This window comes from Somniosus microcephalus, chromosome 3 (assembly GCF_052327205.1).
Source record: "Somniosus microcephalus isolate GS21.2 chromosome 3, FLI_Smic_1.0, whole genome shotgun sequence".
NCBI classification, from domain to species: domain Eukaryota; kingdom Metazoa; phylum Chordata; class Chondrichthyes; order Squaliformes; family Somniosidae; genus Somniosus; species Somniosus microcephalus.
Window position 1 is genome coordinate 341,644,583 of NC_140989.1, and position 144,179 is coordinate 341,788,761.

Here is a 144,179-nt window from a genome sequence, read left to right on the forward strand (position 1 = left end):
TAAGAAAGATGACTCTCTTCTACTTCTGTTACTTAAGAAATAACTTGCATTAATATAGCACGTTTCCCAAAGCGCTGTAGAGTCAATTAATTACTCTTCAAGTGTAGTCACTAGTATTTGTAGGCAACATGCCAATCAATTTGAGCACAGCAAGGTCCCTCAATCAGCAATGAGGTAAATTATTAATTAATCTGTTTTGGTGGTGTTGCTTGAGGGATAAATGTTAATTGGAAATTTATGGCTTCAGAGAGCTTGATAGATGTTATTACCAAACAATCAGTTAGATATAGATGGGTTGGGAATGAAGATAACATCACAAGTCTTAGAGGTCTGGAAAAATTAAGAGTGATTGATGTCAAAATATAGCACAAGGGATGAAACTTCAAAAAAATGAGAGAGATATAAATTGGCAGCAGTTCAAACAGTATAAATGAACACAATCTTTGGAACACTGATCAACAAGGTCATATTTGGAAGGCATTTGTTGAACCAAGGATGCAGGTAACAAATGGTCCGTTATGTCGTGTTCTATAAGGAGGGAAGGTGGTGATGTTTGATCTGGCAGTGTGTTATGATGGTGGCAATTAATCCTTGTGAAGTTGTATAACAAACGAGATGAAATATCAATACATAGTGGAGAGTTTTAAAACCCTGATTGGTAGTACTGAAATAAACATTGTTGGTTTTCTTATAGGGTCTAGAGGCAAATGGTTTTCTAAGAATTTGTTAATGAGATTTTTGAACACTATGCATTATAAAAAATGTATGTGCCACCTTTCCAGTTTAACATTTTTATCACTTGTCATATTACAAATGTTCAACAATTACTAGCCCATATAACCTTATATTGATTGTGACAAATAATGGACAGACCACTATAATGCCTGGAATAATGCTCTCTTTTAGGTGTCATCAAATCCCATTGTTGCAGAGCATTGATCAACAAAGCTGGCAGAATACCGAGCTACATTGCCAAATCAGTGTGTATGAGGACATTATGCTGAAGTTGTACAGTGCTCTGGGCCAGCCGCATTGAGTTCTGCTCTCTGAGGCACAAAGGAAAAGTCTATGCCCGGAAAGTAGTGCATAGAAAGGCTGCAAAATTGACACTTGTGTCTGAAGGACTGAGTTATGTGGAGAAAAAAACTTGGACTCTTTAGCCTTAAAAGGAAATGAGAGGGGGACCTTACTAAGATATACAAGATACTAGGTAGAATAGAAAAGCATAATCCCGACACCACTTTATTACTGTAAGACAAGGGGACATAGATACCAACTGGTAAAAAGGCAAGTTCAGGACTGATGTCAGGAAGCACTTCACACAGAGTGATTGATACCTGGAATAGTCTTCTAGATAAAGTACTGGAAGTCCAAATTCTTGAATTATTCAAGAAACATCGGACGTCATTCAAGTTGGATGCCCTGATGGTGTAACCACACTTTGCATGGGAAAATGAGCTAGATGGGAAAAATGACCTCCCTTATCTATATCAATGACTTAGATGAAAGGACCGAGTGCAATGTATCCAAGTTTGTTGATATACAAAGCTAGGTGGGAAAGTAAGCTGTGAGGAGGACACAAAGAGCCTGCAAAGGGATATAGACAGGTTAAGTGAGTGGGCAATAAGGTGGCAGATGGAATATAATGTGAGGAAATGTGACTTTGGTAGGAAGAAGAGAAAAACAGAATATTTTTTAAATGATGAGAAACTATTAAATGTTGGTGTTCAGAGAGATTTAGGTGGACTCGTACAGGAAACACAGAAATTTAGCAATTAGGAAGGCAAATGTCATGTTGGCCTCTATTGTAAGGAGGTTGGAGTATAAGAGTAAGGAAGTCTTACTACAATTGTACAGGGCTTTGGTGAGACCACACCTGCAGTACTGTGCACAGTTTTGGTCTCCTTATCTGAGAAAGGACATAGAGGCAGTGCAATGACGTTCACTAGATTGATTCCTGGGATGAGAGGGTTGTCTAATGAGGAGAGATTGAGTAGATTGGGCCTATACTCTCTGGAGTTTAGAAGAATGAGAGGTGATCTCATTGAATTATATATGATTCTGAGGGGGATTGACAGGATAGATGCTGAGAGGTTGTTTCCCCTGGCTGAAGAACTAGGGGGCATCGTCTCAGGATAAGGGGTAGGCCATTTAAGATTGAGATGAGAAGGAAATTCTTCACTCAGAGGGTTGAGAATCTTTGGCATTCCCTACCCCAAAGGGCTGTGAATGCTGAGTGTTTGAGTATATTCAAGGCTGAGATCGATAGATTTTTGGACTCTAGGGGAATCAAGGGATATGGAGATCGGGCGGGAAAGTGGATTTGAGGTCGAAGATCAGCCATGATCTTACTGAATGGCGGAGCAGACTTGAGGGGCCATATGGCCTACTCCTGCTCCTAATTCTTATGTTCTTATCTGTACATATCTTTGTGTTAGCTGAAAACTTCAAAAGCAACTGGTCAACCTACGGAGCCTGAAATTCCCTTGGGCCCGCTGGAAGACTAAAGGTTAATTTTCTGATTAGCCGTCGTGCTGGATTTTCAAGTCCTGTTTTGGGTACTGATAAATCATTAATCATGTGGCATGTTAAGTGCCAGAGGCAGCATTTATATCTTTTTCTGCAATGTATAGATCTCACCATCGTGCTTGAGGTGTTTTGGGAGAAACCATCATTTTTACAAAAAAAACCTATCTTCCACGAGACGTTAGTTTAAAATAATGCTTGTAACAATTTGCAAACTGTTCTATTCCCAGTACTGAATGCAATTAGTTGTGAATAGCCCTTTATTTCCACATAGTGTGTGGGTGTTCTGTCCTGCCAATCTAACATTTCAATTGCAGATGGTGTCACTGAAGTGCAGCAGAAGAACATGTAAATAACAATTTGCATATTGTAGCAGGAGGAATCATTATCATCTGAGAGGGGGGGAAAAACATTGCCAGATGAATACTAAATTAGGGGAAAAGTGAGGTTAAGTAAAAATTTCATCTGAATTCTATTCAGAACTGGCATTCCACAATGAATCACATATATCATAATAAATAGGATGTGAATGAACCACAACTGGGATTTATGAATACCTGGGCAAGTGAAGCAAGTTAACTTTATATGTGCTAAATTTGCTTGGGTGAAATAGGTACCACCTTTTAATTTATACGTGAAGTTCTTTTCTGTCAGTAATGATACGCATTTTGATCTGATGGCAAGCTCCTATGTGTAAAATGTAAAATAAGAGGTGCTTTCTATGTGCACAGGTTCAGTTAGATTCCAGCGGCCTTGTCCCACAGCTGGACGTGCGGCTGGGCAGGACTTCTGGCCGCCACTGTGCCCTGGCGTTGGCTTTGTCCCAAATCACAGGGACAGCGACATTCCCATAGTCAGGGGGAGCATTCCACACCTGCTGTGCCAGCAGTGTTCAGAGCATCGCCTGGGAAGGGACAAAGAGAGAAGGCCAATAATATTTTTTCATGTTCTCTAGGGAGCAAATGGGCATTTAAAAAAAAAAGCAATTAATTCCCTTTTGGTTCAGGCAGTCTTGAGACCCTCCGAAGACCCAGTATGGAACCTACCCCATCTCTCAGGTAGTGTACTTGCCAGAGTTCCCAGGATAGACAGGGAATGGCCCTGGTCATGCCCCCAAAGTCTCTGGCAGATTGAACAGAACAGGCAGAATACTCACCCACTTCGCCCACCAGAATTTGGGATGGAATGGGAACTCAGCGGAAAGCTGGAGGTTCCAGGTTCTGTACTAATTCCTGCTCCTTCCAACAGATGATCCAGCCACATTGTGCACCCCCCCCCCCCACTACTCCAGGAATCACAGACCCAAATAAATAATTTTACTCTCCATTGAAGTCATTGAAGAGTAATATTGGGTGGGATGTAAAACTGGCATTCCTTCCGAGCCAGTCAGTTTCCCGACTGGCAGCTTAGGTCAAGATTGCCCCCAATTAATCTTTCTATGGGTAAGTTATGATATTTCACCCCTGGTTATGATGTATTCTATTTACACCATATTTCTAAATATAAGTTTTAAAGCTAGGATCTGGTATCCACAGAGGGAGTCAATGGGGATTGGGCATCCAAGTTGGCTGCAGTAGGCGGCTACTTAAAATGGACTCAATAAAAAATGAGGGAAGAACTTGCAGAATAAAGCTACCAATTAGACGCAGCAAACTAATTGAAAACTTTGAACAAACCTCATTAATGCAAACTCGGCGAATGTCAATAAGCAGAAAAGCAATCAGTGTAATCTGTGAAATCGGGTAAACTGACGAAAACGTCGGCTCTTCCGTAGTAATATCACTGTTAAATACCCCATTAAAAGTTAGACCCTTTTGGATTCGGTGTAACTGGGGTTTTAACAGCGTATTGACTGCTAAACAAATGTTATGGCCCTGAAAAATTCATTTAAATTTTATGGAGTGTCAAATTTATCCATTTTATTAAAAATTACAATTTTTAAGAAATTTAAAAAAATGTTACTTTATTGTTTTAAAAAGATTGTTCATCTTTATTTCAGGTTTACCTTTTCCCCATGTGAGAGCCCCAATCTTTGTTTTGCTCTCGAACCTTTTAAAAAAGTTAGGGCTAGAAAGTCGGTGCATTGCGGCCACTGGGGGCTCTAACAGGGCGCAAACGACTTTTCGCCCGGGCACGGTGCCGCTAACGAATCCCGCTAAATTCAGCGGGAGTTTAGCAGCGGCAGTAACCAGTAGCGCCCCGCTTTGCTGGTGATGACATCATCACCGTGCGCAGGGCACCATTTTCACCCTGCCTGCAAAATTGGCCCACACCCCCATAATCTGCGCCGTGTGATGACAGCGACCGATTCAGGAGGCGGAAACGGAGCGGCAGGAGGCTCGCAGGGCGTTAACTAAAGGGGAGGTGGCAGGCGGGGCCCGTAGCATCTTTCAGCGCGGAGTCCATGCCACGATTTGACATCCCGGCACGACACCCCGCTCGTCCAGGTAGGGCCCGGCAGAGTTGTGGGCTTGGGCCCTCCCCTTTAATGAGGGGTGGAGCCCTTCCATGTGGCAGCGCTACGTGGCCCAGTGCGTAGCGCTGCAGAATGCACCACCTCAATATTCGGGGTTAGCGCTCCAAGAAGGAAGTGGAGCACTTGAATTAGCGCTCCACCTCCCTCTTGGGGCACTAAAACTAAAGTTAGCGATCACCAGCGCTATTTTTCACTGGGCGCTAAATTTAGCGCCTAGGTGATGTTAGCAACCCAAAATGGTCGCGAATGAATTTTTCCCCCTTAGAATCAAAGGAGTTTACTTACTTCCTGGTTCTCAGACTGTGAGAATTCTGCATTGTGATTGGCTGCTTAGACAGCTTGTTGACATCACAGCAGCTTGTGTTAGGGATTCCCCATTAACCAACGTTGATTCCAACTGCACGTCGGAAAAGCCAAACTTCTCGCCACAGAGACTGCAAAATCTTTCTGGGAAGCTTAATTCGGGGCCAGCGGCGAACGCCTTTGCTTCCCCGCTGACTGCAAATTACGGGCCAATATTAAGGCCGGAAGACTGAAAAGTGTCTATTAGAAGATAAGGTGCTGTTCCATCTCATTGCTGTTTGTGGGATCTTGCTGTGGATATGTTGGCTGCTACGCTTGCCTACAAAATAAGTGAAAACACTTCAAAAGTAATTTAATGGCTGTTGAGTGCTCCAGGACATCCTAAGATCATGAAAGGCACTTTATAAATGCAAGTTACTTCTTTCTTCCTCGTAAACATCTCACATTGCTGAAGAAGCACTATGCCACTAATTGCAAGTGGAACTGCGGCATCACCATCACAGAGTTGGAGGGAAGCAGACCAGTTAAAGTGTTCAAATAGATCAACCTACATTTATATTCTGCCTTTAATGCAGAAAAAGATCCCAAGGCACTTCATAGAGGCGCAAGGAAAAAATCTCCCATCAATAATTCCACATGGAGCAGAAAAACACGAGTATGGAAAGGAGAAAAGATGATGAGCAGAGCTGATTTGGTTAGGCTACGTGGTGGATTTTTAAAATTTCCATATTCTGCAAACATAAACAGTGAGCATGCTTAAGATGCATTCATAACGGGTTCATACTGTTTCCACCACGATCCATCAATCATTCAATGTCAGCATCCTAAGGAATAGATTTTAACTTTCACTGCCAGATGTAAAAACTGGCGAGAGCGCATCGGCCACCCGCTATACACCCGGACAGATTTTCCTTTCCATTGTCGGTCATGAAACTGATTGGAAGACTGTGTCGAGAACAGTTGAACCCTGCCGGGAAGAGCCAGACTGTGCCATAAGAACATAAGAAATAGGAGCTGGAGTAGGTCATACGGCCCCTTGAGCCTCCTCTGCCTTTCAACAAGATCATGGCTGATCTTCTACATCAATTCCACTTTCCCCACCCTATCCCCATATCCCTCGATTCCCTGAGTGCCCAACATCTATCAATCTCAGTCTTGAGTATACTCAACGACTGAGCATCCATAGCCCTCTGATGTAGAGAATTCCAAAGATTCCCAACTCTCTGAAGAAATTTCTCCTCATCTCAACCCTAAATAGCTGCCCCCTTATCCTGAGACAATGCCCCCTAGTTCTGGACTCCCCAGCCAGTGGAAACAATTTCTCAGAATTTACCCTGTCAATCCCCCTCAGATTCTTATATGTTTCAATGAGATCACCTCCCATTCTTCTAAACTCCAGAGAATATCGGTCCAATCTATTCAGTCTCTCCTCATGGGACAACCCTCTCATCCCAGGAATCTAGTGAACCTTTGTTGCACCAAAACTGTACACAGTATTCCAGGTGTGGTCTCACCAAATCCCTATTTAATTGCAGCAAGACTTCCTTACTCTTAAACTCCAACCCCCTTGCAATAAAGGCTAACATACTATTTGCCTTCCTAATTGCTTGTTATACCTGCATGTTAACTTTGTGATTCATGTAAAAGAACACCCAAATCCCTCTGTACCAACAGTTACTAGTCTCTCACCTTTTAAAAAATATTCTGCTTTTCCATTCTGCCTACCAAAGTGGATAATTTCACTTTCCCACATTATACTCCATCTGTCACCTTAGTGCCCACTTATGTAACCTGTCTATATCCCTTTGCAGGTTCTTTGTGCCCTCCTCACAGCTTACTTTCCCACCTAGCTTTGTATTGTCAGCAAGCTTGGATGCATTACACTCGGTCCCCTCATCTAAGTCATACATTGTAAATAGCTGAGGCCCACACACTTGCGGCACCCCATTAGGTACAGCCTGTCAACCTGTTTTCTGTCCGTTAATCAATCCTCTATCCATGATAAAATATTACCCCCAATCCCATGAGTCCTTATCTTGCATTGCAACCTTTTATGTGGCACTTTATAGAATGCCTTTTGGAAATCCAAATATATTACATCCACTGGTTCCCCCTTATCTACCCTGCTAGTTACACCTTCAAAAAACTCTAAATTTGTCAAACACTATTTCCCTTTCATAAAGCTATGCTGACTTTGCCTATTCATAGTGATTTTCTAAGTGCCCTGTTACCACGTTCTTAAGAATGGATTCCAGCATTTTCCCTACTAACTGGCCTATAGTTCCCTGTTTTCTCTCTTCCTCCTTTCTTGTCGAGAATAGTCAGACTTTGCCAAGAATAGTCAGACCCTCCTGGGAAGAGTTGAAATGTGCCGGGTAGAGCTGGACCCTGCCGGGAAGAACAATGGAACTCATCTCTAGCATCAGTTATAAGGAAAGATGGAAGAAAATTGAGGTGTGAATTTTTATGGGGTTCTCCAGATTGTCCACCATAACTTCAGCCAAAGAGACGCAGTAAACCTTGGAAAAATGGCACAAACAAAATTGGGATGTTTTTTCAGGGTTTCCGCGACTCTTCTATGGTAGCTACAATGGACAAATGGGAGAACCCTGCAGCAATTTGCTCTTTTTGGCTTTGCGAGGAGGTAACAAAGAGGTGACCTTAAGTACATAAAATAGTAAAGATTATAGAAAAGGTAGATGCTGAACTCCAATTTAAACTAAACTGTAACAGGACAAGGGAAGAGGACATATTTAAACTCATATATTTAGAACTTGTATTTTAGTAAGTTTTTCTTCAGACAAAGGGTATTAAATACATGAACTAGGCTAAAAACTCAGAAACTATTTAAGAAATAGTTGGATGCCGTGATGGTTTTCCTCATCTTTATCTGTTATGATCTGATCAAACCTCAGACTTACTATGTTGTCATTAAATGAATACCATACTTGCTTAGCTTAAACACTGTATGTATTCTTAGCACATAGTAATGAAAAATTCTTCTGGTTTGCAAGAATAGCAAAGCTCGAGATTTAATAAATTCTTTTCCCCTGTGATTCATTAAACACAAGGAGATTATTTATTGGGTTTTTCTCTTTTCCTCCACACAGAATACAAATTTACTGCTGAAACAGAGCTGCAAAATGCAATGCCTCAGCTTTACTCTGACCATAATTGAGAGTTGCCAGTTTTCATTTATGTAAAAGCATGTCTACTTAACTTAAAATCATGATAGTATTTCTTAATATGCAATTTTTTGGAGAGATATTGTATTCAGTATTCCCAGTTTGTCCTCACAAGCATATAAAAGATTATAAACAAAGAATGTTGATGTCAAACATATTTGATGTGATTTTGTCATTTTAAATATATGAAATACCTCAGGTTCAAAATTAATATCACATCATTTGACTGGCTATTTGAAGATTATTTCTCAATTAATTTTCAAAAGCAAGCTATGGACATGTTGGTACAAAGAGACTGATTAAAACATTTCCATTTGTTCACTGTTACTCTTTTGAAATGTTAGTTTTGCAAGGCGTAACTATACATATATTTTACTTAGCATATGTACTCATAAATATACATGCACATTATAAAGTTTTGCCTGAATTTTATTTGGTTCAGTTAATTACTTTTAACAGTACTGGCGAGAAGTTGTGCACAGTGGCATAGACAGCATTATGGGCTATGTAAATTCTCCCAGTAGTTCAACTGTGGTCATTATTGAAAACTGTGTAAAAGAAACTGGACATGATTATAGAGTATAACATTTATTGATGGAAGTATTGCTTTTTTTTGTGTAATTTCATTGTTGCACTTTTGATTTGCCTTGTATTTTTCAGGCAATTGTCACTATTGACTGTTAAACACGCATGCATTCATACAAGCCAACCTCCCTAGGCACACCCTCGTTCTAAAACAAGTTACAACATGAAAACAAACCGTTAAAATACTTTCTGTGCAAGATCAAGACTGTGATAATCATGCCAACAACTTCAAACATCAGGAGAGAACTTCAGCTTCCATTCACCTATTTTAAGCACAAAAGGTAAATCATGCTTGACTAATCTACTGGAATTTTTTTGAGGATGTAACTGGTAGAATAGATAAGGGAGAGCCAGGGGATGTGGTGTATTTGGACTTTCAGAAGGGTTTCGATAAGGTCCCGCATAAGAGATTGGCGTGCAAAGTTAAAGCACATGGCATTGGGGGTAAGGTACTGACTTGGATAGAGAACTGGTTGGCAGACAGGAAGCAAAGAGTTGGAATAAACGGGTCTTTTTCCGATTGGCAGGCAGTGACTAGTGGGGTACTACAGGGATCGGTGTTAGGACCCCAGCTATTCACAATATATATTAATGATCTAGACGAGGGAACTAGATGTAATATCTCCAAGTTTGCAGACGACACAAAGCTGGGTGGGCGTGTGTGCTGTGAGGAGGATGCAGAGAAACTCCAGTATGATTTGGACAGGTTGGGTGATTATACTGCATCTGCCATGCATCTGCCCAATGTGGATAAATGTGAGGTTATCCACTTTGGTGGCAAAAACAGGAAGAGATTATTATCTGAACGGCAATAGATTGGGAAAAGGCGAAGTGCAACGAGACCTGGGTGTTCTTGTGCACCAGTCGCTGAAGGTAAGCATGCAGGTGCAGCAGGTGGTTAAGAAGGCAAATGGTATGTTGGCCTTTATAGTGAGAGGATTCGAGTACAGGAGCAAGGATGTCTTGCTGCAGTTGTACAGGGCCTTGGTGAGACCACACCTTGAGTATGGTGTGCAGTTTTGGTCGCCTTATCTGAGGAAGGATGTTCTCGCCATGGAGGGAGTGCAGCGAAGATTCACCAGACTTGTACCTGGGATGGCAGGAATGATGTATGAAGAGAGATTGGGTCGATTAGGCTTATATTCGCTAGAGTTTAGAAGAATGAGAGGGGATCTCATTGAAACTTATAAAATTCTAACAGGACTAGACAGACTAGATGCAGGAAGGATGTTCCCGATGGCGGGGGAGTCCAGTACCAGGGGTCACAGTCTAAGGATAAGGGGTAAGCCATTTAGGACTGAGATGAGGAGGAATTTCTTCACCCAGAGAGTGGTGAACCTATGGAATTCTCTACCACACAAGGCAGTTGAGGCCAACTTATTAAATATATTCATGAAGGTGTTAGATATATCTCTTAAGGCTAAAGGGATCAAGGGATATGGGGAGAAAGCAGGGACAGGGTACTGAATTTGGATGATCAGCCATGATCTCATTAAATGGCAGAACAGGCTCGAGGGGCCACATGGCCTACTCCTGCTCCTATCTTCTGTTTCTAGAATCAAAGTAAAACATCCAAATTGTGGGTTGTAATCTCCTGTGCCCAAACTACACTAGAATCACGCTGGTCGCCACATTAGATCAGATGGCTTTTAGGCATCCCGGAACTACGAGTTTCCCGACCAAACTGTAGGACGTCTTTTAAATTTTTTTCTCCAGGTCGACAGGCTGGCTGCCTGTTGGGCGGGAAAGCCTGCAGCAGAAGGATGCAGCGGAGTAGCTGGTAGAGAGATTGCTGTCAGGGTTCTAGTGGTGGGGCGGAGAGATCGAGGTGGGTGGTGAGTAGATGGCGGTGGGGGGATCCAATCGTGAGGTTGGGGAGGGGGGGAGCAGACAGATCGCTTGGGAGGTTTACAGGTAAGATTATTGGGTCTGGAGGAAACACTCCTGCTCCTCAAGCAGTGCTGCAAAGGCACTTACCTTATGGATCCAGCCCTTCTCGCCTTCTTTTACCTGCTGGGTTTCCCGAGGCCCGGGAAACCTGGCCGACTCTGGTTAAAAATAGGAACACTGTTAAAATGAAAGCATACAGCCTCCTTAAAAGGTTGCAATGCCCGACCCGCCTCCGTTAAAAGCAGAAATGGGCAGGTTGGGTTCCTGTTTCAGATCTTTAACTTTTTAACCTCCGAACCAAACCAAACCCACCCATTTTTGGGGGTTAAAATTACCCCCTTATACTGTCAATACGAGTGTACTGCAATTGCAGTTGATGGATGAGGAGCAGGAAGAGCAGAAAGTCATCGTGCAGAGACCTGCAGCTGCTGGGAGACGTGGATGAAGGAGGGTAGAGTGCAGGAACCCTTGCACCATGCACATCTACAGGAACAGAACAACTTATCTGCAGTGTCCACGGCTCCGCTTCACCAGGTGGTCTGTGGCAGACCTGTCACCCTTTTGAAGCACCAACTGCAGTCCAGCACCAGGTCACACACATCGTTGCCTGTGGCTCTGAAAGTCACTGTGACCGTCACTTTCTATGCCTCCGGGTCATTTCAGGCTGTAACAGGTGACATTAGCAACATCAGTCAATTTGCAATGCATGGCTGCATCAAGCAGAGAACAGATCTGCAGCTCATTAAGCGCAACAAATTCATCCATTTCCCCATGGAGATAGCAAATCAACAGCGAGCTATCGGCTCTCAGGCATCATTGATTATACCCACAGTCTTGGGTGCTCCATATGAAGATTCAAGATACTGGAACTACTTTCACTGAAGCAGAGAAGGCTAAAAAGAAATTTAATTTGAGGTTTTTAAAATTAAGTGTTTTGATAAGAGTGAACAGAAGGCTTTCATCTGATTGGGAGTCTATGACAAGTGGCCGTCAATTTAAAATACCAAAATGCTTCACAACCAATGGATTACTTTGTTTCTGAAGTGCAGTCACATTTTACGTAGGCAAATAGGGTATCCAGTTGGTCCACAGCAAAGTTTCACAAGCAGCAAATACTGGATGACCAGGTAAACTGCTTCTGGTGGCAACATCAAGAAAATCAAGTAGTGCCATGGGAATCTTCTAATTCCACCAGAGTAGGGCCTGTTTAATGCCTACTCTGAAAGATAGCACTTCTGCTAACCCAACACTGCTTCAGTATCACAGTAAAGTGTTAGCCTACATTAATAGCTCAAGTCTGCACCGCTGCTTGAACCCACAAATGAGAGTCCAAGGCAAGTGTGCTGCCAACTGAACCATGTTGGCACTTATTTTGGGCACAACTTGTTGATAAAGCAGGGCAGAGCCAAGTAGAATCAGGAACTACTAATAATGACTGCAGTAGCACTAACATATTGCCTTTTGATCACATGCTGTTAGGTGCAAGAGGTGGTTCCTCAAAGTATTTAGCTTAATTATTTTTTATTTACTAAATGGTGCTCTGTATTGGCAAAGTCCCAGATTTAAGGATGGCCTGGAACATGAATCCAACAGTGAGCAGTGATTGTAAAATTTCTCCTGGCATTTCATTCCTATACAAGCATGAATATTTGGTCGAGATGAAGGTCTTAAGTTTTCTTATTCGCACTCTTGCTTCCACTGTAAACATTTTTGCCTCGTCGGTTTTTCTTTTATCTGTTCCTAGATGCAGGTTTGGAGACATATTTTGTATAAAAATACTCAACAGGGAAAGGCTTTCTATGGGTTACACTCAACTTTACAAAAAAAACCTCAAACTTATTTCTGTCATGAAGGGTTTTATTTAGGACTTAAGCCAAAAGCAGGAAGAGGAACAAATGTGAAGCTAATTCACAAAAGGCAGGAATGTTATACGTGCAGGGAGCTAGATGCAGCTTATGGTTGAGTCTTACACATGCAGGGATGTATCTGTGGCTTAGGCTGAAAAGTCTCTCCGAAAGAGCAGACATTCTTCCTTTTATTCCTGTTCTATTACTTTATTTATATGTGGAGTAATGTCAAGAACTTTTATTTCTACAACAGGACATAATGAAACTAATTCCAACAACAGAAAAGTGGGGCTTTAGAGCTCTACTATGATTAAAGGGTTAAGAATGGGTCTCAGGAACTAAATGAGCTAGTGTCTTTTTGCAGAAGTACACCTTTTGCATAAGTAAGCTGTCTTAAGTTGCTGAACTGACAGTTGAGATAACACTAAGAATGACGCTGATTTCGCAGTAGTGTTAGAATGATTAACTGCAGCAAGCTGCGTAACTTGGAGATAATTGCAACTAGTCGAACCATTGAACCACAATGAGGCCTAGAGGGGCAGATAAGCAGAATGAGTCAGGAGTCTTCTCCTTAGAAGGTGGTACAATGTTGGTGAAACCCCACCTGGCATAAGCACAACGTCATAGTTGCAGCAACAGCTTGCGGAGATAACGGTCATATGCTTTTCCGGTAATGAAGGTGGTATCTTGATGTCACGCGTTGGTAGGCGCCGTTAATGTAAGCTCTGCTTTATTTTATATAACCAATCAGTAAATGCGCACTGGGGCAAAACCCAATCAAATTGCTAAGATGGATCATGCACCTATATTTTGTATAAGACTGCTTAAAACTTTGTATCAGTGGAGAGAAGCCTGTTTAGACAGGCCCAGGTTGTCTCCCCACCGGTGCAAATAAAGACTGCTTGAATCTTCGAACGCAGACCTGGTGTCGAGTGTTTATTTCAAATACTCCACTTCAAGCAGGAAAAAAGTGTCTAAAGAGACACCATCTCTGTGGTCATAATTATAAAACTTGGTAAAGGTTCGGTGTGATCTAGTTCAATAGTCTTTTAGCGGGGCCCTCTCATTCCCCTTGTTGTATGACTTATTGTGCTTATAGTGGATGGATTATAATAAACTTGAAATTTAAAAATTTACTTCAACTACATTTTTTGCAAGGCTATAGGGAAAGAGCAGGGGGCTGGGGCTAATTGGATAGCTCTTTCAAAGTGCCACGATGGGCCGAACGGCCTCCCTCTGTGCTGTAAGATTCTATGATTTAGTGGTGAAATACTTGAGTAACATCACGCTGGCTCGAGTGTTATAGACCTTTATTTGGCATTTACTATTCCTCCACATTTATAAACCACATTCTCACTCAATGTCTATGTTTCTCAAAAATGCATTCAACAGGATTCAATACTGTACATTAAGGTAAATCATTCAAATACATTCTAATTGAGTCATGCATGTTACTAATCTGGAAAGTGTTTAAACCCAAACCTAGCATTTGCATATTTGTATTTAATTTTACTTGGAAGAAAACAAGTTTATAAATTACATATACTTCCAGTTTCACATTTCTACTTTAAGAACTTGCATTTATTGGTCACCCAACAAAATATCAAAATCAGACATGGTAAGTTTAGATTTAATATTTTGGAAAAAGCCATTTACTTTATTTTAACAAGCATTTAATAATACCACACTTAAATTTAAGAGTTTAAAGTTACTTTGTGCGAAAATAACTTGAAAACATTATTTTGTTTTTTTAAAATGGTCTATTTTCAGCAGTCAGCATTAAACAATATGAAACAATTCTCTGCGATTCAAAAGGGCAGTAAATTTTCAGTGCTTATTTGGTCCAGTATGTCAGTTTAGTACATTTTGTTCTAGTCCACTATATTCCAAAATACTCTTAGAAATTAGACCAAAATGGTTTTACACATCGAGCTTGGTCAAAGAAATGCTGTATGTGGATGCACATTAAGCCCAAATTTCCATGATGCGCTACATAGTAGTGTTCTTCAAAAGCCAAAAATAGTGCATTTCTTTTGTCAATGGCTTAGTTATGGAGGATTAAGTAAATACATACATTTATCCTCAAATAATGCATGTTATTACCCTCAAAAAGGCACAAGCTGTCATGGAAAACAGTAAAAATAATAGGGATATACACAATTTCCTTTAAGAACCCCAGATAGCCACTTTCCAAAAATAATATTTGCATAAAAGAATGTGTAATAGTTCAAGAAATTATACATTTGATAGATTACACAAAATGGAAAATCCAACATTGCAATATTTTACAATGTGGTACATAGTATTACCAGTCTTCAAAAATAATTGGGGTGGAGGTTCTGCAGGGCAATCCAACATTATGGTATAGATATAATTTTTTAAATGTTAAAAGCTCTTTGATGGGTTAGAATAGTCAACTCTCAGGAGAAAAAACCCATTTCCCTCCCAATTTTAATTTGGGGTGCTAGTGCAGAGTGGGGACTGGGAGAATGACAAGCTTGCCAGCGAGACGCCCAGACCATTCTAACTCCCGAGCCTCATCACCATATTCCAATTCAGACTCCCAGAGTTAAAATAATGGTCGGTGAGAACGGGATAGTGAACACTCGGCCCCTATTTTAATCACTCGCAGCCCAGATATCGTTGGGCACAGGAGGGTGGGGTGGAGGGGGATAAAATTGAGCTGAAGTTCTTAGATACAAGGCAATGAGCTGCATTACTAATTAACCAGATGAGAACACTGCCACATTAAAATAAATTGGGGGTAAAATTGGTCTTTGGCGTTAGCACAAAATGGAAGTGCAGTCAAAATGGAAGTGCAGTCAATGGAAAAAAAATGGGGCGGGTGTAAAACGTGCTGCCAATTAATTATCACGTTTTGCGCTACTGCTAGAGTCCAATTTCCCCCCCAAATGTGTTATTTCAAAAAATTTAGCAAAACGACCAATATAACAAAAGTAATAAAGGATAATAAACCTCAAAGCAATAAAAAAAACTGTCCAATGCAGTGGCACAATTTATTGGCATGTTAATGCACCGATGTGACAGCACACTGTTGGCACCCAAAATCGCCAATAGAATTCCCCAACTAGGGAAAGGATGAGAGAGAAAGAGAATCATTTTATAAAAGTGTTTAGTATGACTGTAATTCTACTAAGACATGATTTATTTAAGGCAGTTAAGTTCATTTAAGAAAACATTCTTCCATTTTATGGTAAATGATTCTCAAAAACAGTCATATCGATAGCTGATTTTGCAAAGGCATTAATTGCACATGACCTGAGGTTTAAATTTGATAATTCCATTGATCTGCTTATTCTTTGGATTGTAGAATGTTCAAGTCATCAAAAATCATTTAAAAATGTAAATTGGGTAAATAATGTTGTTCCATCAAAAGGTTAAAAAAGATTAAACAGAGTTCAGTATTTGTCCTTAAGTACACACAGCACTTCTGGTCAGAAAAAGTAATACTTGTATGAAGCAGCTCAGCCAAATTCCAGATATGTTTCTATGCGCTGTCTTTACCATTCTTGTCTGTGTTGATCTCAGTCTGTTGAGTGGCCAGGAAAGACTCCCATGTAGCTAGGCACTAAAACACAAACATTTTTTTTTAAAATAAATAAAATTGATCACTTCATAAATTAGGATTAGAGGGTGGGGCTGCAGATATAATTCAGTCCCATTTCCAAATCATACATTCTGCCTTTATTTCCATATTTTCATTATTATAAATTCCTATATCCACATTTATAGATGTATTTAAGGGGAAGAAAGGAATAGAGGATATGTTAATAGGGTGAGATGAAGTCAAATGGGAGGAGGCTCCAGTGGAGTATAAACACCGGCATAGATCTGCTGGGCTGTATGGCCCATTTCTGTGCTGTAAAATCCAATGTAATAATTGAAACTGCCACTGTGAAGTGGTCATGCTGTAATTACACCCTCCCACCAGTGGTGGCACAACACCACCTCCACTTGAACTCTTCCTAAACTTCGCTGATCCTTCTCTCCACCTTTAACAATCTTTTAAACCCACCCCTTTTGGTCATTTGGTCACCCTTCCCAACCCCTCATTTCCTGGCTCAGCCTGTGTATCCTTATGCTTACTTCTAAAGTGCCTTGGGAGATTTTTGTTAAAGGCACTACATAAATGCAAGTTGGTATTGCTTGGTTTCTATAGCATTTTATGAAGTACTACAGCAATCAATAAAAAAATGTATATATGCACATTGAGTGAACAACGATCCTCTTTACTATGAACTTAGTTCCTCCTCCAGAATCCTTGATAGATATATGTCCAATAAATTTCCATTTCAGGACTTTTATACTCACAGGTCTAAATTATTTAGTAACCAACAGAAAACTGAACCAATTTCACTTGTACATAACAGTTGAATGAAAGAATTTCCCTATTCCCAATCAAATTTCAAACAACTGCCTTTTCAGTATTGATCAGCAAAACTACTATACCGATCTGAGCAATTTAGTGCAAAAGATTTCTCTAATAACGTGAAAATTAAAATCCCAAAACAAGTAAATTTCCATTCTTCTCTGAAAATTATTTTATCACCACACTTTTGTCAATTATATACAATTTCTACGTAAATTTTAAGATCAACGTATTGCTCTTCATGCATTTATTAGCAAGATTAGGGTTAATGTTCTTTTGTAACATAAATGTCAGATGGTCTTGGTTTGCTGGTACCTTGAATTCCAAACATAGTTACTGCCATCAGAAACAGCATAACTTAACCACCGTCACATCCAGCAGCAGAACTTTGCTGGTTCTAATTTTTAAATCTCATTTTACCGCATATTTTTTCAAGGCATCATTGGACATCTTCGAGGGAAACTCAAGGCATCTAAAAATGCTCACCTTCAGATCTAATGTACTGAGTGGCCTGCAGCTAACGACATTTCCCAAAGTCTGCGTGATACTTTTTAGCGCATTTGATCACTGCAATAATTGACTTGAGATGGATTTTTCAATATTGGCTTTGTTGAAAGAGATGTTGCACAGCCACTTTGAATGTACTGAGCACAGCTGATTTCTCTCGATCTTCTGGAGTCTAGCATTCAAAATGAGTGCCTAACCTGAATTAGACTGAATTCCTAGCAGGAAGCCTATGAGGAGTGGAGAGGAGGAAGGGGCAGAATATCTGGAGCATTTGTAATTCTTGAGACTAGCAGTAAATTAAAGACAAGGTGATTTTGTGAAGGAGAAACATTAAAGCAGAACGTCCTAATCGTTGATATAATAATGAAACAGCAGCAGCCGTGAACACTCCACTTCATGTTCACAGCTGTAGGACTGCTGCTTCACGAATTGGGCACGAGGGGTGCTCCATTTGGTAGTGCAGAGCACTTGGCCCACATGAAGGCAATGAAGGCTTTTTTTTTAAATAAATGAGAGGTGGTGATAGAAAGGGCCAATCCAGGGGACCTGGCAGTGGATGAGAAAAAGTTTGCCAGCCTGAGAAAATTTGCCAATGTAAGGCTGCCCAATATTTCCTATACAAAGCAGATGGGCAAAGTATGCATGTCAGAGTATTTCCCCTCCATCTACTACATCTCGACTAGCTGTATGCAAAGAACTCAGACCAACTTTACAGCTCTTTCATAATTTCCTGTGCATGCTGTACTGTAGCAGAACAAACATTCTAGTTACAAATTAAAATTGGAACCAATATTGATATCATGTGTCAGCCATGGCTCAGGTGTCAGAAGGTTGTGGGTTCAAGTCCCACTCCAGAAACTTGAGCACTAAATCTAGGTTGACACTCCAGTGTAGTACTGAGGGAGCGCTGCACTGTCAGAAGTGCAGTCTTTTGGATGAAACGTTAAATCGAGGCCCCGTCTGCCCTCAGTGGAACGTAGAAGACCCCATGGCACTATTTCGTAGAAGAGCAGGTAAGTTATCCCCAGTGTTCTGGCCAATAATTATCCCTCAACCAACACCTAAGAGATTATCTGGTCATTTATCTCAATGCTGTTTGTGGGACCTTCCTGTGCGCAAATTGGCTGTCATGTTTTCTACATTACAACCATGACTACACTTCAAAAGTATTTAATTGGCTGTAAAGCATTTTGGGGCTACCTGAGGTCATGAAAGGTGCTATAGAAATGCAAGTCTCTTTTTAAAAAAAAAAGTCAGCCCAGAGAACAATTTTCTAAGAAAATTTAGGTGAATGATATTGTTTCATTTACTCACACACGTGCTGAAATGGACACTAGGGTGTCACTGTTCATGTTCGCTAAACTTCCAGTATCTCAACACTACTCTATTTGCAGGAGACGGCCCCACATAACAGGAGGGAGCAAACCTAAATGTAATATTAAGCCTTTAAATTGCTTAAAAAGGCCATTGAAAACCATGGGGATTGAGAACACAGAGTGGGAGAGGGTGAAACCATGTTGATATTGTTTCTCAGGATGCTACATCTGCAGCAATCAAAAAAGTGGGAAGGGATAGAACTACTCACCCAGCTCTGCACTGCATCTAAACATCATTTCAAAACAACCCAACATAACAGGCAGTCCAAGTTCCAGCCCTGTAGTGTGACTCTGAAATAATGCACTGTTGAAGCTAGAAACAGTAACATTCTAAACCATGGGAAAATAACTAAATAGTCTTAAAGCAGGGGAACAGCCCAGCACCATTAATTGTAGAATGACTATATGCACGAGTTACTTTATACCACACTTACAGAAGAATGATAACAGTACTGTTGGCGTTCATTTCTTTTCATTGATATGTTTGCTCATTTATATCCACATTGCTTTCATTCTCCTCCAGTAAGAATGGTGACTCAGTAAGTCTGCAGATTTTAATGTAGTTGAGTTTATCAGTGCTTGAGCTTCTGCAGAGCAGAGTTAATCCTACCCACCACTTCACATACAAAGAGAAGCTCTGCTACCAGGCAACTGAGATGATATTAATCCAGACTAGAGTGAGTTTTATCAAGGCAATCCAGTTTTGAAAATAAATACACACGCATCCCAAATTAAAGTCGACTGAAGATTAGTAGTTTTTGAAGAAACGAAAATAGGAGTTATCAATTTAATTGATTTAATCTGTAAATATTCTATATGCAACACTAGAGGGTAGGCGTATGCTACAGAAATGATACTCAGCTAATGCTGTACAATTACACAAGATATACAGCATAGAAACAAGGCCATTCGGCCCAACCAGTCCATGCCGGCGTTCGTGCTCCACTTGAATCTCTTCCCACCTTTCCTCATCTAACTAGTAGCATAACCCTCTATTCCCTTCTCCCTCATATGCTTATATAGTCTTCCCTTAAATGCACCTAAACTATTCGCCTCAACCACTCTCTGTGGTAGAGAGATCCACATTCTCACCACTCTCTGGGTAAAGAAGTTTCTCCTGAGTTCCCTATTTGATTTCTTGGTGACTATCCTATATTGATGGCCTCTAGTTTTGTTCTTTCCCACAAGTGGAAACACTCTCTTTGTATCTACTCTATCAAAACCTTTCATGATTTTAAAGCTCTCCATTAGGTCACCCCTCAGCCTCCAGCCTGTTCATCCTTTCCAGATAGGTATACCCTCATATTTCTGGTATCATCCTTGTAAATATTCTCTGCACCCTCTCCAGTGCCTCTATATCCTTTTTATAATATGGCGACCAGAATTGCACGCAGTACTCCTGTGGTCTAACCAAGGTTTGAATCAAGTTTAGCATAACTTCACTACTTTTCAATTCGAACCCTCTAGAAATAAACCTTGGTGCTTGGTTTGCTTTTTTATGGCCTTTTTAACCTGTGTCGATACTTTTGGTGATGTGTGTATTTGTACTCCAAGATCCCTTTGTTCTTCTACCCCATTTAGATTCGTATTTTCCAAAGTAATGTGACCTCCCTATTTTTCTTACCAAAATGTAATACCTCACATTTATCTGTGCTGAAATTCATTTGCCAATTATATGCCCATTCTGCAAGTTTATTAATGTCTTGCTGTAATTTGTTGCAGTCCTCCTCAGTATTGACGATCCCACCCAATTTGGTGTCATCTGCAAATTTAGAAATTGTATTTTTGATTCCAAAGTCTAAATCGTTAATACAAATTGTGAACAAGTGGTCCCAGCACTGATCCTTGTGGAACACCATTACCCACCTTCTGCCACTGTGAATAGCTACCCCTTACTCCTACACTCTGCTTTCTGTCTTGAAGCCAGTTAGCTATCCATTCTGCATCTTGTACCGACTCCACATTCTCTGACCTTATTCATTAGTCTATTATGTGGTACCTTATCGAAGGCCTTTGATAATCTAGATAAATTACATCTACTACATTACCCTCATCTACTCTCTGATACCTCTTCAAAAAATTCAATGAGGTTGGTCAAGCAAGACTTTCCCTTTTGAAATCCATGCTGACTATTCATTAACATCTTATGCTAAGGAGCATGCATCTGCAAAGTCAATAACTGTAATCTCTCCACGTTAAACTTCTGTTAAAATTAGCTTGTGTTGAAAGTAGATTTAACCATTATGAAGGTTTTAGAGAACACTTTAAATATCATAAAAGGGAAACAAAGTGTTAATTCACTTTATGCGTTTGTTACAACAGTGGATAGAGTCTTTAACTTATCCAAGAAATAAACAAAACTATTGCTATACTAATGTCAATTTAATATTTTCACACTTCCAGTAAACTCTATTTAAATATTCTCTCTGGACCGCTGGTGCAGACCACTCCTCCGAAATCAGTTTTTCCTCACGGTGAAGCTCTCTTTCAATTTATAAAGTATTCTTTTCTCCTCTTCATCATTGCCAGTAGATAAGGTGTTGTTCTTGTCTCTCTTTCAGAAGACCTGCTGAGAGCCCTTCTCCCCCTTTGAAGAAGGTCCTTAGCATTTGCACCAGTCCTTCCATCAAGAACCACTGTCAGCCACTTAAGAGTTGAATTAAGATACTATGGATTAGAAATTCAGCTCTGTAGCACCTGATTTTTCGGCGCTACAGGTACCATTTTGTGTTAAAATGGTGTCTGCCCAACGTGCACACAATTCTGGTGTGGGTCAGGCACCATTTTAGTGAGGGCGGGCATTAGGAGTGTGCACCAGAAGTAGGTAGACCGTGATGTCAATCAGCATGCAATGCTGATTTGACGTCAGTGCCGCCAGTTCTGTCCTCAATGCTGGAGCTAATGCCCTGTCTTAACCTCGAACAGTTGAACATGCATTCAGCAGCAGCAAGGACCCCCCCCGCCAGCGATATTTAAAAGGAATCAGCTACCGCTCTCGGGTTAGTTGCGGATTCATTTCTACTGGCTCTGTTTAAGTTTGTGGAAATGTTTGGTGCTTTCCAGAGTTGTTTAAAGTCGGTGAGGTGACAGGGAGGGGTGCTGCAAGTGGAGAAAGCCTTGGTTTTGACTTCAAGGGTTCTGGTTAGACCACTCTTTCCCAGTCATGGTGCTCTAGTCGTCATCCCCCTTGGTCTGCAGCATGACCAGGAGATGGAGCAGAGGCAGCAAAGAGGACAAGTTGCTTACAAAGGGAGGAGAACGAGGGGTCTCAGCAGGAGGCCTTACCGATCTTGGGTCATCCAAGAGCAATTCTCTTACCTCAGCCTGAGCCAGGAGCAGTGTGTGAGGTGCCTGCACTTTACGAAGGAGGTGCTCACAGAACTCTTGCAACCAGACCTGCTGCCTCACACCAGGGCAAGGACAGCGTTGCAAGTGGTGTGAAGGTGACCATGGCCCTGAATTTCTTCACGTCGGGATCCTTTCAGGCTGGAGCAGGCGACATCTGTAACATTGCCCAGTTTGCCATCCACTGCTGCACAAGAGAGTTGACAGACGCTCTTTATGCCAGGAGAGGGGAGTTCATTGTCTTCGCTGACCCGAGTGAAGCAGGTGGAGCGTGCATGTGGCTTTGCCAGGATAGCGGACTAAGTCATGGTGCAGGGCGCCACTGACTGCACGCATGTGGCTTTGCGGGCACCACATCTAAATGCTGAGGTGTACTGCAACCCGCAAAGGTTACCACTCACAATGTGCAGTTGGTGAGCGACCATGCCGAGCACATCATGATGGTGAATGCCCGGTATCCTAGCAGCAGTCACGATGCTTTTATTCTGCGCCAGTCCGCTGTTCCCTCAGTCTTTGAGCCACCACGACAAACCAGAGGGTGGCTACTGGGCGACATGGGCTATCCATTGAACACCTGGCTCATGACTCTGCTGCTCAACGACATACTGCCACATGGAATCTGATAGAGCAGACCATTGGCATCCTTAAACAACGTTTCCCTTGCCTGGACTGCTCTGGAGGAGACCTGCAGTACTCACCAGAGCACGTCTCAAAATTCATTGTGGTCTGCTACATGTCCCACAACCTCGCCATCATGAGGGCACAGCCCTTGCCACCAGGCAGCACGGTGGCATAGTGGTTAGCACTGTTGCCTCACAGCTCCAGGGACCCGGGTTCGAATCCGGCCTCGGGTGACTGTCTGTGTGGAGTTTGCACATTCTCCCCGTGTTTGCGTGGGTTTCCTCCGGGTGCTCCGGTTTCCTCCCACAGTCCAAAAATGTGCAGGTTGGGTTGATTGGCTATGATAAAATTGACCCTTAGTGTTAGGGGGATTAAATACGTGGGGTTACGGGGATCGGGGGTGGGATATGTCGGTGCAGGCTCGATGGGCCGAAATGGCCTCTATCTGCACTGTGAGGTTTCTGTGATTCTGGGGGTGGAGGAGAGCAGAAGGGAAGGAGGAGGAGAAAGCAGAAGACGAGCAGGAGGAAGAGGAGAAAGCAGAGGGGATGAGGCAAACTAGATAGCCCCTTTCTGCCCGGGCTGTCAGTGATCAACTCATCAGACTGCAGTGCCAGTGAACACAACACCAATTCAATACTCAGACGTTGGGTGGCTTCTGCTTGTGCTGCAATAGAAGCTTGAGATATTGGCCATCAGACACTGCATCATGGTTGGGTCCACAAGTGCGCTAATAGAGAACACCAAGAATTAGGAGCAGTAGGCCATACTGCCCCTCGAGCCATTCAGTAAGATCATGGCTGATCTTCGACCTCAACTCCACTTTCCCACCCTATCCCCATATCCCTTGATTCCCCTAGAGTCCAAAAATCTATCTATCTCAACCTTGAATATACTCAATTACTCAGCATCCACAGCCCTTTGGGGTAGAGAATTCCAAAGATTCACACCCCTCCGAGTGAAGAAATTCCTTCTCATCTCAGTCTTAAATTATCCTGAGACTATGCCTCTACTTTTAGAATCTCCAGCCAGGGGAAACAACCTCTTAGCATCTACCTTGTCAAATCCCTCTCAGATTCTTATGTTTCAATGAGATCAACTCTCGTTCTTCTAAACGCCAGAAAGTATAGGCCCAATCTACTCCTAGGACAACCCTCTCATCCTAGGAATCAATCTAGTGAACCTTTGTTGCACCACCTTTAAGTCAAGAATATCCTTCCTCAGATAAGGACACCAAAACTGTGCACAGTACTCCAGGTGTGGTCTCACCAAAGCCCTGTACAATTGTAACAAGACTTCTTTACTCTTGTACTCCAACACCCTTGCAATAAAGGCCAACATGCCATTTACTGTCATAATTGCTTGCTGTACCTGCATGCTAACGGTTTCCTGTACGAGGACACCTAAATCTGTCTGAACACCAACATTTAATAGTTTCGCACCATTTAAAAAATATTCTGTTTTTCTATTCTTCCTACCAAAGTGACTATCACATTTCTCCATATGATACTCCATCTGCCACCTTATTGCCCACTCACGTAACCTGTCTATATCCCTTTGCAGGCTCTTTGTGTCCTCCTCACAGCTTACTTTCCCACCTAGCTTTGTATCATCAGCAAACTTGGATAGATTACAACACAAAAACAAAATACTGCAGATGCTGGAAATAGGAAATAAAACAGAAAATGCTATAAATACTCAGCAGATCAGGCAGCATCTGTGAAGAAAGAAGCAGAGTTAACGTTTCATGTCAATGACTCGTTCTGACGAAAGGTCATTGACCTGAAATGTTAACTGTTTCTCGCTCCACAGATGCTGGATACATTACACTCAGTCTGTTCATCTAAGTCATTAATATAGGTTGTAAATAGCCGAGGCCCGAGCACCGATCCTTGTGGCACCCCACTAGTTACAGTCCGCCAACCTGAAAATGACCTGTTTATCCCTACTCTGTTTTCTAGTGCCTACTTTCAGTGTGCCTTTGCCTGCCCTAGTGCTTCTGCGCAGTGCTAGCCCAGTGGCTGCAGGATGGCTGGTGGAAGGCTGCTAGCTTTCAGTGGAGGAGACTGCAGATGGCCTTGGAGGACGGCCTCGAGCAGCTCTGGTTCTAGAAGGCCTGGCTTCAGACTGCACCATCTCAGCATGGGCAGCAGCAGTCTGGGCTGGCTGGCTGACAGGCAACAGCAGGGCACTGGTGGAGTGGGAGGATGAATGCTGCCATCCCAAGATGCTCCACGGAGCCACTGCCGTTCCCTGGGGTGGCGATTCAACAATCCTAGTAATCTGTTGGAGGGCAGATTGCCAGACTCCCGAGATATTCTACAACACTGAAATCCACAGCCAGAACTTCAGCAAGCTGACCTTGCATGACTTCAGTTTGAGCTTCCACTGCAGCGCTCAGTCTTTTGGTAGAAGCTGCCTGTGCTGAGACATCAGCCATCACACGCTGCATCGTGGTTGGGTCCACAAGTGTGTTGATAGAGTTGGCCACCACTTCCATGCTGGAAAAGATGGGCTCCAAGCTCTGCGCCAAGTTGGTGCTGGACTCCTCCATGCTCCTCGATATTGAACATAGGCTTTCTGGCAGGTTTCCAAGTGCACAAAGCATTTCACTGTGTACACCCATCAGCCTTCTTCTATAGCCTGGCCCATCGAAGTCTTCATCTGTGTCCTCTGCAGCAGAAACATAGAAGATAGGAGCAGGAGTAGGCCATTCGGCCCCTCGAGCCTGCTCCGCCATTCAATGCGATCATGGCTGATCATCCAAATTCAGTACCCAGTCCCTGCTTTCTCCCCATACCCCTTGATCCCTTTAGCCTTAAGAAATATATCCAACTCCTTCTTGAATATATTTAATGTATTGGCCTCTACTGCCTTCTGTGCCTTATCCTTAGACCCCTGGTTCTGGACTCCACGACCATCGGGAAATCCTTCCTGCATCTAGTCTGTCCAGTCCTGTCAGAATTTTATAAGTTTCAATGAGATCCCCTCTCATTCTTCTAAACTCCAGCGAGTACAAGCCCAATCGACCCAATCGCTCCTCATATGTCATTCCTGCCATCCCAGGTATCAGCCTGGTGAATCTTCGCTGAACTCCTTCCATGGCAAGAACATCCTTCCTCAGATAAGGCAACAAAACTGCACACAATAATCAAGATGTGGTCATGTGCATGTGCATCCTCACCCTCCGGCGAGCTGGCATCTTCGCTATCCTTGCCCCCTGCCTAGTTGCAGCACACCTGCGCCGTGTGTCTCACCAAGTGCAGATCCCGCCTCTAATCTATGCGCAGTGTCATAATCTGACCTGGTGGGTGTGAATGTGAAATCAAGTGACGATGTGTCTTCATCATCACTCTTCTTGGGTCTTCATCCACTGCCTGGTTCAGTTGCACTTCTTGGGTATCGGAAAGGAAAAAGACAAGGGTAAGGTTGTGGTGAGAGGAGCGGGGGGGTAAGAAAGAGGTGCTGCTTACACCATCTGCAGCTTGTAAGTCAGAAGAGATTGTGGGATGAGGAGGAAGTGAAATGTGAGGAGGAGGATCAGGTATGAAGATACCGCCATCTTCAATGGATTCAGCCCAGCCACTGGCCACAGCCTCAGCAATGGCGCTTCCAATAATGGCCAGCACCGTCTCCTCCATAGGGGTTAGAGCATGCAGGCACTCCTCTCCCCCTCTGCTTAGTTCCTGCTGCCTTCGGTTGTGCGCCACCTACTCCTGCAATAGAGAGGGAAATGTGTCAGTGATTGTCATGCAATGTTTGGGTGATGTGGCTGTCATGGTTCAATAGCTGGCAGTATGTGCAAGCTGTGAGATGTGGGCGAGGTTCCTGATTGATAGAGATTGCTGGTGGGTGAGTGATGGGTGTGTGGTGATTTGAGCAGTGGCTGAGGCTAGTTGTTAGGATATGGCACTTGAAGATGTATTCACTGATCTTGACCACTCGTGCGAGGTCATTCAACTTCTAGCGGCACTGGTCCTCAGGGCTAGATTCCTGGCATTGACCTTGGCAGCTATCTGCTCCCACTGCCTTTTCACCATCTGTCTGGAGGGCCCCCTGCGGATACAGGACAGTCCTCCTCGTTTCCACCTCCTCCACCAAGGCCTCCAGTGCAGCATTGGAAATCCTGGGTTCCTGCTCTCGCCCATGTTCAGCCATTCTTCTGTCTTTCCTAAGTCAGATTCAGCTCACACAGGACTCCCAGCATCTGCTCCAGCCACAATGCACCTCCCCTTTAAGAGGTGCAGGCTAGCTTTAAGTAGTGCTGGCAAGTATTGGCTTTGGGCCCACTGCTGATGCGTGCAGCCTGCATTACATTGTATGGGCGCGGGGTAATCACGCATCGCAATCCTTGTGCCCGTTTCCGGGAGCTATCCAATTCCTCCTCCAAATCTAGTATAGTATTGTCCCACCTTGCTCACTGCAAGCAAAATTGTAACTGAAAGCAAGATGGTTGCAAGAAATGGATTTCAAAATAACGGTCTTCTAGTGCAAAAGAAAGGTCACCCCTAAACAGCAATGTGCAATTCAATAAAGGGATATGGGATCCAGGCAAACACATGAAACGAACAAGGACTGGTTGGGCCAAATGACCTGTTTTCATGTTGCAATTCTATGCATTACTTAATGGAGAAATAAAAATACAGATAAAGCAATATACCAAGTGAAAAAATTAATTTGCCAACCAAAATTTAAAAAAGGAAGATAGTCAGGTTTAAGCAGCTTACTCCTACAGGCCATGTCATGCTCAAACACCAGCACCCATTCAAACAGGCTACAGCACTGCCAATGAGGAAGCAGTGAGCTAGCCACAAGATCTAGTGTGGGAATTATTTACAGAAAATTTGGGATCTTAACGAAGCTCGTGCTGTCAGCAGCACAGCCTCAAAAATGCGACTTTTTCCTTTTAGCACGGAATGCTGTCTGCTGTGAATCAATGCACTAGCCTGCACACAATTTAATGACCTGCACTCCAGGCCAGCGAGGAACGACTGAAGCTTTGTAAAATCAGCCCTCACGTTGTTACATGAAGCATTAATCCTGGCAGCTTACATTGTACCACAGTAGTTCACAAAAGAATTAGTGCTATTTCCTCGTCCCAGGAATTCAACATTTTTATTTAATACCAAGTAAGATTGCTAGTCATTCCCTAATGAGATATCAATTGACCCCCAAGTTAGCTTGTGCAGGGACCAGCAGTTACTGCTGGAGAAAGAAATACACAGGAGGACAGAAGAACGGCACAATAACTGCACTCCCATAATTATCTGTATGTTCAGTGAAGATGACATCCTCTACAATTAATGAAAAGCAGACCCTGAATGGATGTCAGGTAGGCAAATTCAAGTCTGCTGTATATTAAATCGACTAGATGCAAGCTTTTCTTTCCCTTTACTGTGACTCTCGGTTCCAAGCACAATTATGCCTTTGATTTTACATTAAAAAACTGCTATTACAATAATGCTTCTTTTGCTTCATTAAAAATAATTCTGCCTGGACACTTCAAGTGCACAGAGCCAATTTGGAATTACGAACACAGTTACAAGTCCACAATCTAATTTTAGAGTTCAGAGGACATTAAAACCAAAAGAGCAAAATTCAAGCAATTGCAAAATTCAAGTAATCGTAAACAAACAGAATCACAATATTGAGTCTAACCCTGGTTTGTTATTTTTTGTTTCACTTCACATTTCTCATGTTTGAGCCACAGCAGAGGACATTTTAATCTTGTTTATTTATACAACACATATTTTGCACTATGTATTACTGCGGATGTTGCCTTTACTAGATCAAAAGCAGAAATCCAGCTCTAGGAGGGAAGCAGGGTACTGGAACAGAGAAACAGGAGTAGGCCATTGAGCCCCTCGAGTCTGTTCCGCCATTCAATAAGATCATGGCTGATCTGTGACCCAACTCCATATATCCGCCTTTTGCTCCATATCCCTTAATACCTTCGGTTAACAAAAATCTATCAATCTCCAATTTAAAGTTAATTATTGACCTAGCATCAATTGCTGTTTGCAGAAGAGCGTTCCAAACTTCTACCACCCTTTGTGTGCAGAAGTATTTCCTAACTTCACTCCTGAAAGACCTGGCTCTAATATTTAGACTATGCCCCCAGTCCTAGACTCCCCAACCAGCAGAAATAGTTTCTCTCTATCTATGCCATCAGTTCCCCTTAATATCTTGAAAACTTCAATCAAATCAATCCTTAACCTTCTAAATTCCAGGGAATACAACTCTAGTTTGTATAATCTCGCATTGTAATTTAACCCTTGGAGTCCAAATATTATTTTGGTAAATCTATGCTCCAATCCCTTCAAGGCCAATATATCCTTCCTAAGGAGTGGTGCCCAGAGCTGCTCACAGTACTCCAGGTGTGGTCTAACCAGGGGTGAGTATAGCTGTAGCATAACTTCTATCTCCTTGTATTCTAGGCCTCTAGATATAAAGGCCAGCATTCCATTAGCCTTTTTGACAGGACTGGACAGACTAGATGCAGGAAGGATGTTCCTGATGGTCAGGGAGTCCAGAACCAGGGGGGTCACAGTCTAAGGATAAGGGGTAAGCCATTTAGGACAGAAATGAGGAGGAATTTCTTCACCCAGAGAGTGGTGAACCTGTGGAATTCTCTACCACAGAAGGCAGTAGAGGACAATTCATTAAATATATTCAAGAAGGAGTTAGATATATTTCTTAAGGCTAAAGGGATCAAGGGATATGGGGAGAAAGCAGGGACAGGGTACTGAATTTGGATGATCAGCCATGATCGCATTGAATGGCAGAGCAGGCTCGAGGGGCCGAATGGCCTACTCCTGCTCCTATCTTCTATGTTTCAAAGTGGATGACCTCACATTTGCCTACATTGACATCCATTTGCCACACTTTTGCCTATTTGTTTAATCTATTAATATCTTTATAATTTGATGCTTCCATCTACACTGCTTACAATACCGCCTATCTTTGTGTCATCACCAAACTTGGATATGTGGCTTTCTGTCCCATCATCTAAGTCGCTAATAAGTCATTACTGGAGAAAATCAGGAATGATGATTAGAAATGCAAGTACAAGCAGCAATTTTAAAAGCATTTTTTAATTCAGTGCATACAAGTAGCTTCATTTAGAATTCATTCGTATAAGGTGGATGAATTGGCTGCGCAAATAGAGGTAAACGAATATGATTTGGTTGGGTTTACGGAAATGTGGCTCAAGGATGGCCAAGGCTGGGAACTCAACATCCAGGGGTATTCGATATTCAGGAAAGATAGGCGAAAAGGGAGGTGGGGTAGCATTACTGGTTAAAGAAGGGATTAATAAAATTGTAAGGAAGGATATTAGCTCTGATGATGTGGAATCTGTATGGGTAGAACTGAGAAATACTAAGGGGCAGAAAACGTTAGTGGGAGTGGTATATAGACCTCCAAACAGTAAGGCGGAGGTTGGGGATGGCATTAAAAGGGAAATTAAAGAAGCGTGCAATAAGGGCACAGCAGTCATCATGGGTGACTTTAATCTACATATAGATTGGGCTAACCAAATCAGTAACAATACTGTGGAGGAGGAATTCCTGGAGTATTTACGGGATGGTTTCCTGGACCAATATGTCGAGGAACCAACCAGAGGTCAGGCCACCTTAGACTGGGTATTATGTAACGAGAAAGGATTAATTAGCAATCTTGTTGTACGAGGCCCCTTGGGTCGGAGCTATCATATGATCGAATTCTTCATTAAGATGGAGAATGAAGTAGTTGAATCAGAGACTAGGGTCCTCAATTTAAATAAAGGAAACTACGATGGTCTGAGGAGCGAGTTGGGTAGGATCGATTGGGGAATGTCACTCAAAGGGTTGACGGTGGATAGGCAATGGCAAACATTCAAAGACCGACTGGATGAACTACAGAATTTGTTCATCCCAGTTTGGCATAAAAATAAAACAAAAAAGGTGACTCAACCGTGGCTAACAAGGGAAATTAGGGATAGCATAGGATCCAAGGAGAGGACATATAAATTGGCCAGAAAAAGCAATAATCCTGAGGATTGGGAGCAGTTTAGGATTCAACAAAGGAGGACAAAGGGATTAATTAAGAAAGGGAAAATAGAATATGAGAGTAAGCTTTCAGGGAACATAAAAACTGACTGTAAAAGCTTTTATAGATATGTGAAGAGAAAAAGATTGGTGAAGTCAAGCGTAGGTCCCTTGCAGTCAGAATCAGGGGAATTTATAATGGGGAACAAAGAAATGGCTGACCAACTAAATACATATTTTGGTGCTGTCTTCACAAAGGAGGACTATAATAACCTCCCAGAAATGCCAGGGAACATAGGGTCTGATGAAAGGGTGGAACTGAAAGAAATCAGTATTTGTAGGGAAATGGCGTTAGGAAAATTGATGGGACTGAAGGCCGATAAATCCCCAGGGCCTGATAATCTACATCCTCGGGTACTTAAGGAAGTGGCCCTAGAAATAGTAGAAGCATTGCTGGTCATCTTCCAGAACTCGAGAGACTCTGGAACAGTACCCATGGATTGGAGGGTAGCTAATGTTACCCCACTATTCAAAAGAGAGAAAAAAAGCAGGGAATTATACATAGAAGATAGGAGCAGGAGTAGGCCATTCGGCCCTTCGTGCCTGCTCCGCCATTCGATGAGATCATGGCTGATCCTTTAATTCAGTATCCCGTCCCCGCCTTCTCTCCGTAACCCTTAACCCCTTTTGCCCGTAGAAATATATCTAATTCCCTCTTAAATATATTTAATGAGCTGGCGTACACTGCCCTCTGTGGCAATGAGTTCCACAGGTTCACCACTCTCTGAGTGAAGAAATTCCCCCTCATCTCTGTCCTAAATGGTTTAGCCCTTATCCTTAAATTATGTCCTCTAGTTCTGTTCTCACCCGCCAAGGGAAACATTCCTTCTGCATCCAGTCTGTCTAGACCTGTCAGAATTTTATACACTTCTATGAGGTCCCCTCTCAATCTTCTAAACTCCAGTGTGTACATCCCTAAACTACATAGTCTCTCCTCATAGGTCATTCCCGCCATTCCTGGTATCAGCCTGGTGAATCGCCGCTGCACCCCCTCCATGGCAAGAACATCCTTCCTCAGATGAGGCGACCAAAACTGTACACAGTACTCGAGGTGTGGTCTCACCAGTGCCCTGTACAGCTGCAGCAAGGTATCCCTGTTCTTGTATTCTAACCCTTTTGCTATGAAGGCCAGCATACCGTTTGCCTTCTTGACCGCCTGTTGCACCTGCATGCTCGCCTTCAGTGACTGGTGTACAAGAACACCCAGGTCTCTCTGTACTTCCCCCTCTTCCAATCTATTGCCATTTAAATAATAATTTGCCCTCCCGTTCCTGCACCCAAGGTGGATAACTTCGCACTTGTCCACATTATAGTGCATCTGCCATTTATCCGCCCAATCGCCCAGTCTGTCCAAATCGCTCTGGAGCTTCCTGGTCTCTTCCTCTGAGCCCACCCCCCCTCCTAGTTTAGTGTCGTCTGCAATTTTGGAAATGCTGCATCCGACTCCCTGATCCAGGTCATTAATGTAAATTGTGAACAGCTGGGGGCCCAGGACAGATCCCTGTGGTACCCCACTTGTTACTGCCTGCCATTCAGAAAATGAGCCGTTTATTCCAACTCTCTGTTTTCTATCTGACAGCCAGTTCCCTATCCACGCCAAAACTTTCCCCTTTATCCCATGAGCCTCAATTTTCCATGCTAATCTTTTATGTGGGACCTTATCGAAGGCCTTTTGGAAGTCCAGGTACACCACATCTACTGGCTCTCCCCCATCTATTCTACCAGTTACTCCCTCAAAAAATTCCAATAGATTAGTCAAGCACGATTTACCCTTTGTAAATCCATGTTGACTCTGTCCTATCCTGTCCCCATTTGCTAAGTGCTCCGCTATTTCATCCTTAATGATGGACTCCAGCATTTTGCCCACAACTGATGTAAGGCTTACAGGTCTGTAATTACCTGCTTTTTCCCTACCCCCCTTTTTGAATAGTGGGGTAACGTTAGCTACCCTCCAATCCATCGGCACTGTTCCCGAGTCTAATGAATTCTGAAAAATCATCCTTAGTGCATCCGCTATCTCTAGGGCCACCTCCTTCAGTACCCTAGGATGCATGTTATCAGGCCCTGGGGATTTGTCCACCTTCAATCCCTTTAGCTTCCTTAACACCATATCCTTAGAGATATTGATTTGCGTCAGTTCCTCCTTTGCCAATGTCCCTATTTTTCCCGATATCCCAGGGAGGTTTTTTGTGTCTTCCTTCGTAAAGACTGACCCAAAGTATACATTTAGTTGATCTGCCATTTCCTTATTTCCCATTATATATTCCCCCGTATCTGACTGCAATGGACCAACTTTGGTTTTCACCAGTCTTTTCCTTTTGATATACTTATAAAAGCTTTTGGAGTTAGTTTTTATATTTTCCGCCAGCTTGTTTTCGTAAGCTATTTTGCCCCTCTTGATTATGCCCTTTGCCCTCCTTTGCTCTATCTTAAACTGTTCCCAATATTCCGCTCTGGCGCTTTTTTTGGCTATTTTATACGCCCTATCTTTGGATTTTATGCTGTCTCTAATTTCCCCTGTTATCCACGGTTGAGTCACCTTTTTAGATTTCCTTTTATGCCAGATTGGTATAAACAATTTTTGCAATTTTGTCATTCTATCTTTAAATGTTTGCCATTGTTTATCTACCTCCAGTCCTCCCAGGAACGTTGTCCAATCAGACCTACTCAGTTCCCGTCTCATGGCATCATAATTCCCCTTGTTTAAATTCAGGACCTTAGTCTCTGAGTCAATTTCTTCGCTCTCCATTTCGAGTGAGAAATCGATCATGTTATGATCGCTCTGACCCAAGGGTCCCCGTACAACAAGATTACTGATTAGTCCCTTCTCATTGCACAGTACCCAGTCCAATATAGCCTGTTCCCGAGTTGGTTCCTCGACATATTGATCCAGATAACCATCCCTCAAACACTCAAGGAATTCCTCCTCCTCATTATTTTTACTGATTAGGCTAGTCCAATCTATATGTAAGTTAAAGTCACCTATGATGACAGCTGTGCTCTTATTGCACGCTTCTCTAATTTCCCTCGTGATGCCCTCCCTAACCTCTATTTTACTATTTGGAGGCCTATATACCACTCCTATTAATGTTTTTCGCCCCTCGCTATTTCTTAGCTCCACCCATATAGATTCTGTATTAACTGAGTTAATATCCTTCCTTTCAATTGCATTTATCCCCTCTTTTACTAGCAATGCTACCCCTCCTCCCTTTCTTTTTTGTCGATCCTTCCTAAATACTGAATACCCCTGTATGTTAAGCTCCCAGCCCTGCTCACCCTGCAACCATGTTTCCGTAATCCCAATTAGGTCATAATTATTAACCTCTATTTCCACAGCTAATTCATCTACCTTGTTCCTGATGCTTCTCGCATTATAGACCGGTAAGCCTGACATCAGTAGTGGGGAAAATGCTACAGTCCATTATAAAAGATGTAATAGCAGAGCACTTGGAAAGCAGTGACAGGATCGGACAAAGTCAACACGGATTTACAAAAAGGTAAATCATGCTTGACTAATCTACTGGAATTTTTTGAGGATGCAACTGGTAAAATAGATAAGGGAGAACCAGTGGATGTGGTGTATTTGGACTTTCAGAAGGCTTTCGATAAGGTCCCGCATAAGAGATTAGCGTGCAAAATTAAGGCACATGGGATTGGGGGCAAGGTATTGACTTGGATAGAGAACTGGTTGGCGGATAGAAAGCAAAGAGTTGGAATAAACGGGTCGTTTTCCGAGTGGCAGGCAGTAACTAGTGGGGTACTGCAAGGATCGGTCCTAGGACCCCAGCTGTTCACAATATATATTAATGATCTGGACGAGGGAATTGGATGTAATATCTCCAAATTTGCAGACGACACAAAGCTGGGTTGGAGGGTATGCTGTGAGGAGGATGTCGTGAAACTCCAGTACGATTTGGACAGGTTGGGTGATTGGGCAGAAGCATGGCAGATGCAATATAACGTGGATAAATGCGAGGTTATCCACTTTGGTGTCAAAAACAGAAAGGCAGACTATTATCTGAATGGCAATAGATTGGGAGAAGGGGAAGCGCAACGAGACCTGGGTGTCCTTGTGCACCAGTCGCTGAAGGTAAGCATGCAGGTGCAGCAGGCGGTGAAGAAGGCAAATGGTATGTTGGCCTTCATAGCGAAAGGGTTTGAGTACAGGAGCAAGGATGTCCTGCTGCAGTTGTACAGGGCCTTGGTGAGACCACACCTTGAGTATTGTGTGCAGTTTTGGTCGACTTATTTGAGGAAGGATGTTCTTGCCATGGAAGGAGTTCAGCGAAGATTCACAAGGCTGATCCCTGGGATGGCAGGAATGACGTATGAGGAGAGATTGGGTCGATTGGGCTTATACTCGCTGGAGTTTAGAAGAATGAGAGGGGATCTCATCGAAACTTATAAAATTCTGACAGGTCTGGACAAACTAGATGCAGGTAGAATGTTCCCGATGGTCGGAGAGTCCAGAACCAGGGGTCATAGTCTAAGGATAAGGGGTAAGCCATTTAGGACAGAGATGAGGAAGAATTTCTTCACCCAGAGAGTGGTGAACCTGTGGAATTCTCTGCCACAGAGGGTGGTGGAGGCCAGTTCATTAAATATATTCAAGAAGGAGTTGGATATATTTCTTAAGGCTAAAGGGATCAAGGGATATGGGGAGAAAGCAGGGACAGGGTACTGAATTTGGATGATCAGCCATGATCTCATTGAATGGCAGAGCAGGCTCGAAGGGCCTACTCCTGCTCCTATCTTCTATGTTTCTAGAAGACCTGACACACACAAAATAAGGTTAGCTATCCCTCATCGCTTGTTTCAACCAACCAACTCTGGCACACGAGTAAAAACGTGTTTTGTGGGTCTTATGTTCCAGAAGTTAATTAATATTATTCTTCATTCACTACCAAGCTGTATTTTACCCATTCCAGGAGAAAATCAATCGGAATTTGAAAGCTTCTTACCCTTTCAAAATAACGAATATTATTTTCAGCTGCGTCGTGGAAAGCTGATTGCAAGTCACTCCGCATGTTGACAGACCACCTTTGCCAGTCAGCTTTCAAATTACTATTGGCACATTCTACTTCATCCTCAAGTCGTCCAATATCCACCTGAAGCTAAAATAAAGTTATTCACATTAATGTGCATAGAACATTAAGCCAGTTTTACACAATACTAAACTGAAAAAGCAGGAACAGGGAAATGTTAACAAATAGGCATGAGAAAAGCAGAATTGAGTCCTTCTGATAACAACTGTTTGTCAAGGTTGAAAATTACAGCTAATAAAAATTACGTAATACACAGCGCTAATAAAATGTACAGAACTAGGCAAGAACCCAATATACATACCTGCAAGTATCAGTTGCCTGTAATGATTTGTATCGTTTATCTACAATATACCACTACCCAAAAAACTGTACCAAAAAAAAAATCACCTATAAAAGGAGGACATCTAGTGAAGTAATCAATTCAGAATTTCATAAAATCTCATACACATTGATGTCTTAGCCTTCATGACCATCACAGGTACAACAGTTGTAGTAAATTGAGAATGGAATCTTCATTGTTGCAGCCTTACAGAATGGCTACAGTTAAATCAGCTTAGCAACATCCATGAAATTCATCACACAGCTAAACAGCCGCAAGACAACGTAGCATTTTGGCATATTTAGAATAAATTAATTTGTGTAAAAAAATTAATTTGTACCCTGCCGATAAACATTTTTTCAATGTTTGGTTGGATGCATTCAAAATGTCACTAGTTCGTTTTAAAGCATAATCTTTTATCCCAGCAACAAAAATCAAAATCTTCCAAGGTTTCACTTTCACTTCATCTAATTTCTTCCAAGATTCTTAGCAAAATCAAAGTCAGACTAATTGGAATCTATTTCTAAATTCTGTTGACATCTTACTTGTCAGAGTGCCAAAGTTTTAGCAAAACTTCCATGCTTCCCCACTGATACAAATTACTTCCAGATTGATACTACAAGGTTTTATATAAAAGGCATGCATGAGCTTCTTCAATCCAATCAGTAATTTGTGCCTTTCAGGAAAAAAGACCCCAAGTAAACCTACGAGTAATTGAAATATAGACGATGACTTTCCTTTGTTCCCGGATACAAAGAGAGCTGATTTCAGCCATGCAGTGGTCAAGTCTTGGTGCAACATTAGGGTGGCTCCTTTTGGCACTATCCATATAGGCAGTCGCTTGATATAGTAGCTTTTATTAAGTATTACTGTCTTTAATTTCTGTCAGGAACCCAAGTGTTTTGCCACAACAGTGGTCCAGATGCAAGTCCTCAGAAACCATGCTTTCCAGTCTATGTACAAAATTGGTATACTCTTATATGGAAGTTGAACAAATGAAGAAAAATATTAGGTCCAATTTCCACAGGCCTGGTCCGCCTTATTCGGATTGAAATTCAGCCACCAAATACAAAGCTCTCTCCCATTTAGTTTATCTGACCTGATGTGACTTGGAGAAGGTCCACAATGGCATATGCATGCTCATTCTGCGTCAAGTATGTGCTACACGCCATATTGGTCAGGGTGCCTGTCTGAAATAAACTTCAAACCCATTGCCTATGCTCACAGGGGGGCTGACGGCTATTTCAGGCCCTGTTCTGATACTGCATTGCAAATAGCACCATGCATGTGGAGGTCAGTTTTTCCAGGTGAACACCAGCTAAACAAGTGGTTGTTTCAGTACCCTGCTGCTTTCAGAGTCTCACACATCTCCTTCAGGTAAAATGCATGCATTACTTGTGAGCATGGCCTCTTATACAGCAGAGCATTGGAAGATTACAGGACTGCTCAAGGTGCGATTTTGCTGAAAGTTCAAATGGAGGGACCAAATCACAAAATACTTAGCACCAATTGAGTAATACTGCGCATTAAGTTTTCAGGCTCAGGCACCTTCATCTCAATAGTTCCAATTACTGACTTCATTTTATTACTGAATAGATCAGCAATAGGATGCACACATGCTGTACCCCATTATACATTTCACCTCAGCAGCTCCCAGAGTGAACAAAGACCTAAAATAGCAGGTCTTCATGGGAATGGAAGTGGGCATCTTAAATTAAGAGCCTGATCATCGTCAAAAAGCGATCTTGCTCACTGATTTGTATTAGAAAAACTGCAAATGCTGGAAATGTGAAATATAAAAAGAAAATTCTAGAACTGCACAGATTAGTCAACATTGAAAGCGATGGAGACAGGCTTCCTCTCAGCCACAATCCATCTCACTAACTTCTACCACCTATAGTATGATCCCAGCACTAAGTGCATTGTCCTCGTCACACAGAAAGTATTCCCTTTTAAATTCACAATGGTCAATTTCAGTGAAACTCTTACAAAATATGTGAAGATAAGAAACTTCTTGCATAAATTGGCACAGGGACCATTTTATTCTTCACCGCTGCATGGGAATGGTGCAGTAGCGCATCACAAATGAGGGACAGCATTTACCATCCATTCCCACTTCTGCTCCAGCCACTGCCAATTTGGGAGGGGTATTTAAATGGGCAGCCCAGCCACCTACTGGAAACAGGCCGGCGCCTCTAGCCCCATGAACACTGGGTTCCTATGCCAACATTAAGAACCCGATGCAAATTTGAAATATCAATAGGCGGAGCATGCACAGCATACACCCGTTGGTACTTGGGATTAAAGCGACCTAACCAGTGATCCTCAAGGGGCTGCTGCAAGCCACAAGTTTTTTAAAAAGCTTGTAAATGATTTTAAGAGTCAGGTACAACATTTAACACTGGCAGCTCACTGATTATACATATTTTCTACATTACAACAGTGACTATACTTCAAAAGTAAATAATTGGTTGAAAAGGGCTTTGAGACGCTCTGTGGTCATGAAAGGCACTATATTGGCTGGGGAGTCTAGAACCAGGGGCCACAGCCTCAGGATAAAGGGTAGGCCATTCAGGACTGGTGAATCTTTGGAATTCTCTACCCCAGAGGGCTGTGGAGGCTCAGTCATTGGGTATATTCAAAACAGAAGTCGATAGATTTGTGACTAGTAAGGGCATCAAGGGATATGGCGATAGGGCCGGCGAATGGAGTTGAGGCAGAAGATCAGCCATGATCTTATTGAATGGCGGAGCAGGCTCTAAGCGCTGAATGGCCTACTCCTGCTCCTATTTCTTATGTTCTTATATAAATACAAGTCTTTCTTTTTATATTTCACTGAAAATGTTTTAAGCCTCTAACCACTTCCACTGGGTAAGCCACAGGCTCACTCCGTCCCCTCCCATCCAACGAAAGTGGTCACATGAATATCTACAAGGTCAAATAACAGCTAATCATGTATCATGTAATACATCTTAATGCGGGCAAACTGTTCATTCAAGTACACAATATTCTGGAGTTAAAATAAGCACAGTAAAGGGGTGGTGTGGTACAATATGTTGGAACATCAACAAACTCTCAATCTGCATATAGTTAGCTACTGATCCTATGGGGATACAGAACATAAACCATATGCTTTCCCACGGGAAGGGGAAAATCTGAGAGCAGTCACCGTTGTTTGCCTCCCAGCATTTAATAAAAGCAGCGCTAGGCAGAGAGAGACCCACTTCTGCAACTTGCAAGTTATGTAGCAGTGGACCCACTTAAAAAAAAGGGAAGAAAATAGTTATCTAAAGATGCAGCCCTCTTAAAATTATTATAGCACATTTTTTTTTATGTCACACTGGTTTGTATTTCTATTAGTGTGTAACAACAGTGTTAGAATAAAAGTGTTCCTATACTTGGCAGGCCAAATTCTATTACAATATCTGACATTTTGGTTAGAGTGCCATCTATTGATTATCTGTAGTATTGTATAGTAGTGTTCTAGCAAAACTGTCACAAAGCATCAACACCCATGTATCTTAATGTTAAAAACAATAACTTAGTTAATAGGGCAAAAGAAAGTTAAATCAAGGGTAATTATAAAATATCTAATTTACACATTAAAAAGAAAATTAAAAAGGTGAGGAAAATTCAATTATCTGAAGCAAAGGCATTAAATTCTTAAACAGAATGGTTTTTTTTTTTAAAAAAAGCTGCTAAACCAGTTCAGTGAAGAAGTAGGAAGCAAACCCTAGAGTACAGAAGCAAGACAGTTGCAAAACAATATACATGCACATGACCAGACATGTTAGAAGTAAACAATCTAGAATTTTATGTGCATGGATCAAAAGCTCTGCAGCAAGAAAAACAACTGTGGTTCATGAGCTTAAAACTATTTTCTTGTGCCTTTGCTTCCAGTAAAACCATTTTAAAAGGACTATTTTTGTTGTAAAACTTTTTGCAATCACAAAAATGTAAAGATATTAACCCGGATTTTGTGGTCAGCGGCGAAGGAATGGCAAAGTTTTTGTGGGTTCTGAGCGGAGGCTTACTCAAATCAGGTATCTGATCCAATGTGGCGCCCTTTAAAGATGATCTGTGGTGTCTGTGAGCAGAGCAAGAAACAGTGAGCTCTTCAACCAATCAGACCGAAGAATCCTCAGAGTCTAAACCAGGAATTATAAATTAGATTTAAATCATGTACAGACAGCGAAATAAAGATTGGGAAAGACAGATGGAATTGAGAGAGAGATAAAAGAGAGACACAGAAAAAGTTTTTTAAAAATTCTGAAGGAATGAGACTACACACTTGTAAAATTAAATTTTCAGAGCCAGACAGGTTGTTTTTTAATGTAATGACCACTTATCAACGTTCCCGCTAAGCTTCACTGCCACGCTGTGGTTTGGAGATTTCGTGCAGGCCGCTCACGGGTTTTTCAATGTAAATAACCACGCAGGAGTGAAATTGAATGGGCCGCGCAGCCAGTTAAAGGGCCCGCGCACCCAAAAAGAAAATTACAGGGAACATTGCTCATCATGCCATTAAAAATGTGCTTACTCCCAAATGTACCAGTCCTAAATTTTTTCTGGAGTCTTTAGTGGAGAACTGGTGGGTAAGTACTGTACCATAACTTCACACAATAACATTGATTTCAGTGCCGAGTCCATCGGCGAGGATTGTTACAGTGCACCCCGTGGAGGAGCAGGGTATCTCTGACAGCAACTTCCAGAATTCCACATTTAACTGCGCATGTACGTACTCCGGAAGTTGCTGTGCAATTTACTCCATAACAACTGTAAGCGCCGACAGCCTCATTGTTATTATTAATGCAAAATCTGGGCCATTATAAAATAACGTACAACCAAAATCAGTTAACTAAGGTATCATATGTGCAACCTTACTTTGGAGGCTTAGTAGTGACAGGCAATCCTAAATTGGAAGCACCAGCCTTTTGGCCAGTAAGTTGAATGTGATGCTAAGTTCCCACTGTTCTATATCTTCTTGCCTTCTTAAACATAAACTTACACCTACTGTTCCTCCTTGCCTCCAAAGACAAATGTTTACTGAAATCATCCACTCTTCATTTTCGGTCTTTCAAAGTGCCTTTCATTCTCATTTATCCTGTCCTTTATGCACTACTGGACTTTATTTATTTCCATTTCTTATGCAGGAAATATGTAAATGTTTCTGTTCTTTTCATTTCATTAAACATTTCCTCATTACTACTTGTTTATCTTAATCTACTCTCCTAACACGCTACAATATTGTAAGGTTTTGCATGCAATCACAGAGGCGGATATCCACCCCTCCCACCCCCGCTATTTCCCCCAAAATTGATAGGCAGTGCATTCATTTCAAACTTAGGTGATGCAGCTGATTGTAATGGTTTGGGATTTTCCTTCTAAAAAAGGAGACCTTCCCTCAACAATATGCTTAAAATATACAAGTGAGCCTTACTGTGGGGGACAATTAAGTAAGTGGGGTACATAAAGAGACATCACACACCCCTCACTCCCAAAATGGGCATGACATTAAAGTTAAAGGGGGAGAAATTCAGTTGGCTGCGCCACCCATTAGCGCCTTAAGAGGGCGTTAAGTGGGTCGCAAGCCACTGCCCACGCCTCCCGCTAAATTCCGCGGGATGCTAGTGGTGGCGCTAGCCGTTAGCACTGCGCCGCTGTCATCGGTGTGCGCAGTGCCCCGGCCGCGATATTTGGAAGCGCCCCCGATTTACCGCCGGACGCCAAGTGCGACCGGTTCAGGGGGGCCTACCTGCGGCGGGGGAGGCGCAAATTAAAGGAGGTGCGGGGCGGCCATTTTTGTTGTTGGCCGCCTGCTAGCACCTGCCTGCGCTCCTGTCCCCGGCCTCCTGAGCCCCACCCCCACGGAGTGCCAGCTGCGTTCCAAGAGCCCGGCACTTCTCCTCGGTGCCGGGCTCTTTTGCCGGCACTCGCGATCCTTGGGGGCCCAGCTGGGCCCCAGATCATGCTGCACAAGGCCCATCCCCTTTAAGAAGGGGAGGAAGGACCGCGTGTGGCGTTGCGGCACGTAGCGCGACGATATTCACTCGCAGCGCCCCAAGAGGGATGCGGGGCGCATCCAGTAGTGCCGTACTTCCCTTTGGGGCGCTACCACTGAATTTCCGGCGGGCGGCCGCGAATGCTTCCGGGGCGCTACTTTTAGCGCCCTGGCGAGGCTGGCGCCCCAAACGGGACTATAGTCAATTTCTCCCCCAAAGTTTCTTATGTGCTCAATAATGAGTTTATCAAGGGTCGATGACATATATAGGGAGAGCGCTCATTCAGATTCAATAGGATTTAAAATTGAGATCATGTAGCCTATTAATTAAAATCCACAATGGTGTTTCTGGAGTCATGCCTGGTGCCAATACATTAAAAACATAATAAGGTTAAAAAAAAAAATTAGCTGCTAGGTGGTTTATTTTATTTATTGCAGTTTTTCCAGATATAGCATTCTGTTCAGACAATGCTTTTGTTCCCACTTTATAGTCACTTCAGAGTTGCATTTGAAATTGACAAAAAAGTGACCAAAGAGGCCCCGACAGCCTGTGAGCAGTGTTGCCATTCAATGGTCACTGGCTGTGCCACTTCTAATTCTCTGCAGCGTATTCTATTTAGAAATGCAGGAAGCTATGGATAATGTGATCAACGGCAAGATCGGCATGCTGGATGGTGACAGTTATGGTGTATATCGCCGATCTCGCCATTGCAGGAAAATATAGGCTCTTGAACCTCGCTCTCAATATATTCAAGATGCTTTTTCTTTAAAATCAACTATTGGCTTTGAAAAACCTTAGAGTGAATTGTTACGCCAGCTGAGATTTTGTGAAAATGGCATGATTCCACTGAAGTCAATACCAAATGTCAATGTGAAATGTGTTCATAAGAACAAGGAAGCTTAGGATATTTCTATACAGCACTCAAGACATATTCACCTCTGGTATTGGGCGCACACAGCAATATCTATTCAAAATTGATTTGTCAATTGAATTTGGTCTTTCAAAATGGACTGCACAAATCAAAACTGTACCCAACTCCATTCCGCCTCGTGGAGACAATCCTCACTGCTGCCGTCAATGGAGCAACCACAGGATTTCTTCACGTGCAGAGTTTCTTTCTGCAAGGGGGGGGTTGGGTGGGAAAGAGTGTTTCCACCACTATCTAACATTTTCAGCTCTCCATAACCAGAGGGCTGCAAAAAAAAACACACCGGACTATAATTTTTTTGCATATTCCCCACCCCAAAAAGTTAACGTTACGCACAAAATATTTAACGAACAGAGAGAAAATCACAAAATCCAGTTTCAAAAATTCTGCCTTCATTGACCATACAAATTGGGGTTGTCAAATTTACTCTGGAAAAACAGCTCCTGCATGGTCAAGTATGGTTTCATTCAGTAAATAGTCGCTTTAAATAAAGGATAGCTGCAATATATTATTACATTTCAAAAAGCAGCATAAATATTTAAAGTAGATAATTAGATGCTGCAGATTTTAGCCCAAGATGAATGTGACAGCAGGTTTAAGAGAGTGGGAAACATATCTTCATCTGAATTAAGCAATAAATGCAAGAATATAAATTTTCAGGTTCTCCGTCACACACACAGAGAAAGTTCGTTATTTCTTGCTAATTTCTTTCTGACCTCTAATTGAACTCAGGAAGGCATAACAATTAGGCCATGCGTCCTTTAAACAGCTGCACTTCAGCACCATTGTGGCTCACATGGTACAACGCTCCTGTCCTTATAAAAACTTACTAGACCAGAATTTCCTGGAACGACGTGAATTAGTTTTGTGCCCCAATCTTCCAGTTATGAACTTATTCCAAAATTTCCTTTAAAGGTGATTTGAATATGCTGCAGTGAGCATAATGGCAAATCAGGGACCTCAGGAGTGCAGCCAATGGCTTGCTCCATCTGCATCAATGAAGCAGCAGATCAATGTTGGCAAGACCCGAGCCACAGAATTCAACTTCAAATCCTTTCACTATACTGAACTTGTGACACTCAGTTGCTGTATTTCGTTTTCAGGATCATTTTACATTACAGATTGATGTTTTTACCATTTATTTAGAAGATGACGTTAGTAATTCAAGCTACCTAAAAAGTATTGGATTAAACAAAAAGGGGGGGGGGGAGGGAGAAAGAGAAATTGGACCTTGTTTTGCATGTTTCTCAGCTGTGGAAATGGAGAAGAGTGTCCTATTTATGGGGCTATGTCCCACACTCCAAAGGCATCCGAGATATGTCAAGACGTCATATTGGCTGCAGCGATATTCAGGCATCCCTGGCGGCCCCCTTAAACAAACATCAGGCCCCTTGCATATGCTAATGAGGGGCCCAACACCTGTTGAAGGACCTCCGAAATTGGTCAGAAATTGAGCAGAACATGCTCCGCTCACTTCCTGGTTCCTCCTGCGTCCTAGCCAGTGGTCTGTAAGGTACTGCTGGAGGCCATCAACTGTAGTAGGGGGTCGGAGTGTTCTTCTGGCCACATCCAACCCCCTTCCCTATCGTCTCCCCTGCCTTAGAGAACTTACCTGAAGTCCACTGCCGGCTTCAGCCAGCTCAAATTGTTCCATAGGAAACAGGTGAGCAGCTTCAGCAGGCCAGATAGGCACCCGCAGCTCAGCGGAATTATTCAGATGAGGCCCGAGGTCCAGTTTTGAATGAGCCTCGCACCTTCTGCTTCTGGGATCTGCTGCCATTCTCACTTATCAATGGCATGTGCAGGCACTTCAGTTCCCCACACAGTGCACATAACAGACACTAAACTTAACACAATGACGAAGTGTTTTGATGGGTTTTAGCTAAGAATTTTAAAATATCAAACAAGCCCAAAAGATTTTATTTTACTTTAATCGATGCATGAATTTAAATACATTCACCTGCGTCATTATTCAAGTCTAGGCAAGAAAACTGCCATAAATCTAGGAAATGTGCGATTGCCATCGATTTAAATAGGGGGGGGGGGGGGGCAGAGCTATGGTAATTAATTTTGCACATTATTTGGCAGGACCCGCAGGGAGCCCATACTTTTGGGTTTCCCGTCCGAAAATCTCTCGAAAGAGAAATTTGGTTGATTAAACTAAGGATTTCAAAACAATTTTTAAATTGGTTAGTCCCAATATCAATTCTTTATTTTTCTGCCCTCCTGTTCCCTTTTCTGTGGATACAGAATGGCCTCTGAGTGACTTCAGCAATTTATAAGTATCTATATAATTACTTATGAAGAACAGTAACCTTAAAGGGACAACCCAAGTTGCATCTCAAACCAGTGTCCTGATCTAAAACAAAGGCAATTACAATGGCATGAGGGCAGAACTGGAAAATTAAAGGGTAAGACAGTTGAAATGCAGTGGTGGACATTCAAGAGATATTTCATAACTCTCAACAAAAATATATTCCAGTGAGAAAGAAAGATTTTAAGAGAAGGGAGCACCATCCGTGGCTAACTAAGGAAGTAAAGGATGGTATCAAATTGAAAATGAAGGCATACAATGTTGCCAAGATTGGTGGGAGACCAGAGGATTGGGAAATTTTTAAAAATCAGCAAAGGATGACTAAAAAAAAAAGATCAATTATAAGAGTAAACTGGCAAGAAGCATTAAAACAGATAGCAGAGCTTCTACAGGTATATAAAAAGGAAGAGGGTAGCTAAAGTAACTGTTGGTCCCTTAGAGGATGAGACTGGGGAATTAATAATGGAGAACGGGGAAATGGCAGAGACTCTGAACAAATATTTTGTATCGGTCTTCACGGTAGAAGACACTAACAACATCCCAATAATGGATAATCAAGGGGCCACAAGGAGGGGGGAACTAAAGACAATCACTATCACTAAGGAAATAGTACTTGGTAAAATAATTGGACTAAAAGATGACAAGTCCCCTGGACCAGATGGCCTGCATCCCAGGGTCTTAAAAGAAGTGGCTGCAGAGATAATGGATGCATTGGTTGCAATATACCAAAATTTCCTGGACTCTGGAGAGGTCCCAGAGAATTGGAAAACTGCAAATGTAACATCCCTATTTAAGAAAGGAGATAGAAAGCAGGAAACTATAGACCAGTTAGCCTAACATGTCGTTGGGAAAATTCTGGAGTCCTTCATTAAGGAAGCAATAGCAGGGCATTCGGAAAATCATAATGCAGTCAAGCAAAGTCAGCATGGTTTTATGAAAGGGAAGTCATGTTTAACAAATTTGCTGGAGTTCTTTGAGGATGTAATGAGCAGTGTAGATAAAGGTGAGCCAGTGGATGTGGTGTACTTGGATTTCTAGAAGGCATTCGATAAGGTGCCACATAAAAGGTTACTGCATAAGATAAGAGCTCACGGAATTGGGAGTAATATATTAGCATGGATGGATAGAGAATTGGCTAACTAACAGAAAGCAGAGAGTTGGGATAAATGGGTCATTTTCCGATTGGCAAAAGGTAACTAGTGGGGTGCCACAGGGATCGGTGCTCAGGCCTCAACTATTTACAATCTACATTAATGACTTGGATGAAGGGACTGAGTGTAATGTAGCCAAGTTTGCAGATGATACAAAGATGGGTGGGAAAGCAAGTTGTGCAGAGGACTCAAAGAACCTGCAAAGGGATATAGACAGGCTAAGTGAGTGGGCAAACATTTGGCAGATGGAGTATAATGTGGGAAAGTGCAAGGTTATACACTTTGGCAGGAAAAATAAAAGTAAATTATTTAAATGGAGAGAGATTACAAAATGCTACAGTTCAGAGGGACCTGGGGGTCCTTGTACATGAAACACAAAGTTAGCATGCAGGTACAGCAAGTAATCAAAAGGCAAATGGAATGTTGGCCTTTATTTCAAAGGGGTTGGAGTATAAAAGCAGGGAAGTCCTGCTTCAACTGTACAGGGTATTGTTGAGACCGCACCTTGAGTACTGCGTACAGTTTTGGTCTCATTTAAGGAAGGATATACTTGCATGGGAGGCAGTTCAGAGACGATTCACTCGGTTAATTCCAGAGATGAGGGGGTTGACTTATGAGGAAAGGTTGAGCAGGTTGGGCCTATACTCATTGGAATTTAGAAGAATGGGAGGTGATCTTATTGAAACATACAAGATACTGAGGGGGCTTGACAAGGTAGATACAGAGAGGATGTTTCCCCTCGTGGGGAAATCCAGAACTCGAGGGCACAGTTTTAGAATAAAGGGTCGACCTTTTAGAACGGAGATGAGGAGGAATTTCTTCTCAGAGGGTCATAAATCTGTGGAATTCTCTGCCCCAGAGAGCCGTGGAGGCTGGGTCATTAGATACATTTAAGGTGGAGATAGACAGATTTTTGCAAGATAAGGGAGTGAAGGGTTATGGGGAGCGGGCGGGGAAGTGGCTTTGAGCCCAAGATCAGCCATGGTCTTACTGAATGGCGGAGCTGGCTCGAGGGGCCAAGTGGCCTATTCCTGCTCCTATTTCTTATGTACTCAAAATCATGTTCCAGACCACAACTACCTGTGCGCAATGCCACAGAAGATCTACAAGCCTTTGTAGAACATTTATGGCTAAAATGTTATGTCTACTGGAATACCGCTAGACTTCTCTTCAGGAACTCCTAACTGACGCCCTATGTGGTTGGTTTGACAAGAACATCTTATTTACCTCTTTTCCCTCCCCACTCTGTCCCATCCATGTTGGGGAACACTTCCTCTGGCCCAGCACCCTCCAGTGGTTAGCCCAAGTGTCACTGACCTTACCGGGAGCACAAATAAGCTCATGATCAAGTTCCAACCAACCTCTGAAATTCAAAATCTGAAGTTTACACATGTATACTTTCCATTAACAGGTACTGGATAGCGATCAGGTACACTAACTCTAGCTGATTTTTGTCCTCCTTCCCCACGGACAAGGAGATCAAATGCAACACCCCTTGCTTACATCAGCAAACTGAACCTGGACCAGGGACCAAACCTGGGACCTTCCTTTTCCACATCACTCAGTACCACATAAGAAATAGGAGCAGGAGTAGGCCATTTGGCCCTTCGAGTCTGCTCCACCATTCAATAAGATCATGGCTGATCTTCTACCTCATCTCCACTTTCCGGAACTATCCCCATATCCCTTAATATTCAAAAATCAATCGATCTCTGTCTTGAATATACTCAACGACTGAGCATCCACAGCCCTCTGGGGTAGAGAATTCCAAAGATTCACCACCCTCAGTGAAGAAATTTCTCATTTCAGTCCTAAATGGCCGACCCCTTATTCTGAGACTGTGACCTCTGGTTCTGGACTCCCCAGCCAGGGGAAATATCCTCCCTACATCTATCCTGTCAAGCCCTGTAAACATTTTGTATGTTTCAACGAGATCACCTCTCATTCTTCTAAATTCGAGAGAATATAGGCTTAGTCTACTCAATCTGTCCTCATAGGATGGGGGGGGGGGGGGATTGTCCTAGGAACCAGTCTGGTGAACCTTTGTTGCACTCCCTCTATGGCAAGTATATCCTTCCTTAGGTAAAGAGACCAAAACTGTACACAATACTCCAGGTGTGGTCACACCAGGGCCCTATATAATTGCAGTAAGATGTCTTTACCCTTATACTCAAATCCACTTGTAATAAAGGCCAACAGACCATTTGCTTTCCTAACTGCTTGCTGTACCTGCATGTTAACTTTCAGCGATTCGTGTACAAGGACACCCAGGTCCCTCTGAACACCAACATTTCCTAATCTCTCACCATTTAAAAAAGTACTCTGCTTTTCTATTTTTTCTACTTAACTTCACATTTCTCCACATTATATTCTATTTGCCATGTTCTTGCCCACTCACTTAGCCTGTCTATATCCCCTTGAAGCCTCCTTGCATCCTCCTCACAACTTACATTGCCACCCAGCTTTGTATCATCAGCAAACTTGGATATATTACATTTGGTCCCCTCATCAAAATCATTGATGTAGATTGTGAATAGCTGAGGCCCAAGCAATAATCCTTGCGGTACCCCACTAGTTACAGCCTGCCAACCTGAAAATGACCCGTTTATTCCTACTCACTGTTTTCTGTCCGTTAACCAATCCTCAATCTATTCTAGTATAATACCCCCAATCCCATGAGCCCTAATTTTGTTTAATAACCTCTTGTGTGGCACCTTATCGAAAGCCTTCTGAAAATCCAAATACACCACATCCACTGGTTCCCCCTTATCTATTCTGCTAGTTACAACCTCAAAAAACTAACAGATTTGTCAAACATGATTTCTCTTCCATAAATCCGTGTTGTCTCTGCCCAATCCTATGATTATTTTCGAGGTGCTCTGTTACCACGTCCTTAATAATAGATTCTAGCATTTTCCCTACTACTGATGTCAGGCTAACTGGTCTGTAATTCCATGTTTTCTCTCTCCCTCCTTTCCTAAATAATGGGATTACATTTGCTACCTTCCAATCTGCGGGAACCATTCCAGAATCTATGGAATTTTGGAAAATGACAACCAATGCATCTCTATAGCCACCTCTTTCAAAACCCGATCAACCGATTGTGTCATCTGGGAATGTCATCAGGTACAACTTTGCTGATAATTTAGATAAAAGAAATAATGATTCAAATATATTTTTAAAAAATACATACATCCCTACATATTCAATAATTTGTTTTGTCTTGTACCTAGCCAAGGCTTATCCAATGCTGTGATCCAATGCGCTTTACGTAAAAATAATTTGTTTAGGTATTTTGTTGGGTAGATAATGATTCTTGAATGTTAGGATTGGGAGACTATCCTTTTGGCAGATCATTGAATATTATTCAAATTTAAACTAATTAGACCCAATTGCATTTTACATACTGAGTATGGATTAAAAAAATGCAACTATCATCTTCAGGAACCCAAATTTGTTCAGAGAATGAATACTAAACACCAACCTTTATTTGAAAGAGTTTTTTTCTCCATACTGTGATCAAGGTGGACTACAAAGGGTTCAATATTATTTGAATTGTGAAAGAAAAATTGTATATTCTGACAAAAAGAGCCAGTCTATGACAGAAACAGAATTCTGATGCCTCAAAGTAAAGGAATTCAAGTTGGCTGCAGCACATGTTTCTGTACCTCATCAATTTCACGATCAATCTTCTGCTGCTTCTGTTGTTTCACTTCCTCTGTGCTTTTACCCAGGAAGGCACCAAATGTAAAGCTTAGATCCGAGTGCTCCAGCTGATAACAGTGGATGTAATGAATTTTAATCAAAAGATCATTTCACCATGGGACACAATGTTATAATTTAACTAACACAAATTTGGGTTTATCAATTAAGTATCCTATATATGCAGAATATTTTTCACAGTTAAACACTTTTATACAATTTGTACCTTTAAATTCAGTTATTCCAGCTGGAATTACATTAGCTTCAATTATTTGCATTAATACATAATTTTCTGAAGAAAACGACAAAAATCATATTTCTGATGCTCACCAATTCTCTATCAGCTTTCTTATTAGCTAAGGCATCAACTCGTGAATCATAATCTGTCTGGATTAGGTCTCTTCTCTTCAACACAGACTAAGGAAAAAATGTTAAACATGACATTATAAGCATATTTAAAATGAATTATGAATACAGCAAATATTTAACTAGGTTCAGTAATATGTGGAGTACACATTTACAGTTCATAGTTTCAGTCCACTAAAAGTAATATCTTGACCTGTTAAGAATCGGAACCTTAGAGTAATTTAAATGAAAACCCTGCCAATACATCCAGTATCTTAATTATTTTTCAGTCAGTAAAGCTCAGGTTTCTTATGGCAGTTATATAAACTGCACCAGAGTCAAGTCTACCGCCTTCTGTTATTTCGTTAATTAAAAATAAAGCCTAGATTACATTAAATAAAATGGGCACATTAATGTCTAGTGGTTGTAATTGTGAATGCTATCAAACACATGTTGCTAGATCTAATGTAAAGTGATCATTTTCAGAAAGTGGGGTGCAGTACATTGTGTAAATGTGCAGAATATACAATTCAACACTATACAAATGCATTTGAAAAAAATGCTTAAGAAATATTACAGATTTTAAACACTTGTACCTCATTGGTATACAGGTTGGAGCTCAGAAATACACACACAAATAGATGGGGAAAAGAGTTCACAGCCAAAGATCTACACAGAACTGAACTCCAAATATGGCACATTAGTACTACAGTTAACAAATCCTAATACAACAAACACTTGACGGCAGTGTCCATAAGGTTAATCACTGGCCTACATATTAAACCTCTCTCAAACACAAAATAACATTACAGCTGTTTAGATAAAAGCATTTGCTGAATATATTTCTTTATTTCTACATTTTCAATAGGAAGTTAATGTTTTGATTTTCTGGTAAGAAATGTACAATGACAAATACCCAAACTATTTTATTAAGTTACCTCTGTAACTTCCAAATATTATGCTTAAAGTTTACCCAAAACAGTTGTTATCTTTTAACACTTCTATCCCCTGCAGTTTTTTTTAAATAGTGTGATTCTTCCGTCACACGTCTTGCAAAATGATTTTTCTATAAGGTTTCTGTACATAAGATATAAAGTTCAAATAAAGTAAAAATCCCAGAACAATTTTTCAACTGCAGTATTTTGTTAAATTAATTAGGGTAAAAATATTTGAACGATTGTATTTACCATCAATGCAATATACTTTATTTAAAAAATAAGTGCAGATCATCTGTAGCTCATCCCATTGAAATGAACTAACATGCAATTGGCAGGAGAAAAAAAAAATCACAGTCACTAACCCCATTGTGGGTGTACCATCATCACAAGGACTGCAGCTGTTCAAGGAGAAGACAAATCATCATCTTTTCAGGGAAGCTTGGGATGGGTAATAAAGGCAGCCTTGCCAATATCACCCATATCCCAAGAACAAAAAAAATTGTGTGACTGTATTAAACCTAAACACTATAGTATATTTTTGATCAGAATTTCTATTTTATAACATTTAAGAATTATTTGCAATGAAAACTTTCAAGTAAACTTTATTTTCCAAAGCAATGTCCCCAAAATCAGCAACCAATAACTACGCAATCAATTCAGCTAAATATTCTCCAGCTACTTAATAAACTAACAACCGGCCTCGGGCGACTGTCTGTGTGGAGTTTGCACATTCTCCCCGTGTTTGCGTGGGTTTCCTCCGGGTGCTCCGGTTTCCTCCCACAGTCCAAAGATGTGCAAGTTAGGTTGATTGGCTATGATAAATTGACCCTTAGTGTTAGGGGGATTAAATACATGGGGTTACGGGGATAGGGTGGGATATGTGTTGGTGTAGGGGTTACGGGGATCGGGTGGGATATGTGTCGGTGCAGGCTCGATGGGCCGAAATGGCCTCTATCTGCACTGTGGGGTTTCTGTGATATGCACAGATGCAGAATTTGGAAGGAAATTATCAATATTTATATGAACTAGAAACTGCCATTTTGTTTTACACCAAATGTCTTCCACTCCAACCATGGAAAAGCACAAATAAACCCACTTACAAGTTGAACTTAAACTCAGCCACATTTATCCTAGTCAATTTTGTGATCCTGATTTTTTTTTAAAAACCTACCTTCAGAGTTTCTGCACATAGAACATATTCATGCAAGGCAGGAAGCAAATCCTCTGCGAGGCCGATTGTAAGTCCTTCAGTGGCCTTGCAACAGTTTTCAATAGAACTAGCTACTCCTTTCAAAGGTTCAGCCAGCTCTTGTTCAGATCCAGACCATAGAGTATAAATGGGACTATATTCCTTCATCTCGGCCAAGTGTTCTTTACCCCCAAAAAATTAGAAAATAAATTTTAGTTCAGTCTTTTTATCTAATCAGTCTCACAAAAACAGGCAAGAATCATGCACAAGAATTTAACTGCACGTAACCAAAATTTTACATGCCTAATTGGGCAAATTATTACTGACTATAGGAGGAGTAAACTGGGAACTCAACCCATTTCAGGATATTGCCAGAAATGCACTAAACTAGATCAGGACTGAATGTGTGAAATTGACATCTGATTTATGAATCTTCCCCCCCCTCACACATCTTTGTTTTTTTGGGTAAGGTTTTAGAAAAACACATACGCTGTCATTCTAAAAGATAATTAACATTTGATTATAAAATCAACCTTCTCTCTAAAGGATATCAATATCATTTCAAACTAGTTTAAGCAGAGTTTTTGTTAAGGGAAATGACTCTGTAAACCACTGGACCTCTCTGGCATTGGAGGATACGATAGACATTTGAGAGAACAGTGAATTAAGTGGATCGTAGCAACTTTTTCATTTTCTGGAGCCAATCAGACTGATATAAGAACGTTATGGCACTAAGTGTGAAGTGTGCTATGTGCAAGATGTTTAATACATTATTAGATCTCTAGTGGCTTTGCTTGGGATGTCTGGGACCTGGCATCATGTTTTTGATGTGACATTGGTTTGATAAAACACAGAAAATTTACTGAAACAATACATCATATGATAGACTAGTGGTAAAAGTATTACACACCTTACTAATATTGAAAGATAAAGGACTCCTTCAGCAAAAAAGTATCACAGATGCAATATTTGTACAGGTAATACTATTTAAACAGGGCCTTACTCAATGACTTTGCATTGTCTGAGGTAGAATCATAGAATGGTTACAGCACAGGAGGCCATTCGTCCAGTCGAGCCTATGCTGGCTCTCTGCAAGAGCACTTCAGCTAGTCCCACTCCCCTGCCCTTTCCCCATAGCCCTGCAATTTTTTTTCCTTCAGGTACTTATCCAATTCCCTTTTGAAAACCACGATTGAGTCAGCCGCCATCACCCTTTCAGGCAGTGCATTCCAGATCCTAACCACTCGCAGCGTAAAAATGTTTTTCACGTCGCCTTTGGTTCTTTTGCCAATCACCTTAAATCTGTGTCCTCTGGTTCTCAACCCTTCCGCCAATGGGAACAGTTTCTCTCTTCACCCCTCATGATTTTGAATAGCTCTATCAAGTCTCCTCTCAATTTTCTCTGCTCGAAGGAAAACAACCCCAGCTTCTCCAGTCTATTCACGTAACTGAAGTCCCTCATCCCTGGAATCATTCTCGTAAATCTTTGCTGCACCCTCTCCAAGGCCTTCACATCCTTCCTAAAGTGCTGCACCCAGAATTGGACACAGTACTCCAGTTGAGGCTGAACCAGTGTTTTATAAAAGGTTCATCATAACTTCCTTGCTTTTGTACTCTATGCCTCTATTTATGAAGCCCAAATTCCCGGATGCTTTTTTAACCGCTTTCTCAATCTGCCCTGCCACCTTCGACAATTTGTGCACATATACCCCCAGGTGTCTCTGTTCATGCACCCCCTTTAGAATTGTACCCTTTAGTTTATATTGTCTTTCTTCATTCCTCCTACCAAAATCTATCACTTCGCACTTTTCTGTGTTAAATTTCATCCGACATGTGTCCACCCATTTCGGCAGCCTGTCTATGTCTTCTTGAAGTCTATCACTATCCTCCTCACTGTTCACTATACTTCCAACTTTTGTGTCATCTGAAAATGTTGAAATTGCACCCTGTACTCCCAAGTCCAGTGCATTAATATATATCAAGAAAAGCAGTGGTCCTAGTACCGACCCCTGGGGAACACCACTGTATATCTTCCTCTAGTCCAAAAAACATCCGTTCACCACTACTCTCTGTTTCCTGTCACTTAGCCAATTTCATATCCACGATGCCACTGTCCCTTTTACTTCATGGGCTTCAACTTTGCTGGCAAGCCTATTATGTGGTACTTTATCAAACGCCTTTTGGAAATCCATATACACCGTCAATCGCATTACCCTCATCAACCCTCTCTGTTACCTCATCAAAAAACTTGATCAAGTTAGTTAAACACAATTTGCCTTTAACCAATCAGTGCTGGCTTTCCTTAATTAATCCACACTTGTCCAAGTGACTGTTAACGATAATCCCTGATTATCGTTTCTAAACGCTTCCCCACTACCGAGGTTAAAGTGACTGGTCTGTAGTTGCTGGGCTTATCTTTACATCTTTTTTTTGAAAAAGGGTGTAACATTTGCAATTCTCCAGTCCTCTGGCACCACACCCATATCTAAGGAGGATTGGAAGATTATGGCCAGTACCTCCACGATTTCCTCCTTAACCTAACTCAGCATCCTAGGATGCATCCCATCTGGTCCTGGTGACTTATCAACTTAAGTACAGACAGCCTTTCTAGTACCTCCTCTTGATCAATTTTTATCTCATCCAGTATCTCCACTACCTTCTCTTTCACTATGACTTTGCATCTCTTCACCAAGGAAGAAGATGCTGCCAAAGTACTCATTTAGTACCTCAGCCATGCCCTATGGCTTCATGCGTAGGTCTCCTTTTTGGTCTCTCCTCTTACTACCCGATTATTTATATGCCTATAAAAGACTTTTGAATTCAGGATTAAAGGTCAGCATTAAATACCTTATAAACATCCGTTCTGACCCCAGCTCAACCATCAATGTATTCAACAACACAAAAAAACCTCAATTAAATAGTTAGCTCAACTATTTAATAGCTTCAACTATTTAAAATGCTGAAAAAATTGTGTTTTTTCCTGCTGCTCGTGTCTCAATTGTGTTAATTTTGTGCCTAGTTAAGTATTTTCTAGGTTTAATAGTTCCACAGAATCAGGCTGAAAATTTAAACTCCCATGGTCAGTCAATCAATCTATCCTTCACTCACACATACACACAAATTTTACACAAGAACTAAAACTCCCCAGTTCCTTCCTACCTGCTCTTTGAGGATGTAACAAACAGGGTGGATAAAGGGGAACCAGTAGATGTAGTGTATTTGGATTTCCAGAAGGCATTCGGTAAGGTGCCACATAAAAGGTTACTGCACAAGATAAGAGTGCACGGGGTTGGGGGTAATATATTGGCATGGATAGGGGATTGGCTAACTAACAGAAAACAGAGAGTCGGGATAAATGGGTCATTTTCCAGTTGGCAATCAGTAACTAGTCGGGTGTCACAGGGATCAGTGCTGGGGCCTCAACTATTTACAATCTATATTAATGACTTGGATGAAGGGACCGAGTGTACTGTAGCCAAATTTGCTGATGATACAAAGATAGGTGGGTTAGCAAGTTGTGAGGAGGACAGAGTCTGCAAAGGGATTATAGACAGGTTAAGTGAGTGGGAAAAAATTTGGCAGATGGAGTATAATGTGGGAAAATGTGAGGTTATCCACTTTGGAAGGAAAAATGAAAAAGCAAATCATTATTTAAATGGAGTGGGACTACAAAATGCTGTGGTACAAAGGGATCTGGGGGTCCTAGTACATGGAACACAAAGTTAGCATGCAGGTACAGCAAGTAATTAGGAAGGCTAATGGAATGTTGGCCTTTATTGCAAGGGGTATGGAGTATAAAAGTAGGGAAGTTTTGATGCAACTTTACAGGGCACTGGTGCGACCGCACCTGGAGTACTGTGTACAGTTTTGGTCTCCATATTTAAAGAAGGATATACTTGCATTAGAGGCAGTGCAGAGAAGGTTCACGAGGTTGATTCCTGGGATGAAGGGGTTGACATACGACAAAAGTTTATTGGAGTTTAGAAGAATGAGGTGATCTTATTGAAACATAAGATTCTGAGGGGGATTGACAGGGTAGATTCTGAGAGGATGTTTCCCCTCATGGGGGAATCTAGAACTAGGGGGCATAGTTTCAGAGTAAGGGGTCGCCCATTTAAGACAGATGAGGAGGAATTACTTCTCTCAGAGGGTCGTAAATCTTTGGAATTCTCTACCCCAGAGGGCTGTGGAGGCGGAGTCATTGAATATACTTAAGGCGGAGATTGACAGACATTTGAACTACAAGGGAATCCAGGGGTATGGGGAGAGAGCGGGAAAGTGGTGTTGAGGCCAAGATCTTATTGAATGGCGGAGCAGGCTCGCGGGGCCGATTGGCCTACTCTCGCTGTTTATGTTGGTCATGTAACTTGGGATGTCTTGATGCACTCTGGATATTATAATTCCGCAGTAGCAGAGCAAAAACTAAACCTTACATGATGCATCTCACAGACACATAATTTAAATGTTTACCTATCTTTCGAAGTAAGATTAGGTCAACAAATCCCTTGACCAATTTGCATACTAGGCCTGATATTGCACTGAATTTACTCTTCGTGTGATTGTTACACCCAAGCAGTGTGAAACAAGCGCTGCATTCCTTCCTTCAGCAAAACAGTATCGCATTCAAAAAGTGTATATTTAACAAAGGTTACATGATTTAAAAAAAAAAAAAATTATATAAAAATGGAAGGAATGAACAAAAAGGCCAACACTGTCCATCTCACTCAAATGAAATAGCACTTCCTGCTAACCAATCATATTACATTACTAGTTGCTTGGAGAGGTCTGTGGCTTAAACCATTTGACCCTTCTAATTGTAGAATGGATTCCAAGAAAGAGAAACGGAGCTTTAAAAATAGGTCACTGAAAATGTGCTACTGCCCTTATTTCAACAAACATATGGGCAGCAAAAACGTTCATATAGCTGACTCATGTACACTTCACTCCCCTCTTTGAAGGCAATTATTACTGTTTTACTGACCTAGGATCCCATATGCCACATTTAAACAAAAAAGCTTGATCAATTTTATCTGTGAATCTTAACCCCCAACTAATGCAACATCTGATGCCACATACAAACAATGTAATTACATTTTTGACGTGAATTAAGCCAACTGGTTACTTAATAAAAAGGACACAATTATTCCCAACGCCGCTGCCGGCAAGAGACTGCTGAAATTGACAAGAATATCCGAGGGACGCATGCAGCGTGATTGGGGAGGCAGAAGACTATTTGTAGTGGGTCTGATCAACACACGAGCAAATTTGTTGCTGGCATGGCACATGCGCAAGTTGTAAGTCGTCACTCCATATTAAAAATCAAGAGAGAAAAAGTGTGGGCAACTAAACTTTTGTGATAACGATTACCATTATTTAAGCTCCAGTAAAAGACTAACTGATTGCCGTTACCGACCTTTCAGTTCCTTTAAAATCCTTTGGCTGATTTTATCCAATGTTCCCATTTTCTGACGGAAAGTGTCTGTGTAGTCACTCATGGCTGTGAATTCCTCGGGTCGATTCTTAACACTTTTAACCGTGCTAGCAACAGCCCTGACAGTTTCTCCCATTTTACTCATGAACCCTGGACCAAGTTTCTTGTGAGATGCCAATTCCTGCATTAAAAACATTTAAAAAGATAAAAGTGAATAACCTAAAAGGAAATAATTACATACTGCATACAAGATATACTCAAAAGAAAATTACAAACAAGTAAAGCAACGGAGTTAGGAACATAGAATAGGCCATTCAGCCCCTCAAGCCAGTTTTGCCATTTAATTGGCTTGCAGTTGATTTGTATCTTAATCTATAAGCCTTAGTTCCGTAACCCTTAATACATTTACCTAACAAAAATCTATCAATCTCAAGTTTTGACATTTTCAATTTTCCTAGTCTCGACAGCATTTTGGGGAAGAGTTCCAGATTTCCACTACCGTGTGCTTCCCAACACCACTGAACAGCCTAGCTCCAATTTTAAGGCTATGCTCCCTTATTCTGGACTCCCCCACCAGAGAAAATAGTTTCTCTATATCTACCCTATCAACTCTGTTAATCATCTTAGCTCATAAGTAATATAATCTGAACCACAAGACCTAGTTACAGACTTAAACTCCCTTCCAAATACTTTCAGAATATCAAAATTTACTGATGATCTGGACTTGGGTATAGGGACCACAATACCAAAAATAGGGAGCAGTGTTAACTGTGCAGAGCACTGTAAGCAACTTCAGGAGAACAAAGACAGGTAGATCTAATTGGGCAGATAGATGCCAGGCGAAACTTAGGCCGAGACATGCGAGATGATAAATTGAGAGGAAGACTAAAATAAGTGGCCATATACACCAAGTGGTAACACTCTGAAAGGAACAGAGGAAGAGAGAGACTTAGAGTTAAGATACACTGATCATTGAAAGTGGGAGAACATTGATAAAGCTGTAAAAAAAAAAGCTAGAATATTGCATCCAGCTTTGGGCACCCTGCTTTAGGAAAGATATTAAAGCCATGAAGCAATAGCTAGGGCGAATAGCGTTCTCAGGTGCATTTACAAGACAATACACTATAATTGAAAGCATACTATTTTCTCCTTGTACAAGAATTTGGTTAGGCCTCTGGTAGAATACTGTGTCTAGTTTTGGTCTCCTCACATGGGTGATATTGAGGCTTTGGAAAGGGTGCAGAGAAGGGCAAGATTAATTTCCAGTTTAAAACATCTTAATTACCAAGAAAGGTTCAAAGATGTCTCTACATTTTAGAGAAGCATAGACTTCGTGGCGATTTGATCGAGGTTTATAAGATGAAGAAGGACTGGATTGTGTTTGTGTAGACCGTTTGTTTCAACTAAATAAGTTGGGGAGGACAGGGGTCACAATCTCAGGTTATGTAAAGGCAGAAATAGGTTAGAGTTAGGAGGCGGTTCTTTTCCCCCAAGAGAATAGTGGACGTGTGGAATAGGCTGCCAGCTCGTGCGGTGAATGTTGAATCGTTGAGTTCCTAAAAACAAAAGGTGAACCAGTTTCTGGGGGTTGGGGGTACATGGATATCACCTCGTACAAGAGGTAGGTACTGTTTCACATTAATCAGGGCTGGAGTGGTCCTCTGGACTAGTTTTTGATCGCACAGGGAGATCGGAGTGGAATTTCCAGATTTTGCGTTTTTTCGCCTCTCCCATGACATTGCATGGTTAACGGTGGGTAGGGAAGTGGATGTATTGTGATGCTCAAGACATCACATTTGGGTTGGACAGGCTGGATGGACCAGTAACTCTTTTCCTGTCTGTAATTTGTTGTACATTTGGATAACTGGACATGTGCTTATAACACAATGACACTGAACATGAGGGGTTGAAAGGGCCAGCACTGACTAGAAATACAGCCATATCAGGAAACGCAAACAATTCTCAAAAACAGACAGACAATTGAGAAACAATTGCACTTTGCAAGTAGTAATTCAAATATTGCTTATATATTGAAAAGGTGTAAATGTACTTTACATTAAATAATTCATAATGACTTTCCATATTAAAAGCGACCTCCATGTGTAAATCGGTGTTAAAGCAGTTACACATTTCCTATTTTTGCTACTGTAATGGATATATATGAATAGATTTTACCCATGCCTCAACAGTTAGAAATATTTTGAAGTCCTCATTAAAAGACAGAGTAGGATGGTCAGCAATTCGGTTTAAAAATTTATGTAGTGCCTTCCGGCGCGTTTCTATGAAATCTTCATTAAACCGTTCCACCATCCCTCTCATTACAAATTTCTCTGGCAATGGCTAAGCAAAAATAGAAAATTAAAAATGGTTACATTAGCATAGTAATACAATAGTCATCCACAATCAATTACAGTGCTGTTATAGTTTTATTTTTAATTTCATACTAAAAGAACAATTAATAATAGAGAAAACAAACCTAAAAAACACACACACTCTGTAAATGCATTTAATTTATGGGAATGACTGCTATTTTTAGCTAAAATAACACGAGATTAAAAAAAAAGTTAATTGTAATAAATTTTTTAAAAAATAGCAACGGATCATTTCATCTGTTCAAGCTTTGTATTTTCTGTGGTTTGAAATCTAACCAATCTCAAATAGCCTACGGACAATCACTGTCCAGGCTCACTTGAGCGATGGCCACTTTCTCCCATGAAAGCATACTCCAGCAAATGCTGCACCTTCAGAGCAGGAAATGGAGAGGAGAAAACTGGAAAAAATTATCAAGAATTAAAAAAAAAAAAAAATCTACCCACTACATGTGACAATAGCAAATGCATTTTTATCATAGCAATCATGCCCATGAAATAAGCAAAATGTCCCCAGAATAACCAAAGGGTTATTTTGCTTGCCTGAAAGACGTGAAAAATCGTAGCGTTACATTTTTCATAGTTGTGTGAAATAACATCTGTGAAGTTATACTATCATTGTGATATCCTCCACGGATTCAACCACAGTAAGAGTGTAAATTTTATAGGACTCAAAATAGTAAAGCATCCAGAGCGAAAATAAAATTCATGCTCCACACAATCAATGACATGCTAAGCACTTTTCATAAACAAACCTGCTGGGCATTTCCATTGATGACAATTGGGGTACTAAGCTGGCAATAAATGATTGCTTTCCACTTCAGAATTCCTGCGCGTATTCAAGTATCACAAAAAGGTTTCAATGTCATGAAAATAAGAATGAAGAAAATATGCAAAAACACACCTCTGATATCAGAGTGCAGAGCAAGAATTTAATGAGAGGTTGGTTTCTTTTCAGGGTCATGTACACAGGACCATGTCCTGACTATTTACTAGACATGTAGATTTTAACAATGTACATTGTGACAATAAATTTCTACTGCTAAACAGCCTTAAGGTTCAATGGATAATTGCATCATACAATGGGGTACTGAGCATTACAAACCACAGATTATAGATACAGTCGCTGATTGGTGCTGCATTGGCTGAGCTCAACCAGACAGCAGTGCTACAACTGGCCTCAATACCCCATGCTGCAGAAATAGCAAACAAATACATCAATCAGGGCTTTCTGTCTTGCTCAACATCCTGTGCAGACACCAGTTAAGGATAGGATTAGGCTCAGTAAGGTTAAACAGATATTCTGAACGTTTGCTTGATCTTAGGGAGTGGAGTCTAGAAAAAAAATTACAGAACTTTCCCTAGGAGATTATAGAAGTTTGATAGATTTGACAGGCCAGTACTGATAATCTGTGGAAGAAACAGAGCTGATCAGGCACTTCAACACTGTTGTGGCTCAAGTGAACATCTTCAAGAAGCCCAGGACACAAGGCCAGTTTAAGGTTTGAGGGCCAGCTGGAAAGAACTGCTCTGTGGCGTCCCCATGTCTGCGCTACTTTATTCTTTTATCTTTGTTTTTCTATTACTATCTTACTGTACCTCAATTACATTCTTCCTCTGTTACTCTACTTTTTAAATTTTTTATGTCTGTGTTTATCCTTTTTCTAATTGTGTTGATCTGTCCCTGTCTCCATTACTCTTTTTCTTGTTAACTCATGTTGTACTTGTGCTTTCTCTTAGGCTAGTGTTTTTGTTGCACTCCATCTTTTTGTCTGTGTTACTATCTTCTTGGGACCAGGGTCACTCGGACTAGCTGGAGCAGACAATCATGGAAATCACAGGAGCACAAGACAGACAGGGATGGATCTCAGCATGTGCATGCATTCTCAAAGCTGATGTGACTTTCGGCTGAATCCTGGAGTGCAGGGACGTATGCAATTGTATCGCTGTCCACCAGATGGGGAAGGTGTACTCGGGGCTAAGCCTGTTGATTTTGTGGGGGGCTGGGAAACATGTCAGACGAATTGGAAGGGAGGTTTACAGACAAGTTTGTGACTTTTTTTTGTAAAGGATTACATTTTTCATGCATAAATTACATACAGGAAACTTTCGTTTAACCGGAAAGCTCTTATCTACTGGCAAAATTCAGGAGCCGTTTCCTGTAAGTTTTTTTACTTCTCGTTGCTTTTCCCCCCCCCCCCAGTCAGGCTCTGCAAGGTCTGTAGCTAAGCAACAGCTTCAGCTAGAGACGCTTGCAGCTGCAGCCGACTGTTTTGAAGCTGTTGCTAAGCAACAGGGTTTGTTGATTCACACGGAGCTGAAAAGCTCTGTTTTAACATTAGCACTGGTTTATACAGCAGTTTTGATGGGACGGCGCCAACTCGGTCCCGTCAGTGCCGCATACCAAAAGTTTCCTGTAATAAAGTTTATTTTTTTAAAGATCGACAGCAGGGTGCGTGCCGAACTGTCATGGTGACCATACCCCACAGAATTTGTATATAGAATAAGATTTGCATTTTTGTGACTGAATCAGATATGACACTACAGAGACAGTTCTGGGATGTGTTTGGTTCCCATTTCTGGAATCCGATTGGTTAACAGAAAACTTGGAAGCTGTACCTCTGGGGTCTGATTGGTTGAAGAAAGTGGAATTTTAATCGGAGATCTGATTGCTCTCATGTATGTTTTCCCTCGCCCCGCCCACAAAATATTACAATACAACAATTGCAGCACACAAATATACGTTCACAGAAAAAAAATTATATAAAAAAGAAATGCTTTTGGAAGCGTTCTGGAAATACTAGAGTATAAACATATCTACAATCCTGCAGAGAATTTCCCCAAAGATGTTACACTTACAGGAACAATCAAAGTAGAATGTGCTTCTTCAAGTTTGCCTTTTAGCCACAAGAAATCTTGATAACGCCTACGAACTTCATACTCACACGAGTCAAACTCACTGCGAGTGGTCTGTAAAATAAATAGTACAGATTAGACAAATTCTTAACAGACTTTTTACATTACAAAAGACATCCATTTATACTTGTTGATATTGCAACACAAACTGTTCCAAGATTTCTTTAGTCTGATTAGCTGAAGACCCTCATGTTATACAGGGAAGGTAATGAACTCATAGCACATAATAAGATTATCCAAATGATTAAGTCTCGAGTATTAACAGCAAATTAGAAAACCGGATTGAAACTGGTTTAGCTGTATGAAGCAGGCGATGATACAAAAATCTCTGGTAAGTGACAAAGCTCTGCAAACATCTGTTCTGGATTGCCTTCTGTTCAGACTATTCAGATATGACGTGAATAATTGTATTTCTTGCATATAGTAATAATATAAAATCGTTTGGTGACACCAACCTATGGGGCAGATGACAAGTGAGATATTGATAAGACTTAAAGATGTGGATCAATTAAGTTGAGTGGCTTAAGAATGGCAGATAACTTTTAATGTCTATATAAATATATGAGGTTATAAACACCTGAATAGGAAATATTAGTACAGGGTGAAGGGATCATTGATGGCAAATTGGAAAAGGAAAGGATATGGGTGCCATGCTTAATTGTTTACTAAAAGTTTCCAGATACGATCAGAGGCTAACTAGGTACTAGGATGCAAATCAAAGATATTGCATCATCACCTAAAACAAGCAAGGTCACATCTGAATACAGTCTACTCCTGTTCATTCAGACACATCTGAATACAGTCTACTCCTGTTCAGTCAAAACAATTACTTATCAAGCAATACAAAGTATAAGCATTTTAAATAAAACAGTGAAGGGTTTTTAAAACTTCTACAACTCCAGTTGCACCTACACTGCCTCTCCTCCATAAAAACAGAAATTTCTCAGGTTGCCTTCTGGTAGAAACCGTATAACTCAATTTTCTAATTGCTTTGAATCTCCTCTTCTCCTTAAATTATGCAGAATTCTATTTTTCTTTAAATTGCCACATCAGTAATTTCTCATTTTCCTTATTTGAAATATAGCTTTAATGCAAATAATGCATTTTCTTCCACCTGAATCAGATTCTGTACAAGGCATTTGTCAGTCCATCGGGAATTAGTGGTCTGTACCCCATCCCCCTTCTTTCTTTTAGAAAGTGTCCTCACTGACTTACCTTTCATAGTACCAGAAACCTCTACTTTCTGAAATAAGTACATAGCTATTCAAATAAACAAATGTTACATTAATGCAGCAAAATTCCAGATTCGAGTTGTTCTTGACTTTCAACCAGCTTGGCATTGATTAGAAAATGCAACTAAATTTTAGGACTGTTTCTAATGCTTAAAAAAATGCAATTTAAACACTCAATTTTGTAATGTTTATTCTGGGTCCGGTTATTTTTTTTTCTAATATCTGGGTAATGTTGCAAATCTACACCTCCCCACTGGAACATCAAACCTTAACAGGTCAAGAGATTCTACCTAGGACACAGGTTTCATGTAGCATCAAAAAGGAGGAAGAATCCTTCTGTGCATCTGTTAGTATCTCACCCTTCCTCAGCTCTTCCAGTGCTTTTTGATTACCCCTGAACAACTATCACTCCTTCTCGCCACTCTTTTCTTGAAAATATTAGCTCTTCTGGAACAGTTGTATGTGGACTAGAAGCCCTCAACCATCTTGTATTAAATAACCATTTTTCACATGAGCTTAGACGGTGAGCATCTGCTTACTATACAACGTCAGACAGCAGCACAGCCAGGCCTCAACAGATAGCCACATCCTCAACTGGGAAAAGGGAACCCTGGTTGATGGCTCCCCTCCCTAGCCAAAAAGCCACAGAAGCCAATAAGAACAATCTAGCTACTTTTCCATTTGAAGTCAGGCTCATTGAAAATGAAAGCACAGAAACAAGGCATTCAGCTTATCAAATCTGCACTAGTTATTCCTCATCAGCCACCGAGTCCAATTTCACACCTGCTCATTCTCACAACCCTCTAATATTTTTGTTGACTGTAAAGCGTTTTGGGACATCCTGAGGGGCGCTATATAAATGCAAGTTCTTTCTAGCTGCCTAATTCCGTTTTGAATGGAATTATGTACTCTGCTTCAGCAACTGTTTGGGGCAGAGAATTCTACATTCTAACCATCTTTTGTAAAGATTTTTTTTAACCTCCACTTGAATTCTTTATGATGTTAAATACATGCCCTCTTGTTACCATCACATCAACTCGTGGAAGCAATCGATCACTATTTACCTTATACTCTTCATAATCTTAAGATCTCTACAATGCCACTCCTTAACCTTCACAGCTCTAGTGAAAAAGCTCTAACTGCCCACAGTTCGCCAATCACCTAGTGAATCTATTGAACCTTTTCCATTACATTTATATCCTCCCTATAATGAGGTGTCTAAAACTGTGATACTCCGATTGCAGCCTAAAGTCTTATGCAAGTTTAACATTACCTCCTTGCTTTTGTATTCTATGCCTTTAAACATAAAACTAGGATTCAGTTTCTCTTTTAATGGCCTTATCTACTTAGGAACATAGGAACAGGAGCCCCTCGAGCCTGTTCCACTATTCAATGAGATCATGGCTGATCTGCGACCTAACTCCATATACCCGCCTTTGGCCCATATCCCTTAATACCTTTTGGTTAACAAAAAGCTATCGGTCTCAGTTTAAAATTAACAATTGATCTAGCACCAATTGCCGTTTGCGGAAGAGAGTTCCAAACTTCTACCACCCTTTGTGTGCAGAAGTGTTTCCTAATTTCACTCCTGAAAGGTCTGGCTCTAATTTTTAGACTATGCCCCCTAGTCCTAGAATCCCCAATCAACAGAAATAGTTTCTCTAACTACCTATCTGTTCCCCTTAATATCTTGAAAACTTCGATCAGATCACCCCTTAACCTTCTAAATTCTAGGGAATACAACCCTAATCTGTGTAATCTCTCCTCGTAATTTAACCCTTGGAGTCGGGTATCATTCTGGTAAACCTACGCTGTACTCCCTCCAAGACCAATATATCCTTCTTAAGGTGTGGTGCCCAGAACTGCGCTCAGTACTCCAGGCGTGGTCTAACCAGGGTTTTGTATAGCTACAGCATAACTTCTGCCCCCTTGTACACTAGTCCTCTAGATATAAAGGCCAGCATCCCATTAGCCTTTTTGATTATTTTCTGTACCTGTTCATGACATTTAATGATCTATGTACCTGGACCCCAGGTCTCTTTGGACCTCCACTGTTTTTAGCTTTTCACCATTTAGAAAGAACCCTGTTCTATCCTTTTTAGGTCCAAAGTAGATGGCCTCATATTTGCCTACATTGAAATCCATTTGCCACAGATTTGCCCATTCACTTAATCTATCAACATCCCTTTGCAATTTTATGCTTTCATCTACACTGCCTACAATGCTGCCTATCTTTGTGATTGTCTTGCACTTGCATTGTCACCTTCAGTATCTGCGTACCAAGTTCCTCTACTCCAGTTAAAATCTTACTAATTAAGGCATTATTTCCTTTCTCTGTTAATTTTCATTACAATTTGCCATACAAATTTGGTGTCATCAGCAAATGTCAATTATATTCTCTTCTTCCCTAAACCCAAATTATTTATGAATATAATAAATAAGAGCAGCCCAACATGGACCCTGTGGAACGCCACTCATCCTGAAACATCCTTTTGGCCTCCACCCATATCTATGTGGTCACATTCCCCTCAATTCCATGTACCATTATCTTGGCCATTTAAGTATCTTGTGGTATCTAGTCAAATGCTTTTTGAATATCGATATCCACCTCATTTATTTAATCTATCATGTACATCATATCTACAAAGAATTATATAATGTATTTCAAGCAAAAATCAGCCTTTTAGAAATATGTGCTAACTGGCCAAATTATGTTTCTTCAAGTGTTAAACAATTTCGTCCCGTATTACAGACTAGTAGTTTGCCAACTAAAGTAAGACTAACTAGTCTATAATTCCTTGGTTTATTCCCATCTTTTCTGAAGAGGGGGACTCACACTTGCCAGCTACCAAACTTCTGGCACAATTTTCCTCTCCATAGAAATTTGGAAAATTATAGTTCCCAACTTCCCTCAGATGGAAACTATTACTTCAATAATAATTACTTTGCTTCAGTATTTACCAGGGAGATAGAACAAGTGGACATGACATTGGATCATGAGATTAGTAAATGAAATAAATGCATTTAAAATAAAAAAGGATATATATTAAATAAATTAAATCAAACTCCGAGGAATAAAACCCTGGTCCAGATGGATTACATCCACGCATTTTAAAAGAATCTAGGGAAGATAGCAGAGGCATTGCAGTACTACACATATTTAATAATTCATTAGAAAAAGGTGCAGTGCCAGAGGACTAGCAGATAGCTAATGTAATAATACCTATATTTAAGAAGGGAGATAGAACATGTCCAGGGAACTATAGACCAGTCAGCTGAACATCGGTGGTAGGACAAATAATGGAATCCCTACTAAAGGAGAAAATAGAACATCTAGAAGCCAAAAATATAATGAATAGTCAGCATGGATTTCAAAAGGAAAAGTCTTCCTTGACCTAACTGAATTTTTTGAGGAGTTAACAGAGTAGACAAGGGTAATGCAGTAGATTTAATTTATCTAGATTTTCAAAAGGCCTTCGATAAGGTACCCCATAATAGACTAATGAATAAGGTCAGAGGATATGGAGTCAGGGGACAAGTAGCAGAATGGATTGCTAGCTGGCTTCAAGACAGAAGCAGAGAGTAGGGGTAAAAGGGTAGCTATTCACCGTGGCAGAAGGTGTTCCACAAGGATCAGTGCTGGGATCACTGTTGTTCACAATTTATATTAACATTTCGACTTTGAAATCAAAAACAAAATTTCAAAATTTGCGGATGACTCCAAATTTGGGGGGGGGGGGGGGGGGAAATAGTTAATACCGAGGAGAATTGCAACAAATTACAGGAAGACATTAATAAACTTGCAGAATGGGCATATCATTGGCAAATGAAATTCAACACAGATAAATGTGAGGTATATTTTGGTAGGAAGAATAGGGAGGTCACGAGTCTGGGTGGGGTAGAGGAACAAAGGGATCTCGGAGTACAATTACAGAAATCATAAAGTTGCGTCACAGGTTAACAAGGCCATAAAAAAGCAAACCAGGCACTCTGGTTTATTTCTAGAGGGATAGAATTGAAAAGTAGGGAAGTTACGCTAAACCTGTATCGAACCTTGGTTAGACCACGGCGTACTGTGTGCAGTTCTGGTTGCCATATTATAAAAAGGATATAGAGGCACTGGAGAGGGTGCAGAGAAGATTTACAAGGATGATACCAGAAATGCGAGGGTATACCTATCAGGAAAGGATGGACAGGCTGGGTCTCTTCTCACTGGAATAAAGGCTGAGGGGTGACCTAATTGAGCTCTTTAAAATTATGAAAGGTTTTGATGGAGTAGATACATAGTGTTTCCACTTGTGGGGAAGAGCATAACTAGAGGTCCTCAATATGCGATAGTTACCAAGAAATCCAATAGGGAATTCAGAAGAAACTTCTTCACCCAGAGAGTGGTGAGAATGTGGAACTCACTACCACAGAGAGTGGTTGAGGCGAATAGAATAAATGCATTTAAAGGGAGGCTAGATAAGCATATGAGGGAGAAGTGAATAGAGGGTTATGCTGACAGAGTTAGATGAAGAAAGACGGGAGGAGGCTCGAGTGGAGAATAAACGCCGGCCTGGACTGGTTGGGCTGAATGGCCTGTTTCTGTGCCGTATATCCTATGTAATCAAATCCCCGTCGTTTGTCTACCTTAAGTCCGAGTTTACCTTAACTTCCCTAATACCATTTCTCTTTAAATAGTAACCTCCACTAACTGTTTATGCCTACCTCTGGCAGCACCTCCATTCAGTCTGCCTTTCACATCTCAGTCATCAAAGACAGAGTTGAACTTTGAACCTATGGCCTATACATTTCTGATTAGCTGTCTGAAAAATTATTTCATTTGAATATAATCAGGTTCTCCCCTCAAATTCCATCACAAATTGGTTCATCACTCCATTCTCCTGGAGAAAGATGGATCCCAGATTACCTTACCTTTGCCAAGCAAAAGATCAAGCAATTTGTATTTGCCCTCATTTTTCTTACATCTAATCCCATGGCCTTTAAACCAAAATTTCCATCCTCCCACTATCATAACTTGCCCACCTTGCCAACCAATTGTCTCATCAACCCCGCTGACAAGTCTGCAGAAGTTCAATATTAAAATTCCATTGTTTTAGTTAACCAGATTGCCCAATTCATTCTTATTGCGCAAGATGATTTTGTAAGTATTATTTCCATTGCAGATTTTCACATAAAACATGGTAAATAACAAAAGTTCTAGGTTGCTCAGGATTGTAGATGGGTTTAAATCATCTCTGCCCAGAAATTCAAATTAATACAGAATCTCTCTCCCCCGTCTGACATACACGATTTATTTAATCTTTCTCTATTAACAAAATCATTTAGCTAAGTTAGCTGTATCTTTTTGATAGATGACCCACAGATGTATCTGACAGAATTCCTTTCCAGTGCTAGATGTCAGGGCTTGTTTTCCTCTACTGCTCTCAGTCTATCCTTTCAATCTTCAGCAAACTTTACAATAGCTTTCAGGTTATTCATCTGACTTGATCATTCAGCTGGCTCATTTTCTTCATTATGCACAAAACTAGCATCTACTTTTGTGGTCTTCTTCATGGAGGTTCCCAACAGAGAGCAGGAACCCTGCATAGTTTCCTCTATGTTTTCTTGACATTTTCTGGTGGATTTTTCAAATTTTGCAGATTTTCAGTAACGTTCCAATAAGGATTACTGCTGCCACTACTAATAAAGCTTCTCGCAATATTGGCAAATGTTCAAGTTTCCATCGTCTTATTTTGCCACCATCACTCCTTTTAAGCAAAAGCCAGACTCACTGCCTCAGTACACTGTAGTAAAATGACTGCTCGTAGTCTCAAATTTATCCACAAAAGAGGACCAAAAATTCTGACTGCTTGACAATACTGAATACAGGAAACTTTGCGCTATCTGGCACCGACGGGACCGAGCTGGTGCCGTTAGATCAAAACAGCCGCAGAAACCAGCGCTAATGTTTAAAACATACGGAGCTCAGAGCTCCGTGTGAAGCAACAAACCCTGTTGCTTAGCAACAGCTTCCAAACAGTCGGTGCAGCTTGCAAGCGTCTAGCTGAAGCTGTTGCTTAGCTACAGAGACGCTTGCAGAGCCAGGACTGGAGAAAAGAAGCAACGAAAAGAAAATTATCTGAACCGACTCCTGAATTTTGCCGGCAGATAGAGCTTTCCGGACATTTAACCTCCGGATGAACGAAAGTTTCCTGTACATTAACTGTTGCCTTAGGTAAAGGTAAACTAGTTGGAACCTAACTTAATTTACTATATATTAGGGAGTTACTGTAGATGAAACCATTCTAGCAATTTTATTTAGAACAAGCCATCATTTTAACCAAACATTAAAAATAAAAGCGATGGCAGTGTGTCATAAATTAGCTGTCTCCCACTCCCAGCACCATTCATTTACTGGAGAAACATTATTCATTTCCTCATAAATTAGACTTTTTTTGTACATTCACAGTGTTTTGTGCTGCAATTTCCCTTATGCACTAACCAAGGAAAATAGTGAACCATATTTAACACAAAATCCTACTTTTGTCAAAATGAGGCATCACTAAATTAATAATTTAAAAAGGTTACCCAATTATAGTATATGAACATTTAAACTGACAAACTGAAAATAAAATGAGTGTCTTTATTTTTCCAGTTAATCTCTTACTGGCCAGGAAACAATACACTACATTAATTAGTTTGCACGTAAAGCAGATTAGCTTCTTCATGAAGTGTCAAAGACCAAAGGAACAATTTCTGTTGCATAATTTTCATGACTCTTAATTGGATAAAGTCTCAAGAATTAAGTCATTCTTCTGTGCCTCTTAAGATTTCAAATTCATCACCAAATCCTTCATTCACAAGTTGATTAAAAGCTGCACACTGGAGAAAGACAAATTTCTCTCTAACATTATCTAAATTTCTAATACTGTAATTATCACGTAATAAACACTTAGGAAAAATAAGGCATCCAAGACAGCAGACTCAAAAATCAGTATCAGAAATAGAACTTTCAATTACAGTATTCAGGGAAGTAATAAAATTGCATATATTGCAACCCAAATTTCATTAAATATTTTCTAATATAAAAGCAAAGCTAGATATCTTAATGTTACTCAATATCCCCACTCAGGTAGCAAAAACAAAGTCAACTCACATGTATAGCAAATTATATATAAAGCCTCAAAGCCAAAAAAGGGTAATCTTTTGTTGGATAAAATTACATTCTATTCACACCCAAGATCAATGATTTGGATGAGGGGACCAAATGCAATATATCCAAGTTTGCTGATGATACAAAGCTAGGTGGGAATGTAAGTTGTGAGGAGGATGCAAAGAGGCTTCAAGGGGATACAGACAAGAACAAGAGTGGGCAAGAACATGGCAAATGGAATATAATGTGGATAAATGTGAAGTTATCCACTTTGGTAGGAAAAATAGAAAAGCAGATTTTTTTTTAAATTTTTTTTTATAAATGGTGAGAGATTGGGAAATATTGTTGTTCAGATGGATCTGGGTGTCCTTGTACATGAATCACAAAGTTAACATGCAGGTACAGCAAACGGTAGGTTGGCCTTTATTACAAAAGAGGATTCGAATACAAGAGTAAAGACGTCTTACTGCAATTATATTGCCCTGGTGAGACCACACCTGGAGTATAGTGTACAGTTTTGGTCTCCTTACCTAAGGAAGGATATACTTGCCATTGAGGGAGTGCAACAAAGGTTCACCAGACTGATTCCTGGGATGGGGGAATTGCCCTAGGAGGAGAGATCGAGTAGACTAGGCCTATATTCTCTGGAGTTTAGAAGAATGAGAGATGATCTCATTGAAACATACAAAATTCTTACAGGGCTTGACAGGGTAGATGCAGGGAGGATGTTGCCCCTGGATGGGGAGTCTAGAACCAGGGGTCACAGTCTCAGAATAAGGGGCCGGCCATTTAGGACTGAGATGAGGAGAATTTCTTCATTCAGAGGGTGGTGAATTTGTAATTCTCTACCCCAGAGGGCTGTGGAGGCTCAGTCGTTGAGTATATTCAAGACAGAGATCGATGGAATTTTGGATATTAAGGGAATCAAGGGATATGGGGATAGTGCAGAAAAGTGGAGTTGAGTCGAAGATCAGCCATGATCTCATTGAATGGCGAGCAGGCTCGAGGGGCCGAATGGCCTACTCCTGCTCCTATTTCTTATGTTCTTACATTCCAAAGGCAGATATAAATCGGCAATTCAACTGTTTACATTAATCAACACCATTGGTTTTAAGAATAAAATGAATTTAGGCTCTAAGACTTTTTGCTATGATCTTGAAATGAAATCTGATATAGAATTAAACTATTTGTTTTACTTTAAGACAAGCCCATTAGACCACAAGTATGTTAGATTTAGTATTTGTATTGGCGTGAGTGGTGGACAGCCAGGACGTCACAGTTGCAAAGATTGAGTTATCGGCAGATTTTAAACATCCAGCGTCTAGTAAAGTCAGTTTTGCATCAAAGTGGCCCAGTGTATTAGTGAATAACATTCAAATACAGCAGCTTTGGGGTTACCTGGGGCGTAGCAAAAGCACGTGCGTAATTTGAGACTACTTGGGGCAATGCGAAGAGCCAGACGAACAAGTCGATCTGGTGATCGTCCTTTGTGAAAAGGACCCAACAAAATAAAAATGATAAAGGATTGAAAAATGATAAAAGGATTCAGATTTGGCACTATTTTCATGTCATTAATCAAAAGCATATGAGGTCAGCATGGAATACTGAAAATACTGTGATGAGCTGATCACATCATTGATTCAAGACCTGGCAATGTGGATTCAAGAGCCACAGCATCACAGTACATTTTGCGGTTGCTCGCCAGGTATCTTCCATCACTTAAACTAGGATTTACTTGTACCTTCATTACTTTACAAGATTTTACCAAAATTAAATTACAGTCAGCTTACTGAATTAAATACTGGAACCCCATTCATGAATAATTAGTTTTGCTTTTACCTTGGTAGCAATCCTGTAAGTGACAAAGGTTTCAATTGCTGTGATGTGATTTTCTGGGTCATCTACCGTGACAAAAAGATCTTTGCTGTCTGGTTCATCTTCCAAAGTGTGTTGATTGATCATAGAAGAAGGAGAAGTCTGCATGGAGATACTGAATGAACTGGCATCGGTGAAACTAGCATCCTGTTGGAAAATAGATCACAATAGTCCTTGCTTTTCCAAATAGAAATCCTGTTAGCATAAGATAACATAAGCAGCATTTACATAGAACTTAAATATGATTTGGCCTTGTAAGATCTTATTAATGAACATTCACGCAACAAATGTACCAATTTCCATTGCGTGGTATATTTTGAGTAAAAGTACAATCCAGGAGCTGTGTGTTGTGAAGTTTTGAATTGAATATTACAAATTGAAATTGATCACATTTTGTACTCGTTTACCAAGTTTCAAATATGACAAGTTTCAGTAAAAAAAACTGAAGACCAATTACATTAAAGTGTTCTGTACCCTCTTGTTACCGCCGAATTAGAAATAAAGTTATTAGACAACACTAACCAATAGGTACAACTGGATCTCCCATGATGTCGCTTGTAGTGAACTGGACAACGTAGCACTTTACAGTGGGCCAAATGTTGCTAGAGCAGGGCATCGAATGGCTGACTTGCCCCTGCACCCTTCAGCTCAAAACCATTGTCCACAATGTTACTGAAAGTGTGAAAGTGCAGCGAGGGACAGAGCATTGGGAAATAAACAGAAGGACTGAGGAAGAGGAGGAATTAAACAACAGCAACTTATATTTATATAGTGCCTTTAATGTAGAGGGGGGAATTCAGTATCAAATCAGGTACAGAAAGAGAAATAAAGAGAAAGATAGATTGGGTTGAGAGAGAGAGAGAAAAAGACAAAGGATAAGATTTCTGACTTTTTAAAAAATCTCCCTGAAAAATTCAAAACCTGAAGGAATAAGACTCCATACCTGTACGTAATAGTTAATTTTCAGTGCCAGAGATTGACTGGCAGTAATTAACAATTATCACATCGTTAAGGGTACTTACACTACTAATTACTAGCCTAAATATCGGCGGTGGGTTTAGTTCGTACAAATACAGCAACTTCACGACACGCAATGCAGCAGACAGCGAAATGCCTTTTAGTGGCAGAACCGATAGCAACTTTTGGATATTGCCATTTAACCACACACCTGAAGTTGCTGTACCATTTACACAAAAATAACGGCAAGTGCCATTAGCCTCACTGTTATTTTGACAGCAAATTCTGGCCCCATACGTGCCTATGTTAAATAGCAACTGTCCCTATTGCTTGCTGCAGTCAGAGAAGCCTCCATCTCACAACAGGGTTTCACCCCCTCTCTTTCTGCACACTCACTTTCATCCTGCTCCAAAAACCAGGTTCCAAAGAGAAGCTCTGCCCCTTTCGATTGCTGTACCCCGACACACCAAGATGATCCCCCTTCTTCATGCCCTTGCAACAGCATTTGTCCCTTTCTCATTCACCATTCTCTGGGCACAACATTGATGAAATAAAGTGTGTAGTTATATTGTCACTTTCACGTCAATGCAATGTAGTTTTGGGAACGTGCAACTCAAAAGCTTCAGAATATGTTCATAGAAATTTACAGCACAGGAGGCAGCCATTCAGCCAATCGTGTCCGTACCGGCCGAAAAAGAGCTCTCCAGCCTAATCCCACTTTCCAGCTCCTAGTCCATAGTCTTGTAGGTTACGGCACTTCAAGTGCATAGCCAAGTACTTTTTAAATGCGATGAGAACTTGCATTTATATAGCCCCTTTCCACGACTTCAGGGTGTCCTAAAACGCTTTACAGCGAATTAAGTATTTTTGAAGTGTAACGTAGGGAAATGAAACAGTTAATTTACACACAAAGAAATGAAGTAGATGGGACTTCAGTTTAACGTCTCATCCAAAAACGACATCCCCGACTCTACAGCACTCCCTCAGTATTGCACTGGTATGTCAGCTGAGATTGCATGCTCAAGTTCCTGGAGTGCGTTCTTGAGGCTATGACCTGACTCCGAGGCATGAGAATTGCTCTCTCTCCCCCATCTGTGAATTTTACAATAAATAAGGCATGCCATTGAATGAAGTATGGATGGTTTGAGAATCATTTTGAACTTGATTTAAACCACAAACATCAGCACTGGAACAGCCCCCCCAATACGCGCCCGTGCATCCCCTGAAAACAGTACAACTGAAATTATGGTGAAAGAGAACAGCCCAGTGAATTGGCAATCCAAGGGGAGATACACATATGCTGGGCCAAGTGAAAGACTGCATACTGGACCCTGGATGCTCTATGTAAAATGGGGCTACTTAAATCCCGAGAGAAATCCTGTTGACGCCAAGAGATTTGCAGCTTCAGTTTCAATGTGGAAACTTTTCTCTAAATAGAATTTGTTGCCATCAAAAAAGGGGCAATTCCACCACATTTTTGATATAATTCTGAAGGGAACAGACAACAGTTTGTCTGGAATCTCAGGCTGTTGAGGTTTTTATTTCTATGAGGATCTAGACACTTCCACCTCAATACACCATTCATGGCTCCCACTTCCATCTGCCTCATTCATTTGGACGTACCAGCTACTTGTCTTCTGCCAGGACTAAGTACATAAAAGCCAGGAGGAGGTGGAAGAACCCCAGCTGAAGGTCATTTGATACCAGTTTCAGCTTGTACCTCTGCATTACACTGCTACAGTACAAGGTTTTAACAGTACAAGAGTGCCTAATGAACTCAAAGAACACATTTTCTAACATTAGCATTATTGTTTAGTGTATCAATCGATAGTGTCTAGATTCTTGGCTCGCTCTGTATTCCGTGTTGCTCCTGCCCAGTTCTGTACCCTACATTGTTCATTCCTAATATGTTCACATCTGTACATTTGGCAGCAATATTTCCCAAGTTTGTGAAGGTTTGTAACCATTAAGAGAAACATTTATTTCAACATAATGGTCTATATTTGTATGATTAAAAGTTACAGAAAACACACTATTAATTTTCTTTACATGTACATGCACCACCACCGTAGGCCAGGAAAGAAGAAAAATGATAGCGGAGTTTAGGAAGATTCCATGGCCATGGAAAAAAATCCACCAATATCTACTAGTTGCTTAAATGTCGTAACTCTGTCAGAGTTCCAGTTTCTTCCCCCAGCCTGTGTTGAATTACAGTGGAGCCCGCTTAATTGCAAACTCTCGGAACGTCTTGCAAATTACAATAAAATGGGAATTTCTATACAGCATGAAACAACAAAAATCAAAACTGGTCTGGTGCCTAACAACCTTTATTTGCCTAAATTCTGTACAACATTTTATAAGGGTGAAATAACAACAGAAAAAGCTGGAAAAACTCAGCAGGCCAGGCAACATCCGTGGAGAGAGAAACAGAGTTAACGTTTCAGGTCAAAACGCTTCTGCAGAACTGATAATAAGAATCTTATAAGGGTGAATGCAGCATCAACATTAAAAAATTTTTTTTTTTTTTATAAATGCTCAAATCTCACGAGTTTCTTTTATGCAGTAAAGAATTTGTACAACACCTCACGATGTTAAAATAGTAAAGAGTACAACATTGTAAAAGTTAAAAATGCTCATATCTCCTGAAATTTCTTATGCTGCAAAGAATAGTGAATTTTTTTTAGTGGAGATCAGAAGTAATCAACCTCCACATTTTCCCTTCCAGTGCATAAAATTCATCAAACATTTCACTATCTTATGACTTGATGAATCGACACAAACCGCAGAATCTACCTCTCAAACCGGGAATTTTCAGCTATGCCACATCTTCATTTACATACCCTGCGGCTCGGTTTCTTTCAAAGAAACAATTTCTGCATCAGCCTTCTCTCTGCAGATGTCAAGGTCATCATCCACTGAAACAGAAAGATGGAACTCTGTCTCACTCAAACTACTGGGAATCCCTTAATCAACCTCAACGGGAGTCTCCTTTTTCACCACGCCCCTTTGCGTGCAAGGTTATGTCTCATTTTCCAGCAGCAGAGGAATCCATTTGATGCTTCAAAGCTTTCCACTCAGAATTCTTTGGCAAGCTCATTAGCTTTAGCTTTCAGAAAGCAGGATTTTATGAGCTCTTTTCTGATTAAAGCTACCTAGGCAGCACTTTATCAACATCGGCCATCTTACTTTCACGCTACTGTTTCCTATCCCAGTTCTCATTTCTATCCCAGTCCTTCAAGATGCCTGCTTTTCTTTTCAGAATTCTAAAAACCCTAGATTCAGAAATGCTAAGATTCTGTACAAATATCTTGTGAATGCGCAATTCCTTCAAACGGATCAAAACATCCACTTGCTTCCGCAGCGTCAAGTCATGGCATTTTTTTGTTGAGCCATCTGGAAATTCGACTTTCATTCCTCCTACTCAACACTAATATACAGGGGGATATACCAGGTAAAACTGGGTCTTAGGCACGTCGACCACCAAACTCGATCAGATCGAGAGGTGAAAGCCTCAGGTTCAAAAGGTGACAAATCTTGTTAAAGTGGGATTTTTTTTGCGCCAGTTGCATCCAAGTGGGAATTGCAATAAGTGAAATTACAACAAACTTCTCATAATTGGAAGCATACAGGAAAAACAAGACTTAGAATTGGTGTGTTAAAACGCTAATGGTGATGCGAGGGGGGTGCACAAAAGGCCACAGAGGAGGAGTGGAGTGTTCGCGGGGGGGGAGGAGAAGGAGGTTTGTGGGGCTGGAGGAGATTGCAGAGGTAAAGGGGTGATACTATGAAGGGTTTTAAAAACACACAAGTCTGAAACAATGAGTTCCTACATCTACAGGAAACTCTTTGGTATCCGGCACTGACGGGACCGGCGTGTTGCCGGTTGATTAAAAATTCCGGATGATGGAGAGGGTTATCTACCGAGGCTATTTTTAACAAACAAAAATTTTAAAAAATCAAGGAATGTGCAGTATACAGTAATTGGGTACTCACCTACAGAATGTTGTGTTAAATGGATGGTGGAAGATGCTTGATTAAGTACAGTACTGCCAGTTGAGGGTAATGCAATGCAATGACTACCAGCAGCGTGGGAGACACACAGTACCCCTGTAAAATGGCGGATCAGAAGAGACTAGCGGCAGTGCGGTAGAGTCAGACTCCTGTTACAGGGGTATTGAGGTGTTCCGACTTCCGACAGCGCCAAGAAGCCGAGTAGTGGCAGTTTGGAGAACTACTCCCACTGACTAATTCAGCCACCGCAGGAGACTGGGACTCGGCAACATTGCCGGTTATTGAGGTGTTGTTTGCGGAGTGAGAATTTTGCCGGTTAAGAGAATTCCGGATATTTAGGTGCCGTTTAAACGAGAGTTTCCTGTACTATAAAAAGGGTTTCAAAGAATTAAAACTAAATTACTGAAGCAGACATGCAGTGTAGCTGAAGACTTTCCAGTCTTAACCTACAATAACATAACTGAAAAATCATTTATTCATCCTGCTGACTCATATCTGGATTACAGGCTTAATACACAAGCTTAATACACAAAGACTACTGAGAGATAACTGTCATAATAGCTTATCAACAGAATTGGATGGAATTTGATTAAGTATTAGCAGAAATGAAAAAGTAATTTGCATGTCAGAGAACTTGGGCTAGGAAAAGTAAAAATTAAAAAAGCATTAAGCATATTACAGTTAATGTCAGGGAATTAGATTGAAATCTTTTTAAACTGAATGAGTTGTTGGCTTAAATCATTTTTGAACTGATTTGTTCCACATTTGCTTTCCGTTTTGTAAAAGTAGCTTTAACTTCACCTGCTAAAGAAGAAATATACAGAGAAAGACAGCATATTTCCTGGAGTACTTTGTGACTAAAATTTAGTACAGTTAGAGGCCTCAGAATTTGACACACTGGCACAATAGACACCTCATGAAAACCAAAATCTCAACAATTAGAGATTCATGTAATAAGAAAAGAATCTCAAGGCCTCTGGCTTCATGCAGCCGGAGATGAGTGGTAACAAAACTCTGCTGCCAATTTCTGTTGCGTGTGCTAAAGAGTATGTAAAATTTGATTTAAAAGTGAGCAAAGTTGCATGAACAGCAAATTGGACTGACAAATTAAATGCGAGTTAAACAGTCAACTTCTCATTTGTGCAGCAATTGTCCATATCACAATACAGTAATTAAATGCTGTAATGCTAAAACACATTTATTTAACACTAACTGTAAAACCTGTAAGTACCGTTAGAAACCTTGGAATACAAGACGAAAAAAGTTCCATGGGGAGGGCATGCTGAAATATGCTTTCTGAACTTTAGGACAACTGGCTTGCTAGGTGGGACGACTATGCATAAGCTTAAGGCAATTTCTTTCCTCATTCTAAATTGATTTATTTTTTCCTAAAAAAAAGAATTTTGAAAGCAAACAGAGCATCTTTGAGGATAACCAATACCTGTACAAAGGGAGAGAGAGTGGGGAAGGGAAGGAAAACAGGATGAGGGGTCCTCTGACCTCACCTTTATGGCAAATGAGTGGAGTGTAGGGGAGGAATGGATGGAGGATTAAGGGTGAGGTGAGTGATAGTAGAGCAAATTGATTGGAGGTTAAGTAGATAGTTGAAAAGGCAAAGTGGTTGGGGTAGTACAGGAAACTTTGTTATCCGGAGGCTAAATGTCCGGCAAGCTCGAGCCACCGGCAAAAATCAGGAGCCGTTTTTTTTTTCTTTTCGTTTCTTTTTTCTCAACAGTCAAGCTCTGCAAGGTCTGTAGCTAAGCAACAGCTTCAGCTAGAGACGCTACAGAGACGCTTGCCGACTATTTAGAAGCTGTTGCTAAGCAACAGGGTTTGTTGATTCACACGGCGCTGAAAATCTCCATATGTTTCAACATTAGCGCTGGAGTGTCCGGCAGTTTTGAGGGAACGGCAACAGCTCGGTCCCGTCGGTGCCGGATAGCACAAAGTTTCCTGTAGTCATAACAAGGAAGTGGAAGGGGTAGTGGGAAAATGATTAGAGGACATGATGGGAGCAAGGGGGTGGGGGAAAAGCACGTGTGATTTAGGGGAGGGGAAGAGAGCTACGGATGGTCACATTTTCACTGCACTCTCCATCCCAAATGCAGCCTGCAGTCAGTGAGGGCTCCTTTCCTCGCCACATTACCCACCATCTCCCAACCGAAAGAAAAAGACAGAGAAAGAAGCAAACAGAGTTAAGAGGATAAAAGCAGAAGAGAAAGTCAGGGACAGAAACAGAGACAGAGGGTGAAGCAGCGACACAAGGACAGCAAAGACAGATAAGAGTAACCATATTCTCTGACTTATGGTGCAATGCCAGGGAAAAGTGTTCAAAGAAAATTAAAAACATATTTTGACCAGTTATGATTTTTTTCTAGGTTGCTCACCGCAGTGTCCGCAAGATTAATCTTTAAATCTGAAGACTCCAAGACAGCCTGGGACATTGGCGATCCTATTTAAAGAGTTGGGAGATATGAAACACTAGGGAAGAAAAAGGAAGAAACAGCCTTGGCAGGGTTACTGGCAGTGAGTGGGAAAGAGGTCGCAGTGGAGTTTAAAGTACAGGGAGTGTTGAAAGGATTGAGGAGGAAAACAAGAAGTTTCAGAGAAATTGGTGGTGTGGAGTACAGAAGAGGTTAGTGGGTGAAGTCTGAGCAATAAAGAGAATGGAAGAAAATAATATACAAGCACAGGAAAGTCCTAGGAAGCGTAAAGGAGTGTGGGCTTTGACAAAAAAAAAGTACAAAACCAGCAGCCGGACTAAAAAAAAATAAGAAAACAACAAAAAAGGGCTATGGGGAAAGAGCAGGGTTGGATAGCTCTTTCAAAAAGCTGGCACAGGCATGATGGACCGAGTGGCCTCCTTCTGTGCTGTATGATTTAGAAAAAAACATCCAAAGCTTGACTGAAAAATACAACTAATGAGAGTTATATAGATATTTTAAAAATCACTAGAGTGGGAAATAGATTAAAAGAAACAGAAACACTGGCAACAAGACTTGAAAAAGAGACAGCAGAGTTGTGCTTAAATGAAACATGCACCAGACGTGGGAGTGAAAAGGAAGCAGCAAAATTATACTTAAAATGAGAAACAATGGGAGCAACACTAAAAAAATACCCAAACACCAGGAGCTGAATGAGGAAAAAAAACTGCCGAGTGCTAGGATTCACATCTGCGCCAGCTTTGTAAATTTTGGAGCAAGCAGGGCAGCAACGGGAGGATGATCTGAAGCAACCAGGGTCCAATTGTTCAGGTTCTTTTTAAAGTTTCAAGCAGGGTTGAAGGAGAAACTGGAACCATGTGGGACAGAGTCCAGAGCAGACCCTAAACAGCCACGAGCAAGTACAGCAGGGACTTAATGGACCAAGTATTTTAAATGTTGGGGTGGGGCCAAGAAGAAGTGGGTGAGAGTTGAGTTGGAGGAATGTTTCCCTTACCGATCTCTCAGTTTTATTCATACTGCTCATTCTTGCTCTTGTCTCTCTTTAAATATGTCAGCTTGGCTTGGCAATAGCTTTCTCATCTATGAATCAGAAGTTTCAATCAGATTGTGAAGGGGTTGGATCGGGTGGATGCGGGGAGGATGCTCCCGATGATGGGTGAAACTAGAACTAGGGGGCATAGTCTTAGAATAAGGGGCTGCTCTTTCAAAACTGAGATGAGGAGGAACTACTTCACAGAGGGTGGTAGGTCCATGGAATATGCTGCCCCAAAAAGCTGTAGAAGTTACATCATTACATAAATTTAAAACAGAAATAGAGAGTTTCCTAGAAGTAAAGGGAATTAAGGGTTACGGGGAGCGGGCAGGAATTTGGACATGAGTCTAGGTTCGGATTGGACATGGCCCTGTGGGTAGCGGAGCGGGCCCAGGGGCCGTGTAGCCTGATCCTGCTCCTATTTTGTGTGTGTCTAATTCTGTTAGATTCAGGAGATGGTTCTGTGATAGTAGATTGGCGGTTAGGATCAGATCAGCCATGATCTTATTGAATGGCGGAGCAGGCTCGAGGGGCCAATTGGCCTACTCCTGCTCCTATTTCTTATGTTCTTATATAGGTACCGTCTTCTGGATGAGATGTTAAACCAAGGCCCAACCTGTCTGCTCAAGTAGATTCCCAAGGCACTATTTGAAGAGGAGTACGGGCATGCTCCCACTGCTTTGGCCAATTTTTAATCACTCAACAAACATTATTTTAACAAATTAGCTGGTCATTTATCTCACTGCTGTTTGTGGAATCTTGTGCGCAAACTGGCTGTCATATTTGTCTAAATAACAGTAACTACACGTCAAAACTAATTCAGTGGCTGTGAAGCACTTTGGTATAGCCGGAGAATACAAAAGACACTATATAAATGCAATTTTTTTTACTATGGGCCTATTATAGTCCAGAAACGAATACAATAATAACTGAATCTTGTAATATTATTGAGGTCAGTAGCTGAAATAACATTGTACAGGAAACTTCGCGATATCTGGCACCGACGGGACCGGCGTGATGCCGATCTATGAAAACTTCCTGACAGACCAGCGCTAATGTTGAAGGATACGGAGCTTTTCATCTCAGTATCTGACAACAAACACTGTTGCTTAGCAACAGCTTGTAAACAGTCGGCCCGTACCTTGGAAGCGTCTCTGTAGCTTTGCAACAGCTTCAGAGAGGCTTTCCAGAGACTGACTTTTTTTTCTTCTCCTAGCATTTTTTTTTAAACAGAGAAAAAAAACCTAACAAAACAGCTGCTGATTTCTGCCGTTAGATCGAGGTTTCCGGACATACAACTTCTGGATAAACCAAAGTTTCCTGTATGTGTATATGTCCGTAGAAATACAGCAAAGATTATAATCTGGATCGGACCAACTGCTCCTTGCATTTCATTTTTTTTTTTTTTTTTTTTTTTAAATTTACCCATGTTATTCATATAAATATTCACAGATTAAGCCACTAGCCTTTATCCTAAAATATTCTTCTAACTTATATACTGGCATCAAAGTTGATAAGCATGAGGAGGATGGTTCCAGTAACTCAACTTCTTAATTTTTCTCAGTTTCTGTTCCCCTGGGATTTAGTTACATCACTAATATTTTTTTAAAAAGACCGCTGCCTAAATGTGTTGCAACAGAATTTAGAGCAAATTAAATGCAAAATATGCAAATTAAATTCAGGTGGCCATATTTCTATGACTATTTTGTATGTTTGTTTGTGACAAACCATTATAAAATTGAACAATCCAGCATTTTATTTTTAATTTCAAGGCGACTTATTAAATAGTTACTTAGCAAAAATTAAAACAATCTTAAAAGACTAAATAATGGCAAATCACACTTTGCAGATGAATTAATTAACCAAACTTGTCGAAAGCCCACCACCTACATCTATTACTGAAGCAGACGTTCATGATATCAGGATGATAAGAAATAACATCTGTACAAAATCTTATTCAAACTTGCCAGCTTTCTTTTAATCGGTTTTAAAAGCAGAAAACATAAAAACAAGAGTGATCAGTAAATGTATCTCTACAATATTTAGGATTATATTCAGCAATCAGAAGATAAATTTCCTTTCAAAAACATGACACTATACACTAACAGTTGGCAACATGAACTTCTCAAATCTGGTAAGACAGTTTCAGCTATTCAAATTATAAACAGTCAGAGGCAGAATGATGTCATCAATTCTACCATACTGTAGCAAACTGAAGGACTAAAAATATCACTAGTATCAAGTATTGGCAAACATTGGTTAACAGATCATGTTGTGAAACAGTCTCACACATGCAATGTGTTACAATGAACTACAACTAAATTATATAGGGTAAAAATATAATGGCCCAGAAACTCGGGTCGGAGGATTCCCGCGGGTGCAAGCCTCTGACCTGCACTTACCTAGCGCGCTGGCCGTTGAGCGGTGGGCCCCGCGTGGGATTCCGATCCTGGGCCTCCTCCAACTGCCGGCGCGCAGTGCTTGCGTATCCCAGGGGCGCAGTTAGTTCGAAGCGTCCCCTGGGATCACATGGGCCATGGAGAGCCAATGGTAGCAGGGAATGCCCATTCATAAATTTGACAGGAAGAGCTGTCAAAACTATAAATACAAATCAGCCCCAAAACATAACTAAAACCTAATAAAAAAATTTAAAAATCACATTTTTAAAATAACTATAAATTACATAAAATAACTTTTAAACAACAATTTAAATTTTTGAAAAAATTAATTACAGTTTCTAACAGGGCTAAAAATAAACTTAACTTTCTTTAAAGTATTTAAAAATAATAAACCTGTGGAAAAAATGTTTTAATTTAATTAATTCACCACTTACCCTGTTAAAAGCAGGCTTTGCGACTGCTTTTTAAAAGTGTAACTGCTGGAGACTTACTTTTTTTTTGCAGGTTTCTCCGGGAGGGTAAGTTCCAGGCGCATGCGCTGCCTCTCCGGCGCACGCGTTCAACCTGTGAACCCCTTCCTTTAAGGGAATGGAAGTTCCAGTTTTCCGCGCATGCACGAAAGCGGCACTTTCGTCGGGCCTACGGGTGAGTACACTGCACGTACTCACCTGTGGAGGCCCGAATTTCTGGGCCAATAATTTAGTTAAAATTTCCTGAGAAATCTCAGTTTCAATCTACAGAACTGAAAACACTGAGGTTCCTATAATAAGATGCGGTGCTATCGACTCCAGTCTCTCATGTGCAACTGTCCGAGGCTGAACCAGACCGTTCGCAAGCTTCCAACCCCATAATCCTCTCCATCACCAAGACCGCCTACTTTCACATCCCTAATATCGCTCGTCTCTGCCCTTGCCTCAGCTCGTCTGCTGTTGAAACTCTCATCCATGACTTTGTTACCTCTAGACTTGACTATTCCAATGCTCTCCTGGCCAGCCTGTAAACTTGAGCTCATCCAAAACTCTGCTGCCCATATCCTAACTCGCACCACGTCCCGTTCAGGTTTCATCCGTGCTTGCTGACCTACATTGGCTCCCGGTCCGGCAACACCTCGATTTAAAAATCTCATCCACGTTTTCAAATCCCACCATTTCCTCACCCCATCCCATCCCATCTCTGTAACCTCCTCCAGGCCTACAACCCACTGAGATCTCTGCGCTCCTCCCATTCTGGCCTCTTGCACATCCCGACTTTCATCACTCCACCACTGGTGGCTGTGCCTTCAGCTGCATAGGCCCCATGCTCTGGAATTAACTCCCTAAACCTCTGCCTCTCTCTTCCTTTAAGACACTCCTTAAAACCTACCTATTTGACCAAGCTGTCCTAATCTTGTGGCTCAGTGTCAAATTTTGTTTGATAACGCTCCTGTGAAGTGCCTTGGGAAGTTTTACTACATTAAAAGTGCTATACAAATGCAAGTTGTTGTTATGATTTGGTTATTGAAAAGGTATGGATTTTTTTTTTAAAAACAGATTAGAGTTGGCAAACTTATGGTGCATTTATAATGCAGCTACTTGTCGGATAACAGTCGCTGCAAAATCGATTCCAGCCAGGAACTACTTCATTTATACTGCATGGCTTTGCAATTCTTCTACCCAGTGCGCTCACATGACTGTTCAGGGTTCCTAGTCTACTGATTAAAATCTAAAAGTCTACAATACACATTTAAGGATTACATTAAGGTAAATAGTGAGAAATTGTTTCCACTGGTCAGTAACAGGAAGGCACAAATTTAAGAGACTCACAAAAGGGGAGTTTAGCAAAAGTTCCTTTACACATGAATATGAAATTCTGTCAAGCTATTATGAAGTAGACTCATTAAATTATTTTAAGAGTGAATTAGACATTTGCTTGAAAAATAAAAAATATTTAAGGGGGGGGGGACTGAGTGGTTGCTGTGCAGAAAAATAGTGGAACAGACCAATGGATCAAATAGCCTATTTTGGTGCTGTATTCGTCTATGAAATCAACACCAGATAGGTTTACATGTGCCAAGGGTCCACCCAAACACTTTGGTTTGACACAGCACTGGAATTATACTCCAGACAAGTATGAAGCTAATTCCTGCAGCACAGGCCCACATGACTTCTGGTAGAGTTGGGTTGTGTCTCGATTCCAGAATGAAGTTAGAATTGCTGTGAAGGGAAAATTTATTTGCTCCAACCTGAAGTTTCAATACAAACACACCCTTGCACACAACGATGGCAATGCCAGGTACCTTATCTCAGACATAAGCAAACACTCACACAAAATTTCAAAAGTAGTGCAGAGTGAAAGTACTTATTCTGCATATACAGTACTGCAAATTTGTTTAAGATATGGAAATTATTCAAAATGTGATGTGACATGGGCTGTGAGATTAGGTCACTTGACTTTTTAATCTTGTTTACAACTACAAGCCAATCCAGTTGCCAAAACTATGTAAGCTTCACCAAGGGCACAGAGGCCATAAGGGAAATCAGGGGATTTCCCCAGTGCAACAACACCCTTTCCTTTTAAAAAAAAACAAATTCCCAAGAATCAAACACCCTTTCAGGGGGAAGCCAATCTGGGCCTGAATTCACCCCAAGTGATGATGTCCAAATAGCTGTATGTAAAATGCTGGCAAATACGGACACCAACTCTCTCCCCGCAACTGGGAAACATTCAAACCTTGAACTTCACCAGATGCACTTTAAATCTGCATCCGAGTTGAAAAACTGTGCACTTGAAACAAAACAGAAAGACTTGCATTTATATTGCACTTTTCACGATCACCGGACATTCCAAAGTGCTTTACAGCCAATGAAGTACTTTTTGAACTTTAGACACGGTTGTAATGTAGGAAACACGGCAGCCAATTTGGGCACAGCAAGCTCCCACAAACTGCAATGTGATAATGACCAAATAATCTGTTTCTGCTATGTTGATTGAGGGATAAATATTGGCCGGGACACCAGGGAGAAATCCCCTACTCTACTTCAAAATAGTGCTGCAGGACCCTTTACGTCCACCTGAGAGAGAAGGGGCCTCGGTTTAATGTCTCATCCAAAAGAGAACACCTCCGACAGTGCTGCACTCCCTCAGCACTGCACTGGAGTGTCAGCCTAGCTTTCTGTGCTCAAGTCTCTGGAGTGGGACTTGAACCCACAACCTTCTGAACTCAAGAGGCGAGAGTGCTACCCACTGAGGCACTGGCTGACGCAAAAAAAAACAATCAATCTGCTTTGAGTTTTGAGCCTTCAGTGGAGAGCCGAGAGTGTAAATCACTGCTTTAGGCTCCCGGCAAACTCTGGGGGGGAAGAGTTGCCCAAGCAGAATTGCCACAGATCGTCTGAAGTGTGCAGTAGCAGCCCGGGCGGTCGAAGCGCAACCTGTGGGGCGGGGTGGAGCCACCACCGCCGCCGCCACAAACTTTAAGGCGAGGTGTTGACCCGAGAAGCAGCTCCGTAGCGCTCCAGAGCCCGGCGGCACCAACTCACGAAAACCCCGTGAAAGCGGCAGGGACTCACCTTACTGAACACCTCCAAGTCGTCGTCCTCTTCCTCATCATCGTCGTCGTCATCCAAACCCAGCACGTCCTTAGAGAGTGGGTGGGGACGGGGCGATTTGCCGGTCGCGCTGCTGCCGCCGCCGCCGCCGCCGGCAGTGGTTTCCATTTTCCTTCCTGTCGCAACCGCTGATGTGTCGGCAAAGGGGGGCAGAGCCACTGCGCAGGAGCGGAAACGCCCTCCTTGGGCGCCCGCGGCAACTTCAAACCGGCCGCTCGCGCCGGGAGCCGTTACACTGCGCCGCGCGTGCGCACGGTGGCAAGTTTCCTCGCCGCTGACAGCCGCGCTTCGCGCTCAGACCAAGTGAAGCCATCTTGCCGAATTCATTGATTTTTTTTAACTTTTATCAAACTGTCTCCCTCAGTTTAAAAAAAGGGCAAAATTTTATATATAAAGTGCATCACCCCCTTCCCTCCAACTCCCACGCCCTCACAAACATAAAAATAATAATTGACAGGCAAGAAATCCTGGTCCATCAAATCTGCCCCCCAACCCACACCTCATGATGGCAGGAGCATCTTGACTTAAACACTTCCCACCCATCCCGCAGCCATGGACTCTCCTGCAAAACCCAGGGCCAATAAGGGAAAAAAATACTCTGGAAAATTCCTTTCCCACCACCCCACTCAGGCCATTGAAACGAGTCCAGGGAATCACATGGACCAAGTGTTAGCTATAAAGACACTTAGCTGACTTTGAGCATATTGAGGAGTACTGATTGGTCAGCGGTGTCAACTTTCAGATGAAATGCAAAAACTGAGGTTCTGCTTGCTGGGTTGGGTGTAAAAGATCCAATATTGTTTTTTGTAGCAGGGCATTCTCCTGGTCAACATTCATCCCATAACCAATCACTCATCTCTGCTCTTCGTGGCACTTTGCTGCACACAACTTGGTTGCTGTGTTTGCCTACAAAACTGGAGGAGTGCTGCATTTTTGGATGTGCTATTCTTCAGATGAGATACTAAACCAAGGCCTGTCAGCAGACTGAGACTTTAAGGATTCTAGCTTGTGTTTATTTGCAACACAAGTGGGTTGGATCAGATTTCTGATGGGTGTATCTTGTCCTCCAAGGGGACCAAACAGTTTGTCTGGAATGTGTAATTTGATCCTGTCTACCGTAGAGAACTTTGCAATGTGCAATTTGATCCAGTCTTGTCAGACAGCTTACAGAAAGTGGAGCTGTAGTTAGCTTTGTGAAGATCCTCTGTTATCAAGAGTTCTGCAATTGTGATTATTGTTGTCCTTGGCTGGTAAAATAAAAGACTTTATACTCTAATGGGTTACACCTCTGGAGTTTTATTTTTTTCCCTCCTGGAAGTGATAAAAATTCTTTAATTCAGAATGAAGGGACCAAGGTCAAGGCTACAGCTTTAAGGCAGACACACTCATTAAAAGATGAGATGGAAAACAAGAAGAGCAATTACTCAATGGCCTCCGTATCTCAGGTGGTGCTACTATAGCAGGAAGGTAGTAAGGATTTACCAGTCAATAAACCAATGGGGTGTGGGTGTGGGTGCATGTGTATGTGGAGCATGTGTATGGGGTGCTTGTGTGTGTGGGGGGTGCTTGTATGTCTGCCTGTCTGGCTAGTTTTCCAGAAGCATCTTCTTTCCTTTAAATACACAAATTGAAGTGGTAATGGAATACTTTACAATTGAAATGGAATACTTTACACTTGAGTTGACTGTGAAAATATCTCATTAATAGGATATCTTAGTAGGTTTAAGATAATCTAAAATACATTTGTTCAAGTATATTAACTTGTACAAGCACATTGGTGTGGACTAAAATAGTACCAGTAAACACATTCCTATTGTAAGTATCATGCTTAATATTCAGTTTAATGACTGAGATTTATCAGTAACATCGTTATCTAAAAGTTTAATTTGGAATAAGTACAATACACCTATTCATAGCAGTTGTGAAATCTAACCATATTTAGTGTAGTTGGTACATATCAACCATGTTAAATTACGAGGAGAGGTTACACAAATTAGGGTTGTATTCCCTAGAAGTTAGAACGTTAAGGGGTGATTTGATCGAAGTTTTCAAGATATTAAGGGAAACAGATAGGGTAGATATAGAGAAACTATTTCCACTGGTTGGGGATTCTAGGACTAGGGGGCATAGTCTAAAATTAGAGCCAGACCTTTCAAGTATGAAATTTGGAAACACTTCTACACACAAAGGATGGTAGAAGTTTGAAACTCACTTCCGCAAACAGCAATTGATGCTAGATCTATTGTTCATTTTAAATCTGAGATTGATAGATTTTTGTTAACCAAAGGTATTAAGGGATATTGAGCAAAGGCGGGTATATGGAGTTAGGTCACAGATCAGTCATGATTTCATTGAATGGTGGAATAGGCTCGAGGGGCTAAATGGCCCACTCGTGTTCCTATGCTGCACCTTAGATATAATTGAATGTAATTATAACACTTCCAAATGGTCAAATTATATGAAAATATGTAATGAGTAATATGATAATTTATAGAGGTTCATCAATCAGTTGAAGAACTCACTCATTATTTTCTAATAAAAAAATCCTTATTCTTTTATTTAATCTTCACTAACTGTTCCGCTGCTCTACATTTTTACCTTTTTTTTGTTGTGTGTTAATTCCCAGCAAGGCAGGCAGCAAGCAATCTCAGGCTCCACACGTTTCAGGCTCCAGGCAAGACAATAGGCAGCAAGCGGCTCCAGGTTCAGCCAGGCTCGGCAATGTGCTTTGGCAGGCCCCACCTCTGGTTTCCTCACACCTCGTACTGTGCATGAGCAGTACCAAAACAGTCCTCAGGCTCCCCAGAGGGTATTCAGGTGCCCCAAACAGGGGTGCATACGCAGAAGATCTTGAAGATAATTGCTCTGTTGATTCTATGGTACTATTTGTCTTTGCCAAATTCTCTGCCTCAACCAACACGGCCAAAACATGGTCATTCATCTCATTGCTGTTTGTGCAATCTTGCTGTGTGCAAAATGGCTGCTTTGTTTGTCTATATAACAGTCACTGCTTCAATGTATATACCCCTGTATATGTAAAGATGTTTCTGAGTGACATGATATGGTGTTATATAAAAGCAAGTCTATTATTAAAATAAACTTGCAATTATTAATTTAATGACAATTTTCTCACTTTATCTAATGTAAATGGATCTTTTTAATCCATTAATCCTTTAAATTCTTTGACATTGGCCTTTTAGCTTCTCAATAAAGAAGAATTCCTATTTGTTAATTTGCAACTTTAATGAACTTGACCATTTCTGTTGCTATCCAATGCTTCACTACTCTGACATATTCTTATTTCATGCTTCCTCCTGCATAACAAATACAGATTTATTGAGAATTTCAGAGCTGGTCTTTTTCTAATAACTTGTAAAACAATAAAAATATCTAAAAGTATTGTTTAGCTGTACTTGCTGCTATCAATCTGCAGGAAACCTAAATAACAAGCTTTCTTTATCCAATATGGGCTGTGATTCTGGTTGATCCTCTTTATCACTCCACAATAAATAGTTAAGGCATTTATATATCTAAATGAATATTTCTCTGAAGTGTTCGACCATAGCTCAAAGAGCAACAGATTGTGCCCTTGAAAGGGTTGTCACTGCAGTAAAGATTAAATAGAACAATTATGCTGTTGTTAAGAAATAAATGTTGCAGCTAATCAACAAACAGTTTATTAGTTCATATACACTTCTAAAGCACCACAGTATAGCTACTGTATCAATTGGTATTCCTTTACAATTACAATGTCATTTTATTAAGATCCCAGTTCTTGTATGCTTGTTGCTAAGTGACAACACAGTACATTTAACTGCAGCGTAATAGAACTAAAGGATTTTTGATGTTTTCTAATGAAAGAACTCTTTTTATCTATTTCCTCAGCATGTTTTAACATATTTCTGTGCAGTCTACTGTAAATTTTAAATACATTCTTCCTTGAGGATATTTTTTTAAAGATATGATATATTGTAGAAGATAGGCTTGCTAATACAATATTTTTAATATATTTGAATGTCATCTTGCTTAACACAATGGCTGGGATTCTCCTCTGCAATCCCACTCAAAATCAGGCCAAATACGGCAGCAACGCCTTCCTTGCCCGCCATATGGAAATGACAGCAGGACATGGGGCCCAGGTGCCCAGTAGATTTCCCTGTCATCTGCCCTACTTACCACTACATCTCGGAGCTGCCATGAGAAAGATGGAAGTAGGAAGCAACCGTTATGACCCTGGGTTCCCCCAATAGAGCCATGTAGCAGTCCCCTCTCACTCCATTTTGGCCCCCACCCACCTTCTTATGTAGGCCTCATTCTCTGTTCCTTTGGTCCCAGCGTTCTGCACCCACCCGCTGGCCAGCTGTCGCTTCTTGCCCATGTTGGGCACACAACTGACTGGGGGGGGCATGGAGATGAGGCCCGGGAATTAAAATCGACTGGACCACCCAATGCCAGGGTCGGGGTTTGGCACTTGCCTTGGCCCCGGCCCACCCGATCCCAGGTTAAAGTCGGGCCTATTGACTCTGTCTGCCATTTCCTGCCAAGCTCTTTTGCCCACAGATTTAAAGAACTGCTAGCCATGGAATTGGGACACAACTTCCCATCTGTATTCCACTTCCACAAGTCATGCTGAGCCTATTTTACAGCCATGAGGGTTCAATATGGTGGGCGGTGTGAGCGCGCTCATTCCACCCCAGTAGTGCTCACCAGCTACATTGAATCAGGCTCCTATATAGACATCCAGGGCACGTGCCAAAAGTATTAAAAAAAACTCATTATAATATTTAAGTAACGGTGCTACGTTTGTTGTAGGATCCTTTTGTAAAATTGGACTGCCCCAGTGCCTGACTTGTCACGTGATAAACTCACCCAGCAAATCATGGCGCTAACAGTCAGCAAGAACCCTGCAGGAGCACTATTTCAAAGAGCTCATCCACTCCACACAGGTTAGTTGCTGGTTTGTCCCTTTGGGCTGCTAGTTAACTTCTGGGCCTTTAATGGCTATTTTCTCCAATCCACGCATGAATTCTGACTTCAGGGAACAACTTTGTGTTGATGCAGCACTGCTTTTGTCTGCTTTGGAAGGTGTTCATTCCAGTCATGGGTGCTCTTGTAAGTCTAGCTTTGAGGCTGGAGGAGGAGTGGGTGCAGCAAAGACAGGAGAGAGCAGGAGCATTTTGGAGAAGGAGGAGGAGGAGGCCAGACCCACAGCGGGTCTTCAGGGAGCATTTCTCCTACCTTAACTTCATCGAGGAGCAGTGTGTAAGATTTGGATCACAGGTCACACACAGATTACCCAAAGGGTCTTAGGAGTTGTAAGGCTTTTTGTTAGAGAGCTACAGTTTAAGCATAATCAGATACTACATACGATTGAAATAGATATAGTGGACATAGAACCCGTGACAGATGAAAATGATCTACAGCCTCGTGACGGAACGAAATGACCTGATGGACGGTAGACAGATGGACGTCGATGAGTGTTGATGGATGTCTCTGTCTGCAACAACAATCACTGCTGTTGGGTCTCTCCTCGAGCTGTCGGAGGTGTTAGGCTGTCAGCCAGCATGGATATCCACCTCAGAGGTCGAGCCTGATCAGAGTGTTAAGCCAAAGCTAGCATTTCATTGACTCCGAGGAAGCTCTTCCTCTTAACAGCTAGCTTCTCTCTCATCATTGGCCATTTTTATATCTTATTCGTTGGACTGGGATTACAGATGTCCATCATTTTTCATTCACCTCATGACTTTTATTACCAGGGCAAAGGTACTTCCTGACCATCTTATTTCCTGAGTTATTTCTTATCTTTTGTGTTAAATGTTTTAATATGGTTAAGAATGTTTTGCTTATTCGGCTGACTGGTTCCCCGTCTCCCTTATCAGTCTTGCTATGTCTGTTTGGGAAGCCTGCTTGTACTTGTGTTGACCTAAGGCCTCTCTCTGTTCTTATCTGATGTGATTGGATTTCTTTCTGGGGGATAAGTCAGTGGGTTAGCAGATCCATTTCCTACGGAATCATTAAACACCTTACAACTTACAACTTTCTTTAGGATTGAATGTTTCTTACAATTGTGTGAGGAGCCAGCGCTTCACCGAGGAGGCTGTTACCAAAGCTCTGCCGCAACCACAACTGGAGCCCCAAACCAGGGCATGGGCAGCACTGCCTGTGGCTGTCAAGGTCACCGTGGACCATCATTTTTACTCCACGGCGCCGTTCCAGGCTGCAGCAGGTGACATCCGCAACATCTCCCAGTTTGCTGTGCACTGCTGTATCAGCTAGGTGACTGAGGCTCTCTACGCCAGGAGGAACACCTACATCATCTTCCCGTGGACAGAGCGAAGCAGGTTGAGAGAGCACTAGGCTTCGCCTGCATTACAGGCTTCCCCAGGGTCCAATGTGCCAAAGGCTGCACCCATATTACCTTGCACGCTCCACATCATCAGCCTGGCATCTTTCTAAATAGAAAGAGATACCACTCCCTGAATGCTCAGCTTCTTTGTGACCACAGGCAGCAGATCATGCAGGTCTGTGCCAGTTTCCTGGCACCAGTCATGATTCATTTATCCTGCGCTAGTCCTCTGTGTTGTCTTTATTCCAACCAAGCCGCCAGGAGATAGGCTGGTTACATGATGGCAAGGGATATCCCCTCCGGACATGTCCCATGACTCCTGTCAGTAACCCAGGCACAAGCGCAGAGTAGGTCTACAATGAGAGCCATGCCTCCCCTCCCCAGTACACTAACAGTCCTGTCATCCTTATAACTACCACCCTCACAACCATCATCTGATTGCCTTCCTGCAGTCCAGCCTCACACGGGTCTTGCTCTCACTTGATTACAAATATTAACACCAATACTAACTCCAGACCAAAACCTTTACTCCGACAAATCAATTTGTATTTGTATAACAGTTATAAAAAGAGAAAGTGCTGGAAATACTCAGCAGGTCTGGCAGCATCTGTGAAGAGAGAAAGAGAGTTAACATTTCTGTTGGCACCCAATGTGAATATTACCTTGAAATCTTTTAATCTTCATTTTCAAGTTGCCTGCACACTGAGAACAATAGAAGTTTGCTTAAAGTCCTTCCCCTGTTAAGATGATCTGTATAGAAAACAGCTTGTAACACCTCATTTTCTGACCCTTACTGTAAGCTCAGGCTATGAATATTTAACCTTTTACATTTCTTATCTTTCAAAAGTATTACACTTGAATGACAGTTTCTAGATCCAGTACAGTTTGAGGAGCATAAATTGTGACCTATGTACACAGAAGAGACTGGATTCTGCTCAAGGAAGTCATGCTGTGCAATAAGTAGGATCATGGGAACTGTAATTCTTTGTCATTTGCTGGTCAAGGTGATGACCTCAGTTGACAAGTTCTTAAGGCTGGGAAGTCCCAATGTGAAGAACAGAGTTGATGCAGTTCAGAATTTTAAATCCCGCCCAAAGCCCGCCCGACTCAATTTTCAAGCAGGCCTCGAAATAGGCATCCAACGCTCCTGCCCAAAATAGGTGGGATGCTTATTTAAAAATTTGATCAGGGTCCAATTGTAGGATCCAACACAATTTTCAGATACCAATGGGCAGAGCATGCACCATGCATGATCCATCCAGTGATACTGGATGTAGAGTGGCCTAACCAGTGGTTCTTAAAGGGGCCACTGCAGGCCACAATGAGATGGGGCAGTAAACACAGTGCCACTGATTGTTCCTCCTGGCCCCATAAAAATCATCCCACCGACTGCCCCTCACGGAATTGCCTCTCCTCACCCTTTAGCCTTTAACTTCTTGCTTGGCTCTGCGGAGGAGCTGCCAGATTTCTCCCGCCTCCCCACACACAGTATTATGACCGTTGATCCTCATCCTTCATCCTACCATTGGCAATAGAGCTTTCAGCTTCCTGCGTCCTACTCTCTGGAATTCCTTCCTTAAATGTCTCCAACTCTTCACTTCCCTCTAAGCCTTTCAAAATTCTTTCGAAACCCATCTCTTTGACCCAGGCTATAGTCACTCCTCCTAATGCCTCCTCTGTTGGCTCAACATTCATTTTCTTGAGGCTTTTCTGTGGAGTGCCTTGGGACATTCTTTACATTCAAGATGTTATTGAAATGCAAGTTGTTGTTGTTGTTGTTGGTATCATTGTACTAAATAAATTGAAAACAAATTGGAAGTCGCTGCGAGCTATTTAGCCAACTGCACTTAATTGCAATAAGTGCATTATTTTTCAAAGCCAAATTTGCCTCCATATGTGAGGAGGATCTGGCTCCCTTTCATGCCTGTCCTCAGGAAAAGAGCAAATCAATGGGAGACTGCTATCATGCACCTTTTAATAAAAGGTTAAAAAGTAACACCAATAGAAGTCTGGGAGTAAGGGTATGGTCCAGTGAGATCTGCATGAGGAAAAATCAGAGGGATTTCATAACCTTAAAAGAAAGATTACACCTTATATTAAGCAGAAGGGTTTGGATAGTACAATAATTCACCAAGCACCACTCACCTCATACATTTAAAAACTGTCATTTTGAAGAGAATCATTAAATAAATTACCAACTTGCAATATTCTTGTATAACTGTTTCAGTATTTTTCCATGTATATTTAGTTATATAATGCAGTCAATTCTTAAAAGTAATGTTTTGTGCAATGTATGGAATTTGAAGGTGTTATGTATGTATACAGAGATAACTAATTCAGTTCAATCTCAAAATGTCAGTCTTGGATTCATCTGCATTATATAAAAAAAAGAACCGGGTTTCTATGAAGGCAACTTCCCTGTTATTTTTGTGGTCTAGCGTGTTGGAATCGCTAGAAGCAAATGAAACAGAAACTAGCTTCCTTCTTTTCATTGAGTCTGAAAATGTCATGGTATATATTTAAGCCATAACAGTCAGCAGAGAGGCATTAATAGGTATTAATCATAATAAGTGCCCTTGTGTTGTAGTTAAAAAATAAAACAGTACTTATTTCAATGCAGAGAGTGAACCCTAAAAGCGAACATTGGTAAGTGAAATTATACTGTGAGCAAATAAAGTTGTATATAACACACATACAACTTAGTGTAATTGGGACAGCCTTGGCTTTATTTCTATAACATTATTACTCATCTTCAATTTATTTAATTTGACATCTGCTAAAACGTTGCACTTAAAAAGTTATACATTTAATGGCATATCTTCAACACAGCAATGTACACATTTACATGAAACATTTTAATAGGATATAATATCAGAATGCTTTTAACGTAAGTTCAGATGTTAGAAGATAAATATGAGTCATTCTTTTATGTCTGTTACATCCTCTAACCACTAGATGTTGCTGTTGTATAGGTTTGCTTTACCTAACATCTGTTTTTCAAAATGTGCTGTAAACTGTGACTCTTCATACTGGGCAATGAAAAACAATCAATAAAATGTTTTAATAAGCATATTTATTTTTGGAACTTTACTCACATAAGTAAAGAATACGTTATTGGAATTTATTAAAGTATTAATACAAAATGTTTGTTCAGTAGGACTCAGTTAGGATAAGGCATCTTATTTACAGGAATGCCTAAGAAAAAGATGAATGACTGACTACACATTTATCGAAAGTGGTGAAGGCTTACTAATGAAACATTTCTCAAAGAAGCAAGCAATATATTTACAGATTGATCCTAACCAAATAATATGAATGCATTTAGCAAATATAATTAATGGGAATTCTGCAGATAGTGAAAAAATGGTTAAAGCCTATGGATGGCAAAAGTCCGTTACCTTTTAATGGTTTCCCTTGAAGCTCACAAAACAACAACAAAACAATTCCCCCAAAAATTCTCTGAGTGAACTGAAATAATAAAAATAATAAAATGTAATGGTTTCATAGGCATAATAATATCCAGATTGGTATTCAGTGATGGAATACTCTCCATTTGCCTGGATGAGTGCAGCTCCAACAACACTCAAGAAGCTCGACAGCATCCAGGACAAAGCAACCCGCTTGATTGGCACCCCATCCACTACCTTAAACGTTCACTCCCTCAACCACCGGCGTATCGTGGCTGCAGTGTGTACCATCTACAAGATGCACTGCAGCAACTCGCCAAGGCTTCTTTGACAGCACCTCTCAAACCCGCAACCTCTACCACCTAGAAGGACAAGGGCAGCAGACGCATGGAAACACCACCACCTGCAAGTTCCCTTCCACGTCACACACCATCCTAACTTAGAAATATATCGTCGTTCCTTTATTGTCGCTGGGTCAAAATCCTGGAACTCCCTCCCTAACAGCACTGGGGAGTACATTCAACACGCGGACTGCAGCGGTTCAAGAAGGTGGCTCACCACCACCTTCGCCATTAGGGATGGGCAATAAATGCTGGCATTGCCAGCAACGCCTACATCCCATGAATAAAAAAAACACTGTTAAGTATAGAAACAATCCTAAGAACTGAAGCCAGTATGCAGGTATGTGCTGAATTTTTGTTTGGTAATCGGTTTGGACTTCTAATTTATATTCTGTCAATTATTTAAAAAATAATTTGACTAACATAATGCGATTATAAAGATGAGGCTTGTCCGTATCAGAAAGAAGCAAAGGAATCAAAAGAAAAATTCATATTTATTAAACCACTTTCATATTTTTTCCAAATTTATTTATAATTTAGTAACAAAATGTGAGCATTTAATTAAAATTCACCTTTTTGGCATGTTTTCACTGGCTTTATATGAAAGAATTATGCAGTGAAACTTGTCTACAACAATTGTCACTGGAACTGATTTCAAGTGCTCCTTAAAGGTGCTAAAATGTGATTCATTGCTTCATTGTTAGGACTTAAATTTGGAAGTTAGTCGAAACAACTGATCTTTGAGAGGTTTGTGATAGCGCTGGAGGATACAATTGTTAAACTATAGTTTTGATGCAAGTTATTTCTTTGCAGCACATGAATAAAAAGTTGGAATAAGTACTGCACATGGGATAGACATATCGGGGTTGTAATTGGCGTCTTGTGCGGTAGTGCAAAACAGACATTATTGCTTCGCTGCCTGTTAACTTCAATGGAACTGAATATTGGACAGAGCATATAACGGGTGGCCGAAGCAATCTTGTCCGCTTTGTGCTACCGCCCAAGGCAAATTTCTACCCTATTCAAAAAAGGTGGTAGAGAGAAAATGGGGAATTACAGACCGGTAAGCCTGACATCGGTAGTGGGGAAAATGCTAGAGTCCATTATTAAAGATGTAATAGCAGAGCACTTGGAAAATAGTGACAGGGTCGGACAAAGTCAACATGGATTTACAAAAGGTAAATCGTGCTTGACTAATCTACTAGAATTTTTTGAGGATGTAACTAGTAAAATAGATAAGGGAGAACCAGTGGATGTGGTGTATTTGGACTTTCAGAAGGCTTTCGATAAGGTCCCACATAAGAGATTAGCATGTAACGTTAAGGCACATGGGATTGGGGGCAAGGTATTGACTTGGATAGAGAACTGGTTGGCAGATAGAAAGCAAAGAGTTGGAATAAACGGGTCTTTTTCCGAGTGGCAGGCAGTGACTAGTGGGGTACCGCAGGGATCGGTCCTTGGACCCCAGCTATTCACAATATATATTAATGATCTAGACAAGGGAACTAGATGTAATATCTCCAAATTTGCAGACGACACAAAGCTGGGTGGGCGTGTGTGCTGTGAGGAGGATGCCGAGAAACTACAGGATGATTTGGACAGGTTGGGTGATTGGGCAGAAGCATGGCAGATGCAATATAACGTGGATAAATGTGAAGTTATCCACTTTGGTGGCAAAACAGGAAGGCAGATTATTATCTGAATGGTAATAGATTGGGAGAAGGGGAAGTGCAATGAGACCTGGGTGTCCTTGTGCACCAGTCGCTGAAGGTAAGCATGCAGGTGCAGCAGGCGGTTAAGAAGGCAAATGGTATGTTGGCCTTCATAGCGAGAGGGTTTGAGTACAGGAACAAGGATGTCTTGCTGCAGTTGTACAGGGCCTTGGTGAGACCACATCTTGAGTATTGTGTGCAGTTTTGGTCGCCTTATCTGAGGAAGGATATTCTTGCCATGGAAGGAGTTCAGCGAAGATTCACCAGACTGATACCTGGGATGGCAGGAATGACGTATGAGGAGAGATTGGGATGATTGGGCTTGTACTCGCTGGAGTTTAGAAGAATGAAAGGGGGTCTCATTGAAACTTATAAAATTCTGGCAGGACTGGACAGACTAGATGCAGGGAGGATATTCCCGATGGTCGGGGAGTCCAGAACCAGGGGTCACAGTCTAAGGATAAGGGGTAGGCCTTTTAGGACAGAAATGAGGAGGAATTTCTTCACCCAGAGAGTGGTGAACCTGTGGAATTCTCTACCACAGAAGGCAGTAGAAGCCAATACATTAAATATATTCAAGAAGGAGCTGGATATATTTCTTAAGGCTAATGGGTTCAAGGGGTATGGGGAGAAAGCAGGGACCGGGTACTGAACTTGGATGATCAGCCATGATCGCATTGAATGGTGGAGCAGGCTCAAGGGGCCGAATGGCCTACTCCTGCTCCTATCTTCTATGTTTCTATGTTTCTATTGTGATAAAGCTCTTCTAATAGGGGAATAACATCAAGGGTAAGGGTTACATTTTTGTATTAGACAGTTTACTCCTACTTTCTGTTCTCTTTCTGAGATGTGTACAAACTACAGCTGAGAGGGAAAGCAGGGGACTTACTCTCAGACTTTCAATAAATTAGCTCTGAATCAGTCACTAGGAAGTGTGTAACAGCAACCTCGGATAACTCTTCAATTTTCTCCCTTTCCACTTAGGGAAGCATCTGGCCAACGTGGCACCTTGTCAAATAAAGTAGCTGAATTTAGGAGGCTGAACCTATGTTCTACTACTCCGTGATGCCACAGCTTGGTGTTCCAATGCACAACTTCACTGAGCCATGTGTTAATCAATATATTTAATGTACAATCCCTTTTGTTGTTTAATCACTCCTGCCTTCCACCCTTTCACAGACCTTCCTTTTCTCCTTTCCTCTGCCTCCCCTCCCCCTTTCCTTGCCTCTGCACTTGCTTAAAACCTGCAGTTCAGATGAAAGGTCATCGACCTGAAATGTGGACTCTGTTTCTCTCTCTCCACAGAGGCTGGCTGATCTGCTGAGTATTTCCAGCAGTTTTTATTTCAGATTTCCAGCAACTGCAGGATTTTGCCTTTGTATTTAATTGATATTAGATCAGTGTATATTAAACTGATGTAATAGATCAACATGACATTGCAACAGAGTTTGCCAGTTAAAAACAATTCTGAAGGAAGTCAATCTCAAGTACATACAAAAGCACATTGGCCCTGTATTTATTTATTCACCAGTCTCCCGCCATAACTTGAGAGTCCAGCTGAGCCCACTTGAAAATGGTGTGGCCTGAGTTATGTCAGGGCCTTGGCGACTCCAGGAGTTCTTAGTTGTCTGGTAAGGAACGGAACCTTCACCCGCTCCTTACAAGGCTAATGATGGCGAGGTGGTGAAGCCGAGGGTTGGGGCTCGCTACGCTGGGAATCCTGCTTTCCTGGCTCAGAAAGGACCCGGGGCTAAAAATTGAGCAGTGCCTTAGCGCCCCGGAAAAATTTGCGCCCCCCACGACAGAAATTGAGTGGTAGCGCCCCAAGAGGGAAGCGGGGCGCTATTGGAAGCACCCCGTCTACCTCTTGGGATGCTGCGAGGGAATATTGTGGCACTACGTGCCATGGTATTGGAGGCCTGCCTCCCCTTCTTAAAGGGGAGGGCCTTGCGCAGCGCGACCCGGGGCCCAGCTGGGCCCCCGGGAATCGGGAGTGTTGGCAAAAGGGCCTGGCACTCAATAGAAGTGTTGGGCTCATGGAGCGCAGCCGGCACTCCGCGGGGAGGGGGGAGGTGCGGGTAAGGAGGCTGGGGACGGGAACGGAGGCAGGTGCTGGCAGGCGGCCAGCAACAAAATTGGCCGCCCTGTACCTCGCCTTTAAATAGCGCCTCCCCGGCCACAGGTAGGCCCCCTTGACCCCGTCGGACATAGCGTCCGGTGGTAAGTCAGGAGGCGCTCCCGAAGATCGTGGCCGGGGCACGAGCGGGGCGTTGTGCATGGCGATGATATCATCGCTGGTGGCGCAGTGCCGCAGGATGCTACCGGTTACCGCCGCCGCTAACCTCCCGCTGAATTTCGCAGGAGGCGTTGGCGGCATCGCGCCTGGGCGCTAGTTGCTTTGCACCTCCCGTTCGCGCCCTCTTAGGGCGCGAACGGGAGGCGCAAAGCAACCGAATTTCCCCCTCCCCCCGGTGTATTAATGGAGGCTGATATACTGAGAAGGATGAGGCATACCAGCCTTCAGATGGACACAAGTGGGCTCCACAACAGTGGGGGGCCTGGACACCCCCCAAGAAAGGTGAAGAACTTTTCTCTTTAGAGAAATCTGAACCAGCCCCCTTATGCAGGGAGCTGAGGGACGGGGTGTTGGTGCTGGAGGTGGGGGGGAACGGGTGCTGGATCTGGAGATGACCTGGGCCCCCTCCTCCTGATGGTGGGCCAGGCACCATAATTTCCAGCATGGGGCAGGCACGGCCTTCGGATTTTCAGGGCCATCAATTGACTGGCATTTACTGCCCTTAAAGATCAATGAACAAGTACAAGTCTACAGAACTAACCAATCAGAAAACATCCATAAAAGTTATACCTTCTAATTAGCTTAATGAATAATCACCAACAATATTCATCAAAGCTATAACATGAAAGTAGGAACAGGCACAAAGATTTGTTACATTAACAAATAAAGAAAAAACAGATTAGGTGGATAATTAAATTATTCTACATTTTGTCTTGTTGCTTTTATAACATTAAAATAAATTATGCATAACCTTATCTGCTAGTGCTTTTTAACCTCAGAAACAGCAATAATTCTGACACAGAGTTAAATCCCTCTCTCTCATCCTGGACATTGTTTATGTCTCCTGCAAAATCTGCACTATTCCTGTAAACTGACAAAAACTGAACATGATTTTACCTATCCTGTGTTTTCCTTCGGTCAGCTGGATGTCCGACACACTCAGAAATCCATCACCATGCTTAAGAGTCTCCAAACCAAGCAACAAAGATAAGAGCTTCTGTTGGCCTGATCTAAAGTGAGCACTCCCTACAGCGACTCAATCACTTACCCAAGCCCAGAAAGCTTAGGCACAAGTGGTTTAGGGGCCAAGTGTACGCATGGGTACTGTTGACATTTAACCAGTGAGAGCTACGCAGACTGATAAATTCTCCACGACTTCTCCAACTTGGACCATCCTATCCATTAGAGAATTGGCTTACAGGCTTATCTAGAGCTGAGTGGGAAGAATCTCAGCTGGTAGTAACAGGGTCTACCCCTCAAGGTTTCTTTAATGAGCCCGGCTGGTTCATTAATCTTCTGCACACCTGCCTGATTTAGATGTCGGATTACCAAATCTGCCCCAGAGAGCTAAGTTAGTTCCAATCTATCAAAACCGGACATATCATATTGAAGCCAAATGATCCCAAAGAGACATCACTTACCTCCACTCCAACAAGGACAGTCACCAGTTGGAGATGAGATTCTTCACATGCAGCTCTAGATAATTCTGCCAATGCCACAAAGGGTAGGGTGGTCCTAGATGGAGAAGCAATGGGAAATTTATCATTGCTCTGTGCTGGTAGGCCGCACAGTTCTCACTGGTTAAATTCCAACAGAAGAACTTGGATGTCTTTGTACATGAATCACAGAAAGTTAACATGCAGGTACCGCAAGCAATTAGGAAAGCAAATGGTATGTTAGCTTTTATTACAAAGGGATTAGAGTATAAGAGTAAAGAAGTCTTACTACAATTATATAGGGCATTGGTGAGGCCACACCTGGAGTACTGTGTACAGTTCTGGTTTCCTTACTTAAGGAAAGACATACTTGCCTTAGAGGGAGTGCAGCGAAGGTTCACCAGACTGGTTCCTGGGATGAGGGGATTGCCCTATGAGGAGAGATTGAGTAGACTAGGCCTATATTCCCTAGAGTTTAGAAGAATGAGCGGTGATCTCATTGAAACATATAAAATTCTTAAGGGGCTTGACAGGGTTAATGCTGGGAAAATGTTTCTCCTGGCTGGGGAATCTAGAACACGAGGTCACAGTCACAGAGTAAGTGGTAGGCCATTTAGGACTGAGACGAGGAGGAATTTCTTCACTTAAAGGGTTGTGAATCTTTGGAATTCTCTACCCCAGAGAGCTGTGGATGCTCAGTCGTTGAGTATATTCAAAGTGTGGAGATGCCGGAGTTGGACTGGGGTGGACAAATGTAAGAAGTCACACAACACCAGGTTATAGTCCAACAGCTTTATTTGAAATCACAAGCTTTCGGAGCGCTGCTCCTTCATCAGGTGAAGTGGAGAAATGCATAAAGACACAGTTTATATAGTCAGAGAATAATGTCAGATGTTTACAGGTAATCTTTCCAACTGCCATTTATCACACCTCGGCAGAGAGATAATCACAGCAGTCAAAGGTGTGAATGGTGTCCAAACAGGTCAGTCAGGAAAACATTACATCAAAGAACAATGAGGTGGGGTCACAAGGGGTCAAATGTTGCAGATGCTGGGGTCTGTATGAAAAACAAAAAAACAGACAAAAAACATTTTTTTTGCTGGAAATCACAGCAGGTCCGGCCGCATCTGTGTAGAGAGAACAAGCCAATGATGACTCGAGTCTGGATGACCCTACATCAGGTGGGGTTACATGTAGCGTGACATGAACCCAAGATCCCGGTTGAGGCCGTCCTCATGGGTGCGTAACTTGGCTATCAGTTTCTGCTTGACGATTTTGCATTGTCGTGTGTCTCGAAGGCCGCCTTGGAGAATGCTTACCCGAAGATCGGAGGCTGAATGTCCTTGACTGCTGAAGTGTTCCCCGACTGGGAGGAAACACTCCTGCCTGGCAATTGTTGTGCGGTGTCCGTTCATCCGTTGTCGCAGTGTCTGCATGGTCTCGCCGATGTACCATGCTCCGGGGCATCCTTTCCTGCAACGTATGAGGTAGACAACATTGGCCGAGTCACATGAGTATGTACCATGTACCTGGTGGGTGGTGTCCTCACGTGTGATGATGGTATCTGTGTTGATGATCTGGCATGTCTTGCAGAGGTTGCTGTGGCAGGGTTGTGTGGTGTCGTGGTTGTGGTTCTCCTGAAAGCTGGGTAATTTGCTGCGAACGATGGTCTGTTTGAGGTTAGGCGGCTGTTTAAAGGTGATTAGTGGAGGCATGGGGATGGCCTTAGCGAGGTGTTCGTTGTCATCAATGACATGTTGAAGGCTGCGAAGAACATGGCGTAGTTTCTCCGCTCTGGGGAAGTACTGGACGATGAAGGGTACTCTGTTGGTTGTGTCCCATGTTTGTCTTCTGAGGAGGTCTATGTGATTTTTTGCTGTGGCCCATCGGAACTATCGATCGATGAGTCGAGTGTCATATCCCGTTCTTACGAGGGCATCTTTCAGTGTCTGTAGGTGTCCATTGCGTTCCTCCTCTTCTGAGCAGATCCTGTGTACTTGCAGGGCTTGTCCATAGGGGATGGCTTCTTTAACGTGGTTAGGGTGGAAGCTGGAGAAGTGGAGCATCGTGAGGTTGTCCATGAGCTTGCGGTAGAGTGAAGTGCTGAGGTGTCCGTCTTTGATGGAGATTCATGTGTCCAAGAATGAAACTGATTCTGAGGAGTAGTCCATGGTGAGTTTGATGGTGGGATGGAACTTGTTGATGTTATCGTGTAGTCTTTTCAGTGATTCTTCGCCGTGGGTCCATAGGAAGAAAATGTCATTGATAAATTTTTGGGAAAAAAGGGAATTAAGGGAAATGGGGATAGTGCGAGAAGATGGAGTTGAGGTAGAAGATCAGCCATGATCTTGGTGAATGGCGGAGCAGGCTCGAAGGGCCAAACCTACTCCAGCTCCTATTTCTTATGTTCTTATGTAACAGTACCCAGGGGAATTCCAACAGTACCCATGCCCTTAAGCCTTGGATGTTGCCATTAGACAACTGATAAGTATAGATTTAAGCCCTTGCTAGGCTGATAGAAGATTCCAGAAACTTCTAATTAGCAGCATGGTGAGCACAACTCAGCATTAAATGTATGAGGACATTGCCAATGTCCTCCTTACCATACTTGGACACACCACTGAATAGTGGTTCCATCAATTGAAAATGCAGAGCTTCAGTAGCAGTGCTATCTGAACATAGGCAGTAAACCCTGGATAGTTTACTGTGTAATCTTATGCCCAGCCTCTGGGTAATGCCTTCAAGTAGCTGTGATTCCCAAGCCTCAGGGTTTTCTGATCATCTATATAATGGTGTCACAAATTTCACTTGTCTGCACTAGATATCCACTTCGGTGACTCTTGTAAGCGGACCTTGCAATCCTATGGTCAGAAGTATACCTTTATCACCAGTTAAACAATCTTGTGACAGCATTGTTGTTCTGGATGCTATAATCTCGCATATGCCACCTCTTCTCTTATTTTTATGGAAGGCGGACGAAAAAGTACACGAGTGAGATAATGCATGATTATAAACCAATAAATTGGTTTATTTTACATACAGTACATGAATAAACAGAATACAGTTTTCTAGTGAGATACATCAATTTCCTACTCCTCCTTGTACCATCAATACAATGAAAATATATGACAATATTACTATTCTAGGCAAACTCAGTTACAAGTTAAGCTAATAGGAATCCAACTGCTTCTGTTGCACTTATATCTAGCCCTGGAGCCTCCCAGACTCCCTGAATACCTAGAGAGAGAGATCTATCTGTGTCACTGACTGTCTCAGACTGCCTCTCCAGAAAGAGAGAGAAAACAAAGGCTACCCTTTGACCCTTCGCGCAAATCTGTCTGTCAAGGTTTGGTCTGCCGAGCTGCCAATCAAAGTCAGCATCTTGAATTGATGTGGGTACTGATGACATCTACATGCCTGTTTTAGCCAAGCCTCTGCCAAGTACAATGACTGAAATGGACGTGAACTGCTATGGAATGCACTCCATAACTTCCTATTGTCTCAAAGCTGATGTCACAGGCAAAAGTACACAAGCTGACAACTATTCTGCCTGGGCTCTGACCCAGGAACAAACAACTCTAAATGGCTTGTGTATTTCTGGAACCTAGCCCTTTTGTCAGCTGAATCTGACCCTTGTAGCACTATACATTAAAACAAAATCCCTTGCAGGCCATAGAGGAAAAGGTTCCAAAATGTTACACAGAAGCTGCCATCCCGAGCCTCAGATATTTCTCATCAGCTGTCTACCTTTAATGCCGCATAAGGACCAAACCTACCATGGTGAGTCACAATGCAGAGCAGGTGAATAAGTGGCTTTTTATAGGACTGTTTTCAACCCTCTTTACAGTACTGCTTTGAAGTTGGCAGTTGCACTGAATGGCAATACTAGCAAGTAACCAGCTGCAAAAAACACGAGGTCCACAGTGCAAAGTGATCAGTACAACCAACTTGTACCAATGAGTGTAGCCTGTAATACAATCAGGTTTTGAAAATTGCGATTTGAGTGTTATGTCCACAGGATCATTAAAAGGATATTTTACCATTGAAAAAAAAAATTCTGTTAAAAATGAAAAGCATATTTTATTTCTTCAGCACCCCATCTTTTTCAAAACTGTACTATCGTGTAATCCCAAGGATTTATCAAAAAAGCCTCCCATACTTGCTGAAAAGCTGACTGTAGCTGTCATTTCAGCATGCAGGAACCACTTATTGACTCCTGCACTTACAACCCAATATTATCTTTTAGTCACAGATTAATTTTCTATGTTCTTTAACTGGATTTATCGTTGATTAATTCAGCTCATATACATTTAAATACCTATTTTCTTTGATTAAAATTATTCACTCCAGCCATTAATTACAGTTAATAACTTTAATACAAAAAATGAGATCAGAAAACACAAACATTAGTTTATCGATCAACTTACTATTCCAGTGTTTATTAAAAATAAAAAAGACGTAGACTGCCTTTGCTGCCACCAGTAAAAGAAACGCAGGTAAAACTAATAATATGTAACACTCAAAGGCTACACTCAAATGTATAATAGACAATATTTATTACATGCAGGATTATTATCTTATAGTATAGATGCATCACCTACCATTGAATACAACTGACTACATGGACCTTGGCATGTAACTCGACAAAATATTCCGTGGAAATATTCCATAGATCCAAAAATTTCTTCCGGGAATGACTGCAAAAATAATCAGGCTTTCTGCAGGTACAACTTACTGAATAAAATGAAGACAACATAACTTGCAAACAGTTGTAGTGACCATAGAAAGGATGGCACATGTTTTGGTCAAAAGCGTTCCTCTCTGATTCAACATTTTAACTGGGTTGTTTGCTCATTTAGAGATCCTTTTAGATCGGGATTCAGTGCTGTTTGGGGTTACTATGCACACAAGAGTCAAATTAGTCAAGTTTTTACTGTATGTAGTATGGAAGTACATAACCCTGGGGTAAAAATCAAACAATTCAGCAACTGCGGTTTAAAATCCTTTGGGACTTAATACATGACTTGAAAAATTTACATGTTCAGAATTTGAAACAGGTCCAATTTGTGAAGACGGTGCAGTTCCTCGGACTACTGTACGCAATATATTGAAAGGAAGGCAATAAGCTAAGTTGATCATTACTATATATATTTTATTTTATTTTATTACAAGTGCAATTTAGAACCAAAATCATAATGACAATTGCTGAAGTTCAACTGCAACTTAAATAATACTTGCGCATTAGAAAAACAATCATGATACCGAACAGAATTGATCCAGACTGCAGTATTTTTCTTTGCATCTCACTCCTTTCTCTCTCACATTCACATACAAACACCGAATCTCTGATTCTGTCATGCATACTTAGCGTCATATTTTCATACTTTGGATGCCTCTTAATCAGCATCCAGGGTTGAAAGGAAGCAAATCTGTGGGATTTCCAATACCACCGCTTCCTAATGGTCCTGTAACTGAGCGGTTTCCTGCTGAGAGGGGAGAATTGAACTGGCAGGTGTCCAGGGAGAGGGAAAAGAAAAATAAACCTACAAATATTTCCTTAGAGGTGATATTCTTGACATTACTCAGCTTAGGAGGAACTCTGTACATTAAAAGCATTTCACCTACAATATCCTCTTTAAAATAACCTTTATCATGGCATTTTACCCAGGGCAAGGTAACATTTTACTTCGAGGTGTAAAAATGAATAAACTGCTCCTAAAGTGTTGCTATTTTTCACAGTGTTGGAAATAATATGTACACTTAATAATTTAGCTTTGTTTTATTATTGGATTGTACAAGAATTTATGCACATTGGAAGAGGGACTATATCTCCTTTAAGTCAAGAAGCAGACACACTCAATGTTTTCAAGGGGAGACTGGATAGGCACTTGAGGGAAATAAACTTGCAGGGCTACGGGGATAGAACGGGGGAATGGGACTAACTGGATTGCTCTACAGAGAGCCCGCACAGACTAGACGGTCCAAATGGCCTCCTTCTGTGCCGTTATGACTCTATAGGGGTGATTTTGCCAATGGGGGCGTGTTGGAGGCGGGACTGCTGCTTGTCGGGTTTTAGTCCCACCTCCATCGACATCCGGCCAACCCACGCTATTTTCCCTTCATTGACCTTGTTAAGCCCGCCCCAGCTGGCTTAGCAGGCCAATTAAGAGAAAGCCGGTGACAGAGAACGTCAGCATATGACATTTTTGACAGATGAATTGTCATCATTTGATAGCTTTGAGAAGCTGTCAAACACTGACATTCTCTGTTGTTTGGTGAGTTCTTGTATTCAAGACTCACTAAACCTATTTTCTGAGCAGAAAGCAGATAGCTGTTGCATCAGAGAATGCAGCAGCCATTCTGTCATCTCTGCCGTGGAGATGCCGGAGCCTCCAGATCCCCAACGATTGAAGCCTGCAGGAAGAAACAAAGGTAAGGAAACTTTTTCTAAGACTTTTCATTCACCTCCCATACTTACCTCTCCACACTTGCACCCGCCTCCCCAGGGCTGGCAAAATAGCGCCCTAAGACTTTATGGGGGAAAAATGTGGTTGATTAGCGCCTCCCGTTAGTGCCCTAAGAGGTGATGTTTGCGGTGCTCGTGAAATTGATCAGCCATTTTGCGGCGGCGCTAAACACTACCGCCACGATCTCCTGCGCCTGCAGATCGTAATGTCAGTCGAGTGCGCAACGACACGGTTGCTTCTGGGACCAGATATTGAGTGGCGCCCCCTGCCTTTCCGCCTGCCGCTAGCAATGACAGGTAGAGGGGAATGTTTTGCAGTTGGGAAGGGACTGAGGAAACGTTATTTAAAGGCGGCCGCTTCCTGCCTTTTTTTGTCGGCAACATTTTTGCACCACGTATTCTGAGAGAGAAAGAGAGACTTCTGGAGAGATTCAATGCTGTGTGAAGGAGTTTTGGGTACTGAGCAGCACTTTGCAGGTTCATTTTGATTTGACCTTTCTTGCATTGATTTAGAAGAGACTATGGGGTTGCACATTGCGCTCTTTCCCTGGGCCTTTCCATTGTTCTTTCCAGCAGTATTCATGTACAGGTCTCTCCAGGCTGAGATTCAAGGCTGCTCACACCGCAGGTAAAGAGTGCACAGGCAGACAGGGAATGGGTGACCGCCAGACAGATTAAATGAACTAGGAAAGTAGTGCAGGAGTCCCCTGGGTCCATCTCCCTCTCCAACAGATTTTCCGTTTTGGATACTGCTGAGGGAGATGGTTTCTCAGGGGAATGCAGCAAGAGCCAAGTCCGTGGCACTATGAGTGGCTCAGCTGCACAGGAGGGGAGGAAAAAGAGAGGGAGAGCAATAGTGATAGGGGATTCTATCATAAGGGGAACAGATAGACGTTTCTGTGGCCGCAGACGTGACTCCAGGATGGTATGTTGCTTCCCTGGTGCCAGGGTCAAGGATGTCACTGATCGGCTGCAGGATGTTCTGAGGGGGGAGGGTGAACAGCCAAAGGTCGTGGTCCATATCGGTACCAACGACATAGGTAAAAAGAGGGATGAGGTCCTGCAAGCAGAATATAGGGAGCTACGAAATAAATTAAAAAGCAGGACCTCAAAGGTTGTAATCTCAGGATTACTCCCAGTGCCATATGCTAGCGAGAGCAGAAATAGGAGAATAGACCAGATGAATGCGTGGCTGGAGGGATGGTGTAGGAGGGAGGGATTTAAATTATAGAGTCATAGAGTTATACAGCACAGAAAGAAGCCCTTCGACCCATCATGTCCGCGCCGGCCATCAAGTCCCGTCTATTCTAATCCCATTTTCCAGCACTTTGTCCGTAGCCTTGTATGCTATGGCGTTTCAAGTGCACATCTATATGCCTCTTGAATGTTGTGAGGGTTCCTGCCTCTACCACCCTTTCAGGCAGTGAGTTCCAGATTCCAACCACCCTCTGGGTGAAAAAGTTTTTCTTCAAATACCCTCTAAACCTCCTGCCCCTTGAAACTATGCCCCCTGGTTATTGACCCCTCTACTAAGGGGAAATGTTCCTTTCTATCTACCCTATCTATGCCCCTCATAATTTTGTACACCTCAATCAGGTCCCCTCTCAGCCTTCTCTGCTCTAAGGAAAACAACCCTAGCCTGTCCAGTCTCTCTTCATAGCTGAAGCGCTCCAGCCCAGGTAGCATCCTGGTGAATCTCCTCTGCACCCTCTCCAAAGCAATCACATCCTTCCTATAGTGTGGCGACCAGAACTGCACACAGTATTCCAGCTGTGGCATAACTAGCGTTTTGTACAGCTCCATCATAACCTCCCTGCTCTTATATTTTATGCCTCGGCTAATGAAGGCAAGTATCCCATATGCCTTTTTAACCATCTTATCTACCTGTCCTGCTGCCTTCAGGGATCTATGTACATACACACCAAGGTCCCTCTGATCCTCTGTCATTCCTAGGGTCCTACCATTCATTGTGTATTCCCTTGCCTTGTTAGTCCTCCCAAAATGCATCACCTCACACTTTTCAGGGTTAAATTCCATTTGCCACTGTTCTGCCCATCTAACCAACCCATCTATATCATCCTGTAGCCTGAGGCCTCCCTCCTCGCTATTTATCACTCCACCAATTTTTGTGTCATCTGCGAACTTACTGATCATACCTCCTACATTCATATCTAAATCATTAAAGTACACTACAATCAGCAACGGACCCAGCAGTGATTCCTGCGGTACACCACTGGACACAGGCTTCCAGTCACAAAAACAACCTTCGACCATCACCCTCTGCCTCCTGCCACTAAGCCACTTTTGGATCCAATGTGCCAAATTGCCCTGGATCCCATGGGCTCTTACCTTCTTGATCAGTCTCTGATGTGGGACTTTGTCAAAAGCCTTACTGAAGTCCACGTTGACTACATCAACTGCACTACCCTCATCCACACTTAGTCACCCCCTTGAAAAATTCAATCAAATTGGTTAGACATGATCTCCCCCTGACAAAGCCATGCTGACTATCCTTGATTAATCCTTGCCTCTCCAAGTGGAGACTAATTCTGTCCCTCAGAATGTTTCCAATAATTTCCCTACCACTGATGTTAGGCTCACTGGCCTGTAATTCCCTGGTTTATCCCTACTACCCTTCTTGAATAATGGTACTAGGTTAGCTGTCCTCCAGTCCTCTGGCACCTCCCCTGTGGCCAGAGATGTTCTGAAAATTTGTGTCAGAGCCCCTGCAATCTCCTCCCTTGCCTCACACAGCAGCCTGGGATACATCTCGTCTGGGCTTGGGGATTTATCCACCTTTAAGCCTGCTAAAACTGCTAGTACCTCCTCCCTCTCAATACTAATTTGTTCAAGTATACCACAATCCCCCTGCCTGATTTCTATGCCTACATCGTCCTTCTCCATAGCGAACACAGATGCAAAATATTCATTTAAAACCTCACCCACATCTTCCGGCTCTACTCACAGATTGCCACTTTGGTCCCTAATGGGCCCTACTCTTTCCCTGGTTATCCTCTTGCCCTTAATATACCTATAAAACACCTTGGGATTTTCCTTTATTTTGCCCGCCAGTGGTTTTTTCATGCCCCCTTTTCGCTCTCCTAATTTCTTTTTTAAGTACCCCCCTGCACTATCTATACTCCTCTTGGGCTTCCGCTGTTTTTAGTCCTTTGTATCTGCCAAAAGCCTCCCTTTTTTTCCTAATCCATTCTTGTATATCCCTTGACATCCAGGGTTCCCTGGGCTTGTTGGTCCCAGCCTTGACCTTTACTGGAACATGTTGGCGTTGTACTCTCTCTATTCCCTTTCTGAAAGACTCCCGCTGCTCTGATGTGGATTTTACTACAAGTAGGTGATCCCAGTCCACTTTGGCCAGATCCTGCCTTATCATTATAAAATCGGCCTTCCCCCAATTTAGAACCTTTATTTCTGGTCCATCTTTGTCCTTTTCCATGACTACCTTAAATCTCACCGAATTATGGTTACTGTCACCAAAATGCTCTCCTACTGACACTTCTACCACATGCCCGGCTACATTCCCGAGAATTAGGTCCCTTGTAGTCTCTTGTAGGATTTTCTACATGCTGGCTCAAAAAGCTCTCCTGGATGCACTTTAAGAATTCCGCACCCTCTAAGCCTTTCACACTCTGACTATCCCAATTAATACTGGGGAAGTTGAAATCCCCTACTATTATTACCCTATTATTTCGGCACTTCTCTGAGATTTGCCTACATATCTGTTCCTCTATCTCCCCCTGACTGTTTGGGGGCCTATAGTACACTCCCAGCAAAGTGCTTGCCCCCTTTTTGTTTTTAAGTTCTACCCATATGGCCTCATTAGAGGAGCCTGCTAAGACATCATCCCTCCTTACAGCTTTGTGATATCCGGAGCCGACGGGACCGAGCTGTTGCTGATCTATCAAAACTGCTGGACATACAAAGTTAACGTTGAAGCATACGGAGGTTTTCATCTCCGTATCTGACAACAAACACTGTTGCTTAGCAACAGCTTCTAAACAGTCGGCTGCAGCTGCAAGCGTCTCTAGCTGAAGCTGTTACTACAGCTACAGACCTTGCAGTGCCTGACTGGGAAAAAAAAGCAATGAGAACTAAAAAAACTTATAGAAAATGGCTCCTGATTTTTGCCGTCAGATCGAGTATTCCGGACATATAACCTCCGGATAAACCAAAGTTTCCTGTAATTGACTCCTTGATTAATATTGCGACACCCCCTCCTCTTTTACATCCCCCTCTGTCTCGCCTGAAGATTCTATACCCCGGAATATTGAGCTGCCAGTCCTGCCCCTCCCTCAGCCATGTCTCTGTGATAGCAACAATATCATACTCCCATGTGTTCATCAACACCTGCAATTTGCCTTACTCGCAAGACTCCTTGCATTAAAATAAATGCCATCCAGCCTTGCCATACTCCCTTGTGTCATTACATATTTGCTCTGCCTTCCAGGCTGACTTGTTTTTTCCTCTATATTTGGCTGTGCATCACCCCCTACTATAGCTCCACTCCATATCCCATCCCCCTGCCAAGTTAGTTTAAAGCCCCCCACCACTCCCAACTGTACTAGCAAACCTCCCCGCAAGGATGTTGGTCCCGTTCTGGTTCAGGTGCAACCCGTCCGACTTGTACAGGTCCCACCTTCCCCAGAAGCAGACCCAGTGATCCAGGAAACTAAAGCCCTCCCTCCTGCACCAACTCTTATGCCACACATTCATCTGCTCTATCCTCCTATTCCTATACTCACTAGCATGTGGCACCGGGAGTAATCCAGCGATTACAACCTTTGAGGTCCTGCTTTTTAATCCGCTACCTAGCTCCCTAAATTCTTGGTGCAGGACCTCATCCCTCTTTCTACCCATGTCGTTGGTACCAATGTGAACCACAACCTCTGACTGTTCACCCTCCCCCTTCAGAATGCCCTGCAGCCATTCAGTGACATCCTTGACCCTGGCACCAGGGAGGCAACATACCATCCTGGAGTCACGTCTGCAGCCACAGAAACATCTATCTGTTCCCCTTACGATAGAATCCCCTATCACTATTGCTCTCCCACTCTTTTTCTTCTGTCCTGTGCAGCTAAGCCACTCATAGTGCCATGGGCTTGGCTCTTGCTGCATTCCCCTAAGAAACCATCTCCCCCATCAGTATCCGAAACAGAAAACCTGTTGGAGAGGGAGATGGACCCAGGGGACTCCTGCACTACCTTCCTAGTTCTTTTAATCTGTCTGGTGGTCACCCATTTCCTGTCTGCCTGCACACTCTTTACCTGCGGTATGACCACCTTGTTAAACGTGCTATCCACGAAGATCTCAACTTTGCGGATGCTCCACAGTGACTCCAGCTGCAGCTCCAGCTCCAAAACGTGGATTTTGAGTAGCTGCAGCTGCAGAGGCTTCCTGCACATGTGTTTGCCCTGGACACCGAAAGTGTCCCTGAATTCCCACATAGCACAGGAGGAGCACTCCACGGTGCCGAGCTGCCATGCCATGTCCTACCCTTAATTTACTCCCTTTAAATAAAAGAATATAAATACACTAGGGACCTTACTTCCCTTTAAACACTACTTACTCTAAACTAGAGACCTTACTTTTACTTTAACGACTGGACTGTAGAAATACTCACCAGGTCTTACTTACCAATCAGCTCCTTCCCTGGTTATGATGTCACTTTAGCGGTTTCGCAGTTCTTGTTGTTTGACTGCTCCCGCTCTCGGACTCTTTCCTTGGTGTAAAGTAAGAATCAATTCCCAACTTGCAGCAATCTGTTTAAACCCCACTTTTATTTTTCTCCAGATGTGGTCGGGGGGGGTGTCACAGAGCTGAACTCCTGCTTGTTCTCTGTCCCCTCTTGTGCAGCTTTTTAGCTCCTGCTCTCCTGGAAGCTGACAAAGATAGAAAAAGAAAGGAACACTTCCCTCGCCGAACTCCCTCACTCACCAAACTCGCAGCTTAACACTCTGTTCCAATCTGCACTCTGAGGCATTGGGACCGATTCTGGGGAAGGTGGGACCTGTACAAGCTGGACGGGTTACACCTCGGCAGAAACGGGACCAACATCCTCGCAGGGGGGTTTGCTAGTGCTGTTGGGAAGGATTTAAACTAGTTTGTCAGGGGGCTGGGAACCTAAGTGTGGGCCCAGAATGGAGAGAAACAAAGCTGGAAGTGCAAGTTAGAAAAGTAGTCAGCAAAACTAGTAGGGAGCAGAAACAAAGGCCAGCAGTAAAGAGGGTCAAAGTGCAGAAAAATATTAAACAGGCAAAGTTGAAGGCACTTTATCTAAATGCACGTAGCATTCGCAACAAGGTGGATGAATTAATGGCACAAATAGAAGTAAATGGGTATGATGTCATTGCCATTACAGAGACATGGGGCAGGATTTTCATTGGGCCGTGGAGGCGGGATTGGAGGCGTGTGGGGGTTAAAATTGCAAAAACTGGCAGGATCAACCCCGCCTCCATCTCGCCTCCAAGCAATTTTCATTAATTCATGTCTAATGGTCCGGTCTCCGTCCCGCCTCCAAGCCATTTAGTGCTTGTTAAGGCCCTTAACAAGCACTAAATGGCCTCTATAATGCCATTTTGAAAGGCCTTTGCGATTTTAACCTTTTCCTCACGTGAAACACACCTGTTCTGAAACACGATGGTGAAACCTGGCAGGAGCACAATTGGATTGCTGACTATCAGCTGCAGCTCAACCATTAAAGAGGAGATTTGATCAGCCATCATTTGCAGGTGGCAGGACTTTGTAGTCTCAGGTCTGGGGGAACTTTTAGAAGGCATAACCACAGCTGTGGAAGTTTGGAGCCTGACACCCAACTCCAGTGTGACCTCCTGGGAAACCCCTCTCGCCACCTTCACTGAGTGCTTCCTCAACTGAGGCATATACCAGAAGCATGGGAACTGACATAAGAAAACTACTAGGCACTTGGTCTAAGTATTAAACAAGGCTTTAATCAACTGTTTTTCAACATGGAGATCTAGTTGTGTCCTTCACTAGTTCCTGTTAAAGAATGTCCTGAGCAAGCTGGGCCCATGCCCGAGTATATATACTCTCCCTGGACAGCGCCACCAGCAGGCCACCCAGTATCATTTCATAAGTCATTTCCACATGAATGACAAGATTCATGTCAGGAACCATTTATTTCCTTTCCTCCTGGACATCAGATGAGGACAAAGACCAGCCGTGGCAGACACAGAACCATGAGCAACAGCAGCACCAACAGCAGCAGCAACAGCAGGAGCGCCAAGCTGCTGCTCACCCACCTGAAGCTGCACAGGCCTGAAGGCGCCAGCACGCGACCACATTGCTGCCCGGGGTGCAAGGAACGCACTCATCTTGACCAGATTTGCTTAGCCTAGCCAATCAAGCACTTTTGCCGCGCAGCTTCTTACCTGAGCATCGACAATGGCCAAGGACCAGTGGATTCCTAGCAATTTGACCACCATACTGACAATTGCAAGAAATCCTAAGCCCTCAATGTGAAAGTTCCACTCGTGAAATGACACATGCCACAACTACAGCAGTAGCCATCAGATTTTTTATTTACATTATTCATTTGATGGCTTTTTCACAGAAAACATCAAATTTCACCCAAGTGACTACCCTTGTGACTATTTGTGCAGTATCTTTCTCTTACGCGTGCTCCTACGTGGTGCTGCCCCTGTGGCTTCAGCAGATGTGGAGGCCCCTTGCTCATTTTCCTGCTGCTCCTGTCTCGACACCTTTGGCGGGCGTCCTCTGGGGTGGTGAACCTGTGAGGGCTCGTCAAAAGTCTGCTGCTCCTGTGGCTGTGCAGGGGTTGAGATGCTGATCTCAGTTGGGTGTGGACTCTGGTGGGGCTCTGACCGAGGGCTCTGTAGTGGCATGAAAGTGTGAGCCACTTGGAGAGGAGCCCCACTTCCTTTATGTCTGCCACCAACTTCCCTCTCATGGGTCAGGTCCCCCTCAGCGCTTGCAAGTGGCTTAAGAGCACCTTGCTGCACATCAGGGGGGCCATGGGGACCCGTATCTGCACTGGCAGTCCTATTCAGAAGGACTTCCATGAAGGTCTGTTTTCTCTGTTCAATAGATGACCATCGCTCCTCCAGAGATGTCATTCTATTCTGAACACTCACCATGTTTTCTGCACTCTGGTGACTTATCACCTCCATGGAGGTTGCCATCCTTTCGATGGTGATGCGTTCATGCGCCAATGACTCCACAAAGGCTCTGCTCATGTTCGCTATGGACTCCTCCATTCGCTCCACTCTCGCAGCGACCCTGGAGACAAAACCTGCCAGAGACTCCTGCATCTGTTCCTGGAGTTCCAGCACCGCTGATCTTATGGATGGACCCAGAGGCAGAGGGTCGACATGCAGCTGAGCCGAGCTGGCAGAGTCCTGCGCCCTCCGACTAGGACTCTCCACTGCTGTCCCTGTCTCCACAATCTGCTGATGCTCACTTGTGAGCTGTGATACACCAGGTGACAACACTACTCTATGTCCCGAAGGTCCCACCGAGGTGTGAGTGTCTGCGCTGGTGCTGGGTGCACTGAATTCTGCTGACGCTGCGCCCTCAGAGGTTGCAGCTTCCTCTGAGGAGTCTTGAATCTCAGGCTCTTCCTCCTGGCTAGTGTGGATGGGTGCTTGCGATGGTCCTGTGGGGGAGTAAAGGAAAGAGTCAGAGATGTGATGCCAAGGTTACATGCACATTGCATATTCCAGATGATCATTAGTCCATTTGTTAGAGCTTCAGAATCATTATCAGCGACTCATGCAATGTCAATGAGAGAGATGGAAAACTATTCTGTCACCAGCTTGCTGTGATGCACCCCTCTGTCCGTTCCCCACTTGCGCATCTTTCTCCACTCCTACGATCTCCAGGACTGCCTCCTCCCAGGGGGTGAGGTGGGCTACTGAGGGTGGCCCTCCGCCTGTCCTCGCTCTTTCTCGCTTATTGTGAGCTCTCTTTTCCTGCAATGAGGGAGACAAGTGGAGGTTGAGTGAGAATGAAGGAGTGAGTGTAGAGATTCCATAGCATAGACATTTAGAAGGAGGCAAAGATGGAGTGAGGTGGCAAGACCAAGGGCTCTCCCTTTGTGTTGTCAGTTGTTTTCATAGCATCACAGTGATAGGGAGTGTGAGGGCTGCATAGTCGAATAGTTAGGTGAATGTGACCATAGAGAGAGAGGGAATGGGTAAGGGTGCATGGATGTCAGTGTCAAGTGGGATGTGGAGGAAGAGATTGCTAAAGCTGAGTGCTGCTGAGGAAAGACAATTGGGATCAGATTGAGGGTGATGGGAAATTCATACTCACTTTTCCAGTGCGCAGAAGCTTATGAAATATCTTCCTGCACTGAATCCACATTCTGCGGGTTACTGATAAGGAGTTGACCTCCTCTGCCACTTGCAGCCACACAGCCTTGGTCTGCTGGGGAGGCTTCTTCCTCCCAGAAGAAGAGAAGAGCACCTCTTTATGAGCTCTTGCTCCCTCAACTAAAGCCTGCAGGGCAATGTCGTCAAATCGTGGAGCAGACCTAGGTCTTTCACTGGCCATTCTTCCTCCAGGTCCCTGTAGCATGAAAGGCCAAAAGGTTGGCAGTCTGCAGAAGAAGCAAGGCTTGTTGCAGACCTTAAATGCAGTAGCAATGATGTCATCATCGGAGGCGACTTTCAGACAGGAAAAACTCATTTGCCATGGTTTCCCACACGTTGGAACTCAATTGGCCAATTAAGTTAAAATCGCATCAATCTCTCACATCGATTTAGATTCAGGTGGATAACACAAAATGCGGATTACACGACCCCAGCCCGCCCCTGAATTAAAATCCAGCCCATGGTTGCAGGGTAACCAAAGCTGGGAACTGAATGTTCCAGGGTTCTCAACATTTAGGAAGGACAGACAAAAAGTAAAAGGAGGTGGCATAGCGCTGTTAATAAGGGATGAGATCGGTACGGTAGAGAGAAAAGATCTTGGCTGGACAGATCGTGAGGTAGAACTGGAATCAGTTTGGGTGGAGCTAAGAAACAGCAAAGGGCGGAAAACATTGTTGGGAGTTGTGTATAGGCCACCAAACTGTAATGGTAATGTAGGGCACAGTATCAATCAAGAGATTAGAAGTGCATGTAACAAGGGCAATACGGTAATCATAGGGGACTTTAATCTACATATTGCCTGGGCAAATCAAATTACCACTAATGGTGTGGAGGACGAATTCTTGGAATGCATGCGAAATGGTTTCCTGGATCAGTATGTGGAGGAACCAACCTGGGAACAGGCTATTCTGGATCTGGTACTGTGTAATGAGAAAGGGCTAATCAATAATCCTATGGTAAAGGGGCCTTTAGGGACAAGTGACCATAATATGATTGAATTTTACATTAAGTTTGAGAGTGATGTAGTCCAATTTGAAACGACGGTCTTCAATCTAAACAGAGGAAACTACAAGGGTATGAGGGACAATTTGGCCAATGGTAGATTGGGAGACTACACTAAAAGCTAGTATTAAGTCAAAGGAGGAAGCTTATAAAGTTGCCAGAAAAAGCGGTCAGCCTGAGGATTGAGATCTTTTTAGAAATCAGCAAAGGGGGAACCAAGAAATTGATAAAGAAAGGGAAAATGGAATATAAAAATGGATTGTAAAAGCTTCTATAAGTATGTGAACAGGAAAAGACTGGTGAAGGTAAATGTAGATCCTTTACAGTCAGAGATGGGAGAATTTATAATGGGGAATGAGGAAATGGCAGATAAATTAAATAAATACTTTGCTCCTGTCTTCACGGAGGAAGACACAAAAAAACTCTCAGAAATACGAGAAAACCAAGGGTGTGATGAGAATGAGGAACTTAAAGAAATTATTATTAGTAAAAAAACAGTTCTAGCAAAATTAATGGGATGAAAAGTCGATAAATCCCAAGGACTGGATGACCTACATCCTAGGGTTTTGAAAGAGGTGGCCATTGGAATAGTGGACACATTGGTTGTCATCTTCCAAAATTCTATAGATTCTGGAACGGTTCCTGCAGATTGGAGGATAGCAAATGTAACCCCGCTATTTAAGAAAGGAGGAAGAGAGAAAACAGGGAACTACACACCTGTTAGCCTCACATCAGTAGTTGGGAAAATGCTGGAATTTATTATAAAGGATGCAATATCTGGGCACTTAGAAACGAATAGTAATGTTGGGCAGAGTCATCATGGATTTATGAAAGGGAAACCCTGTTTGACAAACCTATTGGAGTTCTTTGAAGATGTAACTAGTGGAGTAGACACTGGATTTTCAGAAGGCCTTCGATAAGGTCCCACACAAAAGGTTGGTGAACAAAATTAGGGCACATGGAATTGGGGGTAATATACTAGCATGGATTGAGAATTGGTTAACAGACAGTAAACAAAGAGTAGGGATAAACGGGGTTTTTTCAGGATGGCAGGCTGTGACTAGTGGGGTACCGCAAGGATCGGTGCTTGGGTCCCAGCTATTCACAATCTATATCAATGATTTGGATGAGGGGACTAAATGTAACATTTCCAAATTTGCTGATGATACAAAGCTAGGTGGCAGTGTCAGTTGTGAAGAGGATGTGAACAGACTTCAAGGGGATCTCGACAGTCTCAGTGAGTGGGCGAGAACATGGCAGATGGAATATAATGTGGATAAATGTGAAGTTATCCACTTTGGTAGAAAAAACAAAAAGGCAGAGTATTTCCTAAATGGTGAAAGATTGGGGAATGCAGATGCTCAAAGGGACCTGGGTGTCCTTGTACATGAGTCACTGAAAGTGAATGTGCAGGTGCAGCAAGCCATTAGGAAGGCAAATGGTATGCTGGCCTTCATTACAAGAGGATTTGAGTACAGGAGTAAAGAAGTCTTACTCCAATTATATAGGGCCTTGGTGAGATCACACCTGGAGTACTGTGTACAATTTTGGTCTCCTTACCTAAGGAAGGATATACTTGCCATAGAGGGAGTGCAACAAAGGTTCACGAGATTGATTCCTGGGATGGTGGGACTGTCGTATGAGAAGAGATTGTGTAAACTAGGCCTGTATTCCCTTGAATTCAGAAGAATGAGAGGGGATCTCATTGAAGCATACAAAATTATTACAGGGCTTGATAGGGTGGATGCTGGGAGAATGTTTCCCTTGGCTGGAGAGTCTAGAACCAGGGGCCACAGCCTCAAGATAAAGGGTTGTCCAGTCAGGACTGAGATGAGAAGAAATTTCTTCACACAGAGGGTGGTGAATCTTTGGAATTCTCTACCCCAGAGGGCTGTGGAGGCTCAGCCATTAAGCATATTCAAAACAGAAGTCGATAGATTTGACTAGTGTAGGATTCGCAAAATTGAACATTGTCTTATAAGGGTCTATTGGCAGAAAAGGCCTTAATTTTAAAGACTGTTTTAAAAGAAGCCCAGAAAAAGGGGCACACAAAATGGCCACCAGACCCCGTGACCAGCTTTTTGGGACATTTTAAAATGGTTCCTGCAGTCCACAGACAGCTTTTGTGGATTCAGCCCACAGTAAGTTCTGGAATGCAATTTCGGAGAATGCGAAACCAGATAGAACCCCATACAGCACGGTGGCATAGTGGTTAGCACTGTTGCCTCACAGCACCAGGGACCCGGGTTCGAATCCGGCCTCGGGCGACTGTCTGTGTGGAGTTTGCACATTCTCCCCGTGTTTGCATGGGTTTACTCCGGGTGCTCCGGTTTCCTCCCACAGTCCAAAGATGTGCAGGTTAGGTTGATTGGCTATGATAAATTGACCCTTAGTGTTAGGGGGATTAAATACGTGGGGTTACGGGGATAGGGTGGGATATGTGTAGGGGTTACGGGGATCGGGTGGGATATGTGTTGGTGCAGGCTCGATGGGCCGAAATGGCCTCTATCTGCACTGTGGGGTTTAAAAAAAAAAAACATATGGATTGGATGCAGATCCAATCAGATCAGCCTGTAGATAAAGGCCATCAAAATGTTTACCCAGACAAAGGGAAACAGCTTCAAATTCAAAGGGGAACATCAAGACCCATTAAAGACAATACAAGGTCATTCCAGACCAGAGATGGCAGTTACCGGCCATCCCGAAAGTAATTTAAACACAATGACTACCCCTCTGTGCTACAAGCCCGCCAAAAGTTAAACAAAGACTAACCTTGATATGGCGGGAGATAAGGGCCTCGATGAGAAGTATAATTGGAGACCCGGGGTAGCTATCAAAAAAAAAAGTTCGAGTTGAGACGATCGAGTAGAGGATCGGGTTCAGACGATCGAGGATTGAGTTCGAGTTCGGAGAGAAGTTGGAGAGAGAGGTTCGAGAGGGAAGATCGAGTCAGCACCCAGACCCGGGGTAGCTATCGGGAGATCATCGACAAACCCCGGGCCATTTGACGAAACGAAAAGACGGCGACCCTCCAAGAAGAAGTCTATATGAAAATGGTCAAACAGTTGGTCTCTCTCCCCGCTGACGTCCAGGCCTGCTAACATCCAGCCTGTCCGAGTCCATTACCTCGAGGGAAGAAGGAGTGTGTCAGCCCGCTGCGTTCCGCTGACCACGTGGAGACAGGACACCTGAGAGGACCAAAACGCAGACTTCAAAACCTCTATTTTCTAACTGGGACTGGTGAGCATGTTTCTGGCCCCTCATAATCTAATCTAGCTAGGTTTAGGGGGGTGGGCATTTTAGGGGGTAATGTCCCTCGATGTTCCGTGTGTTTCCCTATTTCATGGTGAACCTTGTAAAGTATAATATGCCTGTGGATATATTGGTTAGTACTGTATTATGATTTTGTTTTTCCCTCCCATGTACCTTATTTTGGCTTACATTCAATTTTTCCTTTATGCAATAAAATTTCACTTTGTTTCATTAAACTTGGTCTACAGAGTATTCTCTGCATTGTAGTTCCTGCCTCAAAGTCCAGTGTACAGAACCTAAGGGGTGAGTGGGTCGAACCACTCGGTAAATTACTGTGCAAAAGAGAGAGGTCTCACCAGAGAGAGAGACCAAGAGAAAACCCCTTACACTAGTAAGGGCATCAAGGGATATGGCGATAGGGCCGGTGAATGGAGTTGAGGCAGAAGGTCAGCCAAGATCTCATTGAAGGGCGGAGCAGGCTCGAAGGGCTGAATGGCCTACTCCTGCTCTTATTTCTTATGTTCTTATGTTCTTATACAATGAGCAGGGTGTGGCTGGAGAGCAAGATTGCCCTCCCCTTTAAGAACTGGCTGGTGCCAGTGTGTCTGTGTTGCATTGCTAACTGACATCACATGAGCTTCGCCAGTGCTCTGAGGTAGCACCTCGCTCCTCGACATTAGCGCCTTAAGAGAGGTGTGTAGCGCCTGATTTAGCGCTCCAATCACCTCCAGGGGTGACAGAAGCCAAGTTTGCAATCGGGGGAGATAATTAACGGCAGGCGCTAAACTTTGCACCCGACCGATAATTGCGCCCCCAATGGGGCGATACCGAATTTCTCCCCCTATGACTCTAGCTAGTTCATCATTTGCCAAACCGGTTCTTTGGCCACATGCCGCATGTGGAGTTGTCTCCTTGCACCAAAATTAAGATAAATGTAACATTGATAGGTCTCTTCAGACACGAATCTTGGAATAAAATAGTACTGTTATTCCAAATATATGTAAATTTTCACCTCTCTTCCGGCTCTGAGGGGCCTGAATGAAATGAATTGGTTGATAGTTGATATTATACTCTTTAATGCAGCCAGCATTTTCTACATATTTTGAGGTTTATTATTTGTCCCTGTTTTCACTCTACAGGCACTATCCAGTACTAACCCAATGTTTATGCATACATTTTGGGAAATTTCCAAATTTAGCATTAAAGCCAGATTTGTGAATATTTGTGCTGATGTTTTTCACTCATCGCTCAGTGCTGCCTTAACTTGTCAAGCCCCTGATTTACAACACACTGCAAAAATGTGGTAGGTTCAGATTTATTATTTTGAGGTTTGCTTGGCTGAAGGGTGCATAGAAGAGAGAGAAAAGCAAATGAATGGACAGGAACAAAGAAAAGCAAAGAGAGAAACAGAGATAATGTTCAATGTATATCCACCCCTACTTTGGTCATGACAGGATCACATGTATGTTCCACTCAAACAAGCATAACCACTTTGATTCTGGCCACTTTCAAATTTGTATCTTTGTGATTATTGCGTATTATTTTTTCTATTTGTTGTTCTGGGATCAGAATGTGAATCGACACAGTTAAGGCAGTTATGTGGCAACCTCCAAATGATGTAGATATATACATTAAAAAAATCAAGGCTTTCAAATAACCACCATTCAAATTCACATTTTATATATACGAGCTGTACCAGGTTACATATTGCTTGAATTCTGTCAGCATGCAGACAATCTTATATTGCTAGTGTGCAAGCTGAAGGCCTTGTCTAGCCTGATCTGTCATTATTGCAATTGCTAGAGGCTCTTGTGCTAAGATAAATAATAATGGTGATAACAGACAGTCCAGTCTAGTGTCTGTTCCCAATTTAAAGAGCGTCAAAATCATGACATGTATTACAAATGCTAAAGGGGCTAAGTATAGACTGAGGATTCATTTAATAAAACTGGAGCCAAATTGGTCATCCCTTCATTAAAACATCCAGTCATTCTGTGACAGGGTTGGGGTGGGGGGATCGGAGGCCTCGTCGGAGATTGGGTCTCTGATCACGGGGGTGGGTTAGGCAGGAAGGCTGGATCCAGGAGGTAAGTGTACCTGAATTCAGCAGACTTTGCCTTCCATTAGCTGGCGGGTTTCACGAGGCCTACAAAACCTGATCAGCCACTGTTAAATTTAAAATGGTGGTTAAATCTGAGACTTGCCAGCCTCATTGTAATATTTAAATGGGCGACCTACCTCCTGGGAGCGGGTTGGCTGCACGTCCCAAGTCCCGCCTCCGTTAAAATCGGGTTGGAGGCAGGTTCTGGTTGGGATTCAGATTTTTAACACTTTAACTTTCCACCCGATACCAACCCACCTGTTTTTTTGGGTTAAAATTCCCCCCATATATCTAAGTGTCACATGGATTTCAGTAAGGCCTTCGATAAAGTCCCGCAGAGGAGACTGGTCAAGAAGGTAAGAGCCCATGGAATCCAGGGTGCCTTGGCACATTGGATACAAAACTGGCTTAGTGGCAGAAGGCAGAGGGTGATGGTCGAAGGTTGTTTTTGTGACTGGAAGCCTGTGGCCAGTGGGGTACCACAGGGATCGGTGCTGGGTCCCTTGCTGTTTGTGGTCTACATTAATGACTTGGATATGAATGTAAAAGGTATGATCAGTAAGTTCGCGGATGATACAAAAATTGGTAGGGTGGTAAATAGTGAGGAGGGTAGCCTCAGTCTGCAGGACGGTATAGATGGGTTGGTCAGATGGGCGGAACAGTGGCAAATGGAATTTAACCCGGAAAAGTGCGAGGTGATGCACTTTGGGGGGACTAACAAGGCAAGGGAATACACAATGAATGGTAAGACCCTAGGCAAGACGGAGGGGCAGAGGGATCTGGGTGTGCAAGTACACAGATCCCTGAAGGCGGCGGAACAGGTGGATAAGGTGGTAAAAAAGGCATATGGGATACTTGCCTTCATTAGCCGAGGCATAGAATATAAGAGCAAGGAGGTTATGATGGAGCTGTATAAAACACTGGTTAGGCCACAGCTGGAATACTGTGTGCAGTTCTGGTCGCCACACTACAGGAAGGATGTGATCGCTTTGGAGAGGGTGCAGAGGAGATTCACCAGGATGTTACCAGGGCTGGAGCGCTTCAGCTATGAAGAAAGACTGGGCAGATTGGGTTTGTTTTCCTTGGAGCAGAGGAGGCTGAGGGGGGACATGATTGAGGTGTACAAAATTATGAGGGGCATAGATAGGATGGATACTGAGGAGCTTTTTCCCTTAGTAGAAGGGTCAATAACTAGGGGGCATAGATTCAAGGTAAAGGGCGGGAGGTTTAGAGGGGATTTGAGAAAGAACTTTTTCACCCAGAGGGTGGTTGGAGTCTGGAACTCACTGCCTGAAAGGGTTGTGGAGGCAGGAACCCTCACAACATTTAAGAAGCATTTGGATGAGCACTTGAAATGCCATAACATACAAGGCTACGGACCAAATGCTGGAATATGGGATTAGATTAGACAGGGCTTGATGGCCGGCACGGACACGATGGGCCGAAGGGCCTCTATCCATGCTGTATAACTCTATGACTCTATGACTATGTTTGACGTGATCAATTAAGTGCCGTAGCTTCAGCACTCCCGTATCTAGGGGACTTCCATACTTAGCAGAAACATTTGTTTCCCCTATGCAATAGAGTCACCTGGTGGACTACTGATGTATATAATAATAAAGCCATATGCAGTACAGTTCTTACCAGAAGCCATGTTGTGCTTTATATATATGCTGTGTCTCAAGATATCACAGAACTGGCGATGAGGATGTGTTTGCGGATTCCCTAGCTGAAATTTTTGCTGGAGGATAATCCTGCCAACTGACGGAGGGACTGTTAGCGGTTCTTTGTTTTGCAGAAAAACTTAAAAATCTGAGGTACATTTTGAACTCACGTGGCTGAACTGTCAACGTTGCCAGAGTCCAGATGGCTGCGCCTATGGGAATAATAGGTTGAGTTCCATCATGACCGAGACTCTTTCAGAGCATATGTGGAATGGCTAGAAATGTTTTTCACAGTGAATAGTATCGTCGAATTCCCCGATGATGTAAACCGTAACCAGGTGGCTTTAGAAATGAAACAGGCTTTTTTTGACTGAAGCAGGCCCCGAGGTGTATGAAACCCTGAAAAAAGTGCTTGTTCCCGCCAAGCCGAAGGACACGCCACTGAAGGAGATCCTAACCAAGTTAGAACAGCACTACAGTCCTGAGCCCCTGGAAATTGCTGAAAGTTATTGTTTTGGAACACGTGATCAATTAAATGACGAGGGTATCAGTGAGTACATTGTAGCTTTAAAAAAGCTATCCATTCACTGTCATTTTGGAAACTTTCAGGACCGAGCTTTGTGTGATCGCTTTTTTTGTGGGTTGAAAAATCAGAAGTAAATTGTTGACAACCCCTAACTTGACTTTTGACTTAGCTTGTCAGACAGCAGTGTCGATGGATATGGCCGACCGATACTCCCGAGAGTTCTGCGCCATTTCCCGTCGTCAGACAACCGAGGTGAATCGGCTGCAGGCTAAAAGTAAAAGGCAGTTGGGCTCCAAGGCCTCAGCAACTGGTCAAAGTAACAGTGCATTGAAGTTGTGCTATGGGTGCCTGGGACAACAAATCGCTCAAAGCTGTCCATATGTGAAGGCAGAGTATTTCAACTGCAAGAAAACTGGGCATCTTGTGAAGGCATGCCGACAGAAGAGTAAACCGACTGGCAGTGCTAGAAGTAGAAATCGCCAGACACTACATACCGTTGAAGAGAAGCAGCAGGACGAGGAGTTTCTGGAGATTCACATCATCAGGAGCACGAAGGTATCTAACAGCGATTCGCAAGATATCGCCATCCAAGTAGATGTCGCAGGAACCAGGATACCCATGGAAATCGACACTGGTGCATCCGTGAGCGTAGTACCGGAATCACTATATCGCGACAGGTTGCGTGATTATTGACTAGAGAAATCGAAGGTAGAGCTGCGAGGCTACTCAGGAGAGCAAATCCCTGTAGTAGGAAGTGTCACCATACCAGTGAAATACAAGGATCAGTGTCAGAGCTTGCCTCTCATAGTAGTGGCAGGAGACAAGCCTGCCTTGATAGGTAGAAATTGATTGGGATCACTGAAGCTGGATTGGAATGAGATTTTTCGTGTGGAAGCGAAATTTGCTTCGAAAGATGATGTCATCAAGCAGTATCCGAAGGTGTTCAGCGAAACGGGCAGTCCGATCCAAGACTTCAAGGCAAGTGTCAGAGCGCAGAAGGATGCAAGACCAGTTTACTGCAAGCCACGTCCCATACCATACGCACTCAAGGAGAAAGTTGAGCAAGAACTCAAAAGACTATAAACTGAGAACATTATCTCTAAGGTAGATCTGAGTAATTGGGCTACACCCATTCTTGATGTACCTAGGTCAGATGGTAAGGTAAGGTTGTGTACTGATTATAAGATAACCGTAAACCAGGTTCTAGAGTGTAATCTACCCAATACATTGCCAAATGTGGAAGATTTGTTCACAACGCTGACAGGTGGCCAGATCTTTTCGAAGTTAGATCTAAAAAACGCCTATCTACAACTTGAGTTGGATGAAGAGTCCAAGTCATGCTTGACTATAAATACTCACCGAGGCCTATATCAGTTCAATAGGCTTCCATTTGGAGTGTCTTCTGTCCCCAACATATTCCAGGGGGTGATGAGCCAAATTTTGCAAGGGATTGAAGGGGTAGTGTGTTATTTGGAAGACATACTCATTTCAGCACCAAACAGGCAAATCCATGATGAGGTGTTGAATGAAGTGCTCAAACAGCTAGAGAAGCACGGAGTACGAGTGACGGCTCACAAGTGTGAGTTGTTTCAAAACTCAGCGGAATGCTTAGGGCACAGAGTGGACAAAGATGGTTTACATCCAACCAAGGGAAAGCTGGATGCAATCAGAAATGCACCGACTCCCAAGAATGTCACTGTCTCTGAACTTCGATAATTTTTGGGTCTTTTAGAAGATAGGAGCAGGAGTAGGCCATTCGGCCCCTCGAGCCTGCTCCGCCATTCAATGCGATCATGGCTGATCATCCAAGTTCAGTACCCGGTACCTGCTTTCTCCCCATACCCCTTGATCCCTTTAGCCTTAAGAAATATATCCAACTCCTTCTTGAATATATTTAATGAATTGGCCTCTACTGCCTTCTGTGGTAGAGAATTCCACAGGTTCACCACTCTCTGGGTGAAGAAATTCCTCCTCATTTCTGTCCTAAATGGCCTACCCCTTATCCTTAGACTGTGACCCCTGGTTCTGGATTCCCCGACCATCGGGAACATCCTCCCTGCATCTAGTCTGTCCAGTCCTGTCAGAATTTTATAAGTTTCAATGAGATCCCCTCTCATTCTTCTAAACTCCAGCGAATACAAGCCCAATCGACCCAATCTCTCCTCATACGTCATTCCTGCCATCCCAGGTATCAGCCTGGTGAATCTTCGCTGAACTCCTTCCATGGCAAGAATATCCTTCCTCAGATAAGGCGACCAAAACTGCACACAATACTCAAGATGTGGTCTCACCAAGGCCCTGTACAACTGTAGCAAGACATCCTTGTTCCTATACTCAAACCCTCTCGCTATGAAGGCCAGCATACCATTTGCCTTAACCGCCTGCTGCATTATTTTGAATTATTACGGAAAGTTTCTGCCAAACTTTGCTACATTGTTAAGTCCACTGAATGAGCTGTTGAGAACACAGGTCCCTTGGAAGTGGTCAAAAGAATGCAATGCAGTATTCAAAGAGTGTAAAAGTCAGTTCGTAGAGAGTACCATGTTAGTTCACTATGATGTATCTAAGGAAATCAAGCTCGCGTGTGACGCCTCTCCGTACGGAGTTGGGGCAGTGATCTCTCATGTACTAGATAGTGAGGAGGAGAGATCAATTGCTTTTGCTTCATGCACTCTCAGTGCCAGTGAGTGGAATTATGCGCAGATCGAAAGGGAAGCTTTGTCATTGATTTTTGGGGCCAAGAAGTTTCACAAATACTTGTTTGGTCATACGTTTACCATAGCTACTGACCATAAGCTTCTGACAGCAATCCTCCAGCCAAAGTCCCCAGTTCCAACCTTAGCTGCAGCCCGAATGCAGAGATGGGCTTTGATTTTGTCAGCATATACGTATGACATTGAGTACAGACGATCAGCTGATCACAGTAATGCTGATGCTATGTCCAGGTTGCCATCCCCATCACAAGTTACACCCAATAAGGAAGAAGTGTTCTATTTCTCATACATTGATGAGCTGCCAGTCACAGCTGAAGAGATTGGTAGGGCAACCAAACGTGACCCAATTATGTCAAAGCTGTATGATTACATAGCAAATGGATGGCCAAACCAGGTTTCAGAGGAAGATATCCGTCCATACTTCATTCGTAGGAATGAATTATCAGTGGATAAAGATTGTATCATGTGGGGAGCAAGAGTGGTTATCCCAAATAGGTTCAGGTCTAAATTGTTAGGAGATCTTCATGACCAGCACCTGGGAATGTGCTTGACCAAGAGCTTTGCATGCAGTTACTTATGGTGGCCAGGTTTAGATATAGAGATGGAGTACATAGTCAGTCAGTGTACAACATGTCAATCGGTGAGCAAGAAACCACCCTCAGTACCATTACAGCCATGGAAATGGTCTCCCAGAGTGTGGCAAAGGTTACAAGTAGATTTTGCTGAGCTAGAAGGACAGCAATAGTTAATTGTGATAGATTGTCACTCAAAGTGATAGAAGTGTTTCTGATGTGGATAATAACAACAAGCAAAACACTAGACAATTTGCGAAGATTGTTTTCTTCATACGGCCTCCCAGAAAAAATTGTGTCTGATAATGGGCTGCAATTTTGTTCAGAAGAGTTCACACAGTTCATGAGCAGAAACAGTGTGAAACATACCAAAGTTCCACCATACCACCCTGCTTCAAATGGTGTAGCAGAGCGCACAGTACAAATTGTCAAACGTGCCCTCATCAAGCAAATGTTGGATCCAAATCCAAAGTGACGTCAGTTGTCGTTGGACCACAAACTGGCAAATTTTCTGATTACCTATCGGAATACTCCTCATACTACTACTGGTAGAAAACCAGCAGAGATGTTTCTCAAATAACAGCCACGAACCAGGTTCTCATTGTTGAAGCCAAACTTGGCAAAGTCCGCAGAAGAGAAACAATCAAGGCAGAGAGTCATGATAAAGGTACAGTTAGAGAGAGAAGTGTGAAGTTGAACCAGAAGGTTAGAGTGAAGAACCATCACCATAAATGCTTAAAGTGGTTACCAGGAAGAGTAGTGAAGATAAGTGGCCCTCGCACATACTTGGTCAAGATGTTTGATCATGGATAGGTTAGGTGTGTTCACGTTGATCATATCTTCCCTACAGATGTGGAAGGAGTTGAAAGCTCGGATGATTCAATTTATTCTGACGAGTCAAATAGTCTTGTTACAAGTAGAGTACCAGCAGCAAAACCTACATCAGATGTGACAGAAACAAGTCCAAGACAAAGTCAGAATTTAAGTCAGAGCCCGAATCAGGCAGACAAACAGTTTGAAAGTATAGAGAGTCCAAATGTAGATCAAGGTCAGCCCTTGGAGAAAAATTCTCTGCAGGCTCAGCCTAGAATGAGTCAAAGTCCTACAACAAGATCTGAAACTTCTGTTCAAGAAAGAAGGTCCTCTCTTAACCAGTGGTTAAGTTTAATCTGTAAATATGGAAAATAAGTTCATATCTTTTGTTTGTTTTACAGAATTCTATAGTAGAATTTGGAATCATAAAATGGGTTCCATTTGAGAAATATATACCAAGAGTTGTGTATACCATGCAAGTCATGCACAATGATTATTTGCTATGATTAACTTCTTCAATAAGGAGGGGGAAGTGTAATAGAGCCACCTGGTGGACTACTGATGTATACAATAATAAAGCCATGTGTAGTACAGTTCTTACTGGAAGCCATGTTGTGCTGTTGTATATATATGTTGTGTCCCAAGATATCATACCCTATTTTGCATACAAGAAATAGTAAACCTCAGGGGGGGGGGGAAATTAGGTGGCACCCATTTTGGGACACTAACGTCATGGGGGCGCTAATTTTAGCGTACCGAAAAAGTTAGCGCCCCTCCACCGGAAATTCAGTAGTAGCGCACCAAGCAGGAGGTGAAGCGCTACTGGAAGTGCTCCACCTCCTTCTTGGGGAGCTACTACTGAAGATCGCAATGCTCCGTGCAGCAGCGCAACGTGCAACAGCGCCACGCGCGGCAGCATGTAGCGCCGCATCATTGCAGGCCTCCTCCCCTGATTAAAGGGGAGAGGCCTAGCGCTGTGCACACCAGGGCCCTGCTGGACCACTCAAGAGGCGTGCCAGGCTGAGCAATCGCGGCTGGCACCCCTAAAAAAGGGAAAGGAGGCAGGTGCTGGCAGTCGGCCAAAAGAAATGGCCGCCCGACACCTGTCCCTTTAACTACTGCCACCGCCGCTGCAAAAACACCCCCTGGCCTTGTCGGACATATTTTTTGGCGATAGATCAGGGGGCACAAGGGAAGTTTGCGGCCGGGGTGCAAGCGGGGCGCTGCGCACGGCGATGATGTCATCACCGGCGGGCGCAGCGCTGCGGGGCGCTACTGGCTACTGCCGCCATTAACCATCTGCTGAATTTCGCGGGAGGCATTGGCGATGCTGCGCCCAGGTGCTAGGGGCTTTGTGCCCCGTTAGCGTTCCCTGGGGGCACTAACGAGAGGCACAAATCAACCCAATTTTTCCCCTCAGGTGTCTAAACATTTTTGTGCTACTAATTCTATTGGCCTTGATAACTACTACTTATCACTTCCTACCTCCAGGTAGGCTTGTAAATAGACACTGCTATGACAGTGAATATCTCGTTCATGACATATATACATATATATATTGTTATGCTTTGAATTTATTATATATATATTTTAAATCATAAATATTGGAAAGTGGCATTGTATATACCAGACGGTGCAGAGATCAAATGTATTTGTTAACATTCTTATCATGGTTGTTTTTCAAATTCTATCTTCAAAAAAAATTCTTTTGAATTGGGTTGGAATTTACATTTTTCCTCTTCAGTATTTTCTAACACTTGAAACAGAATTCCAACACCTTTTGCCACTGAATTCCATTTGTCTTGCTAATGATCACGACATGCAATACTGCTGGTGATGTTCCCTACAGAACCATTGCAGATCAGATGCAGTCCGAGTTGATTTCAGTGCTTCTGTAATAAAATGTAATGCAGCCGTCCTGGTGACTGAACGATAAAAATTGTGGCTTCTGAAATAATAGAAATGAAATAATAGCTGGGCTATCAATATGCCTATCTCTTGAGGACCTGCTTCCAAATCTGAAAGGAAATCAGCTCTGGAATAGGTTTATATATGATTGAAACAACAATTCTGTTCCACATGCTTGACAGCTTTTCCCATGTCAAACCTTGTATCACTTCAAAATTGACATAATGACCTCAACATTTTAGTGCTGATACATCCATCTAGAATAGAGTTCATCATGTTATTCTGTCTCAAATCCAATGGTTTGAATACAACTGTGTGTCACTTTGTTTTTGAAAATATAAAATCATAATTACCTACAAGCCCAAATAATTTTCCTTTATCTGCTTAAGTCACCTGATGGAATTTGAGTTGAAAATAAATGCAGCATCTAGTTGCAATGTAGTCTCTAACGGCGATTCTTTCCTTCACACAACTATACAAGCAAAATAAAGAAATCACAAAACAGCCAAAGCCCCTCCAAATATATTAGTGATTAAATACAAAGCAAAGAATCAGTGAATAGTTTGGTGTGTGTTATCACATTTTTAGATCCTATAGCTAATTTATTCCTATCACAGAAATTTTCTCCAATTAAATATTGGGAAGACTGAAGCCATTGTTTTCGGTCCCCGTCACAAACTCCGTTCCCTAGCCACTGACTCCATCCCTCTTCCTAGCTTCTGTCTGAGGCTGAACCACACTGTTCGCAACCTTGGTGCCATATTTGACCCTGAAATGAACTTCCTACTGTTGTGTCGGTACCTTTCTACCTAGACACAATTTAGGACTCAGAACTCAGAGATTCAAACATGAAGTGCTTTATTGGAAGGAAAGGAAGTTCTGGCAAGTTCCAAACAAAGAGAGCTAAACTTAACAGAGAACACCCAACCATTTATCTCCTGTGACAGCGCCACCACAGGTGGGAGGAGAACACACAATAGAACACACAATACATAACATTTCCTCCCCTCTTAAATGGAAGGTCCACATTATTCCTCAACAGGTAAGTTACTTTCAATGCACTCAACGAACCTAGGGTAGAGGTAGACTGCCTCAACTCCTGACTTTACCCTGGGGTTTATTCTGCCCCAGTCTTGTGGGTAAGTCACTAAGCCTACAGATCCAAGCGTCTTGGAGGCCGCCGCTCTCTGACAGGATACCGGCGGCCATCGCTGGCTTCCACAGTAGTAGGCATTGACACAGGCCTGGATGGAGAAGGTGCCTGTGTCAGTCAAAAGTCAGGAGTTTGCACAGGTGGAACAGTCTCTTTGACTTCCTGTGTTGGAGAAGAGCACTGTGGCAAAGGATGCTGGTTTGCGGTATCATCCAGAAACAGTTCAGGCCAACCAGCCGTTGGAGCCTCTGTGGCTGTCTCTGCTCCTAGCAACAGTTGATCTGTGTGTCTTCTCCAGACGACGTCCTCAGCAGTCTCAACCGTGTAAGACACAGGGCCCGTCTGCGCGATAACTGTAGCAGGAACCCATTTCGGTCCAGTGTTGTAGTTTCGAGCTAGGACGTGCTCTCCAGGGTGAAACCGTCTCTCCTTGGCTCTTTTCTCTCTCTTTTCAACTTGAGCTTGTTGTTGACGATGGACAACCTGCTCTGCCCTTGGAGGTTTGAGTAAGTCAAAACTTGTCCGCAACTGCCTCTTCATCATGAGCGAAGCGGGGGAAGTTTTGGTTGTAGCATGCGGCTCGTTCCTGTAGGACAACGGGAAGCTGTTCAGATGTTGGTGGATTGAGCCCTAACCTTGCGATGCCTTCAAAGCGCGCTTCAAAGTTTGCACGAACCTTTCTGCCTGGCCGTTAGTAGAGGGGTGATAGGGCGCAGACCTGATGTGTTGGACACCATTCACATGCAGGAAGGTTGCAAACTCCTGTGATACAAATTGTGGACCGTTGTCACTTATGAGTTGTTCCAGTGAGCCATAACGGCTGAACATCTCACCAAGTTTCTCAATTGTTTTCTCTGCCATGGTAGACCTCATCACAGCGACCTCCGGCCACTTGCTACGAGCATCTACAACCACCATAAACATCTTCTCTTCGAAAGGACCGGCGAAGTCCACATGTACTCGCTGCCACACTTCTGCAGGCCAATCCCAGGGGTGTAGGGTTGCCAGCTGTGGAACATTCCGGACCCTTTGACATGGGGAACATGTTTTGGCTTTCTCCTCAATATTCCCATCAAGACCTGGCCACCAGAAGTAGCTTCTTGCCATTTCCTTCATCCGAACCATCCCACTGTGGCCTGTATGAAGTTGTTGCAGTATAGGTTCCCTCAGAGGTGGCGGAATGATGACACGGCGTCCCCAAAGAAGACAACCTGCCTGGATGGAGAGCTCATTTCTTTTTGAAACGTAAGGTTTCAAATGAGGAGAATCTCCTATAGCTCTCCCTCAAATGACATCGTCCATTACCTCAGACAGGACTGGATCGTTGCGGGTGTACCTTCGCACCTGAACTGCAGTGACAGGTGCTCCCTCCACTTGTCTAAAGTAGAAGATGTCTATCTGACGAGGCTCTGGGGGAGTAACAGGCAAGGGTAGCCTCGAGAGACCGTCTGCGTTGCCGTGCAAGTCTGATTTGCGATATTTGATGTCGTATGTGTGTCCTGACAACAGTAAAGCCCACCTTTGCATCCTGCTTGCAGCAAGAGACGGAATTCCGGTGTGGGGCCCGAAGATTGAAGTCAATGGACGGTGGTCCATCAGGAGTGTGAACCTTCTCCCAAACAGGTACTGATGAAATTTTCGAATTCCAAAAATGATTCCCAAGGCCTCGCACTCGATCTGCGCATAGTTACTCTCGGCCTTGTTCAAGGTGCGTGATGCGAAGGCGATAGGTTTCTCTTCACCCGAAGGCATGATGTGGGATATGACTGCTCCCACACCATATGGTGATGCATCACATGCTAGCTGCATGGGTAGCTTTGGGTCAAAGTGTGTCAGGACCTCCGATTTCAGCAATGCTTTCTTTGCTTGGGCGAAAGCTTCGTTGCACAGTTCAGTCCATTTCCATGTTTTGCCTTGACATAGCAACTGATGTAACGGCTTCAGCAATGTTGCTAAGTCTGGAATAAACTTCCCATAGTAGTTAAGTAGCCCCAGAAATGAACGTAACTGGCTCACCTTCTGGGGTGCTGGGGCCTCCACGATCGCCTTGACCTTTGACGGCACCTTATGCAGGCCAGTAGCGTCAATCACATGCCCCAGGTACTCAACTGAAGACTGAAAGAATTCACATTTGTCTTTACGAACTCTGAGTCCGTACTCTTTCAGTCGTTGTAGTGTCGCATCCAAGTTCAGAAGATGATCCTCCTCATTTGTCCCAGTGACAAGGATGTCGTCCAGATAGCACTGGACTCCTGGCAGTCCACTCAAAATCTGATCCATTGCCCTTTGGAATAGAGCAGGGGCCGACGTAATTCCAAATGGAAGGCGGCAGTACCTGTATAGCCCTTTGTGTGTCACAATTGTCAGCAGCTCCTTTGATTTGTCATCGACATGCACTTGTAGATAAGCCTGGCATAAGTCTATTTTGCTGAACTTTTGCCCTCCGGCCAGGCCCGTAAAAAGATCATCAATGAGGGGAAGAGGGTACTGTTCCGCAGACAGCACCGGGTTAATAGTCACTTTAAAATCCCCGCAGATTCGAACAGATCCATCCTTTTTCAGGACAGGAAAATGGGTGTGGCCCATTTGCTCACGCTCACAGGCTCCAGGACTCCATTCTCGACTAAGGCCTCCAAGTTAGCCTCAACTTTTGGCCTAATTGCATAGGGTACAGGTCGGGCTTTGTGAAACTTCGGCTTGCTGTCAGGTTTAATGTCCAGTCTCACGCTGATCTTTTTCATGCTCCCAAGTTCCCCATTGAAGAGTTCTGCATGTTTGTTTAACACTGCAGTCAGACCTGACTCCCCTTTTGACATCATGCGGACTGCAGGCCAGTCCAGCGTGATTTTCTCTAGCCACGCACGTCCCAGTAGCGATGGGTAATTTCCCTTTACCACATATAGTGGCAGTTTTGCAGTCTGTCCGTTCAATTTAACTGTCACCTCAATGACGCCTCTCATGGCCACAGGTTCGCCGGTATACGTCTTTAGCACAATGTTTGTTGGCTGAAGGGTAAGATGCTTTAGCATTTTGTTGTAGACAGTGTCTGAAACAAGGGACACAGCCGCGCCTGTGTCCACCTCCATCCGCACTGATTGTCCCTCCACCAGTGGTGACACCCAGTAGCCATTTGAATCACCTGCAACCGTCAGTATGTGCACCTCTTCCTCCTCAGAGGTGTCGCTCCCCTCTGTTTTGCTTGTTCCATCATACTGCACTGAATGAACACTCTTTTTCCTCTCTTGTCCAAATACAGACATTTTGCTTCCATGCTTCCCAGCTCTGTCTGTTCCTTTTTTTTACCTCTACAGGCGGGTTCAATGTGACCCTTTTTGCCACAATTTTGGCATTCCAGCTCCGTACACCAGCAGTCATTAGCGTGATGGCCCATTTTCCCACAATGGTAACATGTGCCGTTCCGCACACTTTTAGGCTCAGATGACACCTTGTGAACTCTCCCTGTTGAACTCAACTGGTGAGCCTCCTTTTCCGCCATCTCCATGGAGACACTAACTTCAATGGCCTTTTCAAGAGTAAGGTTGTCCTCAGTAAGAAGGCGCTTCTGTGTGGCTGCATTTTGCAGACTACACACGAGTCTGTCTCTAATGGTGTCCTTCAGCACCTCCTTGAACTCGCAGTGTTCTGATAACCTTTTTAAAGCAGCAATAAACATCGTCACTGATTTCCCCTCCTCTTGATTCCGTTTGTGAAATCTAAATCTCTCAGCAATAACCAGAGGTTTTGGTGAAAAATGTGCTCCAAGAATTTCCACTAGTTGCTTATATGTTTTAGTTCCTGGCTTATCTGGCTGCACGAGGCTGCAAAGTAAATTGAATGTCTTCGGCCCGATTACACTCAAAAAGGTAGGCACGACCTTTTCATTTGCCACCGCGTTCGCCAATACAAAATAGTCAAAACGTTCCGTATATGCGCTCCATTGCTCCACATTTTCATCAAAATCACCGATGTTTCCTAATATAGTAGCCATCTCACGTTTCAAATTAAAATTTCTGTTTACTCACTGCACCCGTAACGTACACAGATTCATCCGCTCCTCGTTGCCACTTGTTGTGTCGGTACCTTTCTACCTAGACACAATTTAGGACTCAGAACTCAGAGATTCAAACATGAAGTGCTTTATTGGAAGGAAAGGAAGTTCTGGCAAGTTCCGAACAAAGAGAGCTAAACTTAACAGAGAACACCCAACCATTTATCTCCTGTGACAGCGCCACCACAGGTGGGAGGAGAACACACAATAGAACACACCTACCACATATTCGCAGCATAACTAAGATCGCCTATTTCCACCTCCGTAACATCGCCCGTCTCCGCCCTTGCCTCAGATCATCCGCTGCTGAAACCCTCATCCATGCCTTTGTTACCTCTAGACTTGACTATTCCAATGCACTCCTGGCTGGCTTCCTACATTCTACCCTACGTAAACATGAGGTGATCCAAAACTCAGCTGCCCCTGTCCTAACTCGCACCAAGTGCCGTCACCCATCACCCTTGTGCTCGCTGACCTACATTGGCTCCCAGTTAAACAACACCTCAATTTCAAAATTCTCATCCTTGTTTTCAAATCCCTCCATGGCCTCACCCCCCCCCCACATCTCTGTAATCTCCTCCAGCCCCACAGCCCCCCGAGATATCTGCGCTCCTCTAATTCTGCCCTCTTGAGTATCCCTGATTATAATTACTCCACCATTGGCGACCGTGCCTTCTGTTGCCTAGGCCCTAAGCTCTGGAATTCTCTGCCTAAACCTCTCTGCCTCGCTACCTCACTTTCCTCCTTTAAGACGCTCCTTAAAACCTACCTCTTTGACCAAGCTTTGACCAAAATCGGCAGGGGTGAGCGGTGGCTCCTTTTTGGTGACATTCTCTGGTGGTGCCTTTAAAGACCACTGGTTTGGCTGCTGTTCACCTGAGAAAACTGACAACAGTCAGTCACAAAGGGGCCTGAACTAAGCGTAAGGCCTTGGACGACTACAAGGTGACTTAACCAATATGCCTTGTGGCACATACCCAGTGTGGAATGAGCACACGCACGCTGCATGCTATATTGGAATGTCCAGTGCACATTTTTCACCTGAAAAATGGCGCTGCATGATCCAATTTCTATGCCTATGTCTTGAATGGCTATTAAAGTTATCTTTGCCAACCTCCAGTCGCTCGCGTCCGCTGGTGCTTCAACTTCAAATTCTTCATCCGTATTTTCAAGTTTCTCCATGGCCTTACTTCACAGTATCTGTGGAATATTTTCCTGTCCTATGTTCCTACACGCATCCTCTGCTTTTCCAGTTCTGGTCTACTCTGCATTCCCCCTTCCTTTGCAGCACCATTGGTGGCAAAGTTTTTAGCCACCATATTCCAACATACTGTAATTGTCTTCCTAAAATTGCTCTTTCCTGACCTTCGAAGGCCTGTCAGAGCTTTCCTCTTCAACCACATCTTCGGTCCCCTCCCCTATGATTTCTCCTACTTTTTGCTCAGGTCCTCCAATCTCCTTGGATTGTTTCCTTTATATGAAAATAAAGAAAGATTTGCATTTATGTAGTGCCTTTCATGACCTCAGGAAATCCCAAAGCGCTTAACAGCCAATGAAGTACTTTTGAAGTGTAGTCACTGTTGTAGTGTAGGAAGCACAGCAGCCATATTACACACAGCAAGGTTTTGTGAACAGCAATGTGATAATGACCAGAAAATCTGTTATAGGTTGGTTGAGGGATGAATATTGGCCAGGACACTGGAAGAGCACCTTTGCTCTTTTTCGAATAGTGCCTTTGAATCCTTTATGTTCACCTGAGAGGGCAGACTTGGCCTTAGTTTAACATCTCAGCTGAAGAACAGCACCTCTGACAGTGCTGCACTCCCTCAGTACTGCACTGAAGTGTCAAGCTAGATTTTGTGTTCAAGTCTTTGAAGTAGGACTTTAACCCATAGCCTTATAACTCAGAGGCAAGAATGCTACCACTGAGCCCCAGCTGACACCAGATAAGTGCAAGTTGTTGTTGCAGTAGCTTATATGCTCAACCACATTTACATTTTCCTCCATGTAAGAACATAAGAACATAAGAATTTGGAGCAGGAGTAGGCCATATGGCCCCTTGAGCCTGCTCCGCCATTCAATAAGATCATGGCTGGTCTTCGACCTCAACTCCACTTTCCCGCCCGATCCCCATATCCCTTGATTCCCCTAGAGTCCAAAAATCTATCGATCTCAGCCTTGAATATACTCAACAACTCAGCATCCACAGCCCTTTCTGTAGTGTATGTAACTGTTCTACCTTTAAGAGAACTATTGTATGTAACCGTCCACCTTTAAGAGAACTATTTTAGGTGTGGCACTACTTTATCCTGGCTGCTGTATACTGTAATACCGACGGTGACCACACCGGTATATAAGTGCTGTGGCAGAATTTATTGGGCAGATTCGCCCTGACCTTCGAATAGTAAAGTCCTGTTTAAGTTACTCTTGTAGTCTGTGTATTACTTCGCTATACAACCCACAGACTTTACAGTGGCGACGAGTTCGATCTTACCCTGCGGCAACAATACTTCTGAAGAAGTAAACGAGCGTCGAAAAGAGGCACCCGCCCTCGTCGTTTTGCTGAGAGAAAACTCGAGTCTGCAGACCAAGAAAGGAGGAAGATTTCAAATACGAAGTCTTCCATCAGCAACAGGCACGGATTGTCCCTTCTGCCACGGTGGTGAGTGAGCTGATCAACACGAGAAGCAAGTCGGCCACAGTGACTGTGAGTAAAGGGAAAATTAAAAAAAAATAAACGGAGGATAAGGGCAGTGAACTCGACCACGGTCGAGGGGGAAAGGAGCCGGACAGAAGTCGGGCCCAGGGGCGCTGAGACGGGGCAGTGTGGAGCACGGAAGCCGCGGTACAAGCGGGCTGGGGAGCGTTGTGAGACGGCTAGACCGCGACGGCGAAAAAGGCCGGACAACTACCGCGACCACGAGGCGCTGCGACCGGGATCGTAAGGCGCGGGAAGATATAAAAATAAATAAGCCACGGAGAACTCAGCCGCAGCCGGGGAGGAAAGCACCGGACTGCGAGAGGGCTGGGAGGCGCGATTGGAGCGAAAAAGGCCGGGCACCTACCGAGGCCGCGAGGCGCTGCGACCGGGATCATAAGGTGCGGAGGCAATAAATAAATAAATAACTAAATAACCCGCGAAGAATCAGCCGCAGCCGGGGAGGAAAGGACCGGACTGCGGGAGGTCTGGGAGAGGCGTTTAAAGCCGCTGAGGGAGAGCCGCGCGAGCGGGAGAGACAGAGCCCGAGAGAGAGCGAGCGAGAGCCGAGCGAGCGGGAGAGACAGAGCCTGAGAGAGAGCGAGCGAGTGCCGCGTGAGCGGGAGAGACAGAGCCCGAGAGAGAGACCGAGCGAGGTTCCGGCCAGCGGCCTGCAGCAGCTGCCGTGAAGGACCAGGAGCTGGATCTGTCCGACGCCAACTGGTTGTCCCCAGCGCCGGTTGCCCCTGCCGAAAAGAAGAAGGGGGAACAAGGAACGCGATCGGCTTTTCTAGCGCGCGCTTCAGAATAAACTGAAGCCGGCGCACAGGCTACAAACCCCGTAAACCAGCGGTCGTCGCCCAAGGGCAAAGCTTACCCCTCCCACCAGAGGAAGAAGTCAGGAGCGGGAAACCGCCATTTTGCCAGTAGGGGGGAAGAAGACAAGCGCAGGAAACCGCCATTTTGCCAGTAGGCGGGGAAGAAGACAAACGCGGGAAACCGCCATTTTTGGAAAAAAAAAAGAAAAAGTTAAAAAGTTAAAGAGAAATCCTGTTGTTTCGCAGAAAGATAGTGAGAGATAGTGAAGATGCCTAAGCATGGTAACATCAACAACTTCGATGCCGAGGTGGAAGATTGGGCCACGTATGTAGAACGTATCGAGGTATATTGTGAGGCCAATAAAATAGAAGATGATGATAAAGCTATAACCTTGCTAAACTCGATGGGCGCGAAGACATACGGGTTATTGAAGCATCTTCTATCACCAGCTAAACCGGCGGATCAGACTTTCGATAATATTGTTGCTGTTCTGAAGGATCACTTGAACCCCACACCGCTGATGTTGGCGGAACGATTCAAATTTTATGCGAGAACGCAACGGAAAGAAGAAAGCAACGCGGAATACTTGGTCGAACTGCGTAGACTAGCGAAATACTGCCAGTTTGGAGGAAATCTGACAAAGGCATTGCGAGACAAGTTCGTGTGCAGGCTGTCGAAGGAAGGAACGCAAAAGCGACTACTCGAAGAGAACGACCTTACACTTGAGAGGGCTGTCCTTATTGCAGCATCGCACGAAGCCGCAGCGAAAGGAACTGCGGAAATGCAGCTAAAGGCAGCGGTACTCAGTGTGGATCAAATTACTTCGGGTACAACGAAATGTTATCGTTGTGGGAAGACAACACACGACCAGAACCAATGCTTGTTTAAAAACCAGGAATGTAGAAAATGTGGCAAACTGGGTCACATAGCTAAAGTATGCCGGTCAGGAAAGAAGACCAACAACCAAAAAAAGCCATCACAGGGAAAGTACAACAAAGTACACAAGGTGGCTGAGAAGAGTTCAGACGAACAGAATTCGGATTCAGACCCAAACGGCCAGGAACTGGGTAGTCT

At 42.7% G+C, this 144,179-nt stretch overlaps 1 protein-coding gene across 5 annotated transcripts; it reads right to left on the bottom strand.

Annotated features, from left to right (window-relative positions):
* Window positions 1-14,105: 14,105 nt before the first annotated feature.
* Window positions 14,106-88,810, bottom strand: snx7 (sorting nexin 7). Of its 5 annotated transcripts, none has more exons than XM_085983264.1 (10): window positions 88,425-88,810; window positions 73,997-74,179; window positions 63,731-63,841; window positions 60,678-60,842; window positions 58,485-58,683; window positions 53,054-53,253; window positions 50,930-51,016; window positions 50,566-50,670; window positions 36,100-36,252; window positions 14,106-16,401 (listed from the first exon to the last, which is right to left on the bottom strand). In XM_085983264.1, the coding sequence occupies exons 1-10, from the start codon at window positions 88,569-88,571 to the stop codon at window positions 16,321-16,323; spliced, it is 1,431 nt and encodes a 476-aa protein (XP_085839390.1). In that variant the 5' UTR covers window positions 88,572-88,810; the 3' UTR covers window positions 14,106-16,320. The 5 variants fall into 5 exon arrangements, with proteins under 5 accessions (XP_085839390.1, XP_085839391.1, XP_085839394.1 ...); XM_085983265.1 differs by having other exon boundaries at window positions 60,684-60,842; window positions 88,425-88,809; XM_085983268.1 differs by lacking the exon at window positions 88,425-88,810 and adding an exon at window positions 77,830-77,852.
* Window positions 88,811-144,179: the final 55,369 nt, after the last annotated feature.

Coding starts and splice junctions, on each gene's coding strand:
- snx7 (XM_085983264.1), bottom strand. CDS start 88,571: ATGGAAACCACTGCCGGCGGCGGCGGCGGCGGCAGCAGCGCGACCGGC. Junction 74,180..88,424: donor ACTTGGAGGTGTTCAGTAAG/GTGAGTCCCTGC, acceptor ATTTTCCAACAG/GATGCTAGTTTCACCGATGC. Junction 36,253..50,565: donor TTGATCGTGAAATTGATGAG/GTACAGAAACAT, acceptor ACTTTATTTTAG/CTTCAGGTGGATATTGGACG.